The sequence below is a fragment of the Canis lupus genome, chromosome 11 (genome assembly GCF_011100685.1).
Source record: "Canis lupus familiaris isolate Mischka breed German Shepherd chromosome 11, alternate assembly UU_Cfam_GSD_1.0, whole genome shotgun sequence".
Lineage (NCBI taxonomy): Eukaryota > Metazoa > Chordata > Mammalia > Carnivora > Canidae > Canis > Canis lupus.
Genome location: NC_049232.1, coordinates 50620528 through 50742423, shown reverse-complemented (window position 1 = coordinate 50742423; position 121896 = coordinate 50620528). Strand labels below are relative to the sequence as shown.

The following is a 121896-nucleotide window of genomic DNA, read 5'->3' as shown; positions in this document are numbered from 1 at the left end:
GAAGATCCTTTCTCATCTCTGGAATGCAAGAATTAGATCCTCAACTCACACCATAAAACAGGTGTGTTTCTTTTTAAAGATTTATTTATTTATTTATTTATTTATTTATTTATTTATTTATTTGAGAGAGAGAGAGAATGGGAGGGGCAGAGGGAGAGAGAATCTTTAGTAGACTCCATGCTGAGTGTGGAGCCTAGTGTGGCACTCAATCCCAGGACCCTGAGATCACGACCTGAGCAGAAACCAAGAGTCAGATGCTCAACCAACTGTGCCACCAGGTGCCCTAAAACTGATGGTTTTAAGAGATAAATATGAAAGGGTTAAAATAAAGCTGAATGTTTCTTGCATTATTTTTTGTTTTGTTTTTGTTTTTGTTTTTTGTTTCTTACATTCTTTGTTCCAGTTATTCCATCCCTGGGAATTTATCCCAGGGAAAATAATTGGAGATGTAGACAAAGCCTTTGCCCAAAGATCTTCATTGCAATGTTAGTTATGCCACTGAAACATTGAAATGCAAATATATATTTATGAATGAAAAGAAAGAAATATAAAATTTGAAAGTTGAAAAGACAGATGAAATAAAGTATAGTTTGAGTGTTAGTTATTGAAATTGTGGTCCTGAAAAGTTCATTATTCTATAATCATGGCATTTGTTGAAAAGGTCATCTTATGAACAGGCTTACACAGAACTGTTTTCAATTATGTCAACAGAGTACTTAGAAAGATCAAAGCATGAAAAGGAGTGAGAGGATTAATAGGTGTGTGGTTTCTGAATTGTGAGTAATTTATTTTTATTTCTTGTAGTTTTCACGTATCTTTGATGGTCATTATCACTTTGATAATAAAACCTATGCACTTGTAAAAATAACAACAAGGGCACCTGGGTGGCTCAGTTGGTTAAATGTCTGCCTTTGGCTCAGGTCGTGATCCCACGGTCAGGTCTGGGATGGAGCCCCTGGCTGGAGGCCTCCTGCTCAGCTTGGAGTCTGCTTCTTCCTCTCCCTCTGCTCAATGCCCCTCCTGGCTAGTGTGGCGAGATCTCTCTCTCGGTTTCTCAAATAAATAAACAAAATCTTTAAAAACAATGACAACAACAAAGAAGCAAGAATAATGTTTTATGTGAAAGTGTCAGTACTTTATAGCCCTTATGTTACTTTTTGATCTACTAAATTGTCAATCCTATGAGGCCAGGCTTCTTGTCTATTTCTCAGTAGCCTCCTGAATGAGAGAATAACTGGTTAAGTGTGATGGAATTAATGAAGTGTACTTTTTGGGGCCACATCTCTCACTAATTTTCCTTATTTTTAAGTAACCTCTACACCCAATATGGGGCTTGAACTCACAACCCTGAAATCAAGAATGGCATGCTCCACCTACTGAGCCAGTTGGTGGCCCTTTACTCATTTTCGTTTTAATTCTTCAGAGTAACCCCTTCCTACACAGAGAGAGTACTTAGGGGGCTGCCTTGATCTGCAAAACCAAAAACCCTCACATATGTGATGGCACACTGAAGAAGCAATGTGAATTTGAGAAATTCTTATCAGAAATATGAAAATAAGACCTGATTATGCACTAAACCTGCTCCTCCTTTGTTCCTGGTTCAGAGCAGGGCACGGCCCAGCCAGAAACCCAGAGTCACCCACACCGCCTGCACCTGCACTGCCACAGTCCATCACTCCACAGCACCCTGCTGCAGCCCAAACCCTTTGCATCCCTAATGCTACTCTCTTGTTTCAGCCACTGTGTTTCCTGCCTTCATCAAGCAGCTGCCTCCTAACGAAGTTTCTCTGCTCCACTCTTGCTTTTCCACCCAAATTCATGCCTTCTGAGCTACAGCCATGCTGAACTTTCTAATACTTTAGTTTATCCTGCCATTCCTGTTTCCAGGCCTACAGTGGTTTCCCATCACTCCCAGGGACAAGAACAAGATGGTTCACCATCTGGCTCAGGCCAACCACTATCATCACCATGCTCCTACCCTATCCAGCTATACAGAATTTCACTGTTGGTATTACCCAGGCTCCCTCTGGGCCTTTGCATGAGTTATTTCTTCACCTGGGGAAAATGATCCTTTCTTCGCCCTACTTCTTTGCCTGGCCAACATCTTCTCACCTCTCAGCTATTAAAGTGGATGTCCCTTCCTTCACGAAGGCTTCCCTGATGCTACCCTGAACTACGTTCCATCCCTTTCTCAATTCCCACAGGCTTTTGTTCTTATTACTGTAATATCTGCATTGTATTCTTATTTTACTCACCATCTTCCCCATGTGCCTTTTAAGTCCTCCAGCTCTGGAACTGTGACTTGCTCTCCGTTGCACTTCAGGCATCTCACACTTGTAGGGCTTCCATGGCTGTTGATGAGTTAATGGATGAGTAACAAATAAATCAAGTACTCTAGTAAGAATTGATTAATATTTCCAACATGCATAGAAGTAGACATTCAGAAAAAGATGTCCTAAAAGGATCCAGAAATTCTCCAAAGGTGATTAAATTGTCTTAGGATCTAAGAAATAATGTGGATTTGATAGGCCAGAATTTGAGGATGAATTTGTAGTTAGGAACAGTGGGAGGGGGGCAGCGGGAGGGGTCCACACCATCTGGGGAAAGTATTTTATTATTGACATTGTTTAGAATTGCTTTGATGTTGATGAGAAGAAGCAGGATGACTTCTAATCAGCTTTACTGTTTTTAAATTCTCTGCTGCTGATACACCTCACTGCTTCTCCCCAGGGAGTACTGCATCCACCTCATGCCCATCTAGTACACCACGGGTAAAAAATTAATTACTGGGTGACTCGTCTATTTTCCTCCCTTTAGCACAGAGCTGGGAGTGATTTCAGAGGTGTCCAATCTCTCAAAACTCTGTTGGGCAAAGTTGTCCTGTATCAGAGTTGGGACCCTTCTGTGACTCCTCTGGCACCCAGCTTCCTCAGGCAAATCCTCTGAGTCTGCAGCAAGGAGGAGGGGATGAGAGACTCTGCATAAGCTCCAGCCCCAGATCGAGTCCTGTCCCTGCCATGAACACCCCTGAGGCCTTGGGCTGGCTCTCAGGCCCCACACTCTCAAATCCTTCTTGGGGCTTCACTTGGCCCAGTCATAAGACTGGGGTATTTTGTGACCTGGGCCCTGAGGTACTTCATGGAACTTCCCATGCTTATGAAGGGATGTCAGCCAAGAGCATGATGGGAAGTTGCTCCCTCAGGCTCCCTCTTTCTGTTCCTCACTCTGACCTGAGTGAGACATTCTACCACAGGGGACTCGCTGGTTTGGGTGTGTCAGCCAGCAGGACGGCAGGCGAGTCTGGACAGGTGGGCAGTAGAGCCTGGGCTCCAGGATGGGGTGTGTGTGTGTGTTGTGGAGAGACGGTAGATGGGGTGTATCCCAAGCAAAGGTCAAGGATGGGAGAGGTGGCTCCAGCAGGCTGGCTGCCCTTGCTTGGTGTCAGCTTTCAGGAACTGCAGAGAAACTGGGTTGGGCTAGGTCCTGGCTCTACCATGAGGCTGGGGGTGGAGAACAGCCCTTTGGTGAGGTCACTTCTAGGGTGGGAGCCAAGGGACTTTTCTGGGAAAGAAAGGTGATGTCATGAAAGCAGAAGAGATTTAGGTTAGACTGTAGGAGGGGCAGGTGATGGTGGATCAGGAAGCATGAGGTGCATCTTTATTTGAGCTGCTTCCCAGAAGGGAGGAGAACAGCTGTATTATCTAGCCCCTCCATGGGAGAGAGGGCTGTCTTGTTAGTAGGCAGGGGAGGTGGACAGGATGAGCTGGGGAACAAGGTAGCTTATGGCCCTTAGCCAGGGTTTGGGAATTCATAGCTGAAGAGGAAGTGCTGGGACATTTAGGGCTTAGGTCAGACACGTGTCAGCCCTGGATCTCCAGTTGTTCCTCAGTGAAACGGGGAGAATCTTTTTGGTTGGTCCTTGCCTACTGAAGACAAAGTGTCCCCTAACTTGGTCACTGAAGACCACAGAGTCTCTCTTAAGATACTTCTAAAGTCCAGGGAGCTAAGAGAAAACTCAGCAGAAATTTGGGCTGAGTGGGGTGGAGATGAGGGAGCCTGGACCTTCTGGGAGCAGAGTGGGGCTTTAGCATGTAACTAGCTAAATGATTAGACATCCTCACCTGAAAGATCCCACAACAACTAGGAACATTTTCACCCAGCCTTCCCAGACATTCTGAGCCCCTGGATTAAGCCCCTCTCATCAGACCTCCACTCCTTAATCCCACCTCCTTCCCTCCAGGGTCCCTCTGCAAAGCTCCTCAACCCTTCTCTGTTTCATTCCATGAATATTTACTGAGTGCTTTCTATCTGCCAGGCATTTTCTAAACCCTAGGGATTCATGGGCAGCCTGGTGGCTCAGCGGTTTAGCACGGCCTTCAGCCCAGGGCCCGATCCTGGGGACCCGGGATTGAGTCCTGCATCGGACTCCCTGCTTAGAGCCTGCTTCTCCCTCTACCTATGTCTCTGCCTCTCTCTCTGTCCCATGAATAAATAAATAAAATCATTAAAAAAATAATAAATAAACCCTAGGGATTCAGAGGTGAACAAGATTGTTGGTCCTTGTGCTCATTCCCACTCTCTTCCACCCAGAGGGCAAACAAGCAAGAAAGTGAGTGAGGTAGCTTAGCCTTCACTGGGTATGAAAGAGACAAGTGCAGGTGGCCCTTGGGAAACCAGAGGAGGCCCCACATTCAGCCTAGGAAAGGTCAGGGCAGAGGTAACGGACCAAGTCTAGAAGGACCAGTTGGCATTTGCCAGGGAGGTTGTGGGAAACAGTAGAGGCAGAAGCTCTGGAGCCACCCCAATAGGCTCACAAGAGCCCATTGTTACTTTTTCAGGAATTTTACAAACTGCTTACTAAACACAGGCATTATTCAATGTTAAATTAGGTGTTTATTTTTAAGATTTTATTATTTTTTAAAATTTATTTGAAAGAGAGAGCATGTACAAGTGTGAGCGGAGGGAGGGGCAGAGGAAGAGAGAGAGAGAGAGAGAGAGAGAGAGGATCTCTAGCAGACTCTCCACTGAACACGGGAGTCCAATATAGGGATGGGGTGTGTGCTTAATACCAGGACCCTGAGATCATGACCTGGGCTGAAATCAGGAGTCAGACCTTTAATGGACTGAGCCATTCAGGTACCTTTTAAGATTTTATTTTCATGTAATCTCTAACCCAATGTGGGGTTATACCGAGATCAAGAATTGCATGTTCTGGGATCCCTGGGTGGCTCAGTGGTTTAACACCTGCCTTCAGCCCAGGTGTGATCCTGGAGACCTGGGACTGAATCCCACATCAGGCTCCCTGCATGGAGCCTGCTTCTCCCTCTGCCTGTGTCTCTGCTTCTCTCTCTCTCTCTGTGTCTCTCATGAATAAATAAATAAAATCTTAAAAAAAAAAAAAAAAAAGAGTTGTATGTTCTTCTGACTGAGCCAGCCAGGAGGCCCTAATTATAGAAGTTATTTAAAACAAAGGTAATAAACTCATCACTTTCTAATTGTTAATGCATTTTACTATTGTGTATGCTCTTGAAGTAACTATTTACATCAATTGTACTTTTTAAAAACTTTACTTATTTATTTAAAATATTTTATGTATTTATTTGAGAGAGAGACAGAGAGAGCAGGAGCAAGGTGAGGGGCAGAGAGAGAGGGATAAGCAGACCCCATGCTGAGTGCACATCCCTTCCCCGGGACTCTATCTCAGGACCCTGAGGTCATGACCTGACCCGAACTCAGATGGTTAACCCACTGAGTCGCCCAGGCGCTCCTTTACATATTTATTTTTAAGTCATCTCTACACCAAACTTGGGGCTCAAATTCACGACTCCGAGATCAAGAATCCCATGTTCCACCAACTGAGCCAGTTAGGCAGCCCTATTTACATCACTTGTATCTTTAAGGTGGAGAAGCTATATAATGGTGTGGTACCATGCCTTCCCAACTCCTTGTTCAGTGACATCATGTAGGTAGATGAAGTAGCTGAGACAGAGAGATTAAATAACCAGGAAGCTGCAGAGCTGGGATTGGAACCCAGGAGTCTGGCTTCAGAGGCTATACCTCCACCACTATAGGTCACATTTTCAGACTAACAAGATGGTGAGACCTAGAGTGATGTTTTTTTTTATCTTAAGGCATGCCAAAGTAGCCTGGAATATAGTATGAGCTTGAGGACAGTCTTCAGACCCAGTAGGACCTGAGTTGGTGATAATGGATTATAAGAAGAGAGGGTAGGTGGGATTTACCAGCTCCCTCTATTTGTTGGGTGATGTACTCACTTGGGCTGCTCTAGCTTCCTGGCTCCCTGTGGACTGCCCTTCCATCCTCAGGGAACCTGAATTCCCAGGGCCAGACAGACTCCTGAGCAGGAGTGTACAGGTGGGAGAGGGCAATGAGACTGCCCAGGCCCAGAGTGGGGCTCTTGGCTCAAGTGTATCCAAGCTAAGAGGAGCAAGAAGTGTGAATTATCACTGACAGGGTTTCCATGGAAGGGGCATAGATAGAAGGCTTGGATTCAGACAGGGGAAAGGAGAGAGGGTAGGTTCTGCTACTATCCTGGTTTTTCCCATAGGGCATCTGTATGGCAGAGGTTCGATGGTAGCCCTAGAGGCACAGTGACAGACAGCTCAGCTGCAGATACCTATATAAAAAATTATTTATGTGTATATATAATTGAAATTTGAAAGGAATAGAGGTGCCTTTCCGTGGAAGTGGAAGATTGGGGGTTGCTGGAGGCTGGTGGCAGGGCGGGCCCCACGAGGGGTGTTGGTCCCCTGAGGCCACAACTGTCAGCGTGGGGCTTCCCATCTTGCTGGCTCAGCAGGTCCCACAGGTTGGCAGGTGACTCACCCCTCACCCTCATACAACCTTGCTCGAGGAGGGGGTAGGGGGTGTATAGAATGGAGCACCTGTGTGTTCCGTGTAGGGTCTATGCTGTGTTTCATGCTTGAGTCTGAGATGGGTACTCATGTCTGACTAGTATGCAGCCTGATAAGTCCCTGGGCACACAGCCATGTGAGCTGTGCAAAGTTGTGGGCCATAGGTGTGGAGGGTGGGTGCAGTAGGAGACAGGGATGATGTGGGTAAGCACACAGCTTTCCTGAGAACACATGTGCATGGGTGCAGGTGTCTCCTTGAAAGAGAAATGCAGCCTCAGAGCCTGGTGAGCCATCAGAGGAGGCCTGGGTGGGTGGCAGGTGAGCAGGCTTCTCTGATGACAGCTCATCCTCGCCAAGGAGGGCTTGGCTGGACCAGCTGGCAGGGCCAGGCATTCTAAGCCCATGGTGACAGCAGTGGTTTTCCTTAAGCTTATCCTTTAAGCCCCTGGCTGCAGGCCAGGGTGGCTCCTTGATCCTAACCCCGAGAGGTCATGCACACCCCACATGCCACATAGGTAGGTTAGGAGCGGTGAGTGTGATGGGTGGGCATCAAGCCAGAACTTTCTCTTGTCTTCTCTGTAGGCAGGAAGGACGTAAGGGTCCGAGTCGTGTGTGGTCTGTTGGGATATGAAAAAGCATGTCAGCCCTGGGTTGCCCATGCCCCTGGTTTGAATGGCATGGAGTGTGCGTGTGGATCCACGTCTGGTTGTGCTAGCCCCTGCACCAGTGCCCGGGGCCTGGTGTTGCCTTCCCATCATGCTCCATGATCTGAGAGATGCTTGAAGTGGGACAAAGGGCCTGCGCTAGCAACCAGAAAGCCTGGGTTTGACTCCAAGCTTTCTCATCGTGACTTTGGAGAGGCCCCTTTGCCCTCTCTGGAGCTCAGCTTTCTCCTTGTGAAGTGCAGAGGGGCAACAATCCTGCAGGGCCACCTCTCAAGGCTATTGGGTGATAGATAGAGGTGTTTGAAAAGTTTGAAAGGCTTGGTCCTTGGGCCTCCCAAGCCAAATGGTAGCATTCCCTGTGTTGTTCAGCTAAGGGACTAGGTGTTGAAAGCAGGTAACAACCTCTGGGGGGCTTGCGCTCTGCCCTACATGGGGTGTTCAAACCTCCTGGGGCAGTGAGGTGTTTGGAGTTCTGGGGCTGAGCTTCCAAACCAATTAATGCTACAGGCTAAGACCTGCCCTTGGTGAGGCTGGGAAAGTCTGTCTACCCATTCCTGCACCTCCTAACTCTGCTTGCCTGCTAGGGGTGAACAGCAGTACCCCCAGACGGAGGTTGGGAACCAGCTCACAGCTGCCCTTTCCCATATTCCACTCCCTACCCCCACCCCTATCCCCACCTCAGCTCACTGTCTTTCAGGTTCACACTTCCTGAGTTCGGAGTTTTCATCCTAGGGCTGTAGGCTTAGCCAGAGCAAACAGACAGCACAAAAGTCAACAAAACAAGAAAGGAAGCTGCACAGGTGATGTGGAAAAGAAAACTTGGAAGCCACAGCAAAGGTGTGCAGGCTGGGTGGGATGGAGCAGTGGGTCTCCCCTCAGGGCAGCAGCCCTGGGCTGAGGCTGGGCTTGCCAATCTCTTGTGGGGTATCCGAGGAGGGGGCTCATGTGGTGCCAGGATTAGATCATCAGCAGGGGGTGCTATGACCAGACTAATGAATACTGTAAAAAGGAGTGGTGGCTAGGGAGACAGGGTTCTTCTCCCCCCCCCCCCCCCCCCCCCCCCAGTTGCTGCTGCTGATTCGCAAAGCAAGTGAGAGGCTACCTGGAGGCCAGGGTCCTGGGTGAAAGCGGGCAGGGAGACAGTAAATCTTCTGGAACAGGAGGAGAACTGAAGAGTTCATGGCTCTGTGCCCTGCCCCAGCTGCTCATGATCTTGGAGACATCAATTCCTGGGATTCCCAAAACATGCCCCCTTGCCACACCCACAGGCATAGTTGCCGTCCCGACAACCTATTTCTTTCCCAGTCAGGGCAGGTGGAGCTCAATTGTCTTAATATATATTTGTTATGCACCTACTATGTACAATATGCTATCCAGGCTGGGCATCCCCAGCAGGCTGCCTGCCCCAGGCCCTGTCACGTCTGGATCCCCCAGATGCTTGCTGAGCTGACTGCTTATTGAAGGAGCTGGTGATTGCCGGGTGCCTGGGGCAGCCCCTCCCCCAGACCCCCTCTCCCAGCAACCAGGAGTCAGGTCCAGATTGCTGAGCAGCCAGGCTGCAATGGAAGGGCCAGACGCACCTGGCTGGAACAGCCTGAAATCTGGGTGGAAGTCCGTGGGCTTTGGTCTTGCCGTCCGTGGAATGAGCATAGTATACTCTGCCCTCAGCCCTTTTAGCTTGGCCCTGGCATCAGGCAAGAGTTGGTCAGGGCAGAAGGGATGGGATGCAGGGTCTCTTTCTTCAAACAGGCATCCTCTGCACCTCTCCATAGTGTGTTTATTCTCTACCAGGCGCTTGCCATGCTACTTATCAACTCAATCTATTCTCCCAGCAACCCTGTGGGGGTGAGGATTAGTATATCTCCATCATACAGATGAAGATACCCAATTAAATATCTTGCTCAAAGTTACCCAGCGCCAATTAAAAAAGCTGAACTGGATTCAAAGCTCAGGTCTGCCTAGATATAAAGCCTGAGCTATGAACCATAGCTTACCACCTGGATGGGGAGCGCCCCCTGCGATAGCCAAATCCCAAACCAGCCCCAGTCTCAGGCTCTTCCTTTCTGCCACCACTTCAATCTTTCACTCTTCTCAGAAAGTCCCCCAATCCTGACTCCCCTCTTTGCTCTAATTAAGCTGGTACCTGACACCCCACCATTATCAGACCCGTTCTTTTCTTTTCTTTTCTTTTCTTTCTTTTCTTTTCTTTTCTTTTCTTTTCTTTTCTTTTCTTTTCTTTTCTTTTCTTTTCTTTTCTTTTCTTTTCTTTTCTTTTCTTTTCTTTCTTTTCTTTTCTTTTCTTTTCTTTTCTTTTCTTTTTTTTTTTTTTAAAGATTTATTTATTTATCCATGACAGACATGAGAGAGAGAGAGAGAGGCAGAGATACAGGCAGAGGGAGAGGCAGGCTCCGTTGCACGGAGCCTGACGCGGACCCGATCCCGGATCGCGCCCTGGGATCGTGCCCTGGGCCAAAGGCAGGCGCTAAACCGCTGAGCAACCCAGGGATCCCCGACCCGTTCTTTTCTAATGTGGAAGGATTTTGAAACTGATTTAGGCAGAAACTAAAGGATGAAACCAGAAGGTGAATGGCTGATGGGAACTTGACAAGGGAGGGATCAGGCCTCCACCCTTTGGACCCACTGATTGGTCAGCATCACTAAGCAACAGGACATTATCTCTGGATAGGACACAAAAAGGAAGCACAAAGCACTGTCTACAAAGGATTCTCTGCACTCCCCACCCCCCATTGAACCTAAATAAAATCACACCATTAGTGCTAACTTCCTGTATATTCTAAGAAATATAGGGGATGGAGGAAAAGTTAAATAGCGCCACAAAGAATCAAACAGACAAAACCAGGACTTCCCACAGAACCACATTTACTCAACAATTCAGTGAGATGAACAAATTAGAGGGAGACAGGGGAGCAAGCAGCTCATGTTTAAGAGAGCCCTTCAAAAAAAAAAAAAAAAAAAAAAGAGCCCTTCACTCAATGTACTGTGTGAACTTGTTTGGATCCTGACTCAAACCAACCAACAGATTGATGCAAAGAGAGGTTTTGAAATAATTGTGGGTACTCAGTAATTCCATGGAATCATTCATTTTGTTAGGTATGGCATCGTGATTATTTAAGAAAATGTTCATATATTTTAGAGATAAATATTGATGAATGTAGGAGTGAAATGACATCATGGCTGGAATTTGTTTTAAAATACTTCATAGGGATCCCTGGGTGGCGCAGCGGTTTGGCGCCTGCCTTTGGCCCAGGGCGGGATCCTGGAGACCCGGGATCGAATCCCACGTCGGGCTCCCGGTGCATGGAGCCTACTTCTCCCTCTGCCTGTGTCTCTGCCTCTCTCTCTCTCTCTCTGTGACTATCATAAATAAATAAAAATTAAAAAAAATAAAATAAAATACTTCATAAAGAAAAGACTGATGAAACCAGAGTGGACAGATTTGGGAGGAATTTCAATGGGGTTGGATTGAAGCAGGTGAAGATAGACATGTTCATCTGATGAACATCAGAGAGAGCAAGAGAAGGATATTGGTTCATTTGCTCCAGAGCAGTGGGGTGACATGTGGGCAGACGACAGGCATGAGGAGATGGCACATTTGTGTGGTGGGAGAGGACACTGGGGACGTGCAGGGCTGACTTCTTCATTGGACACAGAAGGTGCTGCGCCTGCCAAGATGTTCCACTTAAGGGCCCACAGAAAGATGTTTCGTTTTAAAATTTAAAAAAATGAATTCAGTTGAAGATAATGTTTTAATACACAATGATATATATTTGTCTTTAGACCAACGTGGTTGTAAAATATAATTTTTATTTAATTTTTTTTTTATGGAGGAAGGGGCCCAAAAAGGCAAAAGTAGCAAGGGGCATGAATGTGGCCACAGGGTAGGAAAGAGGCTCCCCAGAGATAGAGCCTGAGGGAGGCGAGAAGCCTCTAAGTCTGTGCTGTGGGGAACAGTCACCATCCTGGAGATCTTCCTCCTTCTGGGGTGCTCCTTCTCCCTCTGTGCTCCATCCTTGCATCTCTCAGAGATGCATTAGGACATCCTCAAGCTGGGCTAGGGGCCAGGACACATGGTTTGAATTATTCTGGATGCTGGGCTGTACCCAGAGCAGAAGACACTATCTCTGCCTGTCTAGCCCAATCTGGCCCAGCCTGCACCCCAGGGACAAGTGTAAGCATGGGAAGACCCTCCATTGACACTGGGAGACACCTGGGAACTGGGAAGGCCCCACCCTGCCTGGGGTCTCTGTGTTCCACTGAGCCTTCCTGGTCGAGGCTCAGTGCCTATGGGTATCTGTGCCCCCATCCCTGCCCACACAGACCCATGTACAGGCTCTTTGTGCAATCACTGTGGTCCTGGAAAGCTATAAATTAAATCTCACCTTCCCACAGGCTAGCATAGTCATTTCCAAAGCTATTTTCCTGCTGAAGGGGTCACGCTGTGAGCATGACCTTAGGGTCTCTAAGTTTGTCCTCAGTGGGGCATCTGTGTGTGGAGAGGCCTCAGGATTTGGGCAAAGATGAGGGAGGCGGGAGGTATCTCAGGGAGCAGCTGGCTTTACCCTTCTGGAGGCAGGCAGGGAGGCTGCCTCACTTGGGAGCCCTTAGGGTGAGTCGGGAGACAGAGAAGTCCTCTGACACTGGAGCTGCCTGGCTTCTGGGCCTGCCTCCTTTCTCAGGTGGAGCAGGAGAGTGAAGGGAGTAGATTTCTCTAGGGGAGCTGTGATGGGCTCCCTGCCCACCCCAAGCCCCCTGTTCCAGGCCCACAGCCCCTGACCAGATCAGATAGGGCACGTTCCTGCAGTGAGCTGCTCGCTGACTGGTACTGGGCTGACGCAGGCAGGAAAATATTAACCCAGTGGAATGGGCACATGTAAATATGTGCATGACCGTGTGTGTGTGTGTGTGTGTGTGTGTGCATGCGTGTGTATGCATGCACCCACAGAGGGGTTTTCACATGCAAGACTAGACACAGATACGTAAGAGCACACGCACACCTGCCCATTCGCACATATATATGCTCACATACAGACATACACAAAAACACAAATGCTTCTCACACATGCAAATTCCCTCAGTATCATCTTCCAAACTCTGTCAGAGATTGCCTCCTCTAAGAAGCCTTTTCTGATAGCTCTAACTCATACTGGAAGTGGCAGGCCTAAATTCTATTCCTAGTTTCTTTTTTTTTTTTTTAAGATTTTTATTTATTCATGAGAGACACAGAGAGAGGCAGAGACACAGAGGGAGAGGCAGGCTCCATGCAGGGAGCCTGATGTGGGACTCGATCCCGGGACCCCAGTATCACGCCCTGAGCCGAAGGCAGATGCTCAACCACTGAGCCACCCAGGTGTCCCTATTCCTGGTTTCTAGTGCCAAATTTGGCAACATGATATAGATTATAGAGTGGAACATGCTTGTTTTCTAATTCTGGTTCCTCGAATCAAAGGATGTTTGTCCTTGGGCAAGTGGTGGTGTTTCCCGATCCTGTGTTCCCCAGCCTCTGTCCACTCTGTCCTAAAAGCCCACGTATGACTCTCAGAAGGATGAAAGGCTGCGCTGTGGGAAAGGGAGTCTGGTCATTGAAGAGGGTCAAGGTTATATACCATACTGGGTCTTACCTGTGCCCCTGCCCCACCCCAACCAAGCCCCCACTTTTCCTAGGTGGGGGGGTCACTGGCCAAGTTGTTACCTTGCTCTGAATCTCAGTTTCCTTATCTAAAGAATTTGAAAGGTGGGCAGCCCGGGTAGCTCAGCGGTTTAGTGCCACCTTCAGCCCAGGGTTTGATCCTGGAGACTCGGGATGGAGTCCCGCGTCAGGCTCCCTGCATGGAGCCTGCTTCTCCCTCCACTTGTGTCTCTGCTTTTCTCTCTCTCTCTCTCTCTCTGTCTCTCATGAATAAATAAATAAAATCTTAAAAAAAAAAAAGAATTTGAGGGATCCCTGGGTGGCGCAGAGGTTTGGCGCCTGCCTTTGGCCCAGGGCGCGATCCTGGAGACCCGGGATCAAATCCCATGTCGGGCTCCCGGTGCATGGAGCCTGCTTCTCCCTCTGCTTATGTCTCTGCCTCTCTCTCTCTCTGTGTGACTCATAAATAAATAAAAATTTTAAAAAATTAAAAAAAAAAAAAGAATTTGAAAGGTGATACTTACCTGGAAGAGGCTTAAGAGTCCTTTCATTTTTGAGCAGGAGAGTCTTTATGGCTGCAGGTGATTTCAGAGAGACCAAGGTCCTTGAAGAACCCGTGCTGTGTTCCATGCCTATTCCTGCTCCTTCAGCCAAGGCAGTTCCTTTCTTACTGATTGACATATGGACTCCTGAGTTACATATAGGATTTGGTGGCTCAAAAGAGTCTGAAAAACCCCAAGGATAAGACAATTTGATTGAAAGTAGTTTACGTGATAAGTTAATCAAATGGAATGTTGGTTCAAACAAATAATTAGCTGAAATGATTAGTTTTTACACATCAACACTTTGGAGGATATTAAGGGGATAAGTTCAGAGAAGTTTTAGCATCTTTTGGCAGTTTCCTTTCTTTATTCTGATTTTTAAAAATTTCTATTTGCATTTTAATTCCTAATTGGATTTCAGCCTCTTGTGTCTGCCCCATGCTGTTCCTAATAGAGAGAATTGGAAACCTAAAATGGGAGGCGGTTGTGTGCTGTATAGTCACATTCAAGATGTGGATGTGAGCCTACTGGCATGGAAGTCTCAATAATGTTTGAGTGAATAAAGTATTTTTACAAAATAAGTTTCATTCTACTTATTATTGACAGAGTAGGCAGAGGATGTGGTATGTGCATACATTAAAAAAGGATTAGGAGGAAATCTACCAAAATGTTATAATAGTTGTCACAGAGGGGAAATTAGTCTTTTAAGGTTCCTTTGGTTTGTTGGTATTTTAGGTTAAAACAGAATAAAAGAAAAAGATCTGAGATTCCTTCTATTTGTTTTCTATTAAAAAAAATTTCCACTCCATTGGTAGACAATTATATCTGCTCCACTTACTTGGCTATGTGTTCATAAATATTTAAATTTCCAGTTAGGTTGAACATTAATGTCCCCAATTACCAATTCACATTGTAAGATTTTTAGGGTAGTGAGGAAGAAATAGGAGGTTGAGGGGTGCCTGGTTGGCTCAGCCGGTAGAGAATGCAACTCTTGATCTTGGGGTTGTAAGTTCGAGCCCCATGTTAGGCTTAGAGCTTACTTAAAAAAAAAAGCTCAAGAAAAAAAAATGGAGGGCTGATGAGTACTGGGTTATTTCCAAATTTTCACTAGCAAAAATAATTTATTGCAGATACAATTAGAATAAGAAAACGAAATTTGTGACATCTGGGTGACTCAGCAGTTGAGCGTCTTGCCTTTGGCTCAGGTCGTGATCCCAGGGTCCTGGGATCGAGTCCTGCATTGGGCTTCCTGCGTGGAGTCTGCTTCTCCCTCTGCCTCTCTTTCTGTGTGTCTCTCATGAATAAATAAATAAAATCTTAAAAAAAAAAAGAAAAGAAAACAAAATTTCTGCAAGAGAGACTAAACGCTGAGAAATACCTCAAAGTTTGCAAGACTTGCCCTGAAGCACACTGATATTACCAATTCATTTTCTTTTTTTTTTTTTAAGATTTTATTTATTTATTCATGAGACACACACACACACACACAGAGAGAGAGAGAGAGAGAGAGAGAGAGGCAGACACACAGGCAGAGGGAGAAGCAGGCTCTATGCAGGGAGTCCAACGTGGGACTCGATCCCAGGTCTCCAGGATCACGCCCTGGGCTGAACGTGGAGCCAAACTGCTGAGCCACTGGTGCTGCCACCCCCCCTCCCTTTTTTGAGCCAATTCATTTTCAACTGATTTATCATTTCTACTAAATTAGTTTTTTACTTACTGGGCCACCATGCCTTCTTAAACCTTTTCCTGGGCCTTGTCTGGATGCCGAAATAGCTGGGTGGGATGATGGCATATTCTCCAATCCTATTTCACAGATGAGGAAACAATTCCAGGAACAGGACTGAAGCCACTCACAGACTTTGTTAGGTTTTTCTCACAAGTCCACTGGGCTCCAAATGGCTTCAAATCACCACCACCACCCAAACCTCCCTTGCTCACCTTGGAGGACTCAGCTTCCCTGTCAGTTCTTCCAGATGATTCTTGCCTCCCTCCAGGCTGGCTTAGCTGCTGCCTATATTCCATCCATCTTATCACAGTGTATCTTAAGTTACCTGCTGTTTATCCATCTCACCCAAGAGACAGACAGGACCATGTCTTCTCTACATCTGGATCTCTAGAACCTGGCCCAGTAAATGAGTCCAGGGCTCAATCCCTGACTCTAACCAAATGGACCCCAGGTCCCCTTCTCACCAACTTGATCCCAGCCTAGTCCAAGGCTGCCCAAGCTCTGACCTCAACCCAAGCTGCAGCTTCACTTTTGACCCTTCCCTGACCCTGACCTTAACCCTGACTGTACATGTCAGAAGGGAATGAAGGCAGGTGTCTCCTATGTCCAAGGGTACATCTCTCCCTGAAAGTACTCATTATCATGAGCCCACTTGAGTCTGCAGAGTGGTAAATAAATGAGGGACAGAACCTCAGCATTGGAGGACAGCAGCAAAAGGGTTTGCTTCTTAAGGACAGCTTCTGACCAGGAAGCCCTCAGATTGCAGCTTGCCCCTGCATCTCCCTGCAGAGTGACCTGCAGGGCAATTTGTGGTGGTAGGGACAAGGACAATGCACGTTCACACCTGGCTTGGTCTGTTGGCACCCTCTAGAGGACAGTTCTATTACCAGAGCTAGCTTTGGGCAACCAAATCCTATGTGGCCTCCCCACAACTGAGGGGCTGTGGGGCCTCAGATGTTTCTGGGACTTACTGCCCACCATCCGCCACTCCACCTGCAGTTCTCCTCAAAGTCTGCAGACAAGCAACCATTTGCCGAGTCTCGGCACTGGGTCATCTGCCCAAAAACCACATTGCCCCAGCAGTGTCCTGGCTCCAGAAGTCCTCTCAGATGACAGCTGATCCCCTAGTTCACTCCTGCCTGTACCTTAGTCACTAAGGCTCTGCAGCCCTGGGCGGATGCCCTCACACTCTGGTCCAGCTTTGGCTCCTTCCCAGAGGCTTTGCTTGCTGTTCCCAAGGGAGGCATTGTCCTGATGATCGGGCATAGGTTTCCCCTTCCCCTGCTCAGATGAGGGCTCCTAGGAGGAGGCCCAGGCTTCTCTCTGCTCTACAGACTAGGGACCCCAGAGGATCAGGCTTGCCTTTCTATATGGCCTCTTAGACCAATGTTTCTCTGCAAACATGGCTTAAGTGTCATTCCTTCCCCTGAGACTAGGAGGGACCTGAGTTTCACTTTCCTCCTTTAGAATGAGGATTTCCTGAGAACTCAAGCAGGGTCTCTTCTCCAACCCCTCCACGACAGGCTATTGATTTCCAGGTCTTTCTATTTCCAGTTCCCATTCTACATGTCTCTTCTCACAGCCAGGAGCTCTGGAGCCTCTGGAGCCTCCTCTAGGTCTGGGGTGCTGGGAGGGCTTCCTCTGGCTTTGGGCTGGACACCTGGCTTGGAGGGCAGGCCCTTCCTCTGGGACCCACCCTGAACTCCACCTCTGACCTCACAAGGGCTGCCTCAGAACCTAGTCTCCGTGGCGCCGCTGGCAGGAGAAAGGATGCTATTTTAGGCAGTGTGTCTGGACTTGGCCCAAGTGGCAGGGGCCAAACCCCTGCCCCACTGACCTCTCCCCTGGAGGAGCAGAGCAAAGCAGTGCGTGGGGCCACCCCGAAGAGGGCTGAAAGGCAGGCTCTAGACTGGGGACACAGGGACAGTGGAGTCCCTGCTGGGGGTGCAGCCAGAGCCCAGGACAGTCATAGAGGAACAAGACCAAGACCTGCTATAACTGAGGCGTGCCTAAAGTGAACACTGAGAAACAAGACACTTCAGTAGAGTAAGTTGGGCTCCAGGCAGGGCTGGGGACAGGGGTCCTTCCCTGTGGCTCAGGCCTCAGAGGGCTACTTCCTGGGGATCATGTTGTAGGGGGAGATGACTATAAGACTGTCTGGGGAAGGAACCCCAACTGAGAGTTGAAAGCCAGGATGTTTGTTCTGCTTTAGTCCTGAGTTGCTGGGTGACACAAGCATGTCACACACTTTGTTCTTTAGTTTCCTTACCTGTAAATTTACTGTTGAGAGCAGTGCAGCAGAGGTTGGGAGGGTGTATAGGGCTGGGCTGTCAGGAGAGCACTGGCCTGGGGAGGAGGAGGGCGCTCAGACCAGGCCAGTCATGCAGATCAGAAAGATGGGTTGATGGCTAGCTTAGCTAGAATGGGAAGCTGGGGCTGGGGCTGCACGGTTCTGCAGTCAGGGCTAGGGATGTGCGGTAGCGAGGGGAGCTCACAGGAAGGGGAAACTCAAGGGTTACCTCTGAGTGGCCGTTTGCATGGACAATAGGAATACACTGGGGAATTTTCAGGAAAGGTAAGAGGGCAGATTTTGTTCTGAGGTAGAGCTATGGACTAAATGAATTCTCAGGACCTCAGTGTATATGTATGTGTGTGTGTGTGTGTGTGTGTGTGTGCACGCGTGCACAAGGGAAAGGGCCTGGAAAATCAGAATTTAAGTGAGCAGCAAGGGGCTTGAAGTTAGATTAAAGGCAGTAATACCCATATATGTGAGGGTGGAGCCACTGAGGGGAGGCTGTAGGCATCTCCATTGTCCGAGGCTGGGCTGCAACCTGGGGAAGTCAGGAGGACCTGTGAAGGGCCTGGTCCGGGGTCCTGAGGCCAGCATGGGTAGAGGGGGTGGGACTCCAGGGCCTTTTCCCATTGGCTGAAGCACATCCACACCCCTCCTTGCTAGCTTGGCTCGGTTGGGAGATTGGAACCGGCAGGACCTGTCCCTGTGGCTTATCCCTTGGGAGGCTGAGGTCTGATGAGAATGTGGGGCCAAGTTCTGTGCCCCCCAGCCCTAATGACCTCTCTTTGGCACCACAGCATCTAAAAATCTCAAAGGACAGAACATGACTCAATCAGATAGGAAGAGGCGGTAAGTACCCTACCCATTCTCCTCCTCCAGCCTCCGGGCCCCCAACCCCCTAGTGCACCCCTGTGCCCTTCCTGCCCTATTCTCAGCCTCTCCCTCATGGCTGATGCCCCCAGCCCCTCTCCTTCCCATCTCCCACTGGATCATGAGGCCCAGAGGAAGGGGCTCTTCCGCCTGGGCCCTGGGGTGATGGGATGCTCAGAAAGGCTGGGTGAGGGCCAAGGAGTTGGTGAGTAGGTTCCGACTGCCTTTATGTAGGTGGTGCTCAACTGAACTGAACTCGCTGCCTCTCACCCTCATGAGCTCAGGTCTCTTTGAGGGACAATAAGAGCCAAAGTCCTTGCAATGGCCAAGGCCCTGCCTTTTAGTCCTGGTTTCCTCTCTGATCTTCCCCCATGCCGTCCCTGCTCTTTCTCTCTCCAGTCACACTGACCTTTCCTTTCATTCAAACATACTCAGAGTCGTTTAGTGATTTTTCCCTCTGTCTGGAAGGCTCTTCCTTCACCACCTCATGTCTGTCATCTTCTCAGTGAGGCTCATCCTAACTGCCTTTTCCCTGCTCTAATTTTCCCCATAGGCCATACTATTTTCCTTCCTTCCTTCCTTCCTTCCTTCCTTCCTTCCTTCCTTCCTTCCTTCCTTCCTTCCCTCTCTCTCTCTCTCTCTCTCTCTCTCTTTTTTTTTTTCTCATTCCCTTCCTCCCTTTGGAGAGGGAAAGAGAGAATCTTAAGCAGGCTCCATGCTGGGCTCGCTCTCACAACCCTGAGATCATGACCTGAGCAGAAATCAAGAGTCAGATGCCTAACCAACTGAGCCACCCAGGTGCACCATACTACCCTCTAACACACAAATATACTTGCTTATTACATTTCATTGCTGCCTGGCAGCTCCACAGATATTTTTTATCTATGCACTCCTGGATGGAGAGAATTAATGGCTCCCCTTGTGCTGGACTCTCTGGGGCTTTCAACACTGTCTCCAAAGACCCACTAATGTCCCACAGGCAACTCAGTTCCAGTTAAAAACATCCTTCACACCCCAAGCCCTTTCTTCCTCCTGTATTCTCAGTCAGCCAAGGATCCCTTTCTCCATTGCTCAAGCCAGTGTCCTTGACACTTCTGTCTCCCATGCCTCATATTTAGTCACATCTCCTAAAATATCTAGAATGTACTCACTCCCACCATTCTTTCCACCACTTCTCTCTTCCTCCATAGGCACTTTAGGCTACCACCTGCCCACCCTTCAGAAGTCTGCAGGCCTCACCTCCCACCCCTGGCTTCTTGCCTCTGATGTTGCTGCTGTTATCTATCAGATCCACTAGATGGAGTGATCCAAGGGTGGAGACTGGGTTTGTATACCTTACTGGCTGGGGCATGGCTGGCTTATAGGTGGTTGGTTGATTGATTGATAATTAAATGAGCTGGTGAACAGGAAAGTCCATCAGTTAGCTAAGTTGCTAGATTAATTAATTAGTTGAAGGGTTGGTTGGTGAGTTGCTCCTTGGTTAGCAGATATTACTTAGATAATTATGTGGTTTACCATTAGCTTCTTGGCTTGTAGGCCAGTTTTTCATTCTACACCCTCTCCTTGAGCTGTCTCATCTCTGCCAGGGATCAAATGACCACCTATGACCTCTGGATGTGTATGTCTAGACAAGACATGACCAGCTGCCTCTGTTTTACTGCCTATCTCCACCTAGATGTTTAGGAGGCTCTTCAAATTCCACACAGTGAGAGGGGTTCCTCATGGTCCTGCCTAAGCCTACAGCTTCTCTCCTGGGCTCATTTGTCATTCTGCTGCTCTTCCTGAACCTGAGGTCATCACTGACTTCCTTCTCTATTTTTCTTTTCAATCAAATACCAAGTGTGTCATTTTTATTGTCTTCTAGCTGTCTCCATGACACCTTCTTGGCTCAGGCTGCTATCACCACTTGAGCAGTCTCTGGCAGAAGCTTCCTAATTGCTTGCCATACCCCCACCCTTGTTCTCTCATCCCAGCCTCCATAGAGGAGGCAGTGCTCCTGCTTAAATCCTCCACTGAATCCCCTGGCCCTCTGGGTCTAGTTCAGATTCTCTAACATGGGCCATGAGGCCTTCTGCCATCTGGCCCTGTGCCCCTCTCCGCCCACCTCATGCCACTTTCTCTCCTCTCTGGCTGACCCATCCTTGGGGAGCTTGTCAACATATTACACACTGTCTTAGTGGCAAGCCCTCTTCCCACCCCTCCCCTGATGCTCCTTCATCTGCCCAGCCTTCCATTCTCAACTTGTTTCCCTTCCCGTGGGAGACCCTCCTATCCTTTCCTCTGGGAACGGACTTGTTTCCTTCCTGAAATCCAGTAGAACTCACCCTTCACCTGTGGCAACACTCCTCACTCTTTACAACAATAGCTCCATTGCTTTTCTTCCTGAGAGCAGGGATCATGACAATGTTCATTGCTACAGTGCTTGAACATAGCAGCCATTTGATATTTGATAAATCTTTGGACCAGTGGCTGGTTGGTGGTTATTTGTTGCTTACTGTGTCCTGTCTGCTGTGTGATGAGAAGGAAGGGGTCAGAGTCGGAAAACTCTCTTGGTGTCCTTGGCTTTCTGCTCTGTCCACCTCTTCACTGCCTCTGTGGTACTTTGCCAGGACCCTCATGGGTACCTGCCTGCCTCAGGGTACTCACAGGCACTTCTTCATAGCTGAGAGGCTGGCCATAGGGGCATATGATGCTGCATGGGAACTGGAGTTGGATGGAAGCCAGTAAATTATCTGGGCAACTCTATATCCCCCTCCATATGGTCAGCCATTGGTTTGTTTCCTTGGGGTAAGGAGAGAGCAAGCACTAGGGTAGGTGAGACTACACATAGGGTCTCAGCCAGAAAAGTGGAAGGTGTTTTATCCAGGTCTGATTTACGTTTCTTACTCCCTCTGCTTATTCTGTGCTGCTGTGAGGTCGGGGAGATTTCAGGAAGCCTGGGATGGGGTGGGGCAGTGTTGTCGCTATTCCTACCAGAATGAGGTAGTTGAGGGGCTGGTGTCAGCTTTGGGTATACAGCAGGGGAGGGTCACCAGTCTGAACAAGTACCAAGGCCACACTTAATAGTATCTGTCGCCTTCCACCTCTTCTTCAGCCTCCAGACCCCATTTCCTTCCCCAAACCAGAACTCTCTATCCTCCCCTCCCAGCAGATGATGGAGCCTGTAACTCAGTTTTTTGTCTATCTATCCATTCAACCATACATTTACTAAATAGTTGTCAAGCACATACCATGTGCCAGGCCCTGTAGAAGGTTCTGGGGATTTAATGGAGGGTATGACAGACGAATTCCCCAGTTTTTATTCATTGGACAATATATCTTGCACCTCTGTGTTTGATCCTGTGCTAGGCACTGAGCATACAACAGAGTGGGAGATCCAGTCCTTCCTTTCCTCCACCCTCTCTCTCATTTGTTCATTCATTCATTTGTTCACGCACCGAAGTCTGTTTGTGTCAACCTGGCTACAGAGCCCCATGCACTTTGCAGATTCCTTCATCTCTGGCAGAACCTGATGCAAGTGTCAGGCCTCCGTGTTTATAGAGCTCTGAGCAGACTTTGCCACACCCTGTGTTGTTTGCAGAGTGCCTCACTTTTAACAGGTCCTGCTTGATGCCTGGCCTGTGTTCCCAAAGCCTGGATCCTGCAGATAGGCAGGCAGGCAGACGGACAGAGGGACAGCTGAGCTCCACTTGTCTGCTTGCCCTCTCCCATCTGCTTCTCTTCTGAGACTCACTGGCACTCAAATGGCACTTGCCAGCTCCCCACTGCCCCCTCTGCAAAATGGCCTCATTAGTGTACCCTTCCCACTGGTCCAGTCTCCTCCGAAAAGAAGGGACCAAGCCTGGCCATCTAGCACCAGTCCCGCTCCACACCCCTGTGGCTCTCAGTTGTCTCTGATCCCAGCTGTACCAGCTGCCTTGGGCAAGAGGAGGTGTGTGTGGGTAACCTCTGGGTTACCCATTAACGGCCATGAGTTAAAGGGTGATGGGCAGCGAATGCACTTGACTCTCTTTCCTTCCCACGGGGCTTGGGCTGCTGTTCCAGGTCCATCCGAGGCTCCAAGGTGGTCTCATCGCCCATAACAACAAGGATGCAAGCAATATTGCAGAAGGATATGGTGCGAGAGTTCTTGGCTGAGTTCATGAGCACGTATGTCATGATGGTGAGTGGTAGGTGACACAGATGGGGCGGGCTCTGAGGAAAGGTCAGGAACCCCTGGGCCCCAGGAGGGTGGGGTTCAGTGAAAGCAATCCATGACCCCCTCCCCACCACGGACCCTTGAGTCACATTATCCATTCTTCAGCCTTGGACCTGGAGTCCTGATGGGGAAACACAGGAAAGTAAGAAGAGAGCTCTTTCTGGCTGTTTTTTTGGGAGAGAATGAGATCATACTATGTGGGGGGCAGAACAAAACCATGGGATGGGGCACAGGTGTCAGGGAGCATGGCTGGAAGTGGTGAGAAGGGAAACTAAGAATACAGAGATTAGAGAGAAGTGTCATTGAGCGTCATGCTTTGAGAATTAATACCGAGGGCAATGAGGAGACGCTAAAGGTTTTCAAGCTGGGGAGTGATGTGTTCAGATTTAGATTTTAGAAGGCGGTTTGGGGTGCAGTGTGGGCCTCAGCAGAACTGGTGGGAAGCAGTTAGGAGGCTGTTGACCTAGGATAGAGAGATGGCGATGACTGGTCCAGGGATAGAGAAGAAGCTCACATTTGAAGGAGCTGTGGAAGAATTGAGGCTTTGCAAGCAGTAGATGAGAGGTAGGTGCCGGAGCCCGGGCCCTCTGCAGAATGAGAAGTGAGGTCAGTTTGGTTGTGATCAGGTGAGTTCCAGTGGAGACATTTAGGAGATTGGATATAGAGGTTTGGAGCTCAAGAAAGGGACTTGGGCTGGAAGTAAGGATTTTACTCATCAGACTATGGATGGTGGTTATAAAACTATCCAGTGAGAATGTATAGAGAGAGGAAAAAAAAAAAAAAAAGCTGAGGACAGAACCCTGAAGAGGAGCACACAAAGAAGGCTGAGGAGGAGTGGCCAGAAAAGTGAGAGGAGAAGAGTGGAGAGACCTGTGATAGAAGGGTGGGTCCACCAGGAGGGAGTGGTCAGCAGTGGGAGGCTGCAGACAGGCCAGAGAAAGTGACTCCTGGCAAGGGTCTGTAGGGATTGGCAACATGGAGGTCATGACCTGAGCTGAAACTAAGAGTTGGACGCTCAACCATCTGAGCCACTGAGACCACCCCTGTCTTCTCAGTTATTTAGCATGTTGAATTGGACCTTTATGGACTGTGGAGTTGGTTGAATCCTGTCTCTGCTATCTTCTAGAGGTGTGACTTTTTTACAGGTATCTTAACTGTTTAGGACTTTAGCTTCCTTATTGATAAATGGAACAGCCACAACAAGCTGGCAGATACCCAGTATACGTGTGGGACATATGTGGTGGTCTCTTGTCATGATAAGCACTCTCGACTGCTCCCCCTCCCTGCTTCCTGCCTTCTTCCCTTTCCCCATTACCTGCCCTACTGTTTAGACTCCTGAGCTGTAAGGATGGCAACTGGATGGTGTCCAGCCTTAATCCAGGGCTAAGTCATTCATTTATGACAAGACATTCCAGCCTCATGAGGGCTGTTAAACCTTGGAACCATGGAGGTAGGAGGTACTACCTCCTGTACAGTATCCTCAAATCCATACAGCAAATCCATACGTCTATGAGGGAGGTTCTATTATTATCCTATTTCAGAGATGGGAAAACTGAGCCCCTATGAGACAAAGTTATTTGTCCAAGATGACATTTTAAGTTAAAATTAAATCCACTCCAATCTAACATCACAGCCTTGACCTTTAGTCTCTTTACACTCTGTCCCTTAGTTTAGCTAAGGCAGGATTCACAACACTCTGGCTTGTTAATTCTCCCCCAACTGAGGTAAGGCCCTAACTTTCAGGCTTTTAGTAGTCTCGGGGCCTCAGTTTCCCAATCTGTGGAATAGGAACAGAAACATTTGCTGGCGGATTTGTTGTGAGAATGGAAGGGGAATAACACTACTTATAAAAGAACTCAGGGAGGTATAAGCTCATATAGAACATTGTGTTATTACTTTCAGTTGTTGGGCCTGTGACAAGAACTGGGGGCTTTTTCAGTTACAGGAAGCTCAGTCATCAGGGGGAAGATTTTGTCAGAAAAACGAGTGTGACCTTGGGCCCCATTTACTGCAGCCAGGATCAGGGAAGTGGACTGTTCTACTCTGTTCCGTTCTACAGCCTCCAGAGTGTTGTGCTCAGGGCTGGCCTCGTACCTATTGGGACTTGAATGGGCTGGGCCACGTTCACTGACCATGGAGAGGAGGGGCTAGGCCATTAGAGGCCTGGAAAACCAGCTGTCGACATGAGCCAGAAACAGAGGAGTTGCAAACTTACATGCTGTGGGGGCCAGAGAGTCAACTCAGAGCAGAGGGAACTGTGGCTAAGTGTGGAGTACCAGCCTGTGCAAAGGCATCTTTGCCACTGCTCCAGTTGACTGCTGCCACACTGGGTGGAATGCAGGCCGGTGTTGCCCAAGCTTCTGATTTTCCAAGAGAGGCTGAAACTTCTGGTTGTCAAAACCAACTTACCCAAACAAAACATGTGTTCTGGTTGAACTGGCCCATGGGCTGCCAGTTGGCAACTTTGACACAGGAGGTCATAAGGGGTTTATTCACTCATTCATTATTTTTAGTAAATGGTTTTGAGCTCCTACTTGGAAATGTGCACTCTCTGTGTGTGCTCCAGCCCCTGCACCTCCCAACCCTCCTCAAGCCTGTCAGCTGTCCTGTTCTCACTCTCCACCCCAATGCCTCATCTGTTCCTGTCCTCTCCTGCCTCATCCTACCCTTGGCCTTAAGCCAGTCTGCCTCTGGGCTTCCCTGCACTTGTCCTGGTGTTCTTGGGGGACCTACATGGCCTTGCTCAGCTGCCTCTCCCCAACCCTATTGAGGCTATCTGACTTGTTCTCGAACTTTCTCAAGGCTGCCTTGTACTCTGCCCTTTTTTTTTTAAAATCAGCAAATGGCTGGATTTCTAGCTTACCAGAGAAAACCATCAGGCAGGCTTCCTGCGTCTGGCTCACCCACCTAACCCTGCAGCACCAGACTCCACTTACCTGTGCATCCATGTGTCCCCTCCTTGGCCAGGGCAGGCTCCTCCTTCACGGAGGACCCTCCATTCCTGTACCAGTCCCACCCTCCAGTCTACCCAGGTACTTTGTTCCATTTTGAGGGAGAGCCTCTCCCTCTCTCAACCTTACCATACTGAAGTCTCTCTACTGGGATGCCTGGGTGGCTCAGCGGTTGAGTGCCTGCCTTCAGCCCAGGGCGTGATCCTGGAATCCCAGATCAAATCCCACATCGGGCTCCCTGCATGGAGCCTGTTTCTCTCTCTCTGCCTATGTCTCTGCCCCTCCCTCTCTCTCTGTGTCTCTCATGAATAAATAAATAAAATTTAAAAAAAAATGAAGTCTCTCTACTTAAACTGGCACAGCGCAAAACATCTTCCCTTCCCCCTTTGAGCCTCTTCAATTATCACGCTCTTCCTCCCTCCCTCCTCAGACAGGTTCTCAAAGAGATGTCTACAGTGGTATCCTTCAACTCTTCTTTTTTTTTTTTTTCCCAAGGTTTTATTTATTTATTCATGAGAGACACACACAGAGAGAGGCAGAGACACAGGCAGAGGGAGAAGCAGGCAGGACTCAATCCCCGGTCTCCAGGATCACACCCTGGGCTGAAGGCGGCGCTAAACCGCTGAGCCACCCGGGCTGCCCCTTTCAACTCTTCTTCATCACATACTTACCTCTCAATTTCTGGTACCTAATTTCTGTTTCTATAGCCTGATGATGTAGTGCTCACCACATTACTAAGGACTGCTGGATGGTCACATCCAAAGGGATGCTTTTCAGGCTTTTATGCACTTGACCCAGAGGCTGCATGTGATGGTGGGGACCACACCCTCCTGGGAAACTCTGTTTCTCTTTGGTGTTCCAGGCACATTCTTCCTTTGTTCCTCTCCCATTTCAACACCTGCTCCAGCCAGAGTTTCTAACACCGACTTATGTGCAGCTCTAGGTTCAGCCCTCAGCTGACCATCATCTCACCTTCATCCTCCTTGATGGCTTTATCTATTGCCCCCATGTCCACAATTCTTCAGCTTTCCTTCTTCAAAAACACTAGAACAGAGATGTGCAAGGGAAATACAATATGAGCCGCACATGTAATTTAAAACTTTCTAGTAGCCACATTAAAGAGGTGAAAAGCAATAGATGAAATTAATTTGAATAATTATTGTATTTATATATATATATCCAAAATATTGCCAGCTCAATAGGTAATCAGTATAAAATTATTAATAAGACATTCTACATTCTTTTTTTCCTATGTCTTTGAAATCTGGTGTGTACTTCACACTTAGAGCAGATCTCAATTTGGACTAGCCACATGTCAAGTACTTAATAGCTGCATGTGGCTAGTGGCCATCATATTGGATGATGGATCTAGACTTCTATTTCCAGCAGCCCCGACATCTATAGGTCCCTCAGAGACAGTATATCTAAAGCACATGGAATATTCAAAGGAGGTGCCATCTTAATGTGGCTTTAGAATATTGATTTTTCAGAATCTGAGATGAGGTATTCCAAGGAGAGGGAATAACACAACGCAAAACCACAGAAGCATTAGAAAACAAGGCATGCAGGGAGCAGTATGTTGTTTGGTTTGAATTGTTTGACAAAGTGACTGCCTACATTAAAACCTTGACTCCCTCCATGCAGGCTGTGTATTTTGGACAAGCCAGTCAGGTTCTCTAGGACTTGGCTAACAATCCATCAAATGGGGAGAATTAGAGCACCTAACGCATAAGTTGGTGTAAGGGTTAAAGGAGGTGATAGATATAACTTGCTTACAAATGTCTAGCATACAACAAACACTCAATAAATGGTTGTTAGTGTTTAGTTGTAATAACATTGCTGAACATAGAGCACACTGGAGCAGACATGAAACTGGGAAGCAGAAGAGAGAAAATTATACAGGGTCTTAAATTGTGGCCTACTGAGTTTGGACTTTATCCTAGAAATGGAGGGAAGCCAGTAAATGTTTGAACAAGGGGCAGACATGATCAAATTTTTCTGTTAGAAAGGTCACGCTGGCTGCAAGTAGGAGGGTGGGTAAGATCTGGATAGAATGCAGGCAGAGCTGGTTGGGTGTGGAGGATGAGGGTGAGGAAGCTCAAATTTGGACAGCTGGAATGGGGAACATAGGATGAGGATCACATTTTCTGAGAGATGGTAAGCTTTCAACAGAGAGCCTTTGAAAAACCCATAGATCTAGTCTTTGAAAAACCCAGACTCCCAGTAGGTATTTGAAGATAGGGATCTAGCTCCTAGGTGGAGGTTTTGGGAATTTTAGTGCATCAGGCATCTCTGAAGCCATAGACGTGGTAAGAAGGCCGAGGAAGAGTGACTGGGGAGAGACATGAAAGGCACCAAGGAATGAGTGCTGGAGTCATCCATATTCACGAGACAGATGAAGAAAGAAAAATGTGGGAAGAAACTATAGAGAGGGAGGCTGTGGAAGTAAGAGGAAACCAGGAAAGACAGAGATGTGGAGGCCAAAGAGAAGGGACCTTCCAGAAGCACAGAGTGGTTAAAAAGGTCTAAGTTAGCAAAGTAAGACAAGTCTGAAGGGACCATTAGGAAATTAGGAGGCTGGAGCCCTCAGGGAGAGCTTTGATGTCCATGATATGTGGAAGCAAGAGCCAGATTGTAGAGAGAGAGCAAGGGAAGGGATCAAGGAGCCAGCCAGTGTATTCTTTCTTAGAGCTAGGTCCACACAGGGAGGGGGGTCCAGGAGTCCACAGCTAGACAGAGAGGCTGGGCTCAGGCAAGAAGGAAGACACCTGAGTCTGTGGGAGCAGTCAAGGGGAGGGTGGAAGATACAGGCAAGAGGGAGGTGACTGGAGAGGGATGGAGAGCCTGGGCACCAGAACCAGAGCTGAAGGGGAAGGTGGATATTGATTCCGGTGGGAGCTGTGGGAGGTTGAGTGAGGGCCTAGCTTCAGGCCTCTAATTTCCCTGTGAAGAGGGTCTGGGGCCGGGGGGTGGGCGGGGGGATCTTCTGAGGTGATCCAGCAGCTACGAATGGGCAAGAACAAGAAATTCAGAAATGACAGCTGAGGACAATGGAAATGTTGCTGAAGGCAAGAGGGGTAGAACCACACTGGGCTCCCAGGGCCACTGTGTGTATAGGGAGCGGGGTTCTGGCAGAGTCCAGGCCAGAAGTTTGGCAATCCCTTGAAGAAATTTCCTGCAGGTTAGGTTGAAGTGTGAGATACTCTGAGGGGTTCAATCCGCACCAGCCATGCCCTCCTTGAAGCCCTGCCTCCTACCCTGAACTTTGGGTGGGCTTGGGGTCTAGGGGTGTGGGTGCTGCTTCTCTCCCAGCTCCTTGTATAGCCCCACTCAGCTCTCCCTGGTCACATCTTGAAGAAGTCAGGACAATTTCTGGAGAAGGAGGGAATGGCAGAGGGTCTCCAAAGACAATGTATGGTGGCCTGGGGCATGGGGATGAGGAGCCCAAACTGAGCTTGAGGCCTCCTGTGAGGTTGGGGCTTCTGTGCAGGTAGTCCTCTCAGAGGCCCTCCCTTGCAGGTGTTTGGCCTTGGCTCTGTGGCACATATGGTTCTAGGAAATAGATTTGGGAGCTACCTCGGTGTCAACTTGGGTTTTGGCTTTGGAGTCACCATGGGAGTGCACGTGGCAGGGAACATCTCTGGTGAGTGAGCCCGGGCCCCATCTGATCAGCAGGGCCAGGTGTCCCCTCCAGGCTCTTCCTGCTTACCTCCAGCCAGCCCCTTCTCCAAGTCCACTTGAAACCATCCTTACTGGCCTGAGGGGAGGGAGAACACCCTGAACCCCTTTCTTTTGACTCTCTCTGCCCAGAATCTTCATAAGCTCCCCTGGATCCCCCATTTTTACTACCTGGGCCAACTTAGGCAAGTTATTTAATTTCTCTGTCTCTTACTTTCCTTAATGGTGAATTGGAAATGGTGGTCTCTGTCTTGTGGGTCTTTATGAGGATTAAATGAATCTACTCCATAAATACTGTTATTATTATTGTTATTGTTGCTCTCATATTATTTGTTTGTCTCTGCTCTCACACCTCTGACACTTCTGCCCCTCCCCTCAGGGGCCCACATGAATGCAGCCGTGACCTTCACCAACTGTGCACTAGGCCGCATGTCCTGGAAGAAGTTTCCTGTTTACATCCTGGGTCAGTTTCTGGGTTCCTTCCTGGCTGCTGCCACCATCTACCTCCTCTTCTACTGTAAGTGTCCTGCCCTGGGTTGTCCATCTCTGGCCTCAGCCTCCTCTGAAAAATGGGAAGATCCAACCCTAGTATCCTGGTCTGTGAAAACATTTGGGAGAGAGCCTTACAGGTGCTCCCCACCTCTGGATCCTACAGCCTTAATCCTGGGGCTCCAGTGGGGTTAAGCTGGTGGCAGGTTCACACTCAGTCTGTGTCTCTACAGCAGCCATTATCGAATTTTCGGGCGGACATCTGGCAGTGACTGGTCCCACAGCCACCGCTAACATTTTTGCCACCTACCTTCCTGACCGCTTGACGTTGTGGATGGGCTTCCTGGATGAGGTCAGTGGTCCAGTGTGGGTTCCCCTCCTTAACCCTCCCCATCTAGCAGGCAGTCCTCACAATAGAAGGGACAAGAACTCTGGATGAGGTATCTGCCAGTGGATTGGGGCTGGGGGCACTGCTGAAGCTGTGGTTTGGCTAGGGGCCCCAGGTGGCTGCCACGGTGTCTGCTCCCCAGGTGATAGTGACAGGGATACTCCAGCTATGTCTCTTCGCCATCACGGACAAGGAGAACAACCCAGCACTACAAGGGACACAGGCCCTGGTGATTGGCGTCCTCATTATTGTCATTGGAGTGTCCTTGGGCATGAACACAGGCTATGCCATGAACCCATCCCGGGACCTGCCTCCCCGCTTCTTCACTTACATTGCTGGCTGGGGTATACAGGTCTTCAGGTACTGCCCTGCCCAGCCCATTCCTGCAAGTTTTCTCTGGGTCCCCTGCATGCAGAGGGGGGGAGGGTGATGTGAGAAGCAGCACAGTCTAGAGTCCTGCCAAACTCCCAGATGGTCTGGGGAGACAGGTGTGGATCCCCTCTTTCCCCTTGATCAGCACCGACGCAGATGCTGCTCTTGGACTGAATGTCAGTCCTGCCACAGATCAGCCCTGGCCCTGAATCAGACTGAAGCTGACCAGGGCAGGCTCAGGGGCAACTCTTAGGCTAGAATGGGGGTCACTCCTCTAGACTCAGGCCCTACTCTCTGTCTCAGCCTGACTGGATGTGGGTGCTGTGCTGGGCATCAGCCCCCTCAGCAGGCCTCTGCCTCTTGCCTGCAGGGTCCGGGACTGGTGGTGGGTGCCGGTGGTGGCACCGCTCCTAGGTGCCTACTTAGGTGGCATCATCTACTTGGTCTTCATTGGCTCCAGCATCACACAGAGGCCCCAGACATTGGAGAACTCCATGGTGTATGAAGACCGCAGAATACCCGTGCTGCCCAAGACCATGCAAATCCCATCCATGACCTCTTCCCTCACCCCTGTCTCTGTGTCTCCCGCCAACAGACCCTTAGCCCAGACTGTCCCACCCTTAAGTGACCCCATCCACCTAGAGCACTTCTAAGTGCTTACTTCTAAGTAAGATTATTTGTGACCCTATCCCCCCACTCCAATAAAGAAAGCCTTGTCCAACACAGTGGCACCCTCACTTCCTGGGTGCCTCCTGTGGTTGGGCCTCCCTCCTGGATTTTTCCAGGAACTCCATGGTTATGCAGTAGCCCAGGGCTGGAGCACAGAGCTGAGAGGTCTCTAACTCCTTCCCGCCTTAGGAGCTGGGGCGACCCTGGGAGAGAATGGGGGAAGACAACCTACGGCCTCAGTAGGAACAGGAGATTAAAGGATGCCAGACACAGAATGGTGGATTTTTCAGGCCTAGCGTAGGGAAGGGATCGTTTTGGGGGAAAGGAAAACAGCTAGCTGGGGGTGAGCTGCCCTAGGATAGGACTCTAGACTCTCCTTCAGTTCTAGCTAGTCCTTGGACCAGATAAAACAAGGCCCAAGCATATAGATCAGAGTTTCTCAACCTTTTTTTTTCCATTATTATTCCCCTCAGAAGCCTTTTAGACATTTTATTTATTTTATTTATTTATTTATTTTATTTTATTTTATTTTATTTTTTTTTAATTTTTTTATTTATTTATGATAGTCACACACAGAGAGAGAGAGAGAGAGGCAGAGACACAGGCAGAGGGAGAAGCAGGCTCCATGCACCGGGAGCCCGATGTGGGATTCGATCCCGGGTCTCCAGGATCGCGCCCTGGGCCAAAGGCAGGCGCCAAACCGCTGCACCACCCAGGGATCCCAATATTTATTTATTTATTTATTTATTTATTTATTTATTTATTTATTTATTGGTGTTCAATTTGCCAACATATAGAAAAACACCCAGTGCTCATCCCATCAAGTGCCCCCCTCAGGGCCCGTCACCCAGTCACCATTTTCTTTCTTAATCACATATTTTAATACCATAGGTATACTTATATCTGTTTATTTTATACAAAATACATTATACAAAAAAGAGTAAGATTTTTTCATCTTCTTCCAAAAATCCATGTTCTCACCCCTGGAGGCAAAATCACCCCTCGCCTTGAAAATGCCTAATGTAGACTGAAAGTAGGTAAGGGGTTTGATTCCTCCTCCTCCTGGTGCCAGAGCTCTCCCACACCAAGAAAATCCAGAGTCAGAAGGAATATGCAAAGAAGGAAGTTCTTTCAAAAGGTACAGAGAGGGGATCCCTGGGTGGCGCAGCGGTTTGGCGCCTGCCTTTGGCCCAGGGCCCGATCCTGAAGACGCGGGATCGAATCCCACGTCGGGCTCCCGGTGCATGGAGCCTGCTTCTCCCTCTGCCTGTGTCTCTACCCCCCTCTCTCTCTCTCTGATTATCATAAATAAATTTAAAAATTTAATAAAAAAAAAAAGAAAAGGTACAGAGATAGGAAATGGCTTCATGGGATTCAGGTGGACAGGCACAGAGGTTGCTGGAGGTGGGACAGCCAGCATCCTCACTCACTCCGGAATGGAGCAGGAGTTATCCTGCTTTGTGGGACTCAGAGGCAGCATCACCCATGGTTCCTGTCATTGTTTGTGCATTCAGCCTTTCAGCAATTATTGAGTACCTCCTGTGTGCAGGCCCTGCCTGGGCACTGCAGATGTTGAAGAGGGTGAGGCTGAGTCTCTGCCTTCAAGGAGCACAGTCTAATGAGGATAGGTAATCATGGGGAAGGAGCTAAGTGGCAGAGAGGGGGCTGTGGAGTTCAGAGGGGGATCCTAGCCCAGCATGGAGCAGAGGTCAGGGATGGCTTTCCAGAGGTGGAGGCAGAGCAAATAGAGGATAAGGTTGTCTGTTCTGGGGTTGCTTGCTGTACTTTGCAGTTTGAGGAGACCGGGGCAAGGAGGCTGGGCTTTCTTCTGGAGATGGGAACATGGTGACATGAGATTTAGAGCAAGCTTCCCTGAGCTGCAGTGTGCAAGCTGCTGGGAAAGGGGAAGATTGGAGCCTGTGGTGGAGTATGGTGAGAGGCAATAGTCCAGGAGGAGCAGCAGGTGGGGGAAAGAGGATTCACTAGATACCGAGGAGGTAAAGCCTATACGGCTTGGGCTTAAATTGGGAGAAGTGGGTAAGGACTGGCAGGGGTCAGGCTGATTTCAGTTTTTGGCTTGGGCCTGGGGCATTGGAGATATGCCCCCTGAGAATATGCATGGCAGACAAACTGGTTTGGAGAGGAAGATAAGTTATATCATGGATATGTTGAGTTTGAGTTGCCTATGGGACTTGGGGGCAAGAAGTGTGTATCTTGAGCAAGTTACTTAACCTCTCTGGGCTTCCTTTAAATCATTTGTAAAATGGATCTAATACCACCTACCATTTGTGTCGCTGTGGATATTCAATGAAATAAAACAAAACACGTACAACGCTGAGAATAGTGCTTGGCACAGAGTAAGTGCACAATAAACTATTACGTCTTTTATATGGTCTGGAATTCAGAAATGTTGAAGATAGAGATTGGGGAGGTCATGGTTGTGTGGATATCAAAGGAGGGTCAGTGGACAATGTCCTGGGAGCATAGCTGGGAGGTGGGGAGTGGGTACCTGAATGAGGGGCACAAGGTGGGTGATCACGGGGCCTGGAAACAAAGCCAAATGCCCATCAGTATGCCCATCAGTAGGGGAGCAGGTACTTACCTTGCCGTACAGTCACATTCAACAGACCTCTTTAGACTTCTGTCATCCCCATGTCCCTAGGAGATGGCCTTGGAGGTAGGGCAGTCAGTGGGTCTATCCAGAACCTGCTTGCTGTCTACTGCTTTGCCACAGACATGCATTAGGCTCATTGCCCGTAATACCCTGCAGTTTTTGATTCCAGGGTTAGGCTCAGATGAGCCCTGACCATGGTCACACAGTGTTTCTGTGCACAGACCCCTTTCATTTTCTTGGCAGAAGTTGGTTGAAATTCTACAATATGCCAGACACCATTTTGGTGCAGAGGATATAGGCACAAAAAAGAAACTGGAGTTCTTGTTCTCATAGAGCTGACATTCTGTGCAAAACATAGTGTGTTAGTGATACATACTAAGGAGGAAAAGCAGGAGAAAGGGACAGGAAGTGTGTGGGGCTGTAAAGACCAAAGACTTCACTGAGAAGTTGACTTTGAGTACAGATCTGAGGGGGAGAGGGAGTGAACTGTGTGGACACCTGTGAGAGGAGCATGCCAGGCTGAGGGAACAGCCACTGAAGGGCCCTCAGGTGGGAGCATGGAGGACTGCTGCTGGAATGGAAAAATGTAGGGAAGAGTGGAAGAAGGTAAGGTCAGACAAGTAGGTTAAAACTGAGGCCAGGCCCAGAGGAGAGGTAAGACCAAGGCCTGGGGCAGAGGTAAGGGAGGTCTCTGGAAGAGAGGGGCAGGTCTCACTGCAGGCAGGCAGAAGGGAATGAAGTAGAATAGGGTGGGTGGGTGTCATGGTGCCTTGTGGGTCCCTGGCTCTTAGCTCTGCTGTGTGTCTGTGTGTCTGTCTCTCTCTCTCTCATACACACACGGAGTCTCTCCTATAACCACTCCCTGGCTGGATCCAGGAGACACATCATTTAGCTCTGGGAGCCAGGTTGGGATACGAGTCATGAAAGTCCTGTCTTTGCTCCCTGGCCTCACAGGCTGGCTGTGTGACCTAGACAGGACCCCTCCCCTCTCTGGGTCTCAGTTTCCCTACCTGTGCATTGAGGCTTGGATGCGTTGGTGTCTAGGGTAGACCCCAGATGTGACTTCTTCCAGTACTTTGAAGTCTCAAGTCATGACCCCACTTTCCTCCCCTCCACCCTGAGGCTGTGGTTGAAATGGGGACAGGGTACGGCAGGAACATCCCCAGCCTCAGGTCAGGCCACTGCAGGGCTTGCCAGATAAAGGCTAGCTCCTCAGCCTGGTGGTCCTGGCTTTGGGAGGGCCCCTCACTCCCTGTCCTTGCCTGCTCTCCCATTCCCACTCAGAGCCTCCAAGGGAAGGCACTTGCAGGCAGCACTCTGGTCTGGCTAGTCTGTCTCTTCCCTCAGGATGAGGTTCTGTAGCCCAGAAAAAGTTGGAAGCAGCCATCTTGTGCCAGGCTGGGGTGCTGATGCCCTCAGTAGGAGGCAGCTATGGTTGCTCAGCTGTGCAGCCTGGCTGTGGCCATGCACTGACCTCTGCTGAACCTAAAGTGGGAAAGAGGTATGACCCAGCTCTCCTGGGTGCCACAGCGTCCATACTGTGGCACCTAAGAGCACAAAGAGGGCAGCCAGGCTGGATGCAAATGCTGGCTCTACCACTCACTAGCTGGATAACTTTAGGTAAGAGGATAATAATAGCTCCCACTTCACAAGGCTGCTGGGATGAGAAAATGAGCTATGCCTGGCATGTGGGCAGTGTATTTGCTGTTACCACTTTACACCCTTTTGTGGTCTTCATATCCTCATGCCCATCTTATATCCAAGAATGCTGAGGCCTGGGAAGATTGGCTCGGTAAGGGGTAAACAGTAGGAATTCTAGTCCTTACTAATTTGGTTTTGGCTAGTTTTTTTGTTTTGTCTCTAAATTGTGCAATATACCCTATGAACATGCATATGTTATATACAGATATGTTAAAATAATGAAACACTAAAAAAACAAAGACCCCCCCCCCGCAATTAACAAATAACCCCAAACACCTAAGTGCCCTCCACTGAGCTTTGGCATGTTATCGAACCTCTCTGGTCCTCAGTTTCTTCATCTGTAAAATGGGGATAATGAGGCTCAGAGGGATGAGGTATTTCAGGTTTCAGTTTTGCCATTGGCATTTGCTATGATGAAGCAAGGTGAGGAAGAGTTTGTCAGAGGTCATGGTCTTCGCTTATGTCTGTGCTCAGAGTCAAGGGGATGGGTGGGTGCTGGAGGGGATGCTCTATGCTCTGGGCTCTGTGGGGGGTCTGGATGAGGGCAGCTGGAGGTTCAGAGGCTGGGTCAGGGGCAGAGAGAAGACACACAATTACAAGCCAGGTACACCCAGGTACACAGATGAGGTAAAAAATCTAGGACTGAGCCTTTGAGTCTTCCAGGGACCCAACCAAAGCCACACTGACCGATACCTCAGATGGGGGTGGTCCTGGCTGACAACAGTCCAGCCAGCACCAGCAAGAACGTGTTCCCATCCTCCCCCCAGCACCAGATCCTCCACTTCTATTCTGGCTTCTGGCCCCAGGTCAAGGACATCAGGGAAAAGATGAACTCCTAAGGACTCAGTGCTGGGGCAGGGGAGACTGGAAGGTAGTGGTGTATATACAAGGAAACAGTTTAGAGGTTGAACATGCTGACCTGGAGGTGCCTGTGGGGCATCTGGGGATAGACACAGGCTGGGCTAGAGATAGAGCTCAGAGTGGCATGCAAAGGCTTGCAGATAGATGAGGTGGCCCACGGAGAGATGATGGAGTCCTGGGAACACCTATGTTTACGAGATGGCTAAAGGGGAGAAGGCAGCAAAGGCCCAGGATCCCAAATACTCTGAGGCCCTGACTTGTACCATGGGACTGGTCCCTTCTCTCAGAAGGTTCAGATGGGTCAGGGCAAGCAAGAGAAGCCAAGACTCTCTTAGGCAACCAGGAGGAAAACTCCAGACCCCTACCACACAGGACTTCCCTGTAGCACTGAGTATTCCAGCTTCAACCCTCAACTCTGGCTCTGGAAATGTCTGACTCCTGCCCTGTCTCCTCAGATCCCTGGCCTCTAGATGATGGAGAATGCCCAGGGCACAATCCTTGGACCTCTTCTCTTTCACCCTCCTTCCCAACATATAAATACCATTATATGCCAACAGCTCCCCAAATTAGATCTCCTGTCCAATCCTGTTTCCAGACTTTAGATTCCCATATAAAACCACCCACTGGACAGATTTTCATCCCCAAGCCTGCTCCTCCCACACTCTTTCCTATATCAGTAAATGGCAAATTCAATCTTCTCATTGCTCAGGCCAAAATCTTTGAAGTCATCCCTGACTCCATTCTGTCTCATACTCTATCCACATCCCAGCTGTTAGCAAATCGTATACGTGTTACCTGCAAAATTATCTAGAAACCAACCACTTCTCATCACCCCACCACCATCACCCAGGTTTGAGCCAGTCACCTCTCTTGGATTACAGAAGTGGTCTTCTGATCATCTCCCAGCCTTTTTGCTATGACTCACCCGTATAGTCTCAATACAGCAGTTAGTGTTCCTTTAAAAAAAAATAAGCCAAATCATTTCATCCCTCTGCCCTAAGCCTTCCAATGGGCTCCAGGTCCCTGCTTCTCTCTCCCTATAGCCGGATGGCTTTACTGTTCTTTCAAAGTACATGGCATGTTTCCACCACTGAGCCTTTGCAATGGCTATTCCCTCTGCCTGGAATGTTCTTCCTTCAGGTATCTGCAGGACTTTTGTTTTCCCCTCTGTGCTTACACTGTTTATATCAACAAACAAAACAGTATTAAAAAACAAATGGAAAGGTGACAATTTTTAAAGATATTGGTTATAAACTCTACTAGAAACTTTTTTTGAGCTTTTTTTGAGGCAAAGTGAAGCACTACCTTACCCCATCCCCAGGCTCCTGGTTTGGGGATACATACTGCCCCCCAGCGGCCATTCTAGGAAAAAAGTCCCATCTTCTGAGGGTTGCTGGTGTACTCTACATTGGGACACAGTATAAACTTCCATCCCATCTATCCTGACCTGCCAGATAATACAGCCCCAGGGACTCCAAGGTACTCTGTGTGAGCTTTCCTTGTTCTGTGTAGTGGAAGACATAGGTTTTGGAGTCGGACCTTATGGAATTTCAGATCCCCTTAATTATTCACTGAGTGATCTAGGTAGGGCAAATGACCTAACTTCAACCTTTAGTTTCCCCACTGCTAAAATGGAGATAAGAATGTACACTTCAGGGGCATCTGAGTGAGTCAATCAGTTGAGCATCCAACTCTTAGTTTTGGCTTAGGTAATGATTTCAGGGTCGTGGGATCAAGCTTTGCATTGGCCTCTGCGCTCAGTGGAGAGTCGGCTTGATATTCTCTCTCCCTCTCCCCTCTCACACTCCCTAAAATCAATGTATCTTAATGCGTATGTATATACATATATATACATACTTCAAGGGTCTTTGAGGAATGAGAGGAGCACAGAGCTTGATGTATATTAAGTGGTCCAAAGCTGTTATCTACTATCAGAAGAGATTCTTGGTGAAGTGTGGGTGCATGAGTACCTTGGACTCTCTCCCCCCCTTGCATCCAACCTGGGGTGACTGAAAGGGAGTTGAATAAAGGCCCCAGCCCTTGCCAGAGCAGCTTTGCAACTGCTTTGTTCCTTCCCCCAAGTGAGCTATGCTGTGAGACAGTCCTGGGATGAGCTTGAGGCTTGATTGTGCTAAGATGCCGCATTACACTGGGAGAATCTCCCCATCTCTTAGATCCTGTCTACCTACTACCCTTCCCCCCCTTTTTAGATTTTTATTTATTTATTTATTCGAGAGAGAGAGAGAGAGAGAGAGAGACAGGCAGAGGGAGAAGCAGGCTCCATGCAGGAAGCCTGACGCGGGACTTGATCCCGGGTCTCCAGGATCATGCCCTGGGCTGAAGGCGGCGCTAAACCGCTGAGCCATCCGGGCTGCCCCTCACTACCCTTCCAATGGCTTGGGACAGACACTTACGTGATAGATGGGGAGATCAATGTCTAGACACTGGAAGCGAACTGCCCAGGATTCAGACTGAGTTGAAGCAGCCAATCAGGCATCCTAGCAGTTTAGCTGAATTATATGCAGCCAGGTCTCCCAGGAGGCTATGCCTTATGAAGAGTGACCACACAAAGCCTGGGGCTGAGAGCAGCCTGAGCCACTGAGAAGGACTCCAGGGGAATTCTGTTTGGAGAAGACAGTAGCCCTTTTCTTGAGGACTCAGACCCCTCCTGGCCTAGAGGCAGTTCTAGGCTGGGAAACCCAAAGCCTAGATTACAGCCTTTGCCTGGCTTACACTGAGTGTGATCCCATGGGGCCTTGTCCCTTCTGGGCTAGGCCTTTGTAGACTAGGGGTTAGGCTAGTTTAGAGCTTTCCCTGGGGATTTGTGAGCTCTAAAAGGCCAGAAGAGATGGTATGGGACATCTGTGCTGAGGCCACATAGGGAGCTCAGGAGGAAGAAACTCCCCAACAGGTATGGCAGGGCATATGAGAGGACTGATAAGGAAGGCAGGTCTGTGAAGGTGACCAGGCATTCCTTCCCATTTTAAAAGTCACACTGGCAGGTTCTCAGAAAGCAAGGTCTCCAGGCTTTCAGGCATGAAGCAAGAAGGCTGACACTATGTGAGGAGCCCCACCCCCAAAACTAAATCACAGGACCGTTTGAAACTTTGAACCTCTCCTACGAGACTGGCATTCTTTCTTCCCCCTCCATGGTCTGTTCTCTGGCCTGTCCAGGACAGGATCCAGAGCTACCTCACAGACTCTGCAATCAGGAGGGCTTGCTTTCATCTCCAAGCCTGAATACAACCTCCCACTGCACTGCAGACTGGCAGGCAGCTCTCTCAAACAAGCCAGAGGGAATTCCAGAGATAAGAACTTGGGTCCCTGTAAAGCTCTGGTCCCATAAAGAATCTCCTGGTGAAGGATAGTAGGGCTGGAAGGGGAAGGGGTGCTGTCACCTGATTTCTCAGTAAGCAATAGTGTGAGGTCTTGGTGCCCATCGGATCCTTCCACAAATGGCTCTCTTTAGTCCATGCTCATGTAGTCTTGCCCAAGGTCACTGCTCAGTGGAGGATCCACCAATCCCATGAGAAGCAGTTTCCCCTTGCTGAGGGGCTCTGGGGTCCCTTCAGTGATCCAAGGGGTGTTAGCTCCCTGCTGAGGCTGAGTAGCCTATCCGATCTCCCGAATCTCTTCCCTTTGCAGCACCAATCTCCATCATCCTTATCTTCTCACTTCAATCATTCCTACAGCTCTTGGCTGGGCTGCTTGCCTCAAAGTTAATCTTCCAATCCCTTCTTCACACTCTGCCTAAGACACTGCTCTAGAACAGGGTGGGCAAACTAAGGTCCTTAACCAAATCCAGCCTGCTGCCTGTTTTTGTATAACCCATGAGCTAAGAATGGTTTTTACATTTTTAAATAGCTGGAAAAAAATGACAATATTTTGTGACATGTAAACTGTGTTAGATTTTGATTTCAAGGTCTATAAAATAAGGTGATCCTAGGACAGAGTCATGCTCATTTGCTTATGTATTATCTGCGGCCACTTTGACATAACAATGGCAGAATTGGGTAGCTGCAACAGAAACTAAGATTCACAAAGCCTTAAAATATTTCCTATCTGGATTTTACAGAAAACATTTGCTGGTAATTCCCACTCTGCATCAAAACCCCAACCATGCCTTACTTTGCTTAGGACCCTCCAGTGGCTCCCTTATGGCTCTCCACAGCTGACTTCTTCTTTTCCACCTCTCAGCCTCACCACTTGTTCTTCTACTTGTCTGCCCATTCTGGACAACTAATCTTTCCTCAACCCCACCACAAACCATATTCCTGGGCTTGTCTTATATGGTTTACCTTTTCTTGGCAAGACTCTCTCCTTCCCCTAACGGGAGTCTACCATCTTAGGACTCAGCCCAAATGTTTCTTCCTGTTTCCCTTCTCCCAACCATGAAAATTAACCCATTCCTACAATACCACAGGAAATTCCTCTTATAGTTCTACTTAGCTTTTAATGACAGACTAATGACCTATTTGTGCCAGATCAACCAATTTCATTATAAATATTTGCTCAGGTGGGGCACCTGGGTGGCTCAGTTAAGTGTCTGCTTTTGGCTTAGGTCACCATCCAAGAATCCTGGGATGGAGGCCCGCATCGGGTTCCCTGCTCAGCAGGGAGCTTGCTGCTCTCTCTCCTTCTGCTATTCCCCCTGCATGTGTTCTCTCTCAAAGAAATAAAATCTAAAAAAAAAAAAAAAAAAAAAAAAAAAAAAAAATTCATTCAAGTATGTGTTCTCTGCTGGATTACTAACTGAAAGAACAGACTACAGCCTTAGCACAAGGCTGCATGGGGTAGGCACATAAGCATTCACCAGAAGAAATCTGTTTAGCATTCTGTAACTTTACTTGGCTAATATGAAGACGCTTATATGTTTTCCAGATACCAAGTATCTTTTTTTTTTTTTTTCTTAAGAGAGGGAGAGGGTAAGGGGGAGTGAGAGAAGTGGGGCGAGGGGCAGAGGAAAAAAATCTTGAGCAATCTCCATGCCCAATGTGGAGCCCAATGAGGGGCTTGATCTCCCAACACTGAGATCAGGATCTGACCCAAAATCAAGAGTCAGATGCTTAACTGACTGAGCTAAAGCTACCCAGGGGCCTCTCTTTTTTTTTTTTTTTTAAAGTAAACTCTATACCCAACGTGGGGCTTGAACTCATGATCCTGAGATCAAGTCAGATGCTCTACCAACTGAGCCAGTCAGGTGCCCCTCAAGTATGTAACAGCACCCACAATAGATCAGGTACCTCCCTGTATCTTGTTTATTTAATCCTCACAACCCTGGTAAGGCAGGTGATTTCTCCATTTGACCAAGTGGCAAGTTATGTGGCAGAACTGGCATCTAAAATCAGGTCTCCTGCCTCCTGAATTCTGAGATGTTCTCCATGGGCAGTTCATCCACTGAACCACTGCTTCTAACATGCTCGTGGGCTTCCTGTTGTGTTTGGGGCCACTGACCCTGTACTAAATGGGTCCAGATAGAGGCAGTTTTGTAGTTTTGTCTCCTCCCTCCAGTTGCTTCTTCTTGCTCCTTCCTGTACCTGCTGCCTCTCGAGGTAGATTGCCTGGGTTAGGACCAAAGGGTGACCCTACTCTTTCTCTGAAAAATGGCGGTTTTGTGACATCACTTCTGAAATCTTGTGTTGCTCTGGGGCTTGGGCTTGCTCTGGACAAAGAAGTTATTGGAAGTCCAGCCTCTAAGCTGGAGGAGTGTCAAGGCAGAGAGGGTCAAACTAATGTTAACAGTCAATGTGCCTGCCTTAACGGAGACTCAAGAATGCCTCCAGAGGGTGCTGGAATAAGCCCTGCACTGTCCACATACTTTTGTGAATATTTAAACAGAAGTCCAGAGCTCAGAGACAAGGAGAGCTAATACAGATGCTGCAGGCCTGAGAGAAAGCAACACAGGAAAGGTAAATTCCACTTGAGATTTTTCTCAATCAGAGGGAGAGTTAGGGCTACATTAGTTAATACAGAGGCCATAGTGCAAACCTGGTAGGAGGAGGAACCTGCTCTATGGTATTCTACTACCATGGTTTTTATAGTTAAACTGTCACCAGCCAGGCTCAGTGAGGTCACATGAGCCATGCCCCAAGACTCTAGAAAATGGAATTCTGTAAAGCACTCTCCCTCCTTTCCTAGGTCGAGAACTGATGGCATTAAGAACTCCTAAGAAAAGTTTAGCCAGATAGACCTATGAGAGTTTTTGGCAAAAGACTCAGAAAAGATAGCTAAGTTTAACACAACACATGTGATTCCAGATATGGTACCAATTCAACGTTTCGTATTTTGGACTGAGAAGTTCACTTGTGTCTTTCCAAAGATTGTGATCAGTTTGGATTAATTCAAAAAGGAGGTGCAGCTGATGTTGCAGGCATTTTTAAGAGGAGGATGGGTAACTGGGACAACTGAGGCTATGACTAAGTGCCACTTTCAGGCTAAAATTCTGTTTTGTCCAAATCAAACCCAATGTTCCCCCAGCCCTCTAAGCAATCGCAGTGATGGCAGAGCCTCTGCAAATACATGACTGAATCACTAGTGACCGTCTAATTAGAGATCTGGCCATACTGAAACACTTTATACAGACGGAATAGCGGATGAAGGATTTCTGATACACTCATGCTTTGGATGTATCAGTACAAGATAGTATCTGAGGCTGTGTGTGAGTCCACCAGAGAGTTAGGAACAAGCATGATTTATCTGCTGGCAAACGAGTCCCATCACACCTAATCATTCTTTTATCTAAGTGCATCTTGATCTTCTCAGTCCTGGACATCAAAGTAGTCAATTACTGGTTCCTTGGCTATTTTCTGTAAATTACTGCTCACAGGACTCCTGAAAAGCAAACAAAGAATGATCAATCTTTTCTTGTTGGGGGGAAATAGTCTGAGGTCTTCAGAAAGTTAAGGATCAGCTGATTTACCATTTGCAAAAAAGCTTTGATAAGACAGTGGGCCCACATGGGCTTCGAACTGCTGAAATTTGGTGATGTGCACATAGGGGTTCACTATATTAACACTACTGTCTCTACTTTAAAAGTTTTCCACAATAAGGTTTTATAAAAAAATAAAACAAACGAAGGGGGAAAGAAAAGAGCGTGGCTTAAACAGGCCAAAGATCCCACATGGTTATGTCAAGATGGTATTGGGCATGGCTATGGAATAATGCGTGGAATACCTTTACATTTCCCAAACCACTGCCCATGTGGATATATGTAGCTAGGCTGACTAGAATGCAGGCCACCTGCTCTCCAGGAGCGAAGCAGGGCTGGTCCTGAGCAACTACACTAATCCTTGCCAAGGTTATGCTCAATAGTCAACACCTAGCTGTCCTGGCTGGTCCTACAGAACACTGATTGCTATAGCCATCTTGGTAACCCTGTAAGCAGCTCTTTCCCACCCTCCTAGAGGTTTTGGATAAGAGGTCCTGGTAGGGCTTCTGTGATGAAGGCCAGAACAGCATTAGGGACGCTGCTGGGTTTCAGAGCAACTTTCAGCAATGCTGCCTCAAAAAGAGAGCAAGGGATGGTGTTCCTTTCTTGTTCCTGTCTGAGACTTGCTGCTTGCCAATGTGGTTTTCTTTTCTCTTTAAATCATGAATATATGTTTTTGTTGTAAAAATTATTCAAACCATAGAGAAGTAGACAGGGCAAAACACAAAAATCTCTACCTTCATTGCAACCCTGACCCACTATCCCACTTTCACCTCCAGAATAACTGTTGTGAACCATGTGATGTTCCTAAGTCCTCTGGTGTGACAGATTGAATCCACTTCCCAATGTCATCACCTACAACATGGAAGTTATTTCCAATGACTCTTCCCCTGAGGGGAAGTGGGCATTATAAACATTAAACTTAGGACCCCTCTGGTATGAACAAATGTCTGACATCCCAGTCAAACCTTATTTATTTGAACAAAGCACCCCAAGGCTAGGCCTGAGAAGTCACCAATGGCTGGTGGAGTCCTGGGCTTCTCTGAATAGATAGGGCCTTTGGAAAGTAGTTGAAGGATCCTTACTTGTCTGTCTGATGTCTGTGATGAGGAATTGGTGGTGGAGGCCGTGACTGCATTTCCCTTTCAAGGACACCAATCAGCGTGGTAGGAGGACAAATGGACTTTCCCCTGATAAGTCAGAAAACAAAGTACTGAAAAGTGAGAATTGTTTGTGGAGACAGGCAGACTGCTGGAAATTCAGTCATGACTTTCACTGTGCTGCTGTTGAATACTCCAATGTGACCTGTCCCTTCTCAGGCATGGTCACCTTCATTTAACCCTCGTCTCTTCCACTCACATCTGTCTGGGCCTGTTACTTGCTTCCTTTCCCTCCTATACTTGAGTTTTCTTTATTGGTAAGGACCTACCGACTCTGTCAGATTCTGACAGTGATTCTAGATCCTACTTGCCACTTCCTGGCTCACACTACAGTCTCAGTTTCCTCTCATGGCAAACACTGTTTTTACAGGGGATACCTTGAATCAGAGTCCAGCATTTTTTTGTTTCCATCCTGCCAGGATGACAAGGAAAAAAGGGACAAACTGATGTGATGGGCAGGCACTGAGAGTCTATTCCCTGTGCCTGAGGAAATGCTACTACCTTCAGTGTCACTCATGAATTGGGGCAGACAAGAACCTTGGATGTCTTTAGGCATGTCTGTCCTAGAGACTGAGGCATGGGCTTTTTTGCTCTCTGGTTCAGATCACTATTCATTTATTTTTTTAAAGATTTTATTTATTTGACAGAGAGGGAAAGAACACAAGGAGGGGAAGCAGCAAGCAGAGGGAGAGGGAGTAGTCCCTGCTGAGCAAGGAACCTGCTGTGGGGCTTGATCCCAGCATACTGGGATCATGATCCTAGCCGAAGGCAGATGCTTAACTGACTGAGCCACCCAGGAGCCCTAGGTTCAGACCTTTTGATCATGTCAGAATGGCTAGCCCAGAAGCAGATTTTCTATTCTTCTAGAAGAGAAAGTAAGGCAAGCAAATATTGATAGACCTTGTTTCCGAGGTCCAACCTGCCATAACAAGCAGTTCCTCCTGTGATGGCAAGATCAACTCACCTGATTGCAGTGACGACAACATTGCGCTTTGGTTCACTGTCATAGCTCACGCTCTCCAGGCCATACACTTGGGCCAGGTCGTGGATGATCCGGCGGTGGTCTCTGTTCATGGGAGGGAAGCAATGGCTCTTCTTACTATTCTTTCCCTGTATTGAGGGAAAAGATGACTGATTGATAAAATCATCTTGAAAACAGAATATACTTACAAAGGCCCTTCCCACTTTACCAAAACAGCTGGGTCAGCATAAGTGGCTGAGTTTTAGAGGCCCACAGCAAACAGTATTTTGCTGGCTGCCATGCAAGCTGAGGGGTTTGGGAGGATGAGAGCTAATGCACTTCCTTCATCTATTCTGTGAACCACAACAGGAGCAGCTGGCCAGGGATAGGGATCAAGGGTAAGTGAAAAGAAACTAAGTGGACAGTATAACAGTTCTTCCTGAGGGGCTAGGAACTTGGGAGTTAAGTGATATACACAAGAAATTACTAAATAAATTGAAGACATAAAAAAACAAAACAATCTCATTTCTTCTAAAAATATGTTCTATACTAAAAATAATGAGTGTAGAGGTACAGACAAACTAGCAGAGAAATACATTTGTGCAGGTTTCCTAGTTAGGAACAACGATTCCATTTTCTCCTACATGTTAGTATCCTGGGAAGTAGGAACAGAAGGAAGGAAGGGAGAAAGGGCAGGGGCTAAGGGAGATGGTGAAAAGGAAACCCATTTTCATTAGATATGGAACTAATACAGGCACCTTGTACTCACTCACGGTCCCCACAGAATAAAGAGGGAGCCACCTTGGGGTGGGCTGCTTCTGGCTAAATTAAAGACTTTTTCCCTTCTAGCTACCTTCAGGACAAGGGCTTCACTCTCTTGAAGGAGTCCATCCCATTATTCTTCAACTATAGTCACCCAATTTTTTATCTTTACCCAACAGCTTCTACCCTGCTTGGGGGTAATAAGGAACCATCATACAATAGTCTATCACACAATAATCCCTCAGAGATCATATCTTCCTAAGTACCCTACATAGTCACTCAGCTGTTAACTACTGAATACCCTCGGATGTCCAGAGCTGCTTCATCCAATCTTAGGCACTGAGCTAAGATTTTTTTATTTGTGCTGAATTTGATTGAGGATATCTTTGCTGAACCAGGACAAGGCTTCCATGGATGTTATAATGGCTGGGCTTCTGGGAAAGATAAGGATTTTCTAGAAGTTGTAACTTTTTCCTATCACTACTCTATACTGGTGGTGTTTCTGTGACTTGATTTTTTGATCAAGCTGGCCTTAGAGACACGTCCAGTTGGATGTTTTGACTTCAACCTTATTCACGGCCTCCACAAGGGCTTCCATTTCTTTTTCAATGTCACTGACAAACTTTAAATCCTTCCTGAAATGAGAAATCACCACAGTTAATATCATCTGTCCCTGCTCTTCTGAAAATCCCTTCCACCCACCTCTCTGCCCGTAACCTGCAGACAATGAACAATGTAGGCAGAAAAATGGAAGAGGTCAGGAATTGTCAGATAACAGAAGACTGACTATAATTTACAAAGGAAGAGAAGATAAGAAAACTAATATGAGAAAGCTGAGGATGAAGGAGAAAGCTGTCTGGAGGGCCAGGAGACAGGAGGAAAATAAGAGCCGTTACCACATAAGCAAGGGCCCATGTGGACGGCCAGAAGTGGAATGCACCCAGAGATATTTCAGTTCAGGCTAGTCCAAGCCTCAGTGAGGCCCATACTTCTACCACAGGGTCCAACCCCTCCTTCCCCTGCCCCCCATGCTCAGTTCTTCAAGGGAACAATTGTGAGAAACCAAGAAAGGATTTTTATTAAATATCATATAATCTCTTAGGTATAATAAACTTTAATTGGCTCAATCACAGAGGTGTACATATTAGTTACTATATTTTAAAAGACCAAACACTCTTATAAGCCACAATTAAGAAAGAAAGTGACAAGTTACATACCTGGCATCATCTTTTAAACTGTCACTGAATTTTGACCCCGAAGAACGTACATTGAAAGGATCAGAATCCTCACTAATATGAAATGCCTCTGCTAACCGCCTGAAAATAAGAGAGAAATAAGTAAAAAGAAAGGAAGAGAGGAAAACTTCTTATAGTAATAGAGTGCCCACCATGTCCTAAGTTCTTAATACATTAATGATGCCATTTCAGTAAACCCAATTATTAAGGAAAGAACAACAACTTGGGACAATATATGATTTTATCTTCCTAGAGGAAAATGAACAAGACAGATCTATGTGGGTCTGAGTGAATCACATGGGCTGACACTGGCTGCTTGGGTTAGCTGGTGAAGAGAAGGAGGGCAAGGAATGAGAGCACTGGGAGTGGTCAGTAGGGGATGGCTGTCTCTAAGGTTTCACCTAAACATCAGATACATAAAGTAGACAAATACAGAAAATCTGGAAAATAAAGGGAAGAATTCCATTAATAACCTAAGCACTATCTTTTAATATACCTCCTTTCAGATTTTTTCTTCCTTTCACTTTAAGTAGTTGCAATTAGTGTATATAAAACTTGTCATCTGGGGCCCTAGTTGGCTCAGTGGAGCATGTGACTCATGATCTTGAGGTTATAAGTTTGAGACCCACAGTGGGTGTACATTATTTAAAAAGAAAATCTTTTTTTTTTTTTAATTATTTATTTATGATAGTCACACAGAGAGAGAGAGAGAGAGGCAGAGACACAGGCAGAGGGAGAAACAGGCTCCATGCACCGGGAGCCCGATGTGGGATTTGATCCAGGGTCTCCCAGATCGCGCCCTGGGCCAAAGGCAGGCGCCAAACCGCTGCGCCACCCAGGGATCTCTTAAAAAGAAAATCTTAAAGAAACAAACAAAACAAAAAAAAATCCAACTTGGCATCTTTCCTCACCTATCATCATATGATTGGCATTTCTCATATTACTATTTGTTTTTCAAATTTACTGTTTTAATAGCTGCATAATCTTTTAATTATGTATATTCCCATAATTTGCCTAAACATTCCCTAGTTTAACAGTTCCCCAGTTTCTGAATCTTTTAAGTGACACAGTATCACTGGGCAAAAAACTTTTAAGGTTATTTCTCTGGAAAATGTTTCCAGGTGTGGGATTATTGGGTGAGACGGTATGGATGTCAGACTTGTGAGTAACAGTCTGAGTGCTTTCCACAACTGCCCATTTGTGTTTTGACTGGCAGTGGACGAGTCTCATGGCATCTCACCAACATCCAGTTATGTCTTTCTTTTGTAAAGAGATAAAATTCAGCTTAGCACTTAGTACAATTTTTGTTAACACTGAGAAGTCTCTTGCAAGTTTAATGTCCATAAGAGTCTAGCTTAAGTTTAATTTTCAAATTTTCGAGTCAGATTTTTTGGTGTTTTGATTAGTTGGCCATAAATTCAAATTTAAACACCAATAAAACTTATCTGTGGGCTGAATTTGACTTGTCATTTTAAAATTTCTGCAATAGAATAGATGGCATTTTTTATGATTAATTAAAAAAAAAGTCTCTACACTGAACATGGGGGTTGAATTCACAACCCTGAGATCAAGAGTTGCAAGCTCTACTGTTTGAGCCAGTTAGGCACCCTGTATTTTTTTTTTTTTTAAGATTTTATTTATTCACTCATGACAGACACACAGAGAGAGAGAGAGAGAGAGAGAGAGGCAGAGACACAGAGGGAGAAGCAGGCTCCATGCAGGGACGTGTAGTGGGACTCGATCCCGGGTCTCCAGGATCACGCCCTGGGCTGAAGGCAGCACTAAACTGCTGAGCCACCAGGGCTGCCCACCCTGTATTATTTTTAAATTTGCATTTCTTTTTTATATTAGATCAGTGGGTATTTAAAGAAGAATTTCTATATAGTGAAGACTATCATAGTTCATTAGTCTAAGATGGAAAAATTCAAAAGGCTTTCAAAAACAGAGAGCCAGGGACTCCTGGGTGACTTAGCAACTGGGTGTCTGCCTTTAGGTTAGGACGTGATCCCGGAGACCTGGGAGCAAGTCCCACATTGGGATCCCTGCATAGAGCCTGCTTCTCCCTCTGCCTGTGTCTCTGCCTCTCTCTCTCTATGAATAAATAAAATCTAAAAAAACCCCACAAAAAACCAGAGAGCCAGTTCTCATCAATAACTAAATTTACTGAGGATAAATAATAATTTAATCCTCACAACTGTGGGAGGTACATATTGTCACCATTTCCACAGATCTTTAAGAAAATTAAAACTTTGAAAGAATACATGACTTACCCAACATCACACAGCTAAGTGACTTGTGAAGCCAGGATTCAAATCCAGGAAATCTGACCCTGGAGCTCTCGCTCTACTATATAATATGGTCTCTCAACAACACAAAGGTGCATTTCCACGCTTTAGAGACCTCCCGTGTATTCACTATAGCATTTCTGAATAATCGTGACTCAGTTAACATTTTGCAGCTGAGAATACTGTGACTGATAGTTTTTAAAGGTTGAGTTTTGAACAGCAGTTATTACAGAGTTACCACAAGGGTCAAACCAAGGGAAGGAAATTTGGGCACTGCTATTATTATGTACCTTCTACACATTTAGCCACTTAAAGAAGTACTCTTAACAATATTGGAGAGTCAGATTTCAAGATAAAATAGGACTATGTGGTCTATATTTGTTTCTGTTTAGCTACTTATCTTAAAAAATTTTCAAATAAAGCGACAAGAATACTACAATGATGAAACCATCATAAATTCAAAATATTCTAAGTAAAAAATGCATTTCATACATCTAGCCTACCAAACATCATAGCTCGGCTTAGTCTACTTTAAATGGGCTCAGAACACTTCCCTTAGCTTACAGTTAGGCAAAATCGTCTAACAAAGCCTATTTTATTCTTTTAAAATATTTATTTATTTATTTATTTGAGAGAGAGAAAGAGACAGAGTGGGGGAGAGGGGGAGGGGGGGAGAGAGAGAGAGAATGCATGTATGCAAATATGAGAGTGGGGAAGCGGCAGAGGGAATCTCAAGCAGATTCCCCATTGAGCATGGAGTCTGACAAAAGGTTTAATCCCATGACCCTGAGTTAATGACCTGAGCTGAAACCAAGTGTCAGACACAACCAAATGAGCCACCCAGGTGCCTCATAAAGCCTGTTTTATAATGAAGTGTTGAATATCTCATGTAATTTACTGAACACTTTACAGAAAGTGAAAAACAAAATGCCTATAAGGGTACAGAATGGTTAAGTGTATTGTTCTTTACCCCCATGAGCCGCAGTTTGCTGTCACTGCCGAGTATCATAAGACAGCACTGTACTTAAAGTATATACACACACACCATACCTGTTGAAAATACAAAATAAATTTTGTATATCGGTGAATCACTTCTTCAGACTGATATTTTAATGAATAATTAGGAAGCTATCCCTTGCTTGAACTTGTTATATAAAAAAAGATAGATTGGGAATCCCTGGGTGGCTCAGCGGTTTAGCGCCTGCCTTTGACCCAGGGTGTGATCCTGGAATCCTGGGATCGAGTCCCACATCAGGCTCCCAGCATGGAGCCTGCTTCTTCCTCTGCCTGTGTCTCTGCCTCTTTCTCCTCTGTGTCTTTCATGAATAAATAAATAAAATCTTAAAAAAAAAAAAAAAAAAAAGATTCCCATCCACCTTGTAGCTCATTGAAATTAAATCATCTTTTATGATAGTATATTGTATTCTAGAGTCTTCTTCTAGGAGTCTTAGTAGGACAGATTTTTTTAAATTAAATAATGATAATAAACATATTTAAATATGTTTGCTACTAGATATTCATCACAGGGGCGCCTGGGAGGTTCCGTTGGTTAAGCGTCTGCCTTTGGCTCAGGTCATGATCCCAGAGTCCTGGGATTGAGCCCTGCATCAGGCTCTCTGCTCAGCAGGGAGCTTCTCCTTCTCCCTCTGCCTGCTGCTCTGCCTACTTGTACTCTCCCTCTCTGTCAAATAATAAATTTAAAAAAAAAAAAAGAAATTCATCATAATTTGGAATTCTGAATATATTTTTTCCTGTAAATAAAGTTTTTTGTTTATCCAGAGAGAGAGAGAGAGAGAAAGAGAACATTGTACTGCATATTGCTAGCCTGAGAAAATATCAAAATTTGAAGTACAGTTTCTACTAAATGTGTATTGCTTTTACACTATTGAGAAGTTGAAAAATTCTAAGTCAAATCATTGTAAGTTGGAGACTGTCTGTATACCAGTTCACTTAATTTCTCTAAGTGTTAACATTTTTAGAGGGCTATACTTTTTAATCACTCTGTTAGAGCTAGGAATTCTGCCAGTCACTGAATAAATGCCCCTTAATCTAGTAAAGAGTATCTTCAAATAACTAACAGAAAACATCATATGTAGTGGTGAAATATTTTAAGGCTGTATGATGTCAGGAATATTCATTATCACTACCTTCTATTCAACACTGTATTGGAGGCTCTAGCCAGTGAAATAAGGCAAGAAAAAGAAAAAAGAATCATAAAGAAATAAAACTACTGTTAACGGAAAAGGACACAAAATAATAACCAAATTTAGCAAGGTTATGAATATAGGTCAACAAACATTAGTTCTGTTTCTTTTTTTTTTCTTTTTTTTTTTTTTAGTTCTGTTTCTATACCAGCAACAAGCAATAGCAAATTATTATTATTATTATTTTTTTTATGATAGTCACACACACAGAGAGAGAGAGAGAGGCAGAGACATAGGCAGAGGGAGAAGCAGGCTCCATGCACCGGGAGCCTGATGTGGGATTCGATCCCGGGTCTCCAGGATCGCGCCCTGGGCCAAAGGCAGGCGCCAAACCGCTGCGCCACCCAGGGATCCCGCAAATTAATTTTTTAAATTAAATTTTAAAAGTGACATAAGAAGGGAAAGGAGAGGTGGTAGCAGAGAAAAAAAAAAAAAAAGAAGAAAAAGAAAAAAAGAAAAAAGATACAAGAAAAATCATTTAAAAATGTAAAAAAAATCAGATAGCAAAGGAACAAATTACTGAAAAATATGCAAAATCCATATACAGAAAACTATGAAGTATCACTGAGAGAAATCAAAGAAGACAAGAATAAATGGTGGGATACACCCTGTTCATCGTTTAGGAGACTTAATACTATAAAAAATGTCAAATCTCCCCAAAGTTGATCTGTAAATTAAATACCAACTCAATAAAAATCTTAGTAGGTTTTGGGGCAGATATTGATAAGCTAACTCTAAAGTTTACATGCAAATGCCTTAGAATAGTCCAGTTAATCTTGAAGAACCATACCTGATACGTTATCAGATACTAAGACCTTTACTGTTATAAAGGTACAATTAAGAGAGTGTGATACTAGTATAATGGAAGAAAAGGAGCTCCAAAATAGATCCACACATAATATGGACACTTGATTTTAAGACTAATGACATCAGAGAGACTGGGAAAATGATATTTTGATAATAGTACTGGTCACATGAATATTCATAGGAAAAAAAACTGAATTGTGAACTTTGTTTAAATCATGCTCAAAAAAATTAGTCCAGAAACTGTGTGATATTTTGATCTTTCTTGTATCTTTTCTATCTTGATACCAGGAATTTGTGAGGAATCCTATAGTTTGCATTTGAATGACTTCAGTATACTTTTACTTTTTGATTTGACCTAGGAAGCACTAGCTTTTGAGTGTTGCCTATGTTTTTGAGAAGCCTAAAGTCATGAAGATGAAACCAAACATCAAAAATTGGAAGCCAAATAACTTATACAGAAGGAATACACAAAAATTTTTGGATGGTTTGTTTAAAGCATAATTAGGGCAGGGTGCATAGGCTAGATTTTTCTGGTTTTCAAAAACTGAACTGTAATAAAATTTTTATTTGATGTGCTACTTCAATTTTCAGTAGCAAATGTGTGTGTAGAGTATCTTATTAAAATTGACTTCTAAAAAAATAAAATAAATAAATAAATAAATAAATAAATAAATAAATAAATAAAAAATTGAGACTTCTTTGGATACCAGAAAAAATCAGTCCAGATCAATGGTAGATTTAAATGTGAAAGTAAAATGATATAGCTTCTAGACAAAAGAGTATCATCATGATCTCAGGATAGACACGCTTCTTAAAAAGGACATAAAAAGCACTAGTCGCTGAGGAAAAGACAGGATTCACATTCAAATTATATAAAGAACTCCTACTAATCAATATGAAAAAGACAACACAATTACAAAATAACCAAAATAGTTGAATAGGTACTTCACAAAAAGAGATATCCAAATTGCCAATAAAGATATAAAAAGGTATTTAACCTCACTAGTCATCAAGGAAATATGAACTAAAAGCTCAATGGCATCACAATAGATTAAAATTAAAAAGACCAACAATTTCAAGTGCTAATAAAAGTGTAGAGCAATGGAAACTGCTATTACCCTGCTGGTGGGAGTATAATATGGCACAATCATTTTGTTTTTTTGCTATTTATTTATTTAATTTATGATAGTCACACACACAGAGAGAGAGAGAGGCAGAGACACAGGCAGAGGGAGAAGCAGGCTCCATGCACCGGGAGCCCGACGTGGGATTTGATCCTGGGTCTCCAGGATCGCGCCCTGGGCCAAAGGCAGGCGCCAAACTGCTGCACCACCCAGAGATCCCTGGCACAATCATTTTGGATACTGTTGTGTAGGTAGAATCAACTAAAGCTGAACAATATGAATACCCTATTAACTGGTAATCTGACTCCTAAGTTTGTAACTAACAGAAATGAGTATGTATATACAGTAAAGGGAATATTCAGATATTCTTAACAGAGCATTATTTGTGAAAGCCTAATCCTGATAACCACATACATACCTATTAATGGTAGAAAGATAAATAAATAATATCTTTTTTTAAAAAAATAATATCTTAATACAATAAAATATCATGAATGAATGCAAATGAACAAAGTATTGCTACGTGCAACAAGAGGAATGAATATCACAAATGTAATGAAAGAACCCAAATAAAAATAGTGCAAACTACAAGATTTCATCATTTATATAAAATTCAAAATAGACAAAACAAACCTCAAGTGTCAGAAGTTAGGACAGACATTTTATCTTTGTGAAGTATATAAAAGTATTCTGGTAATTTTCTATTTTTTAACCTGGGTGCTGATTATACCACTGTATTTACTTTGCGATGACTCCTTGATCTGTACACTTCTGATCTTTCTATATGTATGTTATATACTTCAACATAATTTTTTTCATTAAAAAATTTTTAAGCTTCTTATCTTCATTGGAATCAGGAAGTCTGCCAGTCAATGATTAAGTATGCTGTGGCATGTGATATTTTTTTTTTTTTGGCATGTGATATTTATACCATGCCCCAAACCAGCAAGCTCATGTTTTGGAAATATGCTGAAATCACCTAAGGTTTATCTTTAGACATTTCAATTCCTGATGATCGAATTTCTCTTGTTCCCCAAGAGCAGCAAAATATTCAGAGCAGGTGCTGAGTGAATGCTTAAACAGTTGCTCCCTCCCACCAATTTCACAGAACTCAAGAACAAGTAGATAAAAGGCAGTTGAAACGACTTACTTTTTCCTTTCCAAGGCTAAACACTCCTCATCACACTCCAGCCTTGAGAAACAAATGAAAAAAATAAAGTCAGGGCACAAATTTCACAGCTCCTACCCAGCAATAAAACCTGGAAACAGAGCAGACTCTCTAAAACACAGCTGCATGAGGTCCCTCTCAAGGACAGGTGGGTGAGCTTCTGGGTTATAGGAATCTAGGGTTCCTCAGAAGGGCCTCAAAGTGTCTCCAAAATGCTCCCAATGACTCTCTGACAGCCCCACATCCCTCTGTTGACATAGCTGGTTCTCTGTTCTGTGAGTTGGGCTGGATATATCTAGGTCTCTGCTTCCTCTGGCTATTTTAAGAAAGGCCTAGAAAAGTCTCCTCTGGTCGTAGCTATATCCTGAGCAAGATTCAATGGATTGGAGTGTGGTCTCTTATTTATTTTTTAAAGATTTTATTTATTTATTCATGAGAAACACACACACACACACACACACACACACACACACACACACAGAGGCAGAGACATAGGCAGAGACATAGGCAGAGGAAGAAGCAGGCTCCATGCAGGGACTTGATCCTAGGACTCCAGGATCATGCCCTAAGCCAAAGGCAGAGGCTCAACCACTAGGCCATCCAGGTGTCCTGTGTATGGTCTCATAACATCAAATGTCTGTTCAAACACCTACCATGTGTGCAAGGCTTCACTGTGGGAGATTGAGATAAATGAATGGTTCCTGCCCTCTGGAAATTAATTCTAACAGAAGACATACATTTTAAAAATTACCTGGCTTGGTGAATTTCTTTCTTAGTAATTAACTTGCTGATTTCCACTGAATCTCCAAGCTGCATGTCTGTTATTTTAGAGGCCATGGAAATAGCAGCTATTCTGAAGTATAAAAAAGAAAGGGAAAAAAAGGTACTGTAGTTTCACAGAAATGTCCTAATATTAGGACACAGAAGACTTCTTTCAAGTTACTGGACAATTCATGTGGCCTCAGAAACCCATCTATTATGAACTATCCACACATTTATGTCATATTTCCTCAATTAGATTCTAAGCAGTTCCATCAGAAACAATGAATAGTCTATTCAATCTCCTTGAATATCCAGTATTCAAACCCATTGATGTCAAAGCCACTCTGATGTCTTCATACTCCAAAATTCCTATCTCCATGACACATATCTGCATATGATTACATGTGTCTGATTAGAGACACACACAACCATCCATCCCTAACACCTTTGCCTCCTTACTGAGATCCCTTTCTGACCACCTGGCCCCAGGATTTCAGGAGGCTGAAAAGATAATTCACAGAATAGTCAAAAACCCCTACTGCAGAGGAAGAGCACAGGACTTGGTCCTGACTGGATCACCCCAAGTGACGGGACGTTAAAGCAGTTCATGCAACTTCAGGACATCATCCCTTTTGATCTCATGGTGTAGTAAGACCAGATGGGAGAGAGGGGAAGAGGAAAAAAAAATAAAAAGATTATTTTAACAAATGAAAGTTAGGGAAAGAAAGGGACACAAAGCAATACTTTTTCTTTGAACCAGAAAAACTAGATTCAGGAAAAAATGTGATGTGATGTGATGTGATGTGATGTGATGTGATGTGGTGATGTGATGTGGTGATGTGATGTGATGTGATGTGATGTGATGTGATGTGGTGATGTGATGTGGTGATGTGATGTGATGTGATGTGATGTGATGTGATGTAATTATTTATTTATTTATTTATTTATTTATTTATTTATTTATTTATTTATTTATTTATTTATTTATTTGGAAAATTTATTTAAAACAACTTTCCAGGTGTGCCTGGGTGGCTCAGTTGGTTAAGCATCTGACTCTTGGTTTCAGCTCAGGTCGTGATCTCAGGGCCCATCAGGCTCTGCACTCATTGGGGAGTCTGTTTAAGATTCTTTCTCTTTCTTCCCCACTCCCACTGGCTTACACACAAGCTCTTTGTAAAAAAAGGAAAAAACCTTCCAAAGTTGACAAAAATTGCAAGGATTTGACAGTAAACAGGTGTCCCCTCTGTATACTGAGACCCACCACTGTTAACAATGAAGTAGCACTAACCTTTGATAAGTACTGGATGCTTCAGAGCAAATCATCATCTCCTTTCTTCGTCCACATTCACACTGCAGCTCTATCTGAAATAAGATTAACATGGACCAACTTTTACAGCATGGAAACCATGCAAATAGGCAGGTTTCACTTTTAAAGCCTCTCCCAAATCAAACCATGGCAGAGGATACAGACATTGAGTGGCTACCCTTCAGGATGGGGGAAGCTAACCATATACACAAAACAACAATGTGGTAGTTGACATGCTAGGAGGAACTGTTCACTCTACAATGACCCTTTCTGGGAACTACTCCTATCCTTAACTCTACCTGAAGGGGCAGGCTTAGAATGAAGCTTTACCACTGAGCCTGGGCCAAGACCATCCAAAGTCTAATCTAACCAAGTCCGCCTCTTTCATTTGCTTTCATCTCTTCAGGGAGGCCTTGCTTAGATCCCTCAGACCAGGCTAAGTCTCCCTACACACAAACTCTCAAAGCACCCTCTATAAGGTATAACTTCTCATTCACCACAGTCATAATTCATTATCTGAGTAGGCAGTCAGTATGTGTCCCACTAACTGAAGGGACATGTGTGTCTCCTGTTCACTGGTATGGCCCCAGGACCTAGCAAAACATATTGCACAAAACACTTAAAATTTGTTGAATAAATGGAGTGGCCAGAGTCTCTCTTGAGAATTTACTCTAAGGGAGAGAGGCAGTGACTGTGGTCAGGTGGCACTGGGGGGTACCTTCTGAACTAAAAGGCCATATCAAGTTGGGCAGACAGAAATCTACTTACTCCGCTTTTCTCTTGCTAACTTAACTTACTTCCTTGCAACCAATTACCTCTGATTAGAATGTGTGTCCAGGCACCTCTGCAGGTAGTTCTAGACTCATGAGAAGTCCCAGAACCATAATCAATGCCCTATCTAGAGCCAGGAATACGCACCTTGGCTTTACAAGCAGTCATGGGGCAGGGTGAGCTGGGGTGGCAGGGCGCCATACACGGGTGGCCACAGTCAGCTCTGGGGGTAGTACAGGGCTGCTTGCAGGGCTCATCCACAAGACACTCTCCTTTGTGACAGAGTCTCTGACACTTGTGCATCCCACATGGTAGCGTGGCACTGCAGGGTAATCCGCAAGAGATATCAGCCAGGTGACAGGGGATGTTGCTTCGTAACTAGGAGAGACAGAGTAGCCAGATTCTTATCTCCATGTGGTATCTGGGTGAGTTTTAATTTCCTATTTAAACATTTCTAAATTTTCAAAGTTATTATTATCTGAAAAAAATTAGGCTGATCTTCAAAATCTGAAAGGTTAGCTTGAAAATAAACAAATCTGAACCTTATTTAATGATATTTGTTATGATCCAAAAGAATTTGTGCTAGCAACCAAGTGTGACTTAAAACATACACTTCCAGGGTGGGTAACAAGCACATGAAACCAGGTAACTAGGGAATATTTGAAAATGCTAGGAGACCAACTGAGGGGATCAGATGATCTCCCCACCACTTTCCTTTACAAATAGCTAGGGCACTGAGTTGACACATGAACTCAGAGGGTTGGGGATACCCTTGACCCATGGTTTCAAGACTGCTGGCAGGGCTCTTTTACATAAACAATTAAATATTCAATTCTCCTCACATCTTTCAACTCATGGTCTCCATAGCTTTAAGCAGTTCTGTCACTTAAAAAATTAAGAGGCAACAGGCCACAAAATCCCAAACTCATTTTTTTTTTTTTTTATATCACCTTCTTCTTCCAGGATCCTTTACTCCAGGAAAAAGATGCTAGAATTGACTTCTGTCAGACCAAAGGTTACTCATATTACTCAAATTCTTTCAAGAACCCTCAAAATGAGGAATATACTTTGACTCTAGTAACACGTAACTTCTACTCTTGAAGAGGCCTCCAAAGTCTAGGATGTACACACTTTTAATTACTTTAGAAGTATTTTGGTAGAATGTAGTTCCCAATCATTAAAAACTTACTTACACTAATGCCAGGGTCTGGAGTTAATTTCTGCACATGCTATGTCCTCTGTTGTCCCCTCTCGTTACCTGTCTACCTTCTCATTATCCTTTAGGAGGTTACTTTCTCTACAAATACCTTCCCTGGCTGTGGGCTCCTTCAATCCTGCTTAGTGCTTTGTACTTCCCCTGCTACTGCACTTATAATTGACTGTTTTTACACGCCTGCTTCCCACCCCAAAGTGAAGACTTCACGAGGGCAGCAGTCACATCTGTCTTGTTCTCTCCTGAACCATTCAAACCAGTCCTGTTACCTAGCATGTAGTAGGTATGCAATAAATATTTGTCGAATGAAATCCAAATAAGCCATCAACACAAAGATAACACATGGACATTTTAGGATGGTTACTCTCAAAGGAAATGAGATTTACAGAGGAGGAATAAATACTAACAAGGACTATGACTCAAGAACCAGTCACAGGAAATAAGGGGAGAAAATATGTCCATCAAGATAAAGATACTGAAAGCATGTTGTCAGAGATGTCAAGAGTTTCTAAAATTGTTGGCTAAAATGTTACGAAGTAAAAAGCAGGTTATAAAATAGTATAATCTTTTGTTTTTCTCAGTAGGCTCCACACCCAGCATGGAGTCCAACATGGGGCCTGAACTCACAACAGAGCTAAGATCAAGAGCCAGACACTCAACTGATTGAGCCAACCAGGTGCCCCATAAAAATAGTATAAGCTTAATAGAGTATGAGAAAATGTGTATCACATGCCTAATAATCTATGCACAAGAACGTTAAGGGTATTTCTGGATTGCAGAACTGTAAATTCTTAATTGTCTACAATGAATATCATTTTTTTAAATAAAGAATTTTTAAAAGTGCTTCAAGAGGTCTATAGTCAATAGTGCCAGGTAAGCTTACAAGTTGAGAATGAGGATGAAAGTCCTTCATAGCAGTGGCACTGCGGAGGCGGAGATGAGCCTGGAGGAAGGTGTTTTGATCCAGTGGCCAGGACAGGAAGCTGCACAGGGCATAGAGGAAGGAACAGTGGCAGCTGGTAGAGAGACCACCTCCACTCTTGGGATGCTCTCACTGAAACACCTTTACCCAGGCTAGCAACCTCTACCCATGCTGGTTAACATAGAACTTGTCTCTGAACACAGCCAGCCCATGTTCTCAAGGCCAATTGACTGAGTTTCACTTGACTGCAACCAGACTAAAAATAATCACAAAAGAGACTCAAAATACCACCCACTGTAGGATTTCATCTATGTGACATTCCAGAAAACACAAAACTACTAGGATACACAACAGACCACTGGTTGCCAGGGTCTGGAGACAGGGGTCAAAATAACTATAGAAACACAAAGGAATATTTGGGGGTGAATGAACTATTCTACATCTTGACTGTGCTGGTGATTACAAGACTGTATGAATGTTTTTGTCAAAATTCAAGGACTTGTACACTTAAAAGGATAAATCTTATTTTTTTATATTTATTTATTTATTTGAGAGTGAGTGTGCAAGTGCATGAGTGAAGGGAGGGCCAGAGGGAGGGGGGTGACAGGGAGAGGGAGGGAGGGAGGGGGAGTGGGGGGGGAGAGGGAGAGAGAGAGAGAGAGAGAGAGAGAGAGAGAGAGAGAGAGAAGCAGACTCCCTGCTGAGTGAGGAGTCTGATGATCATCACCTGGGCCAAAATCAAGAGTCAGATACTCAACCAACCGACCTACCCAGGTGCACTGAGGGTAAATTTTATTTTATGCAAAGTCTACCTAGAAAAGAAAAAAATGGCAATAGGAAACCTGCTTCTTAGAGTATATTTTTACTTTGAGAAACAATGACACTAACAATTCTAAAAGTAATTAATCATAAATCTCTAGCTGGAACAATGAACACTCGAGAGAAAACTTACCTCATGTTTTCCCATGCACCATTTCTGAGTTAGGAAAGTACAAGGGGGACACTTCTCTTCACTATGACAAGAATGATACACTGTTAAAAATAGAAAAGAAATTAGGAATTACGTTTAGGAATAATGTTTAAATAGGGCAGCCCGGGTGGCTCGGCGGTTCAGCGCCGCCTTCAGCCCAGGGTGTGATCCTGGAGACCCAGGATCAAGTCCTGCATTGGGCTCCCTGCATGAAGCCTGCTTCTCCCTCTGCCTGTCTCTCTCTCTCTCTCTCTCTCTGTCTCTAATAAATAAATGAAATCTTAAAAAAAAAAAAGGAATAATGTTTAAATAAAGCCACATAAACTATTATACATATTATAATTGTATATAACATGGAACTTTAAAGTTTAGAAGCTGGGAGTTCTTTTTAAAATGGAAAACAGGGGGGATCCCTGGGTGGCGCAGCGGTTTAGCGCCTGCCTTTGGCCCAGGGCGCGATCCTGGAGACCCGGGATCGAATCCCACGTTGGGCTCCCGGTGCATGGAGCCTGCTTCTCCCTCTGCCTGTGTCTCTGCCTCTCTCTCTCTCTCTCTCTGTGACTATCATAAATAAATAAAAATTAAAAAAAAAAAATAAAATGGAAAACAGGGGGCAGCCTGGGTGGCTCAGCGGTTTAGCGCCGCCTTTAGTCCAGGACATTATCCTGGAGACCTGGGATTGAGTCCCGCATCAGGCTCCCTGCATGGAGCCTCCTTCTCCCTCTGCCTGTGTCTCTGCCTCTCTCTCTCTCTCATGAATAAATAAATAAAGTCTTTTTTAAAAAAATGGAAAATAGGAAAGTTAAAAATAGGTGGCTTTATATTAAAATGTTGAAAGGTGAGCATGAGTGAGAATAACCCTACTGAGGCAGGGCAGACACATCAAATAGAGAAGCCTAGGAGGAGGTAGTTTTTCTACTCATCTCCTGCAGCATAGCCCCTGGTCTGTTCATTCTACTCAATTATTTTTTTTGGCCTTACCTTACACAACTGCTCACTTCTGCTTAGCTCTGTTTGCTATTCATACCATCTGACATGCTCCCCTGATTCCTTTCAACTTTCTTGCTGCTTGTGAGAGAGAGTTCATCCAAACTTATCTCCTACAACAAAGCCTTCCTTGGCTGACCATACTTGACCCTGAGCACTCTTACACTCCCTGATATCTGAGGTCTGCTGCAGATGGCTTAGTACCATGTTATCTAGCCCATCTTCATATAATGGTTGGTTGTGTAATGTGCATATAACTATCACCCTCTTCTTCTTGGGAAGAAGATAAGAATCTCTAGGTCATGGGCTTTTTTCTTCCTCTGAACTTCTCTGTGTCTGATATCATGCTGGATATACAAGTAACTCAAGAAAAGTTAAATGAATGTTGAACAAAAGCAGGCTACAACAGCACACCTCATAAATGGTTAAGTTCTCACTATGGACATTAACCACCAGGATGTGCCTTCATCTGTAACATCTGCAAATGAGTGTAAAGGAGGAAGTGGGTAAGTATTGGACTGGGCACTTAATTCATGCTGATGTGAAATATTTCATGCTGAAATAGGGGCTTGCAGACTAAGCTGGGAGGGCCATCCTAAGGTCCCCAGGAAAGGAGGGACTTCTTACTTCATGAGGAATTTACCTAATTCTGTTTTACTCTATTAACTTAAAAAATTGAGAACTGGTTGTCTATTTGTCAGTCTGATTTGCGACCAGACTTAGTATAAGTGCCAAATCTGGTGACTGAGTTATTTCAGGTTTGCCTCTGGGACATGGTAAAATGAAATGATGAGCCCAATATGGTCCTAGAGGAAAGCCAGTGACTAGACTGGACAGAAAATGGGTGATGTTAAGTAGCTACTGGCCTGGTGTCTACAGCAGTGTATGAGAGAAGACTTGTGAACAACTTAATTGTTCCGCAACATACTATGTTTTGGCCCATCCATGTTATAGCACACTCCATTAACCATTAAAAATCTATACTGCAGAAGGCCACCTGGGTGGCATAGTTGGTTGAGCATCAACTCTTGGTTTCAGCTCAGGTCGTGATTTCAGGGTCATGAGATTGAACCCTGAACGTCAGGCTCCATGCTCAGCAGAGAGTCAGCTTGAGATTCTCTCTCCCTCTCCTTCTACCCCTATTTGTGTGTTTGCTCTCTCTCAAATAAATAAATCTTAAAAAAAAAACCTATATTGTAGAAAAATATTCATTGATAAGAGAGATTCAAAACACAATAATAAGAAGGGAAAAAATCTAGTTAAAATAAATTCAGTAGGATCTCACTTTTATTTTAGGCAAAAGAAAAAATGCATATATGTATCTTTGCTGATGGAAAAAAACCTTACACTATGGTATAATTCCTATAAGGTGACATAATGGATGATTTAATTTCAATCTTTTGACTTTGACTTTATCTCACTTTCTTTTTATACAATAAACATATTACTTCCATAACAACAACAACAAAAAATAAGTTACTGTCAATTTTGCCAAAAGATGCTCAACCTTGAAATATACTTCCTAATTGGAGGCAACAAGAAACAAAGAAAAGTCCCTGAAAGATGAGACCAGCTGGAGATTCTCCCTGCCTTTCGGGTGTGTTTGATATACACAGAATAAAGAAAATGAAGGCACTGTGATTCCCACCTGCAGCCCAGGTCACACACAAACTGACCTTGCCAGAAACAGCTCCTGAAAACAGGGAGCAACGGTGGCAGTCACAACACGACTGCAGAGCAGTGAAGACTGTCATGCAACATCCTAAAGGACACAGTGTGAGCAGACTGTGAGGTGCAGAAGGAGTTAGGACCCACCTGGATGGTCACATTCATGGACCCTGGCGCAGGTCTGGGTACACTCGGGGGGTCTCGTACCACAGGGAACTGGAGGGTAGATCACTGATGCACCACAGTGGCAGGTTAATTCATCAAAACCTGATAGAGTAGCAGGTGAAATAAAACAATCTTTCATGAGCTCAGGATGTGCACACACATATTGACACAGACACAGACTATACACAATTTTTTTCTTTTTGGTTTGTTTTTTTCTTTTAGGGGACTGCTTTTTTCACAAAAGGTTTTTATTTTATTAAAGTTGAGCTGGTGGCAAAGGAGCAGATAGGTATGTTACTTGAAACTAACTCTAAGTCCATGAACAATCCAGGACATTTTTACAAATGTATTCTATACACAATAGATCCTATAGATCATCTCTTTTGAAAGAATAGGAGAGTTTCACTAAAGATATAATTTTTTTTTTTCAAACTTCTTTGGTTAGGAAAATGGATAGAGATTATGAAAGCCACAGATAATTAACAAACATATAAAAATATACATCTGACTGAATATAAACCTCAGAGAGCCAGTGAAGCAATTCAAAAAAATTCTTACAGGTAATCAACATCTATCATGCTAGAACTATGAAGCTGAAACGAAGCATGGAGCGACATTTGAGCTCATTATGCACAGTTCACAAGCTAAATCAAAATGAAGACTCACACTGGACAGCTCCAACAAGCAGCCTACCTCATCAAGAGTTCTCCTAGGTCCTAAATCCCAAGGGAAACCAGTTCTCCAACTCTGAGTCTTGGTAGAGGCCAGGCTTTTGGCCATGGTTCTCAACTAGGTCACCAAGAGTCAGGAAGCCCAGGGCTCTCAAGATTCTTCCACCTACTGCTCTTCTCCAGTCAGTACTATTTCTGCCAAACCCTTCAGAGGCTACACAATATGGTATAAAAAGCCCTGTAGGGATCCCTGGGTGGCGCAGCGGTTTGGCGCCTGCCTTTGGCCCAGGGCGCGATCCTGGAGACCCGGGATCGAATCCCACATCGGGCTCCCGGTGCATGGAGCCTGCTTCTCCCACTGCCTATGTCTCTGCCTCTCTCTCTCTTTCTCTCTCTCTGTGACTATCATAAATAAAAAAAAAAAAAAAAAAAAATTAAAAAAAAAAAAAAAAAGCCCTGTAAATACAGTCAGGAGACTTAGGCTTGGAGTCCTGGACCTATTACTTATTTGCTTAGTGACTGTGAGCTGTGATTTAACCCTTTTGAGCTTTCTATTAGTCAAGCGGGGATACCAAACCTATCCATTCAACAAGCTTATGAGGAGGAGCTAACACATGTGAAATAGCTAGGTAATGGGGAAGGGGTTACATAAGTTATTTTCATGGAATCCATGCATGCGGATATAAATATGAAAGCACTGACTCAACTCTTTTTTGAAATGAAGTTGGCCCAGCATTCTAGCAAAGACATTTTGGGAAATCTTGATCTAAGCCAATCTTTTAATGCAGCAGTTCTCAAAGTGTGCTCTATTGACCCCTAGGAGTCCCTGAGATCCTTTCAGGGAGTCCATAAGGCCAAAATTACTTTCATAATAAAATTAAGATTTTTTTCCCCACTATGTTGACATTTGTACTGATGGTACAAAACCAATGGTTGGTAAAATTGCTAGGGCCTTAATACAGATCAAGGCAGTAGTACCAAATTGCAATCACTGTATTTTTCACTACTGAGCACTTAGAATATAAAATGCTAGTCCCATTTAAGAAAGTCCTTGATGAAGCACTGAAGAAAAAAACACCTTAGTCCTTAAATACATGCCTTTTCCATAATCTGTGAAACAAACTGGGAAATCTGCATAAAGCATTTTTGCTACATACTAAAATATAATCTGGTTGTTTTAAAAAATTGTACTTGTTGGGAGTTGTGACCTAGAACACCATTTTTACTTGTAAGAATGACTGACAAGCTATGGTTATTTAGATTTAGGTATTTGGTATACATTTTATTAAAAATTACCAAAGTGAGCTTATCAATTCAGGAAAACTGACTCTTTTGCTAGTGATAAAAGCTTTCAAGCTTTCAAGGAAAACAAATTTTGGAAAATATGTATATTCCTAATACTTTTCTGATGAGATTGGTAGTTATATTAATGAATGTTAATTTTTTTTTTTTTTTTAATTTATGATAAGTCACACACAGAGAGAGAGAGGCAGAGACACAGGCAGAGGGAGAAGCAGGCTCCATGCCCGATGTGGGATTCGATCCCGGGTCTCCAGGATCGCGCCCCGGGCCAAAGGCAGGCGCCAAACCGCTGCACCACCCAGGGATCCCAATGAATGTCAATTTTTAACAAAAATTTTCACCATTTCAAAAATCTGCATAACAAAGTGAATAATTCATTTCCAAATTAATCAATGTATGCTATAAAATCATGCATGGGTAAAGATTCATTCAAAATATAAGAAAACCCAATAAACTTTAATGTGACAGAGAACAAAAGCAAATGCTTTTGCATTCAAATGCTTTCTGAAATGAGGTTGAATTTTGGTATAATTCCAAAAAAAGAAAATCCACCATGATTATAACTCTATTTTTCAACTATATATATCTATGTGAGGCCAGATTTTTTTCATTTGCTTCAACTCTATACTACAAGTTGATGTAGAAGCAGATAGGAGAATCCAATTATCTTCTATTAAATCAAGCATCTACTCTTCTAATTAAAAAAACATATAGTTTTAAAAATATGTCATTTAGGGGTGCCTGGGTAGCTTAGTTAAGCATTTGCCTCTGGCTCAGGTCATAATCCTGGGGTCCTGAAACTGAGCCCCACAATGGGCTCCCTGCTCAGTGGGGAGTCTGCTTCTCCCTCTGCTCCTCCTCCACCCCTCATGCTCTCTCAAATAAATAAAATCTTTAAAACATCACTAATTATCATTGCACATTAGGGCTCCCTGCTCAGTGGGGAGTCTGCTTCTCTCTCTGCTCCTCCTCCACCACTCATGCTCTCTCAAATAAATAAAATCTTTAAAACACCACTAAGTAATTATCATTGCACATTAACATAAATTACATATTTTTTTGTTGAGGACAGAATCTGGGTCAATGATATTTAAGAGTAACTCAGTAATGAACCAGATCTCATATTTTAGAATTGTTCCTTACATGCCAAGTTTCATACATTCAGGGATGATAATACAGCACTAGAATAACTTTTTTTTTTTAAAGTCTCAACATATCTGAAATACTTAGGCTTAGTTCAGTAATCCATACCAAACTAAGTAAATCAATCCCTCAAAGTATATTATGCCTAAACTTCTAGAAAACTCTTAGATTAAAGCATACAGTGATGACACTCACTGGCTTGCCAGCATGACTGGCAGTTCCCACGATGACAAGGTTCTTCACATCTATGAAGGCCACAACGAAGTTTCCTCCCACAAATCAAAGGGCACTTGTGCTCCTTATCCTATGAAGAGATTCCTATTTGTAAAATTATCTCCATTTTATATTTTCCACAAACAATAAGAAGAGTAATAAAAATGAAGCTCTCCACATTTATGGACGAAATGTCTGGGGATTAGCTTCAGTGTACGTCTGCCAAAGCAAGCACTGGGATTAGCTTCAAAATAACCAGAGGGAGTAGATGTGGATGTGGATGGAGTAAGATTAGTCATGAGCTGATCATTACTGAAGTTGGACTTTGGATATGAGACGCATACTAATCTCTCTGCTTTTGTAGATGTTTGAAATTTTCAATAATAAAGAAGTCTTCAAGCCTTCAAATGCTGATTTATAAGTCTTGATACGTTGTATAATTTTATCACTCTTCGTCAATATGTAAACTTTAAAAATAACAGTTATGTATATATACATATATAAGTGTGTGCATACATGCACTACTTTGCTATTGTCACTGTGTTATCTTGTTTATACATAAAACACACACAAACACAGTAACATGCTAATGCCAGGTAGTGCTTCCTTTATTTAGTTCCATATAAGTTAATGTTTCAGATAACTGAAACTTGCCCTTTTCAAAAATGTCCTACTTATTTTGCCTACTGACCTGATTCACATTGCAAGTGAAACCCAAAGCCTGAATTGCTAAGACCAGCCCAGTCTGTGTGTTAGGACAGTACATAATCTCCTGCAGAGCACTTTAGGTTCATCTGGTGATCTTGGGCTCTGGGGCCTGAGGCCTTCTGTCTTTCTTTTTCTCTCCCCCCATACTGCCACAGGCTGACCTGGCTAAGGCCTAAAAAGGTCTGTCTCTCTGGGTAGTTCTCTCAACATTGCTCAGGGGCCCCTCCCAGTGATTTCTAAATCTGGGCTGCATTCCAGATGGCTGAGGCCCCTGGATGAATGTAATCTGATTGTACCTAATGATAGGACCACTTACCACACAGCATATCTCATTACATTTATGCCGTCCACACAACCGTTTCTTGTTACACCGCTTATCACACATAAATGTAGCATCTGCTGTAGCCAATTAAAAAGAAAAAAAGGGCAAGGATATGAACATTTATTCAACAAATATTTGAGTGACTACTTAAGCTGAAGAAATACAAATGTAATAACATAAATAAGTTAGTTATGGTGAAAATACATATAAAAATAAGATACTTTTCACTTCTTAGGTCGTCAAAAAAAAAAAGAAAATGGAAGATTAACAAATGGAATGGGAGGTAGCCCCAGTGGCTCAGCGATTTAGCGCCGCATTCGGACCAGGGCATGATCCTTGAGACCCGGGATCGAGTCCCACATCAGGCTCCCTGCATGGACCCTGCTTCTCCCTCTGCCTGTGTCTCTGCCTCTCTGTGTTTCTCATAAATAAATAAATAGAATCTTAAAAAAAAAACAAACATATGGAATGGGTGAAGGTGGAGAGAACAAGCACATTCAGTGGATGAGTATAAACTTTGTTATATATATATATATATATATAAATTTCAGTGGTAATTCTATTTTAAGGAATCATTCCTACATATATACTTTCAAAAATGGCTAAAAAAAAGTGACTAGGACACCAAAAGCAGAAGCAACAAAAGGAAGAACAAAAATTGGGCTTGATCAATATTAAAAGATTTTGTGCACCAAGGACACCATTAAGAAAGTGAAAAAAAGCCTACACAATGGGAGAAAATATTTGCAAATCATCTATCTATAAGGGTCTAGGATCCAAAATACATAAAGAACTCTTACAATTCAATAAGAAGACAAAAAATCCAATTAAAAGATCAGCAAAGGACTTAAATAGATTATTTTCCAAAGAAGCTTACAAATAGCAAAGTACATAAAAAAATGTTCAATGTCACTAAGGAAATGCAAATCAAAACCATAATGACATATCACTTCATACCTAAGATAGTTCTAATTTATTTATTTATTTTTAAAGAGATCTTAGTTATTTATTCATGAGACAGAGAGAGAGAGAGAGAGGCAGAGACATAGGCAGAGGGAGAAGCAGGCTCCATGCAGGGTGCCTGATGTGGGACTCAATCCTGGAACGCCAGGATTACACCCTGAGCTAAAGGCAGACGCTCAACCGATGAGCCACTCAGGTGTGCCAGGATATTTTAATTAAAAAATAAATAAAATAAAATAAACCCCCAAACTAAACCAAACAAAAAGTAAGTGTTGGGAAGAATGTGGAAAAACTGGAATTCTCATATATTGTTGATGGGAATATAAAATGATGTAGCAGCTACAGAAAACTGCTGTGACAGTTATTCAAAAACTTACACACAGGAAAAAAAAAACAACTTACACACAGAATACCCATAAGATCCAGCAATTCCACTTGTAGGTATATATCAAAAGAAATTTGTAAAGACGTATTTTAACAAAAACTTGTGTACAAATGTTCACAGTGGCACTAATCATAATAGCCAAAAGACTGAAACAACCCAAACTTCTGTCAACAGACGAATGGATAAATAAGTTGCAATATATACCCATACAATGAAATATTATTCAGTCATAAAGAGGAATGAACTACTGATATGTGCTACAACATGGACAAATCTTGAAAACATGGTAAGTGCACGAAGCCAGGCATAAAACGTTACATACATATGACTCTATTTACATGAAATACTCAAAATAGGTAAATCTATGGGGACAGAAAGCAGATTAGTGGCTCCCAAGGGTTTGAGGGAGGAGTGAGTGAGTGGAGAATGAAAACTTTTTTTTTTTTTTTTAAGATTTTATTTATTTATTCATGATAGAGAGAGAGGGAGAGGCAGAGACACAGGCAGAGGGAGAAGCAGGCTCCATGACTGGAGCCTGACACAGGACTCGATCCCAGGACTCCAGGATCACGCCCTGGGCCAAAGGTAGGCACTGAACTGCTGAGCCACCCAGGGATCCCCAGAATGAAAACTTAATGAATGCAGGGTTTCCCCTTGGGGTGACGAAAATGTTTTAGATCTAGACAGAGGTGATGGATGCACCACACTGTGAATTTACTACATGCCACCAAATTGCATACTTTAAAATGGCCTGTTCTATATTACATGAATTTTATCTCAATTTAAAAAATTAAAAAAATAAAAATAAAAATAAAATAAAAAAATGGGGTAGGTGTTAAAGTGTTTTTGAGTGAAATAATGTTTGAGACTTGTTTTCAAAGTACTTTAGCGAAAATAAATAAGAGAAGGGAAGGATACATGCAACAAGACAGGCAAAATGTTGATAAGGGATGATCGGTGACAGGAGCTTAGGGGTTTATTATACTAATCTTTCTACTCTCACAAATGGATGAAATTTTCCATCATAGAGTTTTAAAATGTGAGTCAAAATGGCTACTGCATTACTCATAGTGGGGGAAAACTGGAGACACCTGAATCTTTACCCAGAGGGCAATGGTATACCCACATATGGAGGGAGACCTAGATACACTGACATGGAAAAATAAAAATGTCTTTGGTTATATTACTGGGGTGGGGGAGAACCCCAAGTTGCTGATATCATATTTAGTATAAACCTAAGTTTGGAAGAAAAAACAAAACTAATGGGCATGTGTATACATATATGAATACAGAAAAAGATCTAGACCCATATCCAACAGTTTCATCAGGGAAGTGGAACTAGGAAGAGAAAAATAGGTTAGGGTATAGTTTCACTTTTTTTTTTTTTTTAAGATTTTATTTATTCATGAAAAGACACACAGAGAGAGACAGAGAGAGAGAGAGGTAGAGACACAGGCAGAGGGAGAAGCAGGCCCCATGCAGGGTGCCGACATGAGATTCGATCCCTGGTCTTCAGGATCCCACCCTGGACTGAAGGCGGCGCTAAACTGCTGAGCCACCAGGGCTGCCCTATAGTTTCACTTTTTATCTCCTATTGTTTTTAGTTGCTGTTTTTTACTTTAAAAGTGTATTAATATAATTTTTCAAATTATGTTTTTAATAATCAAAATTTTGACTGTAGGTTTAAGGCAGATTATTTTTGTTACCTTCCAAAAACAACTCCCCACCTTCTTCTTCTTTTTTTAATTTTTATTTATTTATGATAGCCACACAGAGAGAGAGAGAGAGAGGCAGAGACACAGGCAGAGGGAGAAGCAGGCTCCATGCACCGGGAGCCCGACGTGGGATTTGATCCCGGGTCTCCAGGATCGCGCTCTGGGCCAAAGGCAGGCGCTAAACCGCTGCGCCACCCAGGGATCCCTACTCCCCACCTTCTTAAGGCCCAAAGAACCTTATTTTTCTTCAGAAACCGAGTAACCATGTGTTCCTCAGTTTGAGGGGTGAATGTAGAATAGTCTAGCCTGTTAATTCCATTCCCCTTGCTAATATTGAGTTTAGGCAGGAGCACGTGATACAAAGTGTATTGATAGGGCAGCCCGGTGGCTCAGCGGTTTGGTGCCGCCTTCAGCCCAGGGCCAGATCCTGGAGACCCGGGATTGAGTCCCATGTCAGGCTCCCTGCATGGAGCCTGCTTCTCCCTCTGCCTGTGCCTGTGCCTGTCTCCCTCTCTCTCTGTGTGTCTCTCATGATTAAATAAATAAAATCTTAAAACAAAACAAAACAAAACAAAAAACAAAGTGTATTAATAGCTTCTCAGGACTGTTTTCCTTGCTCTTAAGGAAGGGAAGCTTGGGGTGTCTGGGTGGCTCAGTCGGTTAAGCATCTGACTCTTGATTTTGGCTCAGGTCATAATCTCAGGGTTGTGAGATCAAACCCCAAGAAGGGCTCTGTGCGCTCAGCGGGGAGTTGGCTTAAGATTCTCTTTTCCTTTGCCCCGTCCCCACCCTGCTCTCTCTCTCTCTCTCTGAAAAAAAAAAAAAAAAAAAAAAGAATGAAAGGAAGCTTCAGAATCTCTTTTCTTTAGAGGCTGTTGAGTAAGATGCTGATGTGTGTGGACCTGCTGTAGCTAACTTATACCCATGAGGGGAAAACCAGGAAAATCAGAGAAGCTGACATGGGAGTCCTAGAATCAGTGAGGTTGGAATTATCCAACCCTGGACTTGTTCTGCCTCAGTACCTTCTATTATGTGAGACAGTAAACTCCTTTATTGTTGAAGTTACTTTTCCTTGGGTTTTTTGATACCCACAAACAAAAGCAACCTAACCCAATATAGCTTTCTTCTTGGCCAGAATAAGAGCTTTTATTTTGAACACATTTAACTTCTATCGCTTTTCCAAAAAAGGTTTTTTTTTTAAAGTATGTTCTGTTGGACGGCCCCAGTGGCGCAGCGGTTTAGCGCCGCCTGAAGCCCGGGGTGTGATCCTGGGGACCCGGGATTGAGTCCCGCGTCGGGCTCTCTGTGTGGTGCCTGCTTCTCCCTCTGCCTGTGTCTCTGCCTCTCTCTGTCTCTATGAATAAATAAAATAAAATCTTTAAAAAAAAATCAAGTATGTTCTGGTTGTTTTTTTTTTTTTTTTTTTTTTAGATTTTATTTATGCACGAGAGACACAGAGAGAGAGGCAGAGACACAGACAGAGGGAGAAGCAGGCCCCATGCAAGGAGCCCAACATAGGACTCAATCCCGGGTCTCCAGGATCCCATCCTGGGCTAAAGGCAGCGATAAACCACTGAGCCACCAGGGCTGCCCTCCAAAAAGGTTTTAAAGTGGCTTAAACAAAAGACTATTAGATGGTTAGCAAAGGACAGAATCATAATAGCATGGAATGTCAGAATCAGGGACAAAGGAAGAAACATCATTATAGTCCTTAAGGTTAAGAAGGCAGCTAGCTGGCTGAGTACCTGTTCCAGGTATGCAACAGTCATATCAAGCCTTACGGGGATCAAGCATCAGAGTCAGTGTGTAAAAAGTTTGCTGCATTAGGTATTATTCACCTTCACACTCACTACCACCATTTTATTATGAAAATTTTCAAACATATAAAGAAATTGAAACAACTTTACAGTGAATAACCATATGCCAATTACTGAGATTCTCCTATTACTTTTTCATGTACCTACCTTTTCTATCTACCTATCAATTTATTTTAATACTTGATGCATCTCAAAGTAAGCTATAGATATGATACACTTAGACCCTAAGTCTAAGTTCAGCATTTCATGAACTAGAATTCAATTTGCAGTATTTACTTTTCTTTTTTTTTTTAATATTTACTTTTCAAGGTAAAAGTTACATACAATGAAATCCACAAATCTTAAGTTTACCTTTACTAAATTATGACAAATATATAATCCAAACCCCTATCAAGATACAGAACAATTACTTTTACCCTACAATGTTCTCTCTTGCCCCATCCCGGTCATACCTTCACTTTTGAGACTGGTACACGGAAGCTCCTATGGAAAAAGGAAAAAAACAATAAGTCCTTTAGGAATAAACAAAACAACACAACTACAGTATAATGCTAAATATAACATGTATATCCTAAATATCCTGTACTTCTCTGGTAGTCACTTATTCACCAACTTTACTCGTCTGGAACTAGGTTAGCTTAGACTCTATTCTATTAATAGAGACTTTACTCACAGCAGGGCCCCAGGTTTACTGACATTTCATGCAAATATAATTGTAACAATCTTTGTGGTCTGGCCTCCTAATTTAAAGTAGATTTGGGATTACAAAATCTGAATGGAAAGAGAGGCTGCTAAAGGTATACAAAGCAAAGAAAAATAATTGCCTGGCAAGAGTAGACAGAAAAAGCCATAAAGAGAAGAAAATCTGAAAATATGTAACAATCTGGTACCAGAGGCAAACAGCTCAAGACACTTAAGAGCAGCCCTAAAAAACAAAACGAACAAAACAAAAAAACCCAAAAACCACAAAAAAGAGCAGCCTTGGCATTGCTGAAATGCAGCAAGGTAGAATATAGTAGTCCTCTGGCATTCAGAGTTTTATTACTGTAGTAATCATGTATGAATGACCCCACAGATCTATCACATGTAACTTGCTGAAGCATGATCCTGAATAACACCTGTGGAGAGGCAGCTGTGTGTGGAGAGCAAGTCAGTCACTTCGGGGAGAGTGAGCCTGGCTGCCCAACATCTACATATGAATGTCTTTGATGTCATTCACAGGTTTCTATGTACTCAGAAACTAGCAAAATGAGAAAAATATTCTTAGTAAAAATGACCCTGAGAAAAGAGGCAGCTACTAGAGGCGACAACAGAAGAAAAAGGTCTAAGAAATGAAAGATTCTTGGGATCCCTGGGTGGCGCAGCGGTTTAGCACCTGCCTTTGGCCCAGGGCGCGATCCTGGAGACCCAGGATCGAATCCCGCGTCGGGCTCCCTGCATAGAGCCTGCTTCTCCCTCTGCCTGTGTCTCTGCCTCTCTCTCTCTCTCTCTCTCTCTCTGTGACTATCATGAATAAACAAATAAAATCTTTAAAAAAAAAAAAAAAGAAAGAAAGAAATGAAAGATTCTTGGCTAAAAAGATGTTTTATGTAAATTAGTTGGCTGGGCTGAATAACAAAAAGTTCCCCATTCGTTCTCTAGAGATATAAAGCAAAGGTGATTCATGAAATTGCTTGAATGAATGTTCCAGTTAATGCAAATGCTAGATTAGAGTAGAAATGACATGCCAGAGTGGTATCTACAACTGCAAGGAAAGACAGAGCCCCATAGATCCCTACAATCAGTAAGAATTACCAACAAAAATGTAAATACAGTACTCTTTAGGAGGTAGTAAGATACAACATATAATTTTCAAAGACTCCTATTAAAGTAATTAAAAGAAAATCACCTTTTGAAGCTTTAAGAAATAAATATTATTTATCTAGAAAACTCATTTCCAGGGGCACCTGCATAGCTCAGTCAGGTAGTCTGCCTTTAGCTCAGGTCATGATCCTGGTGTCCTGGGAGACAGTCCTGAGTTGGGTTCCCTGCTCAGTTGGGGATCCTGCTTCACTCTCTTCCTTCTGCCCCTCCTATATACTCATGCTCGCTCTTGCTCTCAAATAAATAAAATCTTAATTAAAAAAAGGGAAAAAGAAAACTTACTTTCAATGGAAAAGTCCATTCCATTACAAAAGACATTTATTTCATGAAAAATTTAGCTAAACAATGAAGTAATGATCAACAGTTTCAAGAGCACACTCACTGCCATGGGGTCCACTATTAGAATGAGTGAGGAAGGACAGTAAATGAAAAGTGAAAGCAGAGAGAATGGGATTGCTGGGGAAAAAAAAGCAAACGGACAGTAGCCGTTTTTAGCTCAGTCATCCCAATCCTGCCTGTGTTTCTTGGTCACAAAGAGCACCTCCGGGCATTACTAAAATTGTGATTACTAAATCACAGTACTTCACAGTCTTCAAGGTCCTGTATCTGACATTCAAAATACCTCTATTGCCCAAGGTATTCTGCAGTTTCTTTCAGGAGAAAAGCTACCCATACGGACAACTTTTGCCATACATAAATTGTATTATTTTTACATTTTTATTCTAAAGCTTACCTAATAAACTAGCTCCCAATTTATGGACTATATTCTCAGAATCATTTGCAAGTCAGCAGCTACCCAGACCCTGGGCTTGGTAGCAGTGAATATGCACTGAAAGTGGGTCAGAGAGGACAGATCAATATTTGGTATGCTCTCCAAGTGGGATTACCCAAAGACTTCCTTTTTTTTTTTTTTTTTTTAAAGATTTATTTATTTATGATAGACATAGAGACAGAGAGAGGCAGAGACACAGGAGGGAGAAGCAGGAGGGAGCCTGACGCGGGACTGGATCGCGGGACTGGATCCCGGGACTCCAGGATCACGCCCTGGGCCAAAGGCAGGCGCTGGGCCACAGGGATCCCCCACCCAACAACTTCCATAACAAGGCTCTTGCCTCTGGTTACAAGCACAGGAATGATAAAAATGGTAAGCCGTCCCTTTAACAAAAAGTCCCATCAAAACTGCCCCAGGCAGAAAACAGAAATTGACAAAACAGTTCTATAGTGAAGATTTAATCTTTCTGAAAGGGCAGTCAGGCCTTGGCCACTGGCTTCTGGTAGGTAATCTCTAAGCCCCTGGAATATCACGCTTGATAGGACTGTCACTATTTGTCTGAGGCCTTGTGTCATCACATAACCTAATTTAGGGTATAGGCTGGCCATATTGAAAAGTCTTAACATGAGGACTGTCTACACCACGAAGACCAGTAATGAACTTCAGGGTGGGGGCTCTGGGTAACACAGTAACGGTAGACCTCTGGTGACACTGGAGATTGAGATTAGCCACATGGGCAGTCAATCACATGTACACAATGCAGCCTCAGTAAAAACTGAACATCCAGGCTCAGGTGACCTTCTGTGGTTGGCAATACTCCATGCATATTATCACAAACAATATTGAGAAAGTGACACTGTTCCAACTCCATAGGGTGAGGACAACTAGAAGCTTCATATTTGGTGCTTTCTTGGACCCTGTCCTGCATGTTTCTTCCTTTGGGTGATACTAATCTGTATCTTTCTCCCATAATAAACTGTAACCACAATTATAACAGCTTTTAATGAGTTGAGTCCTTTTAGTCAACTATCAAACCCTGAAAGTGGTCTTGGGGATACTGGACTTGCAGTTAATACCAGAAGTTAGGATGGTCTTATGAACTATTCTAATTCAGCAGCTGTCTAAACTCTTGCAGGTGTCAGAAACGAGGGTGATCTTGTGGACTGCGTTCTCTCCAACTTCTTAGCTAACTGCTTGCAACAGTGCTTTTGTTCTATACTAGCATCTAGCATTATCACACTTGTATTTGGCAGAGCTATCTGTATACTTGCCTTTGCCCCATTACTGTCTCTGAGCCTGGAGTGCTATTTCTCCCCTACAACTGGGCCATGGTTGCTGTCAGTATACACTGGCTGGACTGAATGAATCATACATCATATGATAGGAATAGAACAAGTTATTTTGATTCCTCTCCCCATAATCATGAATTTAAAAGGTATGGGTGGTAACAATTCTAACATTATTTAGGATTTACCTTTGTTCTGAAAGAGCATCTGCAGGAAATAACCGATGTACGAGAGCATGGTCCACAGTCTCCTTCATGGCAGAGCTTTTCACAGGTATGAATGAAATCTTTAATAAAAATGAAACAAGCTAGGAATGAACACTGCAAGTACTCATTTTCAGATTACCAATTTCACTAGCCACAGCGGTCATCTAATTCCATGCCTTACAACTCCAGAATTAAAGCTGAGGGAAGAAGGATTTGGTCAACGCCTCTTTCCCTATCTTCATCTGGCAGGTTGGACCTTTTCCAGAAAAGACAGGGCCCAGAATCAGTCATGGTAATATCCTTGGGAGTGCATGATGCTTTGCCTAAGTCAAAAATCAGGTCTTCTGACTTCTTTCTTTAGGCTTCAAGTCTCAGGGTTAGACTTGGATATCCTTAAAATTATAGCCATGGATGATCTTACTGAAGTACTATTGACTCTGAAAATCATCTGGGGATCATAAACATTCAGAAACCATGATCCATAATCTCACTGACTCAAACTCTGTGACTATCTGCCATTCATTCTGCTAACCTACATTTAGGACAAGTCCTATTTCAAGGACCCCTCAGGGATCAGCCAGTCTCTTATCGCTATTGTTTAAATGATGTATTTTTTCCCTCCTTTTATTTTCATCCTAATTTTATTTTTATTTTTTTAAAAGATTTTATTTATTCATGAGACATGGAGAGAGAGAGAGAGAGAGGCACAGACACAGGCAGAGGGAGAAGCAGGCTCCATGCAGGGAGCCTGACGTGGGACTCGATCCGGTGTCTCCAGGATCACGCCCTGGGCTGAAGGTGGTGCTAAATCGCTGAGCCACCCAGGCTGCCCCCTCATTTTATTTTTAACTCTAAAGTCTGTACCACAAGACACAATTTATGTACCATAAGTTGGATCTTGTGCTTTTTAAAAAAAAATTTGGTTGTACAACCTCTGCTTTTTAAGTTTAATTCATTCACATTAATGTTACTATAGATATGGTTAGATTATATCTGCCATTTAACTTTTACTTTTCTGTATGCCTCGTGTCTTTTTTGTTAATCTAATCCTCCTTTACTATTTCAGTGAATATTTCTAATTTAACATTTTTTTTCCTTTAATAATATTTTTCACTATTTTTGGAGGGTTATTTTCTTAATGGTTGCTCTAGGTCTTACCACATACATCTTATCAGAATCTACTTCAGATTTATACTCACCTAATTCCAGTGAGATATAGAAGCCTTATTCCTATGTAGCTCTTTTCTTTCCTTTCATGTTGTTATATTATGTCTACATGTTACAAACCCAAAAATAAATTATTTTGGTATTTTATTACATGGCTATTAAAGCTGAGAAAAGGAGAGCAAGCACACATTCATAGTTTGTTATATTTATCATCTTATTTACCATTTCTGGTTTTCTTCATTTGTTCCTGCAGATCTGGGTTACCATCTGGTATCACTTCCTTACTCCAGTACAACTTTGATCCTACCCACCTCCTCTGTGCTCTTATTGTCAGATATATTTCCATATGTTATAAGCCTAGCAATACGATTACATATCATCTCGTATGACTGCTTTTTAAGTCACTTGCAAAAAGAACATGTATTTATAATTATGTATATACTCTTTTTCATATGGATTTGAATTTACATCAAATATAGGTTTACTTGCTTTTAGCCTGAAGATCTTTCTTTAGTATTTATTGTGAAGTAGATCTGCTAGCAGCAAATTCTGTTTTTATTTTCATTTTTGAAAGTTTTGCTGGATAAAGTTTCCTGGCCATTCCCCCTTACCCACCCCGGCATTCTGAATTGGTCATTCCAGTGTCTTCTTGTTGTGATGATTGATGCCCTCTGCGCTGTTTCCAATGAGAAGTCTATCAATCTTACTGGGGTTCCCTTGTATGTAAGCAGTAGTATTTCTCTTGGCACTTTCAAGATTTTCTCCTTGTCCTTTGGCTTTCAGCTTTTTACTTGCGTCTAGGTGTGGATCTCTAGGTATGGTTGAATTCATCCCATTGGATAAGCTGAGTTTCTTGGATACACAGATTAACGGTTTTCAATAAAACTGAAAAGTTTTCAGCTGTTCAAATATTTTTCTGCTTTCTCCTATTCTGGTATTCCCATTACATATATGCTTAAAAGTGCCTCCAGCTTCTCTGAGGTGCCATTCACTTTTCTTCATTTTATTTTCTCTCTGTTGGACATAAATTGCTCAGCAGTCTGATCCAAAGAAATGTGGATAGGGGTAGTCTTTGAGTCAAGTCTGTGAAGCCTGTTCTGATCTTAGAAGGGATCCTTTTAGCTATCTCTTTTCCTGGTTCTTTCTGCTGAGCTAGCTGGCTTACAGTTTAGCTTATTGCCCTTAATTAAGAAGAGGTATTATTTCCTAAAAGGCCTTTAGGTCTGAACTTCTCCACGGTGTTTCAAATTAAAGTCCATTCCTTTGTGAAATACTTTAGAGTTCTCTTTTCTTATAGACTACCTTTTTCCCCTCAGAAAAGTCTTAGTCACTTGTTCTTTATTCTTGGTGCTGAGTGGGACAGTAGCCTGTGGTTTTCTTGGCTTCTTTCCCCCAGTGAGGAACCTTTGCTCTAATAAGTAGCTGGGGTGATAATGACTGGGGCCCCAATATTCTAGCCTGTTGTGATTGGGGTAACTCTGTGGGGCTGTATGGAAGGGAGCACCTAATCTCTCGCCTGTGCTTACCAGAAATTTAGCCTTTTCAACTTGGGAGTTAGGGGGATGAAAAATGCTGGCAGTTTGCCCTTCCCAGTGGGACGTGGTGACCTCTGACTGGGAGGTTAGGGGTAGAAGCAGCCCCATCTTCTTGGCACACCTATTTTGAGTAGAGATTGATTGATTGATTGATTGATTCTTGAGAGAGAGAAGGAGAAAGAGTCAGAGACACAGGCAGAGGGAGAAGCAGGCTCCATGCACTGGGAGCCCGATGTGGGATTCGATCCCAGGTCTCCAGGATCACACCCTGGGCCAAAGGCAGGCGCCAAACCACTGCGCCACCCAGGGATCCCTTGAGTAGAGTTTTTAAGCTGAGCTCAGGTGGGAAGTAAGTGGATTGTTACTTAAATGATAGACTCTCGCTGTTCTTACTGAATTTTAGATTTTATGCCCATGGGACAATTTCCAGAAATTTTAAATGACTGCTTTTTAATAATTTTCCCCAGCTTTGCTTGTTTTGCTGGGGAGCAGGTCCATGTAGCTTATGTTCCCATCCTGAAAGCAGAACTCTCCCTAGTGTCTTGTACTAAAGCTATTTGTCTAGAATGGAAATTCCTAATGAGTGAGATACTAAAAGACCTCAGCAAGCTATCTACAGATAAGCCAGATCTGAATAAAGTTGACAGCTATTGTTTTCACTAGCCATGGGCTTGTCTTTGAGCTTCTCAATCCAACTCAGCCTAATTCCTTACAAATTTTCCATGATTAAAAGCCTGATGAGGGGGGATCCCTGGGTGGCGCAGCGGTTTAGCACCTGCCTTTGGCCCAGGGCGCGATCCTGGAGACCAGGGATCGAATCCCACGTTGGGCTCCCGGTACATGGAGCCTGCTTCTCCCTCTGCCTGTGTCTCTGCCTCTCTCTCTCTCTGTGTGACTATCATAAAAAAAAAAAAGCCTGATGAGGTATAGTAGTTACCCTCAAATCCTTTGATCTGGTCTTGTCCCACTCTCTGGGCCTATTGATACTAACAATTATTATCCTTCTCTTGCTCCAGTCCCTCCCACATTACCAATTTCACATTTCCTCTTTCTCTCATTGCCAACTTATTTTAGTCCCACAGTAGGATTTCTGGTCATTGTATACAAAATTATAAAAAAACTGACCCGTGAGCTTTCTGAAAAGGGAAGACTTTTACCATCCTTCTTGATTTTGAAGTCATTTGATCTCCACTTTACAGAGCTTATCTGAAGATACATTTTCACAGTAGACAAAGAGAACAAATAGACAACTGATTTTCCTAATGCAGTTAAAATACGTATTAAAATATGAAAAAAGAGCATTTCTCCTCTATACACAATTTAAAAGTCAGACTGGGGGATCCCTGGGTGGTGCAGCGGTTTAGCGCCTGCCTTTGGCCCAGGGCGTGATCCTGGAGTCCCGGGATCGAGTCCCACATCGGGCTCCCGGCATGGAGCCTGCTTCTCCCTCCTCCTGTGTCTCTGCCTCTCTCTCTCTCTCTCTATGTCTATCATAAATAAATAAAGAAATCTTTAAAAAAAATAAAATAAAATAAAATAAAAGTCAGACTGTAAAAAATAATTAGGTAGGGTGTACCTATCGGTTCCTGCTGGTATTAGCAATAAATGTGAAATCTCTTTTTGAAAAACATGGAAATCAAAACTAAAGATTTTAGCTTTGCCACAATTATGGGAACACCTCTCTTACACAGATTCAGTTGCCCACATCCATTTTTCTAAACACACAGTCTTTGAACACTCACCCAGGAGAAAAGGTGCCAAGTCACTGCAAAACTATATAGGTATATTGGCCAAGGACTGCCCCAGAATGTCTCAGACTATTACTTTATAGTTAATTCCAACAAACTTTTTCTAGTTTCTATATCCAAATAAACAGAAGCCACAAATCAGAAAAAAGGGAGAGTCAATAATGGTAGGCACACAGACATACTAAAAGCAACCTCAGGACAATAAACAAAGAAAAGGTTTAACAAGCAGATAAAACAATTCGAACTGCACAATGGTGTAGGAGAATTGCCTGAGAAACCTCATCAGGCCTTTAGGGCATTACTATACTCAGCATTATACAGTAACTGAGGTTCACGAAAATGACAACTCTGGGTTAATAAAGGGGAAAGAAATTATCTTCAGTAACCTCTGTTTAAAGAAAGAAGAAAATGTAAATTTTAGAAAACTGTCCTTTCAAAATGATGCACAAGTCTTATCCTTCAACTAGATGGGAAACTTAGCTATACAGAATTCTTGAATACTCCTAATGGCTAAAGTTTTATTGTACTTAGCATTTTGGTTCTTAAACATCTCACCCACAGTTATTTAACATGTTCCTGTTATATGAAAATGCCTTTAAATACTCACTGACCCCTGGATTGGTAAAAGGATATATGGTGTTCATACTACTGCAGGTTACTAAGAGAAATTATAACACCCCCTTCCCACCCTGCCATGGGATAGTATCCCACAACTATCCTGCATTGGCAATAAAATACCTGAAGCAGGAGAGATCACTTGGGCAAATTTGAGTTTTTACAGGTATACTTTCAGGAGGAAAGAAAAAATGCCCAAACAAATTTGATTATTAATATTTTCAAAAGCCTCTGATACTATAACTGAAATTTAACACTATTCTGCTTATGTAGTTCACTGTTGCCAAAACTTCCATTCATATTTTTAAAGACAACTTTATGCCTATGGTTACCTAAAGAACCACATGGCAGAGGCTTGCCGCACACTTTTCCGCATGAAGGGACAGGATCCATGCATGTTTTCCGAGTACTACTTCCAAGTTCTAGCAATTGGCAGAGAGGAGTTTGGCCACAAGGGCAATAGCGCACCAGCTGGGGGAGCCGTGGGCATGGCTGGCAGGGCTGAGGGTGGCATACTTGAGAACATGTATGGTTCCCACATTTCAAGTCCCTGTAAGAAAAACAACATACTATTATATAATTGTTGCATAAAATATAGCTTTATTCTAACTGAGAAAAACATAAAACCTTACTTGCCACATATCTTTAAACAGCCAAAGTCGCCAAATCCATCAGACTTTCCTACATCTGTTCCACATAACACATCTCGGGAAGTGCTGCCACAGTAGCATACTTGAGAACATAATTTCAAAAACAAAGGTTAGTAACCTGTATGGGTTCTTAATATATTCCAAACAATCTATAAGAACCTGGCACAAAAGGCTATCCTGTTAGTGTTGATCAGACCTGATGCAGAAATAAATGTGGCTTATCTGGCAGCTCTCTGATCCACCTAAGAGACTTTATTTTTTTTTTTCCTAAGAGACTTTATATCATAGGAAGAAGTAAAAAAGGCCTTATTAAAAAAAAAAAAAAAAAAAAAGGCCTTATAAGAACTGTCGATATCCTATGGTGACTCTGTAGCAAATCCCCAAAACAGCATTAAAGTGAAGCAACCCTCTAAATTAAGAGAGGACTATCTGGCCCATAATTTCATGGCTGAGAACCATTCACCATGAAGCTTCCTGAGGCCCTCTGGAGATGGATGCTACAGAAGATGGAAACTAAGGTGGTGGCAGTTGTGGAGGAGTTGATGACTGAATTCCTGCCATCTTTACTCCAACCCAAGCAGCAAAGATTTAGTACTTTATATATTGGGTTCACATAACATGCTCAGAAAAACTTTCTACTGCTAAAAAGGAACCAAAAAAATCAGTGCAATGTAAAACTCTTAATAATTTGCATTCTACTATTGAATTTGAAGTAATAATGTTTGGTATTCACACTGAGTAGAAAGTTCAAACAACTCATGACTTTTATTTGCTAGATAAAGAACCTGGTTTAACATCTATAGATTTTCCTGTGGGTTCAAGGAATAATGAGTTCTGGGGAGGTGGATGAAGGGATGGGGTAACTGAGTGATGGGCATTAAGGAGGGCATGTGATGTGATGAGCACTGAGTGTTATATGCAACTGATGAATTATTGCAAACTACAGCTGAAACTAATGATGTACTCTATGTTGGCTAACTGAATTAAAAAAAAAATGAGTTCCTTTCTTTTTTTTTTTTTTTTGAGTTCCTTTATTTCTTGAGGTCAGCAATAAGTATGTTATATTTAAGAAATTATGTTTCTGGGATCCCTGGGTGGCGCAGCGGTTTGGCGCCTGCCTTTGGCCCAGGGCGCGATCCTGTAGACCCGGGATCGAATCCCACATCGGGCTCCCGGTGCATGGAGCCTGCTTCTCCCTCTGCCTGTGTCTCTGCCTCTCTCTCTCTCAATCTGTGACTATCATAAATAAATAAAAATTAAAAAAAAAAAAAGAAATTATGTTTCTGATATATTAATATGTAACAAAGTCTGGTAAGAATTAATTTTTCATCAATTTATATAATTCTTCTAAGTGTCACTTTATATTTTCAATTTATAATAAAAATTTATCCCATTAAAATCAATCCATGCGGGGCAGCCTGGGTGGCTCAGCCGTTTAGTGCCGTCTTCAGCCCAGGGCATGATCCTGGAGACCCAGGATTGAGTCCCACGTCGGGCTCCCTGCATGGAGCCTGCTTCTCCCTCTGCCTGTGTCCCTGCCTCTCTCTCTTTCTCTCTCTCTCTCTCTCTCATTCTGTGTCTCTCATGAATAAATAAATAAAATCTTAAAAAAAAAAAATCAATCCATGCAAATACACCTGGCCCTACATAATAAATGCAGACCAAAAGAGTAGAAATTAAATTGCAATCTTGCAGACCTAAAGATGCTTTCCTTCTTTCTCAGTACAACTTAGATAACTACTTGCACAGAAAATTAACATCAGAATGTAACATTATCAAAACATCAAATCTTAAAATCACATATTAAGTAAAAAATAAAATAATTCTAACTTCAAACATTAGAAACAGGTTTATAAAATAAAACACTGTATTGAACAGATCAAAAATATTTTTTTAAGATTTTATTTATTCATGACAGACATGATCCAGCAATTCTACAACTAGTTATTTACCCAAAGAAAATGAAAACACTAATGTGAAAAGATACATGCACCCCATGCTTGTTGCAACATTATTTACAATAAACAAGATGTGGAAACAACTCAAGTGTCCACCAATAAATGAATGGATAAAGAGGATGTGCTACATACATACACAACTTAATATTATTCAGCCATAAAAAGAATGAGACTTTACCATTTTCAACTTACATGGATGGACCTAGAGGGTATTGTGCTAAGTGAAAGGAGTCTGACAAAAACAAATACCATATGATTTCACTTTTATGTGCAATCTAAAGAATAAAACGAATGAATCAATGAGCAAGCACAAAACCAAATAGACTCTTTTAAAATTTTATTTATTTATTTATTTATTCATGAGACACACAGAGAGGCAGAAACATAGGCAGAGGGAGAAGCAGGCTCCCAGCAGGGAGGGAGCCTAATGCTGGACTCAATATCAGGACCCTGGGATCCTGGGATCATGCCGAGTCAAAGGCAGACATTCAACCACTGAGCCATTCAGGCATCCCCCAAATAAACTCTTAAATACAGATGACAAACTGGTGGTTGCCACATGTGGGTAGGGCAGTGGATGAACTAAGTGAAGGGGATTAAGAGGTACAAACTTCCAGTTATAAAATGAGTTACGGAGATAAAAAAGGACAGTATAGAGAATATAGTCAATAATATTATAATAACAATACATGGTAACAATGACCACATTTATTGTGGTGAACACTGAATAACGTAGAGTTGTTATATACCCAAAAGTAATATAACATTGTATGTTAATTCAATTCAATGAAAAACAAAGAATCAAGGGTCAGAAAATAAAAACAAAATGGAGCCCTTGATCAATCAGGAAATAATTTGAGTACAATATTAAAAAGCTCTGTTATGTATGCTTAGGCAAAAGAGACAGCAATATGAGCTGGTGACAGGTGGTCACTGCTGGCTGAAGATTATTAGGGAACCAAAGGCAGTCTGGAAGAAGGTCTCTGATGCCTGCTGTAGCCTATTCAGCATTTGACATGAATGAGGGGGTCCCTGGGTGGCTCAGTGGTTGACTACCTGCCTTTGGCCCAAGGCCTGATCCTGGAGTCCCAGATGAGTCTCACATAGGGCTCCCTGCATGGAGCCTGCTTCTCCCTCTGTCTTTGTCTCTGCCCCCCTCTCTCTGTGTCTCTCATGAATAAATAAATACAATCTTTAAAAAAAAAAAAAATCTCTAGCTAAGGCTGAAAGGGATCCTAAGATAATTACAAATGGAGAGGATACATAAGCTATGTTCATGGCCAGAATAGTTTTCTAGATATTTATTGTAGACAAACAGAAAGTTTTCAACTAGGTTTGAAAAATCAACAATACGAAAACAGAAAAGCAGAGACTGCGATCCACACAAAAAAAGACCTGGGCTTAGTTAGCTGAGAAAAAGCACAATATGAATCAAGAGCTAAATATGGTTCACAAAGGGACTCCCCCACACCGCAATCTATACTGCTAAGACCAAACTGCCAGTATATATACTTAACTCCTGCCTTATCTCAAATGGATCTGAGGTAGCATATAAGTATGTATATGAAATATAACAAAAGAACAAAATATAACAAAAGAATAAATTTAAAGATGTGAAAAGTAGAAAATTGGTAGAGATATAGAATAAATCATAGCTAAAAAAAGTATACTATGAAGACAAACATTAGGTCAGTTACCCAGGGTTCCTAAGATAAAGATCAATAGTCTTTGAGGAAAAACAACTACTCTTAGGACTAAGGCCAGACAGGAATTTCTCCCTAGAGGGCCCATAAAAAGAACACTGAGTAATATATGGCACAGTTCCATACACAAAATCCTAATAGTAAACAACATAAAACATTTCATAGGACTGTTACTTATTTTGAGTGCCAACACAGATCAATAGCATCACATCAAGGTAAAATTTAATAAAATAAAACTCTATAGGGCACCAATACATGGTAGCCCAGGATCCCTACAGAGGAAGAGCTATTGTAAAAACATAGGAATCACACACTATGTGTCTCTTTGTGACTCGCTTCTTTCAGTTAGCCTAATGTTTTGGAGGTTCATCCACTTCATAGCATGTATCAATACTTTTTATTTTTTAAAGATTTTATTTATTTTTTCCCAAGAGACGAGAGAGAGAGGGGGGGGGGGGGGCAGAGACATAGGTAGAGGGAGAAGCAGGCTCCATGCAGGGTGCCTGATGTAGGACTTGATCCCGGGACTCCAGGATCACACCCTGAGCCAAAGGCAGACGCTTTAACCGCTAAGCCACTCAGGCATCCTAGCATCTATCAATGTTACATTCCTTTTTACTGCTGAATAATAATGTGCTGTATGGCTACATTTGTTTATCCATTCCTCAGGTGATAGATATTTGAATTGTTCCCGCATTTTGTCTATGATGAATAGAACTGCTATGGACATGCATTTACAAGTTTTGTGTGGACATGTATTTCCATCTCTTTTGGATATACACCTAGGAGTGGACTTGCTGGGTCATATGGTAAAATTCTATAACATTTTAAACAATACCAGACTGAAAAAAAAAACATAAAACAAGAACAAAAAAAAAAAAAAAAAAACAATACCAGACTGTTTTCTGAAGTGGTTATATTACTCTTATTGTTTTGTTTTGTTTTTTTAAGATTTTATTTATTTGATGGGAAGAGAGAGAGCAAGCATGTGCACAAGCAGGAGGAGCAGCAGAGAGAAAGGTTGAAATGGGCTCCCCATGGAGCAGGAACCTGGGAACCTGGTCATGGAGTTGGATCCCAGGACCCTGAGATCATGACCTGAGCCAAAGGCAGAGGCTTAACCAAGGCAGATACTTAACCAACTGAGCCACCCAGGTGCCCTTTTTGTGATTTTAATTTACATTTCCTTAGTATTTAAAGGTGTTAAGCAGGGATCGCTGGGTGGCCCAGAGGTTTAGCGACTGCCTTTGGCCCAGGGCATGATCCTGGAGTCCCAGGATCAAGTCCCACCTTGGGTTCCCAGCATGGAGCCTGCTTCTCCCTCCTCCTGTGTCTCTGCCCCCCCACCCCCCAATAAATAAATTAAAAAATCTTAAAAAAAAAAAAGGTCTTAGCACCTTTCAAGTGTTTACTGGCTATTTATGTTTTCTTTTGTGAAGTATCTGTTTAAGTCTTTTATTCATCATTTAAGTTGTTCCTCTTTTTTTTTTTTTTTGTCATTTTCTAGGAGTACTTCAAATATTCTGGATACAATCTGCAATTCATCTGTTCATTTTCTTAAGGGCATCTTTGATGAACAGAAATTTTTAATTTTGGTAAAGTTCAAGGTATCCATTTTTTTCTTTTATGGTTAGTATTTTTGTTTTTTTTTAAAACATAAACCCACACCTTTATTCTTAAGTTTATAATATTGCAAAACTGATATAGTATTTAAACAGTTGAAATAGACTAAATCAAAACCATCTAATTAATAACATTTAGGGAATTCCAAACTACTATGTATCATTAAGATAATTCCTATTATGGTTAGTATTTTTGTTGCTCTATCCAAAAAATCTTTACCTAACCCCAAAGTTGTGAAAATATTCTCTTATAGTTTATTCTGGAAATTTTTTGTTTCTAGATTTTACATTTAAGTCCATGATCCATATAGAATTAATTTTTGTGTAAAAGAGAAAGACAGAGGTTGAGGTTTGTTTTTTTTCTTATGTATATATCCAGTTCTAGCAACATCTGTAAAAAGACTCTTTTTTCCATTGAATTAATATTGTGGTTGAAAATCAATGGACTGTCCATACATGGTCCACAGCTGGACTTCATTCTTCCACTTATCTAGTAGTCTACCTTTAACACCAAAACTGCACTATCATGATTACTGTAACTTTATAAGAGCTGAAATCAGAAAGTTTAAGTCTTTCAACTTCATTCTTTCTCAAGATTTTTTTTAGCCTTTCTAGGTTTTTTTTTAAGCAGGCTCCATGCCCAGTGTGGAGCTTAACATGGGGTTTGAACTCACAACCCTGAGATCAAGACCTGAGCTGAGATCAAGTCAGACTCTAAACCAATTGAACTACCCAAGCACCCCTCTAGATCCTTTTTAAGAAGTTACTTTTTTTTTTTTAAAGAAGTTCCTTTTTAAAAAAATCTCCTAAGCAGTTACTTTTAAACAGCATTTTAAAATCTACTGTCCAAATTCTATAGGACAATGACCTATACTGGTATTATGAAACTAAACACTAAAACTAAACACTGAAACCATCTAAGCATTAAATGTATCTCCAATTCTCTCTACCAAGGTACAGAGCTACTAGAAGCCTTGTAACTATAGGCTTGAGACCAATCCATGTCATCAAGACAACTATAAATAAGGTTCCAGAAAATACACAAGAATTGCTAGCTGGTGGGCCCACCACTTACCCTGGTTCAATATGATCCGACAAGGCTGGCATTGACCCCCATGGCATAGCTCGGCACAGTGGTGCTGACCACAATTCAGAAGATTCTCACATGGATTGGAACAGTGGACTGAGACAGCCTGACCACAGCGAACTGTGTGCCTGGAAAGAAAACAGATGTATAGATAGTATTAGTCTTATGTTGGACAACTTCCTGTTGGATAGCTAAACTAACAATGAAGACCCAACTTATCCCCCAAAATTATGAAACCTTTCTCTTGGCCCCATTTCCCCCACTTTTCTATTTACCTCCTCCAATCTTTATTTCCTCAATTACTCTCCTCCTCTCCACTTTTTTTCTTCCTGCTTTGCTTTCCTTATTTCCTATCTTGCTTTTCTGTCTCCCCTCTATTCTGACCAGTGAAGTTCCTCTCTGGATTTCTCCTGAGTTCCCATGAAGTAGCATGCAGGAGACAAAGAGCTGGGAACTCCCACAGTATCTTACAGATGGAGGTAGGAAAGCTGGGGAGTGGGAGAGGATTAGTTATAACATATATACTAAGACTTGAAGTACAACGACATTCTCCTGGGACATGGTACTCTGGCATTTTATGCAATTATAATATTTAAGAATATACTGTATGTGACTTTGTTTCAGGATGGGAAAATCATTTTGGCTTTGTTTCAATAAGCATCCTAACTTACTGGCTTATTGGAAACTTACTTTTGCTAACTTACTGGCTAGAGAAGGATATGAGGCTAGTGCTTTTAGACTACCTTCAGGTCTCTTCCCAGGGTAATGGTTTAGAGCTTGGAGTCTACTCTGCTACAAGAAGAGTTTAAATAATCCCCTACTTTCATCTCAACTACATATTTTTAGAAAGTCACTGTTACATACACAGATGAATAGTTTCCAGTGCTCAGTATCAACCCCTGGAGGTGAACACTATTATTTGTATTTTATGATAAGAAAAATGAGGTCCAGTGAGATCAAGCGACTCGCCCAGGTCAACAAATAACTAGTGGCAGAGCCCGGGTCTGACCTGGTCTTTCTGACACAGAGCCCTTACATGTGACTCTCAGGCCACATACCTATCTTCGAAAGTTCAGACAAATGTGATTCACTGAAAATTGCCTTAATCCCATTTTGTCTTGTGGTTCAGAAATCATTTGGGTCTTACTGGACCTCAGAAACATTCCATAACTATTAGTGATCCTTGCCCTGATGATGGAGAACTTGTATAATAATGAAAAAGAGGGTGGGGTTACTTATTCTTTCATTTGACAATATTCACTGAAAATCTCCTAGATACCAGATACAATGCTAGGTACAGATATATGTTCCCTGTCTCCTGAACCTTAACAGGCCTGGGTTCAATCCTGATTCTTTCACCCACAAAAAGGTTAAGAAAAAAGTCTCTGTCATCTTGGCATTTCACCTGAAATGGGTAATCTCACTGTGCATAGAATTTCTCATTCAGTTTTAAGACTGCTGAACAGGCTCAGGGCAGCAGAGTAAAATACTATTTATTAAAAAGTACTATTTATGCCTACTACTTATTTATATCTACCTACTAATTCTTTCTTTAGAAATTCACACATAAATCATCAATGTAGAAGTCTTCTTTAGAGTGTAGTTCTAACTTTACCTGGTCCGTCCACATTCACACGTTTTAGTCATAAAGGCAGGGCAGGGCGGGCAGGGTCCAGGATGACAGAGACTAAAAGAGAAAGGCTCAGATGAATAAATCATACTCATGCATCTGAACTTGAACAAAGTTGCCCCTGCTAGGTCTTACTGTAAAAGTGGCAACAAATAAACCCTACTATGAAGTGTTTCAGTATTTGCCTAAAATTGATTAAGCTATTTAAACAAAAATACAAATGTTTCATACAGAAAGAATCGATAGCATTATTGCCTTAAAATATTTAACCAGGGATCCCTGGGTGGCTCAGCATTTTGGCGCGATCTGGTCGCGGGCGCGATCCTGGAGACCCGGGATCGAGTTCCACATCAGGCTCCTTGCATGGGGCCTGCTTCTCCCTCTGCCTCTGTCTCTGCCCCCCTCTCTCTCTGTGTCTCTCATGAATAAATAAATAAAATAATAAATAAATAAAATCTTAAAAAAAAATTTAACCAGAAAAGTAAAGCTCAAGCCAAAATACTGATTTTATTTGGGTCTGACAGTTAAAGATGACATTTCCAAATATGGTCTTAGTCCACTTAGTGAGATGTGTAGGGATAAAAATATCTTGCCACTCAAGTGAATGGCCATTCCTCTAGTCAATAATCAGGCAATGGGCTAACAAGTGAAAAGAAGGCTGACACGAAGGGAGACATGCTGGTAAATAACATAAGGCGAGAATAAACGGGAAAGAGTTCATAGAAAGAACTGGACTTAGAAGTATGATAGTATAGGTGAGAATTAGACTTCTGTACAGAATGCTTTTTTTTTTTTAAGTAAAGATTTTACTTATTTATTCATGAGAGACACAGAGAGACAGAGACATGAATAAATAAGTAAAATCTTTAAATAAATAAATAAATAAATAAATTAAAAATAAATAAAAATAAAAAAACAGGTTTGTCTATACAGTGCTCTGGCTGAATTTTTTAATATGAATCCTTTTTTTTAAAATAAAGATTTCATTTATTTATTTATTTACGAGACACAGAGAGAGAGGCAGAGACACAGGCAGAGGGAGAAGCAGGCTTCATGCAGGGAGCCCGACGTGGGACTTGATCCTGGGTCTTCAGGATCACACCCTGGGCTGAAGGCAGCACTAAACCGCTGAGCCACCGGGGCTGCCCTTTAGTATGACTCCTAAACCAGCTCTGATTATTCTTAAATAAGCTTTAAACACTAAAAACAATCCACAAGTGCCTAGTCTTCTGGGGTGATCCATTTGACAGAACCCATATGAGACTTAAGTTTAAGCATGTTTCTTTAAAGATGAGTATTATCATTCAACAGTTTTATAGAGAGATATATATATCTTTCTCAATATATATCTCTTAAAGATTTTGTTTATTCATGAGAGACACAGAGAGAGAGGCAGAGATATAGGCAGAGGGAGAAGCAAGCTCCATGAAGGGAGCCCGATGTGTGACTGAATCCCAGGACTCCAGGATCATGCCCTGAGCCGAAGGCAGACGCTTTAACCGCTGAGCCACCCAGGCACCCGTCAACAGTTATATTTCTTATGATATGCCTCAACCCTTTCAGGTAAAACTATTACATGTCCACACATTTAAATAAGTTTAAACTGGCAGATAAATCACTGACTGGGTATGGATGACTCCAGGTTACTTCAAGTATCCCTCAGACCTGGACTCAATGCTAGGGTTTTATAACCTTTAGAGCAGTGGTTTACAACACTGGCTCCATATCAGAATCATATGGAAAGACCTACTCCTAGAGATTCTGATTCAACTTGTCTGAGATAGAGACTGGGCACTAGTGTTATAAACTACTGCTTAAATGAGGGGTGCCTGGTGGCTCAGTTAAGTGTCCAGTTCAGGTCATGATCTCAGAGTTGTGAGATAGAGCCCCAAGTCAGGGTCCACACTCAGAGGGGCATTTGCTTGGGATTCTCTTTCTTCCTCTCCCTCTGCCTCTCTCTTTCTCTCAAATAAAAATAAATGAATCTTAAAAAAAAAAAATACACCTTAAATGATTCTAATGTGTAGTGAAGGTTGAGAATAACTGCTCTAGAGAATTTTATAATCTATGAGAACACCCTAAAATAGAGACACAAAAGGGCCAACTGTGGCCTCGGAGTCCTGATACATATAAATGAGAGAAACTCAAAGTGTTTTTTGGAAAGGAAGGGGATCTCAGGGAATGAGGTTCAGCAACTGCAAGGGGCCTGACAAGAGTAATAGGGCAGTTCCTGAGAGAAGGATTTCCAAATCCACCAAGGAGCAAGTTTTAGGGCATCCTTTCTTTTCAGACATGGTACTGACCACCTAATCTGCATCACTTTTGATATTCTGTAGTAGTCAAGACAGGGGGCCATTTCTGCTAAAGACTTCAGAAAGATAGTTCATGCAAAGGGTTAATTTATTATTGAATTTACTTAAAATGCTAACTGAGGGAAGAACAGTTTAAACAGAGGAGTCCCTGGGTTCTGAGGAAAGACCTATGGATGCAGTAAAAGAAGGGTGTGGCCTATTGCTTAGCAGGCAGCAGGCCAGGCTACATAGCTCAGGCTGGGCAGTCTCTTACCATGGGCAATTCCTTAGCACCTCCCCCACATCCTGACCCACAAGGCCTCTGGCCCAACATTTACCCTTGTTCCATGCAGCAGAAGTACCAAGATCACACTCTGAAGTCTGTTTTACTTTTAGATTTGGGTAATAAAACAAGTTACCATTACTTGACCACTTACCAGACTCCATACCAAGCCTCTTAGATGCACTAATTTAATATTCATAGAACTCTGTAAATATCGATGCTCATATCATTATTTTACAGATGTAGAAAGTAAGGCTTAGAGAAGTTAAGTAAGTTGTCCAAGGTTACACAACTGTTAAGTGCCTTCCTCCAGGAATTAAACATTTGTCTGAAGTCAAAGCTGTAGAAATTTGTCATCTGTCAGTATTGGTTATTCCTCTTCTTATTTAGAAACTTACTGGATACATTGTAAAGCTGGCTACTTATTGTACAGAAGGGATTCATATCCTAAAAGCACTATACAACAGGACCCTACATAATTGCCTCCTAATAGACAGAGAAGTCTGTCCTATATACTCTGTTGGACCTGGGTATCCCTAGGGGATATTTCTTCTTCTTCTTCTTCTTTTTTTTTTTTTTTAAAGATTTTATCTATTCACTCATGAGAGACACAGAAAGAGGGAGAGACATAGGCAGAGGGAGAAGCAGGCTCCATCCAGGGAGCCCAACGCGGGAGTTGATCCCAGGACTCCAGGATCACACCTTGAGCCAAAAGCAGACGCTCAACCGCTAAGTATAGTTGAGTATAGTATAGTGGAAATCCCAGCTCCACCATGCCCTAGCACTATGACCTTTGGCAAGACACTTGGCTTTTCTGAGCCTTATCAGTAAAATGATGATAAATAACAATACATCACTAGGCTATTGCAAGGATTCAATGAGTTAATTCTTGCAGAGTGCCTGACACAGTATAAGTGCTTAGTAAATGGTACCATACTGCTCTTCGCCCCATCCTGTTGCATGCTAACCACCAGACATATGTACTCAGAGCCATGAATGAAGTAAGTCTACCAGCAATCCCCAGGGGTCTAGTGTTCCAACTTACAGGTTACAGGAATGTGGACAGTCCTGGCCAGGCTGTTTCTTTCTACAAACCTCACCACAACTATGTGGAATTTCATTTCTGCTCCATTCAGGATTCTTTACCTTGCCTAAAATATATCAGATCAGAAAGTTAATGGTATAAATTTCAACTGCATCCTAAACTTTAATGAAACAGTACAATACAGTAAGATAGCATGAAACTTCAGTGTGGTTTTCATTAGTTTGCAAACATATTATCTAACCCACATCCTTAAAAAAAAAAAAAAAAGAGGACTGTAATGCTACTCATCAAAAGCTTCACCAAGTATGATAAATTCTAAATTCTGGATTACCTGGAAAAGAAAAGTCATTTTTATTTATGAAAATGCCACTTTGACTAATGGACACATTTACTCTAAAATTAAAAAAAAAAAATAACCTACAAGGTAAGTCTTTTGTAAGTGGGCTCTTGAAGATATGGGAATATCTGCTTAAGGATCAGAAAGAAGAAATAAGGGAAGAGAACAATGGGGTGAGGAATGGGGGAGCAGTACAAGATGGAGAGGACATAAATCCTCTGTGCAGTAGGAACCTGCCAAATCTAAAGCTATGAAGTGGGCATAAAAGAACAATCTAGACTTTATTTATTCATGAGAGACAGAGAGAGAGGCAGAGACATAGGCAGAGGGAGAAGCAGGCTCCATGCAGGGAGCCCGATGTGGGACTCGATCCCGGGACTCCAGGATCACACCCTGGGTCAAAGGCAGGTGCTAAACCACTGAGCCACCCAGGGATCCCCTCCCTGCAAAGCTTTAGTGAATATCTTCCATGAACTTAGCACAGAGACAGGAAGCCTAAGATCCAGGCAGGGCACTCCTCCATGCCCTTGAGGAACTCATCTTCACCTGGGCAATTTACACCTTAAATGATAGCCTGTCCCCAGTGTTTGGCCTCTGCTTTTTTTTTTTTTTTTTTTTTGGCCTCTGCTTTTCTATCTTGTTTCTTTCAGAAATCTTATTCATGTTGAGAGGTTCCTTTTACCTAAAGGCCTATGATTCCCAAATCTACATTTTCTTTCTTTTTCCTTCCCCCCCCCCAAATCTACATTTTCTGCATTGCCCCAAGTCCTCAGTTCCAGCCTTCCCTGTCCTTAATCTTCATAAAGAATTACAATGACACCCTTAGAAGCTCCCCACATCTGCCAAATGAAGTCCTTATGTCTAAGCCTGGCATCAAGAAGTCAGCCCTGGGGTGCCAGGGTAGCTCGAATGATAAAAGCATTTGACTCCTGATTTCGGCTCAGGTCATGATCGAAAAAGAAAGAAAAAAAAGAAAAATGAAAAGTCAGCCCTGCCTTTCCAGTTATTTCCCATGTCTCTACCTTTACAAATCCTGTGTTTCATAACCAATGACTCTCCCTTCTTCTAAAAGATCCTGAACCTTTTTATGTTTAAACTTCTGCTTTAAAAACAAAACAAAACAAAACAAAAAAACAAAAACAAAAAACACTTCTGCTTATGCTATTCTCTTCAACAAATCTTTTCTCCTACCAAGATTTTACATAACTTTTTAAGCTCAGTTGAATTCTACCTCCTTTTTTAAGGATTCCCTAAATCATCTAGCCCAAAGTAATGATTCACCCCAAGGGTCTCCCACAGTTCTTTGGACTTACAGAACATCAAGTTAAATGTATCTTAGCTCTAAGACTGTAAGCTCTGAGAAGTCAATAAACAGTCTCATTCCCGTTTCTTTATGCTACGTTAATAAGTTCTCAATAAAATGATCACATTAATGGTCTCCAGAAAGAGCAAAGTCATTAGGTAAAATAAGGCCATTATTTGCATTCCCACACCATTTCACCTTGCTCAGATCATCTTGACCCTTATCCCACTCTTCTACCTTTGTAGGGCCTCATATCTAATTTGTCAATGAAGGCTTTAACAAGATTTTTAATTCCACTGTGGGACTTTATATGTCTAAAAATCCTTTAGAGTAAGGTAATTAAGACTTGGTATTGGTCCTATTTGTTTAAGTTTTACATGGATTTCTTGCTTCTAGTTTCATGTTGCCTTTCCAAAAGTACATTCCAAAATATTCATTCCTTCAACAAATACTATTTTAGTATCTTTTAATGCTCAGATTTTGGCAATCTGACCAGCAGATTCCAAATAAAAGAGTGGCCAAAGTGGAAGAGGGTATAAGAAAGGCTTCCTTTGGAAGACAATGTTTGGGGTCTGATCTTTCTGTTTTTTTGTTTTGTTTTGTTTTGTTTTTTTAAAGATTTCATTTATTTATTCATGACACACACACACACCGAGAGGCAGAGACACAGGCAGAAGGAGAAGCAGGCTCCATGCAGGGAGCCTGACGTGGGACTCAATCCCAGGTCTCCAGGATCACGCCCCACGCTGAAGGCGTCACCAAACCGCTGAGCCACCCAGGCTGCCCACTGGGGTCCGATCTTGAATGGATGAGGCATCAGTGATGAAGATGTAAAGAAAAGATAGGAAAGAATTGTCTAGATAGTTGAGTTCACCAAGAGACTGAATCTAGAAGTTGAAGACTTGATGGTCAATGACCAATTCTTAGTGAAAGCTGCTAGTTAAGTAAAGGGAAAGAATAAATATGAGCAAATTAAAGCAGGCAAAAAAATTAATAGGAAGAGCTAGGCATTTCAAGAAAGGAATGATCAAAAGCTCCCAGGCTACTACACTGCCACAAAAGGTTAAAAACTTATAAATCAGCCCTGGATTTAGTCAGGAAGGGGTCACTGATGACTTCTGAAAACAGATGCAGCAAGGTGATGAGGACGGAAGCAAAAATTCAATGGTTCAAGGGAGACAGATGGTTAAGCAAAATTTGAAAAACCAACAATTAGATGAAGCTAGCCATTAGAAGATAGGAAAGAAAAAAATAACTAAAAAAGACATATATAATAAAATTTAAAAAAATACTAAAAAGAAACATAATAAAAGGACTAGTGGCAAGAATGAGCATCTGGATTGCAGAAGTTTTTCCTAACACATAGGGATATTGAGCTGTTCAAAAACAAGAAGTATTCCAAAAGGGGGAGTATAGTTTGTAATGCTGGTTTACAGAAAATCTTTCTTTACTATAAAGACCCCAAGGATTGATCTCTTGGTTTGTTAAAATAAAGTACTTTTCCAATACAACTCTTTACACATACTGCTGAAATCCGGAATATTAAAGCTGTTACAGTTAACGGTAAGAAGGAGCCCAAGTCTATGCCTGCCTCCACCATCTGGTCAGATCTGGTCTAAAGCTAAGATTAAGGAGACCAGCACCACAGCTCAGAAGTAGCATGAGCTTGGTTGGCATGATGAGAAGTTCCATGTCTAGGACAGCTGCCAAGAGCACCAGGTCTGTGACTCTGGCTGTGTGATGGACCACATCCAGATGATGTCAGTAGACTCTTGGAACACTGAGGTTTTATTAGTAACTTCTAAAACATGCATGTTACATCACTTCTTCTGGGCTAGAAAATGAGTTACAATGCATGAAATGGAAGAGACTCAAGTGAAAGCAAAAACTCACCACAGAAACAAGTGTAAGTATTAGGAACGTGTGCAGAAACATTCTGACAGGCAGGGCATCTCCAACCACTCTGGCCATCTGTCAAGAAAAATGAGAGGAAACCAAAATAATTTCCTTACAAAAGTACATGTAATTTTAAAAAATTAAATCGATAAGAAGCCTTAATGTTAAAGCAGCAGCAATCATTTCATGTTAAGGATATTAGATATTAAGGATATCAAGATTTTAAGAAATAAATTCACAATACTGAATGCTTTGCTTAAATATTGCATTTAGACTTATAAGGATTTTAAATATAGTAATCAAACGGGTACCCATATTTTTTAATGTCAATTGAAATATAATTGACATATAACACTAAGTTTACAGTATACAACGCTTGACTTGATACATTTACATACTAGAATACGATTATCACCATCACATCAGCTAACACCTCCACCATCACATTAGCTTCCATCATTTCACATGATTATCATTTCATTATGTGGTTCTAATATTAAGATAAACATTATCTAAATCTTGGCTTGAAAAATTTGAGTATATTCAGGAAAATCCAGATGTCTTTTTCTCTGCCTCTCTCTCTCTCTCTCTCTCTCTCTCTCTCTATCTCTCATGAATAAATGGGTAAAATCTTAAAAAAAAAAAGACTATTTTTAGGTAATCTCTATACCTAGCATGAGGATGGAACTCGTAACCACATGATCAAGAGTTGCATGCTTTACTGACTAAGCCACCCAGGTGCCCAAGATGTCTTAAATTAAAAGTCACAGATCAGAAAACATGCTATTTTTTTAGAGAACATTTTTTTTTATTTAAGATTTTATTTATTTATTCATAGAGACAGAGAAAGAGAGGCAGAGACACAGGCAGAGGGAGAAGCAGACATCATAGAGAGAGCCTGATGTGGGACTCGATCCAGGGTCTCCAGGATCACGCCCTGGGTTGCAGGCGGCGCTAAACCGCTGCGCCACCGGGGCTGCCCCATTTTTTATTTTTTAATAAAAAATAAATTTTTTTTTTTACTTATTTAAAATATTTAAAATCTTTAAAAAGATTTTACTTATTTATTCATGAGACACACAAAGAGAGAGAGGCAGAGACATAGGCAGAGGGAGAGGTAGGCTCCTCATGGATCCTGTTGCAGGACTCAATCCTAGGACCCCAGGATCACACCCTGAGCTGAACGCAGACGCTCAACCACTGAGACACCAAGGAGTCCCGAGAAGAAATTTTTTTTTTAAATTTTTATTTATTTATGATAGTCACAGAGAAAGAGAGAGAGGCAGAGACATAGGCAGAGGGAGAAGCAGGCTCCATGCACCGGGAGCCCGATGTGGGATTCGATCCCGGGTCTCCAGGATCGCGCCCTGGGCCAAAGGCAGGTGCCAAACCGCTGCGCCACCCAGGGATCCCCCGAGAAGAAATTTTTAAAGATTTAATTCATTTATTTAAGAGAGAGAGAGTGTGCATTAGCAGAGGGGAGAGGCAGAGGGACAAGCAGACTCCCCACTGAGCACAGAGCCCAAGATGAGGCAGGCTCCCAGGACCTGGAGATCATGACCCAAGTCAAAGTTAGATGCTTAACTGACTGAGCCACCCAGGTGCCCCAAAATCTGCTTTCTAGAAAATTTTAAAGCAAACTATAGAAGAAATGTTTTCTGTAGTTGCTACTTAAATAAAAGCTACCATTTTCCAAAACTGCAACTGATTTTGTTATACCCCAAATATATTTTAATATTATGTTAGCTGTTTTTTTTGTTTTTTTTTTTTGTTTTTTTTAGATTTTATTTATTTATCCATGAGGGAGAGAGTGAGAGAGAAAGGCAGAGACACAGGCAGAGGGAGAAGCAAGCTCCATGCAGGGAGCCTGATGTGGGACTCGATCCCGGGTCTCTAGGATCACACCCTGGGCCAAAGGTGACACTAAACCACTGAGCCACCCAGGCTGCCCATTAGCTGTTTTTAAAATTACCTTCTCTTTAAAATTTCACCTTATTTTGGGACGCCTGGGTGGCTCAGCGGTTGAGCATCTGCCTTCAGCTCAGGGTGTGATCCTGGAGTACCAGGATTAAGTCCCACACAGAGCTCCCTGCATGGAGCCTGCTTCTCCCTCTGCCTGGGTCTCTGCCTCTCTCTCTCTCTGTTTCTCATGAATAAATAAATAAAATATTTTAAAAATTAATTAAATAAAATAAAATTTCATCTTATTTTTATTTTTTAAGTAAACTAAACTCTAGGGCATAGAGTTTACTTAAAAAATAAAAATAAGATGCCCCTGAGATCAAGAGTAGCATGCTCTACCAAGTGAGCCAGCTAGGCACTCCTTAGCTCTTTATTTAAGATCTACAGCTTAAGGGATGCCTGGGTGGCTCAGCGGTTGAGTGTCTGCCTTTGGCAAAGGGCTTGACCCCAGAGTCGTGGGATCGAGTTCTGCATCAGGCTCCTTGCATGGAGCCTGCTTCTCCCTCCGCCTGTGTCTCTGCCTCTCTTTCTCTGTCTGTCATGAATAAAAAAAACAAAACAAAACACCAATTAAAAAGATCTACAGCTTAATACTAGTCATCTGAAACGTGTTCAAGGCAACACAGATAAAATATTCAAGAGAAATTAAGTTATTTTTTTAAAGATTTTATTTATTCATAAGAGACAGAGACAGAGACATAGGCAGAGGAAGAAGCAGGCTCCCCATGGGGAGCCTGATGTGGGATTCAATCCCAGGACCTCGGGATCATGACCCGAGCCAAAGGCAGACGCTCAATCACTGAGCCACCCAGGTGCCCCTAAATAATTTTCTTAAAGCTAAGTTTAAGGGGTGCCTCGATGGCTCAGTTGGTGGAGCATGTGACTTGATCTCAGGGATGTTAAGTTGGAGCTCCATGTTGAAATGCATTTACAAATAAAATCTTAAAAAAAAAAAAAACCAAATTTAAAATCTGAATCTATTAAATGAGTGAGAATAACTATTTTGAAGAGAGAAATGACTGACCTGCTTGAGATGCTGGAGACCTTGCCCATTTCTTTATGCAGTTCAAATGAAACACATGATAACAGCTCTGACAACTCCACACTGGTGCTGTGACGCGAACCAATTCACAGCACACCATGCACTCATATTTTTCTGTAGTTAGCTGTTCAATTAGAGAACCTGTTTAAAAAAAACAAATGAATTAATTCAAACGCAGAAAAACATTCCTTACTTTAGTCAACCAAGGATCAACAAGGCATCTAAGAGAAGAATCCAAACACAGAGGTTTTAAACATGTCTGATTCTGAGTAAGGTTGTTTGCTGTTCAGTGTTTGGGGCCAAGAAGGAACAGGAATATGCTGAGGGAGAACATTTAGGAAGTGCACATTCGGGGGGGGGGGGGGGGGGGGGGGCCTCATACAATTGAGGAAACATTCCCAAGAAACTGCCCAGGAACCCACCAGAGTAGACAAATGCCCCTCATAACACAGCTTAAGCATCCTAGCACCTGTAGCACCTTGCTCTGCCTCCTCTGAATCCGATCCAGATCCATGCATTCAGGCTAGGAAGGGGCTCATGAAACTGCAGTGGTCAATGGAAAGAAACCTAAGCACGGACAGGTTCCAAAAACCCAGGGTGGTAACATCTCTTCTAGTAGTTGCCGTGAAAGTCTTTAGTTGACCTATTCAACAAAGATATTCTTGGTATTTACCACAATTCCATGGTAGGGTTATTAGACTGAAGGAGGCACAGACCCTGGCTCCAGAAGCTTAGCATCTGGTGAGGGAGATCAGAATCCTCTCAGATGTATTCCTTAATATCTTTATCCATTTCCAGACTGTTCCTCAAACACAATCTCAGCAAAGCCTTTCTAGATCCCAAGTACAGTTAGGTGCTCTTAGAGAGGTGTGTGTGTTTGTGTGTGTGTGTGTGTGAGAGAGAGAGAGAGAGACAGAGACAGAGACAGAGACAGAAACTGAGCCTCAAAGTGGTTCAATCACTTACCCAGGGTCACAAAGCTCATATTTTAATCATTTCATACTAGCTTTCCTAAGATTACTTTCTGATTGTCCAATTTAATGTCAAAAGAAACAGAGAACACAAGGACTACAAGGTCTGTGAGGCAGGGCCAGGGCCTTGTCTGCCTTGCTTACTGTTGTATTTCCAGCACCTGGCCTTTAGTAGATGCTCAGTAAATATTTATTAAATGAATGGATGAAGAAATATTTATTTCATCTAGTCTGTTCTATAACCTCTTTCCTTTGATTTTAGGCTTCAGTAAAGTTTCTGGGATAGCACTTTTGCTCTGACAAAAGCCTGGAGTACTTGATAAAGGGAACTGTACTCGCTTCAGATAACAACACATCAAAAGAGTGAGATTTCAGGGTGCCTGGGTGGTTTAGTAGTTGAGCATCTGTCTTCAGCTCAGGTCGTGATCCTGGAGTCCTCTCAGGGAGCCTGCTTCTTCCTCTGCCTATGTCTCTGCCTCTCTCATGAATAAATAAATAAAATCTTAAAAAAAGAAAGAGTGAGATTATGTTTGAGTCATCTACATACAAGAACCTGACTGGGGCAGAGGAATAGCTGTGAGAATACATTTGGGATAAATTTTGTAGAAAATGCCTATTGATTATTCCAGGACAGAATTAGAAGGACACAAAAAACAAGTGAAGCTTGGAACATACATGAGAACCCTATGATGGATTATTGTTTTGATTTTTACCCTAAAGGCTGTCTTTTTTATTTTATTGTTTCTCTTATTCATTAAGTTTATGGCTTGTTAATAAATAATTATTTTATAAGCAATGTTTCTAAATCTAGTCATGGTGGAATTGACCACTAAGATGCACACACATACAGCAATGTGGGAGCAACTGCCAACTTTGAATAAGCCACAAAGCTCTAAGCCCTTTCCAAAGGTGATCTCTCACATCTCATGTTGAATCTGACAGTAAATGCCACTGGCTCTGCCTTCAAAATACATCCAGAATCCAACCCCTATGCTATTACTATGGCCCAAGTCACTACCCAAGTCACCTGGATTATTCAAATGTCCTCCTGGGCAGCCCACGTGGCTCAGCGGTTTAGCGCTGCCTTCGGCCCAGGGCCTGATCCTGGAGACCTGGGATCAAGTCCCATATTGGGCCCCTGGCATGGAGCCTGCTTCTCCCTCTGCCTGTGTCTCTCTTGAATAAATAAATAAAAATCTTTAAAAAAAAAAAAAATTTTAAAATGGCCTCCTAACTAGTCTTGCTACATCTGCCCTTGCCCTACTTCAGCCTACCACCACAGCAGCCAGAGGGAACCTGCTAAAATGCCAATTAGATGCTGCCACTCATGCCTATAACTTGCCAATGGTTCCGACATCACATGTGTGGAAAGCCAAAGCCCTTACAACAGCCTTCACCACTTTTTCATCCTTACCTGCTGGTCCTTTTTCCCTAGATCACTACTCTAAGAACACTCTGTCCTCCTTCCTAGTCCCAGACTGGCATGTAGATTTCTGTCTGAGGGTCTTTACAACTTATACCCCCTCTGTCTTGAATATTTTTCCTTAGACATCGGCATAGCTCAGTCCCCTACTGCCTTCAGGTATTTACTCAAAATGTAATCTTCTCAATGAAAAGACTGGTTTTGGTCATACTTTTAAAAATTGCAACCGACTCCTTGAACATTCCCTATCTCTTTCCATACTGTATTTTTCTCCACACCACTTGAATCTCATAGATCATTTATCTTATCCATACCGCTTTTATATATCCTATCTTACAGATCATATATCTTACTTATTTCATCTCACTTCCTGACTATATACATAGAATGTACACTCCTTGATGGCTGAAGTTTTTACCTACAGTGCTGCCTGGGACATAGTGGGCACTCAATAATATTTGTATGAATGAATGAAAAGAAATAAAAATACAGCAAAAGGTTCTGGAAAGACCTAGAAAGAGAAACAGTATAACCCTTTCACCAACAACACTTCAGTTTTATCAAAACATGTGTAACATATGTAAAAGATGGTACTGTCCTGAAAAAGCTCTGTGCTGGTAAACTATTACATTCCACGTCCAAGACTTGTCTGCTGGGTGCCAGCCCTGGCCTGACCACTGGCTCTTCTTGAATCCTAAACCCTCCCCCACTAGGGTTTCCCTATAATTTCTCAATCATGATTGTGTCTACTCTATACTTATACTTTGAAAGCATGTCAGTAAAAAGGATGATGCACCCATTGAAATAATCAGAAGAGACCTGACTGGTTAACTGACTACCAACTTTTCAGATGCACCAATAAATAACTGTTTAAAAAAAAAAACCCAAAAGCCTATAACATTCCTGATTTGAAAAATCTAAGAGTACACTGTGATTAAATTAAAAGATAGCCATTTAAAAAAAATAGACATGGGTAGCCCTGGTGGCACAGTGGTTTAGCGCCGCCTGCAGCCCAGGGCGTGATCCTGGAGACCCTGGATCGAGTCCCACGTCGGGCTCTCTGCATGGAGCCTGCTTCTCCCTCTGCCTGCGTCTCTGCCTCTCTCTCTCTGTCTCTATGAATAAATAAATAAAAATCTTTAAAAAAAATAAAAAATAAAAAATAAAAATAAAAAAATAAAAAAAATAGACATACACTAAAAATATATGGGGATAAAATAGTCTGATATCTGGAATTTATTTTAAAATATATCAGCAGAGGGTGATAAAATATATGAGCCTGGGTGGCTCAGCAGTTAAGCGTGTCTGCCTTCGGCTCAGGGCGTGATCCTGGAGTACTGGGATCAAGTCCCACATCAGGCTTCCTGGATGGAGCCTGCTTCTCCCTCCGCCTATGTCTCTGCTTCTCTCTTTCTGTGTCTCTCATGAATAAATAAAATCTTTAAAATATATATGTATATATATAAAATCAGCAAAAATAAAAATAGAGAAAACAAATGGGATATTGTTTAAATACTAATGCATACCTATTTTATGGCATCTTATAATATTAATTTAGAATAAAGCACAAAGATTTCTGAGTAAAAAAATCACATAATAAGCAAAAAAAGATGAACATTATATGATTTCAACAATGTAAAACTGAGCATTGAAAAATTCTGTAAGAAAATAGAACCAAAGGTTGAAGCTGATTATATCTAGATGGAGAGACTAAAGGTGAGTTACCTACTAAAGTGACTTTTCTAAGTTACCTCATTAAATGTGTTTTTAAAAAGCTCACACATGGGTTCTGTGCTCAGTGGAGAGTATGCTTGAGATTCTCTCTCTTCCTCCCTCTCCTGCTTGTGTGCGCTCTCTCTCATTCTCTCAAAAGCAAAAAAATAAATCTTAAAAAAAAAAGTTAATACACCATAAACATGGTCAATATGTTCAAGATGGTTTTGCTGAGTCTGAAGTATATATTAGATACCACATTTATCTATGTGAGCCTGAAGCTTATGGCAGAGCTTAGGGACTGAAGATAAAAGTTTAGGAGTCAGCACAGCACAGAGGTAGTGGTTGGAAGATATGGAAACAGTTGTAATCTCCCAAAGAGACCTCATCAAGTAAGAAGAACAGAGAGCTAAGATAAAGCCCTAGTAAACACCAACATTTGAGGAGGTAGAGGAAGAGAAACTTGAAGGACACAAGCAAGAACAGCCAAGGAGAACAAGGAGGACCAGAAATGTGTAATATCAAATAAGTAACATTTCAACAAAGACCTCTTTGCATCAAACTCAAAGGGAAGCCCAGGATAATAAGGACTGAAATATATCAGTCTGCTGGGTGTGGCAATAGGAAGGCATTAATGACCTACCAGTAGCTCTCTGAGTCAAGTGGTGATGGCAGAGGAATGAAGTGAATCAAAATAGGGAAAAGGAAACAGAGTGGTGATTCTTGATTAGACTGGAATGGAAGGAAAGGAAACAATACTTCCCCATGTGACAGGGGAAGTTTTTCTTTTGGAGCATATGACAGACTTGGGAAGACAGCTTCAGGCTAAAAACTTGGAATAGCAAATGTGAAAAGGCTGACGGAAGAAAACAGGAGATTTCAGAATGAATAAAAGGAAAGGAGGATAGGCACAGATGTCTCTGGGTTCACATAAAGAGAGCAAAAAGCTGAGAATATTATGCCTGATGATCTCCCCTTTCTCTGGGAAGTAGGAGGCCCATTGAGTTTGAGGGAGATGAATGCCAAGAAGGTCTGAATAAGACTGGAAAAGATTTGGAGTAATCTTAGATGAAAATGGGAAGGGCAGTTGACCATATTAGGAAAAATGGGCAGTACTGAAAGTCAACTGAAATTGGAGAATCACTAATTGAAAATATTTACTGAGAACCTACTGTGTGCCAGGCATTGTTTAAACACTAAGGATGATATACAGTGAACAAAACAAACAAAAATCTTCTGCCCTTAGGAAGTTATTGTCTAATAGGGGAAAGTAAACAATAAACAAAGAAAAATTATTGAAATTATATGAAAAAAATGAGTAGCATCATCAAATAGTGGTAAGTGCTATGGAAAAAAATAAACCAGCAAAGCATAAAGAATGCTGACGGGGGTTGTGGGGAAGTATTATAGTTCTAAACAGGGGGATCAAGAAGATTTTCCTGAGAACGTTAAGTGAATCTGCAGCAGCACCAAATCTATACTATTGTCATATGATTTCCTGGAACAGCATTTTGTTAGTCAGATGGAGCAGAAAAGGTAGACTGCAGAATCCATGCAAGGCGGGGATCCTGCCAAATGGCTTGGAAGAAGGATACTACTTCAAAATTACATTAAAGCCCAGCCTGAAGAGGGAATAAAGGAGGACAGAAGGCTGATGATAGAGTTAGTAGGTGGGAGACTAAGAGAGCCAGGACAGGAAATTATGGTCAGAAAGTAGCAGTGGGTACGGAGGGATAATGAAGGTGAAGGTCACTGTGATTGAGAAGATTAAAGAACGTGAGGATGGTAAAATCCATATGATCACTAAAGTCACCCAGAATAATAGCAGAATTTATGGTAAATCAGTAGTTCTCAAATCAGTCACTTGGAGGCTTGTTAAAAAGAAGACTGCTGGGCCCTTCTCCCAGAATTTTTGTTTGATAAGTGTGAGGTAAAAGCCCAAGAATATGCTTTTCCAACAAGTTCCCCGGTGTTGCTGATAGCTGCTGGCCTGGAACAACACTCTGAGAACCACTGGGAGGGAGGAAAGATATAGGCTGGAGGCATTAATAAATGATGCTGGGGCTGGGATATTTGGAGGCTAAAACAGGACAAAGATAAAGAGACATGGAAGGTGATGTAGCATTAGGTTCAAAGAAGCAGGGGTTTTGATAAAGGGTAGAAGCATAATGGTTCAGAAAGGATACAGGGAGAGCAGCTTGCTCTTCTCATCTTCCAGAAACTAAGGCAAACAGGATAAGGGAAAATAGCATGCTCTGAACAGGCTGTAAAGAAAGGGGTGAACTTAGAGAAGGCCACAGATTGATTAAGAGCCAAAGGAGAGCAGAAACTTACTAAGGATATAAGGGATCCTGTCAACACAAATGAGGGATCCGAACAGCCTGGGGACAGGACCAGTACCAGTTAGTTTCTCTCAGTACAGAACAAGAGTAAACAAAGACGACTCTCAAGCAGCCATGGAGACTAATATTTGGGGTGATCCTCTCTTTCCATTCTAATCAAGCTTTCACCTCTACCACTCCACCAAAACTGCTCTTTTCAAGGCCAATAACCTTCACACCCCAAATTCAACAGTCAATATGCAGTTGTCATCTTGTGGACCCATCAGTAGCATTTGGCACAACTGATCACTCCCTCCTCGAGTTTTTTTTTTTTTTTTTTTTTTTGGTAGTGTTTAAAACATAGTTCATGGGACACCTGGGTGGCTCAGCAGTTAGGTGCCTGCCTTCGGCTTAGCCTGTGATCCTGGAGTCCCAGGATCAAGTCCCACGTCAGGCTCCCTGAGTGGGGCCTGCTTCTCCCTCTGCCTGTGTCTTTGCCTCTCTCTCTGTGTCTGTGTCCCTCATGGATAAATAAAGAAAATCTGATTTTCTTTTATTGATTCATGATGATTTTATTTATTCATCCATGAATGGCACAGAGAGAGAAAGAGAGAGAGAGAGAAAGAGGCAGAGACACAGGCAGAGGGAGAAGCAGGCCCCACGCAGGGAGTCTGACGTGGGACTTGATCCTGGGACTTCAGGATCACCCCCTGGGCTGAATGCAGCGCCAAACTGCTGCGCCACTGGGGCTGCCCAATAAATAAAATCTTAAAAAAAAAAACCATGGTTCACTTCCTAGTTCAATTCCTACTCATTCTTCGGCTCTCTTGCTGGGTCCCTATCTTCCAACCTTGAAACACTGAGGTATATATAGGAAGGCTCCACCCTCCGACTTGACTTTTCTAACTACCCTCACACCTTAGGTGACCTCCTCAATCTGTTAGATGACTCCATGCTTGAAAGTTCCCAAATTTAAATATTCAGTCCAGATTCTGCCTGGATTTTTAACTTCCTACTAAATTCTCTATATTTTCTAAACAAGGAGTAAACAGGGAGACTGGGTGACTCAGTCAGTTAAGGATCTGCCTTCAGCTCATGTCATGATCCCAGAGTCCAGGGATCAAGCCCCATGTGGGGCTCCCTGCTCAGTGGAGAACCTGCTTCTCCCTCTGCCTATGTCTCTGCCTCTCTCTCTCTCTCTCAATCTGTGTGTCTCTCATGGATAAATAAATAAAATCTTTCCCTCCGACCCTTCCCCCGGCTCATGCTTTCTCCCGGGGAAAAAAATCAAAATAAATTTTAAAAATATTAAAAAAAACAAGTAGACAAAGCAAAATATATTCAAAAATACCTTTTCTAAAAAGGAAAGACTAAGAAAACTTTCCCAACAAGACAACTAAGAAAGACTGAGACTCCTCTAAGACTAACGGGATATGATGACTAAATGCAATGTGGTATCCTGGACTGGATCCTAGAACCAAAAAAAAAAAAAAAAAAAAATAGATGGTAGTGGAAAAAATGGCGAAATCCAAATAATGTGTACAGTTTTGTTTAGACCAGCACTGATTTTTTGGTTTTGACAAAGGACCAGAGGCGGTTATGTAAGATATTAACATTAGACAAAGCTGGGTGAAGGATATATGGGAATCCTCTGTACTATTTTTGTAACTTTTCTATAAACCTAAAATTATCCCAAACTAAAAAATTTTCAGAACACTTTTTCCTCTCCCAAGTTTTACTACTTCAGTACATGGCAATTCTCTATTATTATTATTTAAGATTTTGTTTTTAAAATAATCTCTACGCCTAATGTGGGGCTCGAACCTACCCTGAGATCAAGAGTCACATGCTCTACTGACTCAGCCAGCCAGGCGCCCTGGCGATTCTATTTTTACATTACTCAGACACAAAAGCCTTGGCTTGGTCCTTGATCCCTCTTATTCTCCTGCAGCCAACATCTAGCTCATCTGCAAATCCTGTCAGTTTTATCTTCCAAATACATCCAAAGTCTAACATTCTTACGTCTTCCAAAACTACTACCCTAGTCCAAGTTTCCATCATCAACTATGTGAATTACTGCAACAGCCTAACTTGTCCCCTTGCTTACTTAGAGCCAATGCTCCACATGGCAGGCTGAGTGATGGTTTTAGAATGCTAGTAAGATCATGTCATCCCCTTTCCCCAAACCTTCCAGCTGCTTCTCATCTTCTTAATCAGAACCAAATCCAAGGGCCTCACATGAGCCAGCCTCTGTGATTTCTCTGACCTCCTCTACTGCCTGCCTTATCATTGCTCACAATGTACCCCTCCCACCTGAAACTCGCTTCTCCCTCTGCTTGGGATATTCTTCAGAGAGCCACATGGCACGCTTCTGGGTTTCCTTCTGGTCTCTGTTCAAATGTGTCATCAAATAGATCAACCTATCTAAAAAAAGCGTCCTGTTACTCTGTCCTCTTAACCTGCTTTGTATTTCTTTTTAGCCCTTACCTACCACCTGACATATTAAATACTGGTTTAAGTGCTTTCTGTCTGCCTTCCCTACAGAATGTAAATCTCACCAGTACTGTATTCCTAGTACTGAGAACAGTGCTTGGTACATAGTATCTACTCAATAAAGATGAATAAAGTGTTCTCAAAAATATATGGGGATTTGAGGTCAAGAGAGATTTGTTAAGCAAGACTCTTAAGATGGCCTCCAAGATTCCCACATGCATACAGGTGTGCATGCCTGGTATAATCTCCTCCCCTTGAATATAAGTGGGCCTTATCTAATCAGGTGAACCCTTTAAAAAGAATCTAGGGATCAAAGACAGAAGTCAGAGAAATTGAAAGAATATGGAGCCCATGTTTTCCTATAGATTTTGAAAAAGAAAAGTACCATGTTATGTAGAGGGCCATGTGGTGAGGAATTGCTGGTGACCTCTTAGAGCTAAGAGTAACCCCCGTAGCCAACAACCAGCAAGAATATGTGGACCTGGGACTCCCGGGTGGCTCAGTGGTTTAGTGCCTGCCTTCAGCCCAGGGCATGATCCTGGAGTCCTGGGATCGAGTCCCACATCGGGCTCCCTGCATGGAGCCTGCTTCTCCCTCTGCCTATGTCTCTGCCTGCCTCTGTTTCTAATGAATAAATAAAATCTTAAAAAAAAAAAAAATGTGGATCTCATTCTACACACATAAGGAATTAAATTCTACCAACAACCAGTGAGCATGAAAGAGAACCCTATATCTCTGCCTCCCTAGCCAACTTTTAGTCCTGTGAGGCTCTGAATAGAGAATTTGGCTAACCCATACATACCCAGATTCCTGACCCAAAGAAACTGTGACATAATTAATTTGTGTTATCTTAAGCCACTATACTTGTGGTAATGTGTTATGAAGCAAAAGGAAACTATTAACCAGTCTTAAGAAATCAAAAACAAGTCTCTGCTTCTCTCATGAATAAATAAATAAAATCTTAAAAAAAAAATAAAAAAAGAATTCAAAAACAACCCTGGTGTAACATTACCTTGGTTCACATATAAGTTGAGGTCCCAAGAGGAAGGACTGCCTGGGGAAGCAAATGAGAACTAGAACTATAAGCCAGTATAAAAACAGGCCTGGGCAGGTGGTGACTTCATGTGTTGGGCTGGGCTATGTACACTAAACTAGAGGGACACCAGATGGTGAAGGTCCAAGAGGAAGAGCTACTGGAATAAAGCTGTTTAGCCTAGATGAAATATATAGTCAGGGCAAAATGAGAAGTATCTTGAAATACCGGAAAAAAAGTTGATTTGCAATGAAGGGGAGGGAAACTGTGAGAAGAAAGACTGGTTGCTGTGTTGCCTCAGAGGGCAGAACTTAAACCAGGGGATACAAAGTATTTACTGGAAAGAAATTTTCAGTTCAATGTAAGGAAGAACTTTCCAACAGTCAAAGCAAAGTACCTAGTATGTTCTAAAAGCTATATTAAGCACTAGGGATACAAACATGAAGAAAGAGGGGTGCCTGGGTGCTCAGTCAGTAAAGCATGGGACTCTTGATTTTGGTTCAGGTCATGATCTTGGGGTCGTGAGACTGAACTCCATGTCAACTTCTACGCTCAAGAGGGAGTCTGCTTGAGATTCTCCTCCTCTATCTGCTCTTCCCCCTCCACTTGAGCACACACTCTTCTCTCAGATGAACAAATTAAATCTTTAAAAAAATGCAAAAAGATAGTCTCTGCTTTCAAGGAGCTAATAGAGACAATGACAAACAAATGATGGCTTCCAGCAGTAACTGTTCTAATTGAAGCATGTGTGTGTGAGGGAGAGACATACCACAGGACTAGAAAAGATAATGCCATCTGTAGAGGTGAGAAAAGGTGTCCTAAATGTGTTGCTAAACTAGCTATTGTAAAATGAGTAAGAATTCATTAGCGTACTTAGTGGTGGACATTCTAGACAAAGAGAGCCACCACATACGTAACATGAGAGAAAGATGAAACAACATAGAGTACAGGGAATAAAATGTGGTGGGGGACTGAGGCAGCATAAAGTGCGGTGGCTAGGTAAGAAAGAATCCAGAATCCATATGTGGTGACGAAAAGTGAGCAGAAATAAACAGGGGAGTGACATAGTTCAATAGTGTTTTAGAAAATTCACTCTCTGATGCTGGTGTAAGAGATGGACTGAAAGAAACTGAAGATGGCAAGAGTGGTCAGGACCTGTTGCAGATAAGCAGACAAAAGAGGATACAGGTCGGAACAAAGAGAGGCAATGGAGATGTTACCATCTTCTACTTGTGCTTTCACAATTAAAAAACAAAAACACGGAACGTCTGGGTGGCTCAGCAGTTAAGCATCTGCCTTTGGCTCAGGGCATGATCCTGGGGGCCCGGAATTGAGTGGGTGCTTCCTACATGGGGCCTGCTTTTCCCTCTGCCTGTGTCTCTGCCTCTCGTGAATAAATAAAATCTTTAAAAACAAAAAAAAACCTTTGTAACCAAACATCTGTAAGACCCGTATCTGCATTTTTAAAAACCCTTACCAAATTCCTTGTTAAGAATAAAAATTCCTAAAAAAATAAAAAAATAAAAAAATAAAAAAGAATAAAAATTCCTTATTTGTATTTGCTTATAATATATAAAAACTAACTGGTTACCTATGGGGGATGGAACAAGTGGTGGCAGGATCCAGGCCGATGATGAACAAGGACAGAAAAAGATGTTTCACTGTATTCCTTTTTATACTTTCTGGTTCCTAAACTGTGTGAATTCATTATCTCTCAAAAATAACCCCAAAACATTTCCACAATTTAGGTAGACTTACCTGTGTGTGTTTCCACATTCTTTAGCACATGGTTCTGTTTGCCTCGGGGAAAAGACGTTACTTGAGGATCCTGCCTCCTTACAGCACATTTCTCTGGGTCAACCCTTCGGGAAGACTTGTTGACACCTGCCAAGTTCCCATTGTCACAGGCAGATTTTGCGGGTCTCTCATTAAGATTATCCTTTGGAATGGGGGCCATGTTGTTTCTGGTGGCATTTGTATGTCGTTGGCCCTCTTGTTTTGGTGGATTCCTGCCTGGTCGTGGCCTGGCTCCTTCCACTTCCCAAGGAGGCCTTTTCTGTGGGTATCTTCTCTGCTCATTGCGTCTGGCCCCATACCCATCCAATACACTTTTCTTAAAGGATGTATCCAAAGAGTCAGGGTGGATAACCCCCACAGGTTTGGTATTTTCAGGTACAGCATCCTCGGATTTTGGAGTCATTCTGTTACCCCACTCACATTTGAGTTTTCCCTTGACTTTTGGTCCTCTACCATAACTGTATATAAATTGGGCTGCTTTTTTGGGTTTTGCTCCCCTGGGATCTGCACCAATAACTTCCTTCTCATTCTCAGAAGGGCTGTGCTCTCTGGGGTTTGTCCCACTCTCTGACCTAGCCACACTTTCTAAGCCAGCTGCATCTGAGGTCTGATCAGTGAGATTCTGTACTTTTTTGACTTTGATGTGCTGCTTTTCACTTCTCAATTTCTGCCAAGGTTGATTCTGAAGGCCATGGCTCTTTAGTGATTTGTTAGAAGCAGAGGATTGGAAAGAAATCTGTTGACTCTTAGGTTTGCTTCCTGAAGGATAACTGTGCTGATGAACAGCAGAGATGTCATCATAAGGGACTTGCCTGGAAAGGTGACAGGGAGGTGGTGAACTATAATTTCTTCTCCCAATCCTATTAGAATCTAGTCTCCTTTGACTTCCACAATTTAGACCAGAATTTTTTCTCTCCTGAGGAATGAACTCAGCAGCATCCGTATTGAATTTAAAAGTACCTAGGACATAAGAAAATAGACATGCCAGTAAAAAAACTAATCATCATCCATGAAGCCCAAAAGACTCTAAGCCATTATCTAAAAGATTTTCTTAAGGACTTGTATAAAACAGGCTCTTAGTAAGGCTTATGCTTCCTGTGAATTTGATGGGTTCAAGGTGCTTGTGGAACACTGATCATTTCATGTCCAGTAACCTCACCAATAGCCCTAAGAACTACTAAGTAAAACTGCTCACCTGGGTGATGAAGTATTATTATTATTATTATTATTATTATTATTAATTTCTTAAAAATGTAAGTTCCATGCTCTATATGGGGCTTGAAATTACAACCCCAAGATCAAGAGTTGTATGCTATGCTGAGTCAGCCAGGCATTATTCCTATATGCCTATATGTTTATTTTATTAAAAATTTTCAGGTCAGCAAACAGTTCAGGGGTGAGAATCAATTAGCAGGTTCCATGTGGCCTTTCAAAGCTCTTAAGGTAGCATTGTGTAGTATCAAGTATACAGATTTTGGAGTCAGCTAAAATCAGTTTGAAGTCTGGCCCTCCAAATTATGGTATGAATTTAGGGTATCACCTGATTGCTTTTAGCCTTCATTTCCTCATCCATGACAAAAGATGATACTACTTCAAAGGGCTACTGTGAAATTTAAGTAAGATTTCACATAGATAGTATTTAACATAATGAGTACATTAGTTCCCATCTCTTCCCACAAGGAATTTATTTTAGGGTTTCCATTCATAACCGTTATAATATGGTCCATAATCCAAGTCTCAAAAGTTAAGCACATGCCTCTTCAACTCACTTGTTTTTTCTCCAAACGTGCTTCTTTGTCCCTGAAGCCTAAAGACTAAATGATGTGCCTAAGGATACAAACCTAGTTAGTAGAAAAGTCAGAATTATGTGTAGCATATGGATTACACAATTGACCTTTGAACAGTTTTGAACTACACAAGTCCATTTATATGTGAATTTTTTACTGTAGAGTACTGTAAATGTATTCCCTCTTCCTTATGATTCTGATAACATTTTCTTCAGCTTATTTATTGTAAGAATACAGTAAATAGTACATATATCATGAAAAATATGTTAATCGACTACTTATGTTACTGGTAAGGTTTCTGGTCCACAGTAGGCTGTTAGTTAAATTTCTGGGGAATCGTAAGTTATATGTGGATTTTCCACTGTGCAGGGGGGTGGTGGTGGTGGGGGTGGGGGTGGTGGGGGTGGGTGGGAGGGGTGTTGGCATCCTTACCCCCCGCAAAGTTTAAGGTCAATTATACTAAGAATCAACAGGACCTGGAAGACATGGGTTTATGTCCTTGTCCATCACTTTTATCTTTATGCAAATGACTTAATCCCAATTTTTCTTATAAGGAATGGAGACAGTAACAATCCTTACATCAAAGAGTTGCTATCAAGAATAAAGCAAGTTAGTAACATACATAAAGTGGTTAAAAATGTGCTTTATTACTGCTGTTTGGACTAGACTATCTAAAACACACAGACTTGACCACAGATGGGTGCAGTGCAGAGCCTTTGGGTTTCAGGTTTAATAATTTTTTTTTTTTTTTTTTTTGGTAATTAACATGTGCCAGGCACTATTCTAAGCACTCTGCATCTGTTAACTCATTTAATCCTTACATTCCTGATGACAGAGCTATGACACTGAGAAAATTACTTGCCAAAGGCCACAGAGATGTTCTGAGGCAGACTCAGGATTCCACCCAGGCTATATGGCCCTAGAGATCATACTCTTACACTGTACTGTCAAAGGCTGGGCAGTGGGTACCATAGAAACATATACTCAAGAACTGAACGAGATCATAAAGGTCATAGGGTAAACTTCATTCAATCCAGGATTTGTCCTGAAAGCTTTCACACAGGCAATTCTGGGGACGGGGTGGAGGGGGATTAGACAGATTTAGAAGGTCACGAAGGAGATGTTCCAGAAACATAAGAGATAACATAAAGGTGGGAAGGGGTAGATTAGACCTAATGTGTATTGTATAGTCCTCTCCATCTTGAAAAAACAAAGTTGGAAAGGGGCAGAAGAAAAGTCAGTAAAGTCCAGAATAGCCTGGTAAAAGATGGGAAGAAGGTGTTCCATGTTAAGCCAAGCAGTAAGGAATTGGTGCAAGTAGAGAGTCTAGACAGGGCAGCACCTATTTGTATACAGTTTGTGATCCATTAGACATGAGATAGTAGGTAATGCCCTCAGAAAGACCCTTGAGAAATAGAAGGGAAAAAAGACACATGAGTCAGAACTCTCCACCTGAGACATAAAGATCTTTCTCCTCAGTATCTAAGTAGCTGGAAATTACTCAGTAAATAGGATACAAGTAGTACCCTAGATCCAAGATAACACAGCAACACAGTAAGTGTCTAACAGGTGAGTCGAGAAGGATAAGAGGAAATCTAAGAGATTATGAAGTCCAGAAACAAAGCTGGCAGAAAGATATCCCTGAACCTGTCTGGTATTTGAGAACAGAAGTGGGCAAGAGAATTAAACCCTGAGATGAAGGTGTGGTCTAGAGAGGATGCTGAAATAAGAGCATGAAATAGGAACTAAGGCAAAAGCAAACTAAAGAACACAAGAGGGACTTGGAGAGGTCTTTGGACTAGGGAACTTTGCCATAGTAGATGGAGAGGAGGTTGGAACCTCTGGCAGGGGCACACCAGGGAGGTCAAAACTGTAATTCACAGCTGGCCTCACCCAATCCTGCCTCAAACACTGAAGGGTGGAGAAATGAGTCAGAAGTGAGCCTGAGGATGGAAAGATCAATGGATCCAGTTTAGAGGATCTGGGAAAAAAACAGGTGGCAGAGTAACAAAACACCAGACCAACCTAAAAAGGCTCCCATCCCCCAAAATTTAATAAATCAGGATTAGGGTTTTGAAAATATAATTTTTTGACCCATACCCACAGTAACAAGTACATTTTACCTGCCACCCAGTACACAAACTTAACATATACTCTTCTTGGTTGCAAAACACTGATAAGTGGCAGAACTAAGACTCAAATCAATGGCAGTTTACAAACCACATGTGGCAAACTGCTGTCCTGTTTTTTTTCCCCCCTAGAAAGAGTGGGTCTTGAAATAAAATCAACGCAGTGGGTTGTGACAGGTATTTTTTTCAAAGAAAACAGAAAACAGAGCGTATTTCAAACAGTAAGGAAAAGCATTAATTCCTAAAACTTTTGGTTCGCTTTTAGAGTCACACGTGTGCACTGAACCACGATGTAAAATGTTTCTTTTCGGTCTCTGCCAAAAAGTTTGGAAAACAAAGATCTAAGGTACATCTTGAAGGAAAAGGAAATACACATCAACAGCCAAATGAGGCTGTTCTACACACGGAAGCAACTCCAAAAAAAGTGAGCTAACAATTATGGAACAAGTACGGTACAGGGCGGGAGCCTTCACAGAAATTATTTACTCCCAACTGATAGATGAGGAAACGGAGATTCAATCACACTGTGAGCTCGTGGCAGTCTGGAAATGGGAGCCCCTTGTGTTCGGCTCGCGCTCGCTCCGCTGCCCCAGGACGCGCCAACCCGCCACGCCTCGAGAGCCCGCCACCGTCACGGGAGGTGACTCGGCCGACGCCCGCCTGCTGCAGAGCACTGAGGCCTCTGCCCCAGCGGGGTTGGGCTGAAGGCGGGGCGCACGGCAGAAAGTGGGGCGCGCACACCGATTCACTGGACAAACCCGCGCTTCCCGGAAACCCAGCTGCGGGGCTTCACAACCCAGTGGAGGACGGTCGAGGTCTCGGTACCCACGACGCGCGTGGCTTGGCCCTTCCGAGCCACTATCCCGAACCCTGGTACGCGCCACTCTCGCGATATGAATGGTCGGAGTCCTAGGACTCGCCACTGACCCAATTTCCGCTCCCCGAGAGGGGCCCAGTCCCGCGCGGGCCGGGACAGTACCTGAGACAGGAGGCGCCTCCGCCATCCCGTGCCGCAACACCTAAAGCGAGCCCTGCAACCTAGAGCGGGATGTCACCCGGTCACGTGCCTCTGACTTCCGGCGCCGCGAGAATATTCGCCTCCGCGCGCCGGGTGGACGGCCACGGAGGTTGCGCGGCCGGAGGGAACTGTGCGGTGCGTCCGTGACGTCAGACACAAGCGCCAGGCGCCGGCGTGGAGGAGGGGAGTAGAGGCTGACCGTAGGTGGGGAGGGTCACGTTAGTGTGCGGCTAGGAATTTGCGTAGTCATTGCTTTTCTTTTTGAGATTCGTGGTGTTCTCTTGCTACTGTGCCCTTTGTTCTGGCACCCAACCAACTCCACCTGGCCTCCCGCGGTCCGCTCAAGCGTCACCTTCTACCTAGAATACTTCGGCTTTAGTGTTGGTTAAACAAGCAGAACTGCTAAGTCGTCAAAAGGGAATCGAAGGGAAAATACGCGCAAAAACAAACGGTAAAGGGCTAATATACCGAGAACTTTAACAAATCAGAAAATGATAAGCCGAAAAAAAGAAACAAAGCCGATAAACCATGTTATTAGAAATGGTAAAAGACTTGGACGGACATATGACGATAAAATACAGGTGGATATTGAAGTTGAGAAGGGAAAGTTCGGAGGCACTGATAATTTTTTTTTTTAAGATTTTATTTATTTATTCATGAGAGACAGAGACAGAGGCAGAGACATAGAGGGAGGAGTAGGCTCCATGCAGGGAGCAGGATGTGGGCTCCATCCCCAGGCCCCAGGATCAGCCCTGAGCCAAAGGCAGATGCTTCACCCTAGGCCACCCAGGCATTCCTAAAGTAGCAAAATTTTAAGTGAATGTGTGGAGTTTGCTTTGTTATTGCATTCATTACTAAGTAGAATGCAACATTTAAGCATGAAGCATATGTACTTGTAACGTAATTCACAGACTTCCCCCAAAACACGAAATAGATTCATTTATTCATAGTTGTGTTTTAATGCATACTCTTAGGCATCGCTTTAAGCGCTGGAGGTAAATGGTGAAAAAGACAAACGTGGTCCCTGCCCTAATGAAGTGCATTGTTTAGTATAGGAGATTAAAAACTAATTTATATTTACAAATTAATGATTTGTAAAATAATTTCAAATTATGTTAGCATTATGAAAGAAATAAGCAGGGTAAGAGTGATAATAGGACCTGATGAGAAAAGGTGGCCAGGCTTCCTTGAGTGGAAGGAAAGAGGAGAAGGAACTAGCTATAGGAAGATTCAGAAAGAAGGAATAGTAAAATGCAAAGGTCATGAGGAAGGAAAGACCTTGAAGTATTCAAGGTGTTGAGATATCTGCTGGAAAATAGGGAGGAGAGTGGCACGGTATGGAACTGAAGAGGTAGGTAAGGAAATCACACAGATCACCGCAGGCCATGATAATGGATTTTATTCCAAGAGCAGTAGGAAGTCATTGAAGGGTTCTAAGCAAAGAGATGGTATCTGATCTATATACTTAAAAGATTTCTTCTCTATCCAAAGGAAGAGTGAATTGTTGGGGAGCAAGAATAGAAGTGGGCAGAGCAGTGACAGTTTTGTATTAGGCTAATGCAGAAGATGATGGTGGCTTTGGACTAGAGTGACAGCAAATAGCATGGAGAGAACAGATATGAGCTATATTTGAGATACAACCAGTGTCCACCTTCCAGACTTTTCCATACCAACAGGTGTGATATCTCATTGTTTTAATTTTTATTCCTCTGATTACTGAGTCTGAATATTTTTAAAATGATTTTATTACTTCTTTTAAAGTAATCTCTACACCCAACATAGGGCTTGAACTCATAACCCCAAGATCAAGAGTCACATGCTGTACCAACTGAGCCAGCCAGGTTCAGCCAAGTCTGAACATTTTTTTTTTTTTAAAAGGGAGAGGGCTTTTTTTTTTTTTTTAAAGATTTTATTTATTTTATTTTATTTTATTTATTTATTTATTCATAGAGACCAAGAGAGAGAGAGAGGCAGAGACACAGGCAGAGGGAGAAGCAGGCACCATACAGAGAGCCTGACGTGGGATTTGATCCGGGGTCTCCAGGATCACGCCCTGGGCTGCAGGCGGCGCTAAACCGTTGTGCCACCTGGGCTGCCCAAGTCTGAACATTTTTAAATGACTTTTGGAGTTTCTTCTTTTTTAACTGCTTATTCACACCCACTGCCTATTTTTTTCTATTGGGGTTGCTCTCTTTTTCTTGCTGATGGTTTCTTGTATATTATAGATATCAATTCCATGTCAGTTTTATACATTTCAGTTGTCTTATTTTCTTCCATTTTCTATTAATTTTGTCCTTTACTGAACATAAATCTTCAATTTTGACAGAGCAGTTCATCAAATCAACCAACCAACCATACTGTCACTTTTAGAAATTACCAGGTGTTATCACTCTGAGTCCAATCAAGAGAGAGGAACCACACAGTCATTTGAACAGAGAAGGTTTTGTTTATAAAGACTTATTAACTATAACAGAGAATTGGAGTAATAAGGGATTGACTAGTAAAGAAGTAAAAAGAACTCTAAAATAACAGAGGATTAATGATATAAGGAAAAGCCACTACCTCTAGGATTGAGATTAACGAAAATCACCCAGAGCTGAAGTGTAAACTTTGTCAGAGAGGTTATGCCTGGGGATCCCTGGGTGGCGCAGCGGTTTAGCGCCTGCCTTTGGCCCAGGGCGTGATTCTGGAGACCCGGGATTGAATCCCACGTCGGGCTCCCGGTGCATGGAGCCTGCATCTCCCTCTCCCTCTGCCTCTGCCTCTCTCTCTGTGTGTGACTATCATAAATAAAAAAAAAAAAAAAAAAAAAAAAAGAGAGGTTATGCCTGTGGCTCACTAGATGGCAAGGAAGTGGCTGTGGTGCTGCAACAGCAGAAGCTGCCAGAAACCTACCTTGGAGGGTGCTGGGGAAAGTCATTCATGGGGAGGAGTCTCAGAAGAGGCACTCTACTATAAACCATGTGAGGAGATGCCAAAAGAAGTTTCTGGCTGTTAGCCACTACAAGCTGAAAAGGCCAGGTGCTGAAGAAGCCCTGTACATTGCAGAAGCCAAACACTGGAGAAGCTGCCCACAACACAAAAGCCTGCCTAACTGAAACACTAAAAATAGGAAACAAAACCTTTTCCTCCTGCAGTATCTCTCTGGTGCCCTCTACTGACAAATTTCTGCTAGCTGATAAAGGATAAATATTTGAAAGGGTCCAAATCATTTCACAGAGCAGGAAAAAAGGATAAATTTGGAATTGAATGGCAATAATTCATAATTGGAATACTAGGGAATCTGCTATTTTCAAAGCTTATAAAAATGAAAGTATCCTGCCTTTCCTATACAAACAGTATTTCATATAACATACCAAAACTTATGACAAGCTCAGATGGAAATGTACAGCTACAAATACTTGCATTAAAAATGAAGTCTAGGGCAGCCCCGGTGGCACAGCGGTTTAGCACCGCCTGCAGCCCAGGGCGTGATCCTGGAGACCCTGGATCGAGTCCCACATCAGGCTCTCTCTATGATGCCTGCTTCTCCCTCTGCCTGTGTCTCTGCCTCTCTCTCTCTCTCTCTCTCTCTGACTCTATGAATAAATAAATAAAATCTTTAAAAAAATTTAAAAAAAATAAAAATGAAGTCTAGCAGGGGTGCCTGGGTGGCTGAGTTGGTTAAGCATGTGCCTTCAGCTCAGGTCATGATCCCAGGATCCTGGGATTGAGCCCCACATTGGACTCTCAGCTCAATAGGGAGCCTGCTTTTCCCTTCCCCTCCTTTCCCCTGCCCCCTCCTCATGCTCTTTCTCGCTCTCTCAAATAAATAAAACCTATTAAAAAAAAAACTATTAAAAAAAAAAAGTTCAGGGGCCCCTGAGTGGCTTAGTTGGTTAAGCATCCAACTCTTGATTTCGGCTCAGGTCATGATCTCAAGATTGTGAGATTGAGCCCAGCATTGGCTTCTGAGCTCAGTAGGGAGTCTGCTTAAGATTCTCTCTCTCCCTTTCCCCCCCATAATAAGTAAATAAATCTTAAAAGAAAAATAG

General features: G+C 43.0%; 2 protein-coding genes and 2 long non-coding RNA genes across 14 annotated transcripts; 2 read left to right on the top strand and 2 right to left on the bottom strand.

Moving 5' to 3' along the window:
• Nucleotides 1-920: 920 nt before the first annotated feature.
• On the bottom strand, nt 921-17152 carry LOC102157307. 4 transcript variants are annotated; one of them, XR_005366921.1, is made up of 5 exons: nt 15668-17152; nt 15447-15532; nt 13712-13912; nt 2256-2351; nt 921-1053 (listed from the first exon to the last, which is right to left on the bottom strand). It is a non-coding gene; the product is annotated as an uncharacterized LOC102157307 (long non-coding RNA). The 4 variants fall into 4 exon arrangements; XR_005366920.1 differs by lacking the exons at nt 921-1053; nt 2256-2351 and adding an exon at nt 11353-11612 and having other exon boundaries at nt 15668-15849; nt 16427-17152; XR_005366922.1 differs by lacking the exons at nt 921-1053; nt 2256-2351 and adding an exon at nt 6669-7492.
• A 41-nt stretch (nt 17153-17193) lies between these two features.
• On the top strand, nt 17194-31431 carry AQP7 (aquaporin 7). 5 transcript variants are annotated; one of them, XM_038552608.1, is made up of 9 exons: nt 17194-17501; nt 18546-18597; nt 19809-19942; nt 22663-22780; nt 29287-29410; nt 29825-29908; nt 30168-30286; nt 30465-30682; nt 31065-31431. In XM_038552608.1, the coding sequence occupies exons 3-9, from the start codon at nt 19884-19886 to the stop codon at nt 31345-31347; spliced, it is 1005 nt and encodes a 334-aa protein (XP_038408536.1). In that variant the 5' UTR covers nt 17194-17501; nt 18546-18597; nt 19809-19883; the 3' UTR covers nt 31348-31431. The 5 variants fall into 5 exon arrangements, with proteins under 5 accessions (XP_038408536.1, XP_038408533.1, XP_038408534.1 ...); XM_038552605.1 differs by having other exon boundaries at nt 17196-17501; nt 29825-29962; XM_038552606.1 differs by lacking the exon at nt 19809-19942 and having other exon boundaries at nt 17196-17501; nt 29825-29962.
• Nucleotides 31432-42797: 11366 nt separating this feature from the next.
• NFX1 (nuclear transcription factor, X-box binding 1) lies at nt 42798-118363 on the bottom strand. 4 transcript variants are annotated; one of them, XM_038552601.1, is made up of 24 exons: nt 117824-117848; nt 112890-113888; nt 101160-101318; nt 98171-98248; nt 94638-94743; nt 91004-91075; nt 89377-89516; nt 83001-83100; nt 82701-82918; nt 77286-77383; nt 73629-73659; nt 68291-68373; nt 67249-67357; nt 63920-64039; nt 61100-61179; nt 58160-58390; nt 57224-57297; nt 55925-56026; nt 55156-55197; nt 47568-47666; nt 46919-46985; nt 45592-45737; nt 44553-44657; nt 42798-43370 (listed from the first exon to the last, which is right to left on the bottom strand). In XM_038552601.1, exons 1-24 carry the CDS (start codon nt 117846-117848, stop codon nt 43298-43300), a joined length of 3357 nt encoding a protein of 1118 aa, XP_038408529.1. In that variant the 3' UTR covers nt 42798-43297. The 4 variants fall into 4 exon arrangements, with proteins under 4 accessions (XP_038408529.1, XP_038408531.1, XP_038408530.1 ...); XM_038552602.1 differs by having other exon boundaries at nt 43298-43370; nt 68291-68370; XM_038552603.1 differs by lacking the exon at nt 55925-56026 and having other exon boundaries at nt 117824-118363.
• On the top strand, nt 58316-64925 carry LOC111098081. Its single transcript, XR_005366917.1, has 3 exons — nt 58316-58437; nt 59810-59901; nt 63581-64925. It is a non-coding gene; the product is annotated as an uncharacterized LOC111098081 (long non-coding RNA).
• Nucleotides 118364-121896: the final 3533 nt, after the last annotated feature.

Bases quoted from the DNA above. Each gene is read 5' to 3' on its own strand.
- AQP7 (XM_038552605.1), top strand. From the start codon at position 19,884: ATGTTGCTGCTGTTATCTATCAGATCCACTAGATGGAGTGATCCAAGG. The intron at 29,963-30,167 runs GTAAGTGTCCTG...GTGTCTCTACAG, and splicing joins CATCTACCTCCTCTTCTACT to CAGCCATTATCGAATTTTCG. The intron at 30,683-31,064 runs GTACTGCCCTGC...TCTTGCCTGCAG, and splicing joins TGGGGTATACAGGTCTTCAG to GGTCCGGGACTGGTGGTGGG.
- NFX1 (XM_038552601.1), bottom strand. From the start codon at position 117,848: ATGGCGGAGGCGCCTCCTGTCTCAG. The intron at 82,919-83,000 runs GTAAGGTTTTAT...TTTTTCTTACAG, and splicing joins TGTTTAAAGATATGTGGCAA to GGACTTGAAATGTGGGAACC. The intron at 44,658-45,591 runs GTGAGTTGATCT...CTGACTTATCAG, and splicing joins GTTGTCGTCACTGCAATCAG to GGGAAAGTCCATTTGTCCTC.